The sequence below is a fragment of the Mauremys mutica genome, chromosome 16 (genome assembly GCF_020497125.1).
Source record: "Mauremys mutica isolate MM-2020 ecotype Southern chromosome 16, ASM2049712v1, whole genome shotgun sequence".
In the NCBI taxonomy this organism is placed as follows: Eukaryota; Metazoa; Chordata; order Testudines; family Geoemydidae; genus Mauremys; species Mauremys mutica.
This window is the reverse complement of record NC_059087.1, coordinates 2,405,911-2,534,828: the sequence shown is the minus strand read 5'-3', so window position 1 is coordinate 2,534,828 and position 128,918 is coordinate 2,405,911. Positions and strand designations below refer to the sequence as shown.

Below are 128,918 nucleotides of genomic sequence, written 5' to 3'. Positions count from 1 at the left end.
GGAATCCATCCTATAGCTTCTAATAAGTGTGGACAATAGGAGTGTTGTCGCTGCTTTTGTAAGTTGGTGCTTCGTGACTTCTTTATTGTTGGCTGGCTTCCAGGTTTGGTAAAAATACTCAGCCCTACACCCTGAAAAATAATGAGCCTTGTGGGAGATGGCCCTGCAACTTGGCAGGCAGAATAATTGAAAGGCTGATAAGGGACTTGAGTAACAAAGAATTAAAGGAGAGTAATATAGTTAATGGGCTTATGGAAAAGAGATCTTGTCAATCTAATTTGATATTTTTTGTAATGAGATGACAAAGTTTGGTTGATAAAGATAATAGTGTTGATGTAATAGACTTCTGTAAGGATTTGACTTGGTACCACATGGCATTTTGATTACTAAACTAGAACGATACAAAATCAACATGGCACATGTGAATTGGTTTAAAAACTGGCTAATTGATAGGCCTCAAAATGTAATTGTAAATGGGAAATCAGGGTCCCACAGGGATTGACTCTTGGCCCTCCACTGGTTAACGCTTTTATCCATGGTAATGTTTGCAGGTGACACAAAAGATCGGCGCAATGGCAAATAATGAAGAGAACAGCTCATGGATACAAAGCGATCTGCCTCAACTAGTAAGCTGGGCACAAGCAAACAAATGTGTTTTAATCTGGAACTAAGAACGTACACCATCCTTACAGGATGGGGGACGCTCTCCTGGGAAGCAGGCAGACTTGGGGGTCATGGTGGATAATCAGCTAAACATCAGCTCCCAGTGCGAGTTTGTGGCCAAAAGGGCTAATGCGATCCTTGGATGTATAAAGAGGGGAATCTTGAGCAGGAGTAGGACAATTATATTAACTCTCTATATGGCACCGGTGAGACTGCTGCTGGAATACTATGTCCAGTCCTAGCGTCGGCAGCTCAAGGAGGATGCAGATAAATTGGAACAGGGTTCAGAAAAGGGTCACAGGAATGATTAAAGGATTAGAAAACCTGCTTTACAGTAATAGACTCAAACAGCTCAATCGATTTAGTTTAACAAAGAGAAGGTTAAGGGGTCACTTGATCCATTCTATAAGTACCTACACAGGGAACCGAAATTTGAAAATAGAGGGCTCTTAATCCAGCAGATAAAGGTATAACGAGATCCAGTGACTGGAAGTTGAATGTAGACATTGAGATTAGAAATACGGTGCAGCGAGTGTAATTAACCATTGGCTACCAAGGTTCGTGGTAGAGTCTCCATCACTGGCAATTTCTCAAAGCCAGGTTGGCTGTTTTTCTAAAAGAGCTGCTCTAGTTCAAACAGGAATGAGCCCAGGGAAGTCCTACGGCCTGGGTTATGCAGGAGGTCGGATTTAGGTGATCACAATGATCCCTTCTGGCTTTATAATCTATCCCCCAGGCTGCCCATCACCACTAGCCTGGCCGAATTACCAGTGTGGGAGGGCAGGAGGCCCAGGGGATTTGGGACAGGGGAAAGGGAGGTTATTAGGGTTCGTTACACACAGATGTGCTTGACACGGTACAGGACCGAATACGGACAGCCCCTGCCCACAGTGCTTGGCATGGTTTGGAAGGAGTGGGGGGGATTTGACTGGTAATGTTGGTAGTTGGGTTCCAGAGTCCTCACACTCACCAGAGTAGGATTGGAGCAATCAGAGTGCCGGGGAGGAGAACTCTGCCCCTTGGCTCTCTGGACCCTAGCTAATTCCCAGGCCACGGACATCTGGGGCCTGGCCAAAGGCTGAGGATTTGGTGGAGGCTGCCAGGGAGCCAGGCCAGTGAGGGTTTCTGGCTGCTTTTTCTTGGGGTTCCCCCCTCAGCTCCTGGCCTGAACTCCCACAGGGCTCGTGGCCTGTCACAAGCTCCCAGCCAGCGCAGGGAGGTGGGTCCCTTGGGCCTCAGGGAAGGAGGAGAGCGGGGAAGCATGTCTGGTGTCAGGGAACCCCCAGCCCCAGAGAGTAAATATGTCCCAGCGCTCAGTGCGGGGCAGCGGGAGGAGGCTTGGCTTGTTATGAGGAGGCCGAAGGGTGGTTCCTGCTGGGGGAAGGGAGAGCGTTCATCCCCAGTGCAGAACGCCACAGCCAGGCAGCTATGATGGTCCCAAGGATCACGGCAACGGGTGCATCTCAACGGCAGCTTCAGCTGAGAGGCTGGACGGTGGAGCTGACTGGCTTAAAGCTGGCAGGGAGCCGCTGTGTCCTGTCAGTGAGACCATCAAGGGAAATCGATGGGGCACCAGCGTTTGGGTCCCAGGATCTCAGACAAACGAGAACAAATGGGCCTAGCCAGATGCACACGTCGCTCCCCAGCAGGAGGGGGCCTCCTTTTAGACCCCTCTGCCCCAGCAATGGCCCAGCCTGGGGTGGCTATGGCTCTGACAACTAGGAGGGTGGGGAGCTCTCACGCACACAGAACCCACATGAGGGATGAGGGAACCCGGCAAGTGCTGTCCTTACAGCCACCAAATGTCCTGAGCAGCTCAGCCTAGGAGGCCTGAGCCCTGGCCCGTCCTGCCTGCATGAGTGGGATCCCAGGGCTGTGTGGCTTGATTCCTCCCACTCTGGTGGCCCTAGGGCTAGGATTCCCCCTTCTCACAGGCTGGGTCTCTCCCGAATCTGGCACTGTCCGAAATTTCTGCCAGTCACTGCACTGCCGGCCAGATCCTGCCACCCTTCTCCAGGCTGAGTGGTACCGGGCTCCGCAGTGGCTGGTTGACCCCCGGGGGGGAAGGCGCTATTGAACCTGGCCATGGAACGAGGGGCAGGGCCTGGTCAGGCAGAGAAGCTCTTTGGAGGGGGAGGGAAATCCCATCGCACTGGAGAAGGGGTGTGGGTGTCTCAACTGCAGGGCTTTTCCTCTTCCCCACCAGTAAAGCAGCCTGGCTTGGAGGCCTCAAGGCAGCCAGACAATGGCAGCGAGCTCTCCATTACACCACAGCGTCACCTCGTCTTGCCAGAGCCCCAGCCTGGCCCCTACCGCTCCTCAGCAGGCTTCAGCTGGGAGCTTTCGCCCGAGAATGAGCTGTTGGGGCAACAGCTGCACAGGGCGGAAATCCAGGTATTGCTCTGACTCCCAAATCCGGCTCTTGAGGTCAGTGTCCGGCCGGAGGCACTGAGGTGCACAAGGGCCTGGCTACGAAGCCACTGCTCTCTGGTGCACAGCTCGGACAGCGCCTGCTGCCCATGGCGTCTCTCACCCACGTGCTGCAGAAGTGCCTTTCCCTCTATTTTGGAGTGGCACTAAAATTCCTCCTGGTAAAGTCACTGCTTGTGATTCCCATCCTGCCCCTATGCAGCCAAGCGAGCAGCTCTCCCACTGCTCCTGCTCAGTCTCCAGCTCCTTGGGTCAGTGCTGCAGCTAGGAAGGGAGGGGGTTGCTGTTATTTCTCCCTCTGCACAAAGTGCCCCAACGTATCAAACGTCGGGAGAGAGAGAAGCAGTCTCAGAAACACAAGCCACTGTTCCTAGTGCAGAGTGGGGCACCCGCCTGCCTACCTCTCTGCAGAGCCCTGAGACATGGCGCACCGTGGAGTTATGGGTATGCAATGTGTAGTGTCAGCCCCAGAGCAGCATTGCTGGCTTGCTGCCCACAGAGCTGGCTCCCCCTGCCCTGAGCTGCCCCAGACTCTGTGGAGTTGATTACATGGACCATGTGTGGGCAGATGTTCCTGCAGCAAGCTGCGTGCAGGCTGAGCAGGCGCTGGAGGTCTGACGACCAGCTGCCCATAGCTGGGGAGGGTGAGGTGAGCAGCAGTGTGCCTGGGTCGTGCAGGGAGTGGCTGCCCCACTTCCAGGCTGGAGAGCTGCCTGCCAGTGCTGCAGTGCAGAGCGTGCACAGCCAGTGCTCCCGGGCCATGTGATCGGATTGTCAGGCAGCTCACGTCGCCGGCTGGCTTGAGCTGCCACACTTTCTGCTGTGAGTGACTCTGACTCAGATGGAAATCTATTGACCTTATCACTGGTGCAAATGGGCCCAGCCAGGCGGAGGCTGCGTGGCCATAAGGGGGAGGGAGCCGACACACCAGCTCCGGCAGCCACCTCTGCACGGCTCCGCAGCCCCTTGGAGGAGTCGGAGGGGTTGAGATCACAGGTGTTCCGCTCACCCCGGGACCATACGCTGCTCCTGCCTGATGAGCTGTGGCTATTCAAATTGTTCCCTAGCCCCCATAGTCTGCTGGGTACTGCACAGGGGCCGACGAACTGAGAAGCTGGATCTAACCCGGGAGTGCTATGCCTCCCCGTGCCCCACACCACAGGGAGCTCACTGCTCACCCCCATTAGCCCTCAGCCAGCTCTCGGGTGCTCCCCCTTTTCACTAAGGGACTTAAAGCATTGCTGCCAATTTTTGCCCAGATTCCTGCCTTTACCTTCTAGCTAGCTGCTTTCATGCTTCTCTTCGTGCCGGCTCATGCCCTGGGCCCTGGCCGTACGAAGTGGCTGGATACTCCCCCAGCACCCGAGGGTGTCTGTGCCAAGCAAGCTCTCAGGCTTGGGCTCCTTGCACTGTGCATGCTGCAAGCCAGGAAGATGGGGGAGGGACCTGTGTGCAGGGCCCAGCAGTGAGTGTAGCTGAGTAGATGGATTCTTACATCAGTAGGGCCTAAGGAATCACAGCCTTGTCTGGGCCGCTCTTCCCAGCCAGTGAGAGGGGCTGACGCCAAGTCAGAGCTGCTTGGCAGGAGCTTTATTTATTTGGATTTACATACAGCATCAAAGCAGTACTGGCCAAATGAGTCCATTTATAATTACTCATAATCTTCTTCCAGCGTTTACAACCCTCCGAGTTGTTGGGTATTTAGTTCTAAGCTGCAAAGGGGCAGCATATTGCTCTGTCACTAGCCAACCTGGTACGAGGCACATTCTTCTGCTCACCCAGCCCCTCAGCTCTAATGTGCTGACCAATGAGCTGCAAGAGTCCATCTGTGTCAGTGCATCTCAGTCCTGACCCAGAGCCCCCACTGCCATGCCAGAGATGGGCTCCCACACACAGCTCTGATGATGCAGCTCATTTCCCAGGCAGGGACATCCCTGCTATTGCAGTCCTGGGGCTCCCCCACCCACAGCTCTGTTGATGCATCACCATCCTGATACACAGTCCCCACTATTCCAGTCAGGAGCCTCCCACACAGAGCTCTGCTGATGCATCTCAATCCCAACTCGCACGCTCTGCAAACCTCCCCCTATTCCAGCCCTGGGCTCCCACACACCATTCTGCCAATGCACCTCAATCCCAACCCACAGACCCCCCAGGTTTCCAGTCTTGGATGCCCACGGCTCTGCTGCTGCCCCTCAATCCTGACCCCCCAGCAATCTCCTGAGCTGGAAACAGATACTTACACATAACACAATCTGCACATTGAATCTGGAATTTACAAAATGATGGTATTCTAGGGGAGACCTATTTCCTCCTCTCTCTGCTCTGGTGATGGTGCTGGAAGGACGTAGCATCATTTGCTACCAATTCTGCAACCTGCCCTTTGCTCTTCTTCCATGCAGCAGTGCCAAGGTCCAGAGCAGAGTCCCATGGGCCCTATGGGGTGAATCGCCCCAAGGTCTATGACGGTGAGACCATCCAGGACATTCCCATGAGGTGTGAAGGCCACTTGGGAAGATGAGGCTGAGTGGGGCTTTGATGAGATGTATTTATTTATATGCTGTAGCTACAAAGCAGCATAAATTGGCTCAGACTCATCAGGTCGCGTCCATTGTTTGTCTCTGTCCCCACATGGCCTTATCACCGCTACCCAGCCCACCTCTCCTTTTGTTTTTTAAGACTACTTGTTGTGTCTTGGCTTAAATAAGATCGTAAGGTCTTCGGAATCAGTGTCTTCCCATGTATCTATACCAGTGGTTCTCAACCCACGGGCCACTTGCAGGCCAATCGGCACACAGCGGTGGCCCATGTGACATCCTCAGGGCCATAAAGGCCATATATCTATAGTGTGGGTGCGGCCCACATAACGAGCTGCATCTGCAGCCCACAATGATAAATAACTTGAGAACCTTGATCTATACGGGACCCAGCAGGGTCCTGATCCAGCTTGGAGCCCCATGAATGCTACTTCACCACAAATAATGAGCGGATCTAGATCTGACTAGCGGACTGGACAATGAATTCTACACTTCTGTATCCCGCCAGGCCCAGACTAGGCTGTACAAGACAGCCTGGGAGGGGGAAGAGGTGGGTAAAACACCAGATGCCACTGGAAGAGTCTGCATGCAGTTCAGAAGCTCTGGTATTTCTTTGCTATCACTAACTCAGAAATGCCCCTGGTGCTCAGTCAATTACCTTCTGAGATGGCACTTCAGAGAATGGCTGGGCCCTGACAATGTGTCCTAGGAAATTCAGGAGTTAGTGACTTTTAAACTGTAAACTGAAAACCACCCTCTGTGGCTGGGGCAAGGTGCCTGACACCTTAGAAGTTAGCAACCTGGATTGTGCATGCAGAGCTGCAAAGCCACCAGCAGCCCCCGCTCCAGAGCCCTGCGAGCAGCGTGGGGCCTTGCAGAACGCATTCCGGGATGGCAGGTGACACACAGGTGCTGGGAGGGGAGAGGGCCTGATGCTATTGCTGCTGACTCAGAAGGTGAGTCAGGGAGAGGAAAGGAGTTTTGTGGATGTTGGAAAATGAGAGTAAAACAGGCCTGTTTGCTAAACAGCAGCAGAGCTCCAGGTGGGATCTCGAGCTGCCTATGTCACAGGAGGAGGCAGCGTCACTTCACCTGCACACCCTGATGAAGTGCAGAACAGAACCAGGATCCCAGCTCAGTGACAGCACAACCCACAGTCACTCTGGGCCAAGCCCAGACAGGTCCCCAACCAAGTGCAAAGGATGGGATGTTCCAAGCAGAAAGCCTTGGGACACAATAATGCCTCCTCGGCAACACCCAGTGAGAAACTTAACCCAACAGGTGCCAGTGCCAGCAGGCTGCCTGAGGATTTCAGTGCACTTCCTAACCAGTCATTCAGGCTGGGAGAGCCAGAATATCTTTAGCATCCCTAGCATATAAAGAAGCAATCCCAGTCTGAAAGAGGTTAGGCAACCTGTCCGATGACATAGGGAGTCAGCGAATAGAACCCAGGCATCCTGGACCATGGGCCTGTGCTCTAACCACTAGACCCCACTTCCCCTCCCATAGGCATGAAGAGGGAAAAGTGTGGTGCATTTGTCACTCCACAAAGGCCAGGCTGAGACAGCCACGTGCCGGCTCACGCTGACTGGCACAGGAATGAGGTGGGCAAGGGCCTGCACAACTCTGCCACATGCCGCCGGTCACAGCTTTGCTGGTGACCCGGGTGACAAGATAAGCCTCTTTCTGAGGGAAAGCTTTGGGGCCTGATTTCCCCAAGTGCTGGTGGCAGGCGGGAGGTGAGCGCCTTGGGGGAGCTGGCCCAGCCTGGCCTCTTTCGCTGCCACAGAAGAGAAGGGGCTCGGTTATTGACCGAGGGACAGGCCCCAGGCCTGCGCACCGTCCCACCATCTTCGGTCCTTCTCCCAGCCCTTGCCCACCCAGGGCTGCCCAGGGACGAACTGGAAGAGGAGCTTGAAACACAGAGCACTCCGGGCTCTGGTCACAGCCAAGGGGCCAACACCAGAGGGGCACAAAACCGTGGCAGGTGCTGGCAGTTAAACTGCCAAGCGAGCCCGAGGCTGCCTATATCCCAGGGTGCCTCCCCCACCCGACTCTAACACAATAATCCTGCATGCTGGAGCTGTGCATTTAAAGCAGGCTGTAATGTGAAATAGGAGGATAGCCTCATTAACAGCTGTCAGACTAATGTGCTGGAGGGGGAACCGAAACTGATGCTCAAACATGGAACGCTCCCGGAGGAGGCAAATTAGGGTTATTTTTACTCACAGATTGGGGTGGAGGGGAATAAGGAAAAAAATATCAATGTTCTCACTTCTCCAGGGTGACGTGAAACAGGAACTAATCTCCTGCCTTGTGCCGTGGCTTAGCCTTTGTTCTGACACCAGCAAAAATGGGGATTGGCCTCTGGATTCTCCTTCTGTTTCACACTTCACCTGAAGTGGAGAATCTCAGAGCATTTATCTGCCAGCAATCTTGTAGGCAATGGAGCCCTGTGCTGGCTCCAGGAAAAGCAACTGCATGGCTACAGGAGTCCCCCACAGGTCTGGTGGTGATGGGAGATCGCCTGGGACCTCATCTCCCACAAAAGGGTTGTGTTGCATTGGTACAGAGGTCATGGTAAACTATGCAAGGTCTCAGCTGTATGTGCCCTGCACACCTATGGCAACTGATAACTAACTGCTTATAACTCCTGGAATTCAGTTGCACCAGGCTGGATCCAGCAGCTCTACCTAGAGCCCGTCCTCCTCCTCTGCCTGGGGTCTCCACAGAGAAAGCAGAACCTGACATAGAAACAGCAAGATGCTGGCCCACAGAGCCACCCCAAGAGCCACCAGGGGGGAAACCCTTTGTGGGGAGCTGAGGGAAAGAGAACGAGTAAAGAGACGCAACTGGCAGGTGGCTGGTTTTGTCAGCCATGTCAGCAAAAGCCATGGCTTAGGAGGACACCTTCCCTGCGGACTGCAGAGAGGCATTCAGCAGATGCTACTCCTGTACAATTCCTTTGCTTTAACCAGCTCCCCCTTAGCCGGGGCTAAGAACAGTTCATTGTCTCCTGCATGTTGGACACCTTGTGGTTTTACCCCTTATTAATCTTTGGCAGCTATTTGCCTCCTGCCTGAAAACCAGACCCTGCCATGCAAGAGGCTGGGTGTCTTGGATAGACTGCTTGGAGCCTGGGCAGCTCTCTGCAGAAGAGCAGTGGCTGTCGCTGTCTTTAGCAGGTGTACTTTGAAAACCCCACTTGCTGTAATGAGCATGAGCCAAGCATGGGCCTCCCACCACTGCACCAGGACATCAGTCAATGGAATAATCTTCCACTCACTCTTTCGCATGCTCACAAAGCTTTTCCTGATAGACTGCCTAAAGCCCCCCCCTTTCATAAATTCATCCAGTTATTCCTAATTACTCTCCCCCAATGCGCTGCCATAGTCAGCAATCCCACTACCCCCACAGTGGTGTAACTTGGGCTGTCAGATGCTTTGCCTAGGCATCATCCAGCTAAGTGACATGTCTTTAGCTTTTCTAGTCATTCCTTCATAACAGCCCCTGGAGCGTTTCTGTCACTCTTCTGCAAGCACCCTCTCGTCTGTCAGTACGGTGGTGCCCAGAACTGAACGCATGGCCTCATTGCAGCTCAGGGGCTGACACTGGAGCATTTCAGTCTTTCCCCTTCTGCCCAGCATCCCCAAACACAAATAAACGCACAAACATGTAGATCCAAAGTAATCCCCACATGCATCCCAGGCACAGGGGAGAAGCTGCAACCAGCCCTGTGACTGCCAGCCCCTATGAGTGGGCTCCCCCGCAAATCAGCTCATTGCTTAGCTTAGCTCCATTTCTAGCTAAAAGAAGGAAGTCTCGGGGAGCCCAGCCACCCTCCCACAGCTCCGTTCTGCCTGCAGGAATTGGATTTGCTTTCCCAGACCCCGCCCAACTGGAGCCTGAATGGCTGGCGCTGCTGCTCGGGCTAACCAAGTGCACCTGAGTGATCTAGCAGCCATGAGTTACTAACTGAACTCAGCTGCCAGCCACTTTCAGCAGGGCAGGGGCCAGTACTGCTCCCAGCCACTGAAGGAGGCCGGGATTCAGCCTGGCCTTATGCCTGTTTTTCCAGGGTGTTTCAGTGAGCACCTGTGGCTCCCACTGACTTTAGCAGGAGTTATGGCTGCTCAGCACCGCTGAAGAGCAGGTCCAAGGGGGTCTCAAGTTGGGTTCTCCAAAACAGAGGCCCCAGACCCTGGGGCTGCTTTTCAGACAGTGGCTGCAGATGTGTCTCATTGTCCACCCCCCCCCCCCATACTTCCCAGGCAGCTTAATGAGTAACAACCACCAGCACACAGGGACTAAAACAGGCAGTTGGGGGGGAGGTGCCCTAGGGCAGTGACTGAACAAGAGATGGCGCTGAGGAGAGTTTAACTCCTGGCCACGTCATGGTAAACTCCTTTGAAAGAAGTGGGGAGTGCTGCTGCTGTAACAAATCCATGCAACGCAAACAACAGTCTCCTAAGTACTAATAAATCACACTACAGAAAAGCTCCTTTACAGGTGCGAGAACAAGTTCCTTATCCTCTCTGGCCGGTCCACTAGAGGCCCCATCACCCAGCCTCAGAGTCCGCGCATTAGCGCGCTGCAAGATGGAATAAGATCTTCCCCAAACCCTGCCTCCTTGGGCAGCCTCAGCAGGTGTGAGTCAGTCTGCCACGGAGCAAGGCTGTGGATTGCGTTGCTAGTGGAAATGTCACAAGTGTTCTTCAGGGTGCTATGTAACTTTCATCCAAGTGACTCACTGAGAGAGTGCGCCCCAGAATTCGATCTGCTGTGAGTTATGCATATTGGCGGCTGTGCCAGCTATTGGGATGTTTACTGTATGAGCACAATGGTTTAGTTTAATGGGGGCTGTAAGGAAAAACAAACAGGAAGGACAAACAAAGGCCACTTCTCCACAAACACTTGAGGGTGTTAAGCAACAATGCCCAGACCATTAGTTGCGGATGATTTTACCTCCTCCCTAGCCAACCTGCAAAACTAATTTTTCCAGAAGGGCCAAAGCCTGGGAACAGTCAAGAGCAAAAGGACTATGGCAGTTTAAGAAGGAACGTGAGAGGAAGAAGATAGCTGTTCCAGGGGGGTTGTTTGGGAGAACCAGAGTAGGACACAGGCACCTGCTGGCACATCTGAAGAAGCTAGGTTACGTTGGGGAAAGGTAAACCATTACATACAAAACCTGCGTATAGGTTGTTTGCTGTTTTAAAATCCTTTTTTCTCTAGTGTTTTGGTCCTACTGCTAAACTATACAGTGCTTTTGGTGTAAGACAGCTGTTCAGTGGCCACAAACACCACTGGTCACAGCCACCCAAGAACTGCAGGTGCCAGAACTCCGTGGGAGGGCTGGGTAAGCATGGTGGATACACAGGCTGCTGTACCCCAGGGCCTGGTCTAAGGGTGGGAGAATGCCGGAATTCCAGCCCGAGAGAGGTGAAGGCACCAGGCTTGACACCTGGGGGGGTGCACTCAGAGACCAGAGGGGGCAGAGGTGCAGCCAGCCCTGTAACTATGGCAGATGGGACAGAGGGGGATTGGCATGTCTGGGGAAAACTCAACTAGAAAAGTACCAGGATTGTCCATTCATGCTTCAGGCAAGACCTTGTCTTTCACCTTTCTCCTACCTCATGTTACCCAATTGTCAGAGCGGGGTCAGCTCCTGTATGGACTGGCTTGGTTGGTCCCATGCTGAAGCACCAGATTCTGATAAGTACTTGGGATTGGAATCATATCCTTTAGGAGTCTATGGGAGCTAGAATTTCCTATAAGTGAAGGACTCAGAAGTCAGAATATGTCTAGATTGTCAGTGAATGCATAACATCCCCCACCCACCATGCATCACCCATAGGGTTTGAACTCAGGGTACGTCCAGACTACCCACCTTATCGGCGGGTAGCAATCGATTTCTCGGGGATCAATATATCACATCTCATCTAGACGCAATATATCGATCCCTGAACGTGCTCCCCGTCGACTCCGGAACTCCACCAGCGCGAACGGCGGTAGCAGAGTCGACAGGGGAGCCGCGGACATCGATCCCGCACCGTGAAGACCCAAGGTAAATCAATCTGAGATACTTCGACTTCAGCTACACTATTCACGTAGCTGAAGTTGTGTATCTTAGATCGATCTCCACCCTAGTGTAGACCAGCCCTCAGGCCCTTCAGCACAGACCTCTGTCACGTGAGAACTGAGATAAAGGAGGAAGCACATTAGCTACCAGGAACATAAAAATTGCCAGAATGGATCAGACCTATCGTCCATCTACTCCTGTATCTTGTCTCCAACAGTGACTGGCACGAAGTGCTTTAGAGGAAGGAGCAAGGAACCCCGCAGTAGATACTTGTGTGATTATTTACTCACTAGGGAAGTCCCCTTCTAGGGATTTATAATTTAGAACTAACTGTTACAATACTGTAAAAGCAGCAATGAGTCCTGTGGCACCTTATAGACTAACAGACGTATTGGAGCATGAGCTTTCGTGGGTGAATGCCCACTTTGTCGCATGCATGTGACATGTGACGCATCCGACGAGGTGGTTATTCACCCACGAAAGCTCATGCTCCAATACGTCTGTTAGTCTATAAGGTGCCACAGGATTCTTTGCCGCTTTTACAGATCCAGAGTAACATGGCTCCCCCTCTGATACTTGTTACAATACTGAGTATTCTTGATAGCCTCCAGTCCTTCTTTGAATCTAGCAACGTTCTTGACCTTGACTATGTCCTGTGGCAGAGAGTTCCACAGTGGAATCAAACACTGAGTGAAAGTATTTCCTTTCATCAGTTTTGAATTTGCCGCCTTTTCGTCCAGTTGAACATCCCCTGCCAGCTGAGCTCTTACATGCTAGGTGGGCAGGCACTAGAAAGACCTCCCCAGTGCATTACATACGCAGGGCAAGTGGAGTCCCAGGCTGGGCCCTACTACTCTCAGGAACATCAAAAGCTGCCCATGATGTGGGGAGACCAAGGGTCCAGTAACCACTCTGGCCATCTGGCTCCCAGTGCCCGTCGCTCAGGTCCCCTTACGCAGTCAACTGTGGAAGAATTCATTCCGACAAGCCACAGCTGGGACCTGTTCCTGTTCACTTCCAGCCTGGGGCTCAGGCCATGGTTGATATAGGACATGGCTGCTGCGCACTGTTCTGCCCAGACCTGCCAAGCCACATGCCCAAGGCCTGCTGGATCTTCATACCCACAGCTTTGTGTTGGGGATTCCCACAGCAACTCCCCCCTGGATGCTGTGGTGCTCCCCTCCCATGGCTCCCTTCAGCCCCAAAGGGGACAGCGCCTTGCAGCCAGGGGATGGGCTGGGAGCCAGGAGACTGGGGTTGTGTCCCGGAGGGAAAGGGACCCACTCACTGGAAAAGCTATTGTGGGGCCGGGCTCCTGCTCCCCTGTGGGACTTGCTGTCATGGGCAAGGAGCGTCACAGGGGGAGCCCAGCAGCTTGGCCTGCCCTACAGGGGCTGTTCCATGGGCGGGTCAGAGAACAGGAAAATGAGGCTGATCTCTACCCCGAAGGTGACTGCGGGGGATGTGAAATGAGCTCTGCACCCAGGGAGGGGATGGGGGGGGCGAGCTCTGCCCCCAGGGGGTGGGATGGAGGGAACGGGGATGGAGATTCTGAGCTCTGCTGGCGGGGCCAAGAGCAATGGGAGGGCCGAGCTCTGTCCTGGGGGGGGATAGGGGCAGTGGGGGGCCGAGCTCCGCCCGGGGAGGGGGATAGGGCCCGGGGCAGTGGAGGGCCGAGCTCTGACGGGGGGGCAATGGGGGGCCGAGCTCTGTCCTGGGGGGGGGATAGGGGCAGTGGGGGGCCGAGCTCTGACGGGGGGGGAGATAGGGGCAGTGGGGGGCCGAGCTCTGATGGGTGGGGAGATAGGGGCAATGGGGGTCCGAGCTCTGTCCTGGGGGGGGATAGGGCCCGGGGCAGTGGGGGGCCGAGCTCTGACGGGGGGGCAGTGGGAGGCCAAGCTCTGTCCTGGGGGGGGGATAGGGCCCGGGGCAGTGGGGGGCCGAGCTCCGCCCGGGGCCGGATCCCAGGGGCTCAGGGAGCTGCCCCGAGGTCTCTGCCCGGAGCCGGAGCCGGAGCCGGAGCCGGGGCGGGGCGGGCTGAGGCGGTGTCGCTGCCGGCCCCGCCCGCTCGGGCTGCCGGGAGTTGTGGTCCGCGCTGCCGGCGGAGCGGGCTGGAGCCGGGGCCGGAGCGAGCCGAGCCGAGCCGAGCGTAGCCCCCGCCCGGGAGCGGGCGCGGGCGGCAGGTTGGTGGCGGGCGGCGCGGGGAGCCCGGGGGGCTGCCGGGGAGCCGGGCCCGGCCCCGCTGCGGAGCGGAGCCCGCGGAGCCGCGCCTCCCTCCCGGGCCGGCCGCGCAGATGTGGGGCTCGGGCAGCGCCCCCCCGTCACCCCCGCCCGGAGCCTGGCCGGCTGGGGGGCGCTGCCCGGGGGGGCTGCCCCCCAACTCTGTGTCTAGGGCGGGGGGGCGCTGGAGGGGGGACCCTGCCCCCCAACTCTGTGTCTAGGGCGGGGGGTGCCGGCTGGGTGGGGCCTGCCCCCCAACTCTGTGTCTAGGGCGGGGGGTGCCGGCTGGGGGGCCCTTCCCCCAACTCTGTGTCTAGGGCGGGGGGTGCCGGCTGGGTGGGGCCTGTCCCCCAACTCTGTGTCTAGCGCGGGGGGCGCTGGCTGGGGGGGGGCCTGCCCCCCAACTCTGTGTCTAGAGCCCTGCCCCCCAACTCTGTGTCTAGGGCGGGGGGTGCCGGCTGGGGGGGCCCTTCCCCCAACTCTGTGTCTAGGGCGGGGGGTGCCGGCTGGGGGGGCCCTTTCCCCAACTCTGTGTCTAGGGCGGGGGGGGCCGGCTGGGGGGGCCCTTCCCCCAACTCTGTGTCTAGTGCAGGGGGCGCTGGCTGGGGGGCCCTTCCCCCAACTCTGTGTCTAGGGCGGGGGGTGCCGGCTGGGGGTGCTGTCCCCCAACTCTGTGTCTAGAGCCCTTCCCCCCAACTCTGTGTCTAGGGCGGGGGGTGCTGGCTGTGTGGACCCTGCCCCCAACTCTGTGTGGGCTCTGCCCCCCAACTCTGTGTCTAGGGCCCTTCCCCCCAACTCTGTGTCTAGGGCAAGGGGTGCTGGCTAGAGAAAGATGTCCATGCCTCAGGGTCCCCGGCCTAGGGCAGGGGCACTGGCTGGAGGGGGGCTCTGCCCCCAACTCTGTGTCTAGGGCAGAGGGTGCTGGCTGGAGGGGGGCTCTGCCCCCAACTCTGTGTCTAGGGCAGGGGGTGCTGGCTGGAAGGGAGGGGCTGCACCCCAGGTCCCCCCAGCACAGTGTCTAGGGAAGGGGGCACTGGCTGGAGGAAGATGTTCATGCCCCCAGGGTCTCTGACCTAGGGCAGGGGCACTGGCTGGAGGGGGGTGCTTGTGCCCCCAGGGTCTCTGGCATAGTGCCTAGGGCAGGGAGCCCCAGCAGTCAGGCAGCTCTGAAGCAGGGGTTCAGGGCTGCCAAGGGATAGCCGGCAATGCCAAGGGGTGGCTTGTCCTGTCCGGGTGTTAACCTGGCGGTGCCAGTGCCCTGCCTGAGGCGGGGGGGAAGTGGGAGCTGGGGCTGCCGATACCATAGGTGCTGCCCTGGTTGATTGCCTCCTGACCCCCTGTGCCTCAAGTGAGACACCGGCAAATGGGGCAGCGGGTTGGCCGACAGGTGCCCCAGAGCAAAGGAGAAGGCTGTGCCTCATACCCAGGCTATGGTTTCAGATTCCCACGCTGAACGAAGGCTGCAACGCCTGCTAACAGGGTATCAGGGTCGTGACCCGCCTTCTGGCAAGCAAGTGGCTGCTGTAACCCTGCATTGTACCAGAGCATCTTCATGCCTGGGGGTGATGCTAGTGAATCCGTGTCATGCATTCCTCCCTCAGAGCTGTGGGTGCCTGAGACTGGCAGCTCACAAGACAGGTGTCAATCTGCTTTTCTGCAGTGGATGCAGGATGTTAATGGGGCCTTAATATAGGCCCTGCAGGTGTAAATCAGAGGAAAACCCAGCAGAGAGTTCCTTTGAGCTGCTCCTCTCGAGGCTGGAGAGTTGTGAATGTGTCTGCCGTCAGCATATGTCGTGCTGAGGCCTATCATCCCATGCTTGGCTGGGCACTTCATGACACCAGCACAATAGAGACGTTTTGAAAAAACAACCCTGCTGTTTCCAGCCCTGTGGTAACAGACAGCCTTCCCTGCCTCACCCCAACCCTTGTTTATGGTGAGGAGGTTCCCTCCTCGCAGTGAGAACAGAAGATTCCTCGACTGCGGGGCCTGGGACAGCATAGCAAATGACAACAAAATGCTCTTTGCTCCATGGTGATCAGATCCAGAACCCACCAAGGTTGAGACCATGCTTGGTGCAAAGGCCAGTCTGTTTGAAAACTGCCTATCGCTCCCGTAAGAATCCTTTAGTTTAACTTTCTGCGGCCTCTAATCCTGCCTTGATTTGTTATGTAACATCTTTGCTGTCTATGACAGCAAAGCTACATTTTACAACGTGTGCAGCTTCCATGTAATTTTAAATTGATTGTCTCCATTTTGAACTGATTCTGCGGTTTATTATTAACTGATGCGGAAGCTGCTGGATCTCAGGCCACCAGGTGCCTTTAATTAATAGACTGAGACTCAGTATTAAGGTAAAGAACTTGCAGTTTCATTGGATGCATCCAGCCAAGCTGACTAAACCTTTGCAAATAGACCTGCCCCTTAGGCAGTGGTTTCTGTGTGGTCACCCCGTTTTCGTGGTCCCAAATCCTGTTCTGAAATGGAAAGGGGGTTCTCCTGGCCTACCAGTGGCACACATGCTTGGGAAATGGTTCTAAAGGCATTTCCTGCTGAGCAGGATGCTCTATTGGGGGTGTGGCTGAAGGGTTATCCTTGAGGGGCAGGGCTACGGGTGACTTTTCTCTGTGGTGAGAGCGATGCCCATGGGTTCCGGTTTGGGTGGTGTCTGTATGGGGTAGTGCATTGTGATACCTGGAGCAGGCACTTGGGAGAGGCGTGTTTTTAACTCTGTTGGTCAGACTGTGACAGTTAGTGGGCATGGGTGGGGATATGCTGCCAATGGGCCACTGGCATAAGTGTGCCAGGTGATCACCCTGTAGCAGTCAGATGGACACCTCCGCCCTTTGCCTCCTCTGGGATATTAACTTTATCATTTGTTAAAGAAAAGCTTTGCAGTTACCTTTAACCAGCAACTTCTGAAGATGTCACCTTGAAACATAACAAAAATGCTTTCAGTACAAATCCCTCCTATGCCAAGTGCACCTGCTCACCACACACCCCAGGCAGCCCCTGAACACAATTACTGATTTAAAGCCAAGACTTGTGTTCAAGGAGTCAGTATTTCAAAGGTATACAATGGGTGCCTGCTCCAGCCCATCACAATACACAGTTCCTTTGCAGACACTACAGAGGTGCCATATGCACACTGAGGAATTCCTATTAAAGCCCCGTGGCTGCACACAGTGTGAAAACTGGGAAACAGAATGGGAGGAAGTTAGTTTTGCAAATGTACTTGTTCTAAAAGTGCCTATTTCTAGTTTGGTTTAGAGCTGCCTCAGCCTTGTGCCCCCGCCTGCCAGGACCACAGCAACAGCATCACCAGGCAGCCAAAGCACGTAGCCTGCTAGGCCATTTCAGCAAGGGATAAGCAGCTTGTGCCTTGCATATAACTTGCTTTGGAAGATAACAGCACAAACACCCTCCTGCTCCTCTGTACTGTTTCACCACTGCTGGCACAAGAACCTTCTCCCCTGCAACTTTTGCCAGACTCTCTCTCTCCATCTACTTTAAAATATTTTCAGACAGCCCGTCTCTCACTATGTACATCTGCTGGTAGCTCTTACATTTGGTTGAAGCTTTGGGGGGGATATAGTTTGTACAGAAAATACTATTACAAGATAAATCATCTCAGTATAGTTGAGTAAAGTTATCAGCCACTTTATCCTCCAGCTGCTTTATGGCATCTAAATGGCTAATTGCAGTGGATACACGTCCAGTCTCTGCTCTGGTAGTGCACTTCCTTTCCCACTAATAGGAGTTACATTTTTGAAAACCCCAGTTGTGCTTGTGCCTTCCTCCCCCCCTGCCCTTCCTGCTCCAAGATTCCCAGGGAGAGAATTCAGAGCAAACCAATGTGATAGTCAGAGAAGTTCTCTCCTGTTAAAGGGAACACTTACACTCAGACCCACTTTGTAAAGTCTCCCTTCCATTTTTCTATCTGGTGCCTTCAAAAGATCCTTGACAAAAGTACAGGAACAGAGCAGCCATCTGGCCTGGAACTTTGTAGGTGTTGACCTTTAAAAACATTGGTTCTTTGTTGGTTTGCCAAAATAATTCTCAGCTGCCCCTCTCCCTCGGTCTGATAGTCTGAAGGGGCCTAGCCTTCCATGACTGCACCTAGGCACCTTTTCAGCTTCCATTTACTGCAGCCCCACAGGGTGTTCAAAGGGCAGGGAACTGTGATCGGCCTGCCTAAGCCAGTAACTGTGTGTTGTGGTGGAGAGAGTTCCAGAGTGGAATAGCACCTTCTGCTTGGTGGAATGGTTGGACTTTGGGGGCAGTCTGGCACAGTGGGCCCTAGATTTGCCCTAACCCCAAAGTGCAGAGAACCCCAGTCCAGGATTATGTATATTGTGGCAACTCCCAGAGGCCCCAGTCAAGATCAGCGCCCCGCAGTGTGGGGTGCTGTATAAAATATTGTGTATAATAAGACAGGTCCTGCCACAAAGAGCCTACAGTCTAATTAAAGACAATGCAACGAGTGAGTAACAGATAGAGGAAATGGGGAAGGAAGAATAGATGGCGGCAGAGACGTGCTATGGGCACACACCGCAGGATGGCGGCAGAGAAATTAAATGAAATTGAGATTTTTAAAATAAGATATAAACAAAATAGGTCTCAAGTCTGATTACCAAGCAGGTGGGAATGAGGTTCCTATGACCCAGTTCTGATAGAACAAGAGCTGGCGTGAACTCTTGCTGAGGGTGCACAGCAAACCCGACACCTCGTTGGGACTTGGATACGTTAATTAGATGAAAAGGAAAAAAACCAACCTCCACCCCTCACCCACACTCACCAATTTATTCTTCTGCCCTTTCTGGTGTCCCCTGGTCGCAGCAGTGCCCAGCTCTGTCAGAGTGACTGTTCCCATGGCATTTCTAGCCCGCCCAAAGCAGGCAGTATTGGGATCCTGTGAAAGAGCCTCGTGACTTCTGCAGATTACAGCTTTGGGTACTTCCTGAAGAGCACAGACGTCAGGGGTTTGTCTGAACAGACCCTCTGATCCTTGAGGAGCTCACCTGTTTGGTAACTTCAATCCCACTGCGCGGTATGCTCCAGGGCGTCCCTCTCCCTGCTGCCCTACAGGGGGCACTCATTTCCACTTCGTGTGTCTAAAACGAGAAAGGCTGGCATTCCACCAACATAGATTCTGTTTAGTAACCACCTGAGCGGTATCATCTGTTCTCAGTGGAAAGCGCTCTATTCCCTGAAAGGCGAGTCATTTCAGAGCATTTAGATCAAGGTATAATCTGTAATGTGGTACGAGATACATCTGTTAAAAGAACATTCCCAGCTTCTCCCCGGCTATGCATCAACCAGATTGTACAAGTGATGCTGTAGCAGGCAATAGGAAAGGATCAGGGAGCAGCACTGGTTACTGCATGGCGCTCGAGGAGAGAACGGAAGAATGTGCACCAGTAACGAGGAGAGAAGGGACAGAGGCTTGGCTGGGTAATCACTTGATGCTCCCCCAACCGGGTTCATGTCATGGAATAAAATGTGGGTGGGAGGGATGGAGGAAACACAGCACAAGACAATGTCCATCATCTGGTTAAGATACTTGGCAGGGTTGGGTAGGGGCCTCATTTCCTGTTCTATCTTTATTGGTCCAAATACTTTCACTTAAATGACCCCTCCCCCTTTGCTGAGTTCCTACAGCTTGTGGAATGGGATGCAGATCTCCTCAGAACAGCAAGCAGATGCTGAATCCGACACACAGTGAGTAATTCCAGACTGAAAAAGCCCTAATGCCCATCTGGGTTCTTATTTTTTTTCAGACCCTGCCTGTCTGCTGCGTTTGAGAACGAATAACCTCAGAACGTTGGCAGGGATGCTTCACTAACGATAACAGCACCATAGGGCTTCCTGATACTCTGAGGCACAGGCCTTGTCAAACATGTAGATGTGAACACTAACAACTTGCCACTCACTAATGCAGTGCTTACAAGTGGCCAGGGAACCGGTACAACTATGCTTCCCCATGGCAAGCCCTTCCCTCCGTGCCCCTACTAACCTGCATGGTGTGGGTGCCTGTAAGAACCACGAGGACTGATCACCTGGCCCTTTTATACACCTCTAAGAACAGCTTCACAAAAATGTCTTTGGAGTGGCTGATGGACTGGAGCTGGTCACTGGATGGACTCCGGGACTTTATAGCTACAGGGATCCAGTCCTTCCGGGACTGTGACACCACTGCACTCACTGCTGTCGCTTGCCTCTTGGTGCTGTTTGTTTGGTACTGTTACCACGTTGGCAGGGAGCAGCCCCGCACGTATGTCACTGTGAATTCCCTCATGCAGAGCTCCGATGCCAGTGGCTTACAGAACGGGTACGCTTACTGCCACTCCCCCGAGTGTGTGCGCTGCACACGTAACGACGGGCTTAACCAGAAACTCTATCACAATCTGCAGGAATATGCCAAGCGCTACTCCTGGTCCGGCATGGGCAGGATCCACAAGGGCATCCGAGAGCAAGGGCGCTACCTAAACAGCCGACCATCCATCCAGAAGCCAGAAGTCTTCTTCTTACCAGACTTACCAACAATGCCCTATTTCTCACGGGACGCTCAAAAACATGACGTGGAGTTACTGGAACGCAACTTCCAGACCATCCTGTGCGAATTCGAGACCCTCTACAAAGCCTTCTCAAACTGCAGCCTCCCGCAAGGATGGAAAATGAACAGCACGCCCAGTGGGGAGTGGTTCACCTTTTACCTGGTGAACCAGGGCACGTGCGTTCCCAAGAACTGCAGGAAATGCCCACGGACGTATCGCTTACTTGGGAACCTCCGCACCTGCATTGGCAACAATGTCTTTGGGAACGCATGCATCTCTGTGCTGACCCCTGGCACGGTCATTGCGGAGCACTATGGACCAACCAACATCCGCATACGATGCCATTTAGGTATGTATCCAGCAGAAGCAGAGAAGAACTACAGGTATTTTTCTTCCTTCTTTCTTGCTAAAACTGATAGTACCGGTAGTTCTTCCAAGGCTGTGGAACTTAGTGAAGAGCCTGCTGTATTTTCAAGGTACTGAGTTCAAATTCTAGCAGGTTTAGTCTGTTCTCATCAAAGTTTAAGGAGGATTTAGAGACCATCCTATGAAGGGTAAAAAAATTATACAAGGATTAGACTTGTATAATAGTAAGGATTATCCTAAACCAGGATAGTCACAGAGGGGTCATGATCGCAGTCTAAAGGGAAAGGAGGGAATAATTCAGTCTTGGAAGATGCCGCTCAAGGCACAGTGGCCCCGAGCTAAGGAAGGAAACATAAGCTCAGATTTTAGGAAACTGGAGTCAGAGAAACTGGGCAATAAAGAAGCAACTCTCTGGGTGAGGGAGCGTCACTGCAAACACTCCCGAACCAGTGAGATTAACTGTTAGGATGGATGGAAGGGTCCTGCATGAGGCTCAGCTTTTCTCTCGACTAGCTCTGAGCCTGCTCTCAGATTGCACATGACACCAAAGCCACCGAGGAGCCAGACATTGGTATCTGTATCTCCAGGAGCTGACCCTCTGGTGTTTTGCTAGCACCATAGGAACGTTGTGTAGGCCAGAGCTCCCACTGGGTGCCGCACCTTCCCTGCGAAATGCAGGAAGGGCTCCAGCCGCCCCATTCTGCTGGGAACTCTCCATGGCCTCTAGCTCAGCAGCCAGGGGGATTTCTCCTCCTCTCCCCCACCACATTTTTTTCAGACCTTTTAAAATGGTACAGATAGACAACGCTTAGCTTGACTGCAGGCCGGGGGTGGGGGTAGGGGAGACACGCTCACTGCCTGGGAGGCTCTGACGTGACGGGGCCTTTATGGGCTGCCCCAGACACTCCAGCTACTTCCACCTGAACCACGAGGGAACTCTGAACTGGCAGGGAAACTGGCAAACCATCGCTTTAGATACCATCCCTCCTGGGCCACATGCACGAGAACAGGATCTTAGTTGCTTCAGAGCCTGTGCCCCTCCTGCAGCTTCATCATCTGGAGTGGGGCTGCTGGTAGTGACTCAGGTTTTGCTGCTGTGAGATGACTGTCACGCAGAAGGGTCTGTCTCCATGCAGCAGCCTCAGCAGGGCAGCTCTAACTGAAGCTGCAGGAGCCTGTTTTTGTGCCCATCAGCCAGACTTTTGAAAAGCAAGGGGAGGAGAGGCCCAGACAACATCCGGCCTCTGCAGATTTGTCTCCGAGCAGAGCCCAGTAGCTACAGCTCAAGGAGCTGAAAGCCTGGATTGCTGACAGTTCTTGGGAGCCCTCTAGCCCTTGGGAGAGCCTGGCTGGGAAAGTGTGTCTGCTGCGCACAGCCAGGATTCTGGAAAACAGAAAGCAATGATGTTTGTGGTGGGGGAAGAATCTGCTTGTGGCCCTGCTGGCACACCCCACACGACTGGCCAGCCACCTCTGCCAGGCACACGCACACTGGCACTTGCTGGTTGTTTTTAAGCTAGAGGCAAGCTTCGAAGCAGCTCTCTAGCCCCAGAGCTTCACCAGCTCAGCTGGAGCCATGCTGCCCTTCCCTAGGCTAGCTGGGGAGGAGGAACAGGTAGAGCTCTCCATCAACTTCCCCATCTCCTCTCCTCTGGAAGGGACAGGCCGGGGCACCTAGGAGCAATGCAACTATTAGACACCACCTGCCTAGGCTCCCACCTGCTCAGCCTTGCTGGCTGTTTATCCCCTCCCAGAAAGTCAGGGTCACAGCGCGGGGCCCGGCTCTTGGCACTACCGAACCTACCTTTGCCAGGCCTCGGCCCTGGAGGCCAGGCCTCACTGTGCCCCCAGGGCGGGAGCCACACGCCCAGCACTGCCTCGGGCTGGCCTCCAGGCTTCTGAACTTTAGCTCCTCTGACTTGTGCACAAGCCAAGGGCCATTTGCCGTGTAAGCTGGTCTGCCCAGAGCCACTCAGGGCAGGGGAGTAGCCCAGCAGGGAACGGGCTAGCTCTGACACTGGGAAACAATGAGCAGAGCAGCACAGCCTGGGTTGTGGGCTCGCTAGTGGCTCCCCTCCAGGTGGAGTTGAACAGTGGGGAAGATTGCGCCGGTAGGGCTGGGCTGTTCTACCCCTTCCCTTTGGCATTTCCCAGACTCCCACGCCACGTGCTCTGAGGTCTCAGCACAGGCCACGGTGCCTAGGCCAGGGCACCCCAGAGTGCTCTTTCCCTGCCTCAGTGCTAAGGTCCCAGCTCCCCCAGTGCAGAGCAGAGCCTTGTGTGTGTTTAAAGCCCCCGGGACACCCTACCTTGCTCTTGTTCATTGGTCAGCTTGCTGCAGCGCCCCGCTGTGCCCTGCCTTGAGGAGCTGCCCCTGGGGGAGCTGAACCTCTGGTTAGAGAGTCAGCTTGTTACACCATCTCTAGGCACAGGTTCCCCGGCTCCCGTCCCTGGGTGCCCAATGCTAGGAGTGGTGCTTTCTCCTGGCTTCAAGCATTGCTTCAGCCTGTCCCCTCCAGCCCAGAGGGGGTCAGCTAGACATTGCTAACCCAGTGCCTGTGCAATGATCAGCTCTCTTCCTCATGCCCATCTTATAGGATGGAGCTTCTGCAGCTCAGGACAGTTTGTGTGGATGGAACCAGGTTTTGTTTTGCAGTCTGTGAAACATACATCAAAGAAACATAAACAAGCCTCGCTCTCCTGGGCGGCTGGGAGCCCCTGCTGTGCCCACGTGTTTTTGGCACCAAAGTCAGTCTCTTGCTGTGGGTGTTCTGAATGCCTGGGGCTCCGAGCGGCAGCGGAACACATGCCATATGTTACCAGTCGAGACTCACGAGTCTCCCCCCAGTTATACACAGTCTATTGGCCCCATTGTAGCAGCTTGAACCCCAGTCTGCAATGAGGGACGTTACTTTCACAAACCCAAAGGTATCCTCAAGGAGCCAGCTGCTTGCTGGGGGGCCTTGGTGTATTAATAGCTCAATAAAAGTACAGTTTTCTCAGTGGCATTGGTCAGTCCATAATAGCCAGTTTAGCTGGGGCTGCCTGGATTTCTACCCATCTAGGTATATGTAAGGCCACTGTCACCAGAGTATCTGAGCACCTGGCAATCATGACTGGATGTTGTCCTCATGGCACCCCTGGGAGGTGGGGCACTGCTATCCCCATGGTACAGAAGGGATCTGAGCCACCAGGCAGATTAAGTGACTTTCCCAAGGGCACACTGGGAGTCTATGGTTGAACCAGGAACTGAACCCAGGTCTCTCGAGAGCCCCAGTCCAGCACCCTCCCCATCAGACCAGTGCAGAACATCTCTGCTTCCCTCACACTTCAGATCCAAAGCCAGAGAAATGCCTCAGGATTCCTGTGCCTTTGCTTTGGGCACCTTGCGGCCTCAAGGCTCCCCCCCAAGGAAATGAGTCTGGATATCAGGCTAGTTCATGGCAGGCACTGAATACAACCAGCCTCCAGTGACCACCCAGGGTTGTATGGCTGTCAGGCACTGGACTGAGGGGAAGGCAGTGCAGGGAGAGAGGAGCGCCCTTGCTGAGCGGGGCGGGAGCCAGACCTGGGATCTGCCATGGAAGCCCACCCGGGCACTGAGCACCTGCAGGTGGAGTGCAGCATTTCTGTCAAGCCAAATTCTAGCTCAGCGCCAGCCCTGCTGAGAGCCATACACATTTGGGACACAGAAGGAAGCGGCTCCTGACTCTCCAGCCCCCACTGCAGCACAAGCCACATCACCATTCACCACCCACATGCAGCTCACTGCTTGGGTTTCATTCCTGGGGTTGAGAGTTAAACACCTCCCAGACTCTCCAAAACGTGGCTCACTAACATGGCCATTAACCGCCAGGGCAGGCTGCGCTGGGCAGCTGCTTGTGGCTACGCACTGCATCTCGCAGCTCTGGGTGAAGCTCAGCATGATGGGAAAGTGATGCAAACGCCAGGGCTTGGCCTCGTATTGACATCTCTCAGCCCATGGCTCAGACAAAGGGTTCCCCCGGTCCCTAAAGAAAAGGGAGGCTTTGGCCACCTAGAAACAGCTCCCCTGACCCACACCTGTCCTCTTTTCTCTCCTGTGTTTCCTACCTGAAGGTCTGAAGACTCCCAGCAACTGTGAGCTGGTGGTGGGTGGCGAGCCCCAGTGCTGGGCTGAAGGCCGATGCCTCCTGTTTGACGATTCCTTTCTGCACACTGCATTTCATGAAGGCAAGTACACCATGCCCAGCTCCTGCCAGGCTCACGGCTTCTAGACGCCCCTGCAGCCTCACCTCACCTCACTCAGCTATCCGCAGCCTTGAAAACCTGTTTACAGTCAGGCTCCTCCAAGCCCAGGAAGGGAGGGATAAGCTGGGGCAGGTGCAGCAGCCCCTCCTCCAAGGCCTGGAAAGGGTTGGCTCAATGGTTTGGCTTTCCCTTTGTCTCCCCGCACTCAAAACCCTGAGAAAAGGCAGGAGGCCAGTCCCAGCCAATAACCAGAAGGGATCTCAATGAGGCCTCTTCCCGATTCTGCACCCAGCCCCCTCCCGCAGAGAGGTGTTAGGTATTTATCCAACCCAAGCCTTTTGGGGCTTGCACATCACTAACCCCCAGCTGCTCCTGGAGAGGGGCGGGGCACACAGCTTCCGAAGAGCCCTGGGCCCACTCCGCCTTGCAGTCAGCTGTTTGGCCTGACTTGTGTTTGCGACTTTATTTCAGCCTTGCAGAATTGTCACAAGCATTTACCAGCCCAGGCCTGAGGCCTCCTTGTCTGTCTTTCCCATGGTGACAGGGAGCATGAAAACCAGCATGTTGCTCTGCAGGTGGACAGATGGTTTTGCAAAGCTGCTATAATATAAATGCAAAGGGTAGCTGTGTCCTGATTCCCCACTTCCCCAGAGCAAGGTTCCTTGCCTAGGAGCCACCCAGTGCCACACAAGCCGCTTTTATGGCAACTAACAGTAACAGACAGCATCACTGACAAGTCAGGATGTGGCAAATGGTGTGAAGTGTTTCATACGCTTTGTGCCAGGTAGTCTCTTTGCCTCAATACAGGGAGGGAAGCTCAGACTCTACCCACTACCTCCCACCCAGCCTCAGTGAATGCTCTTCCTCAACCAGCTATCTAGATCTTCTGCCATTTCCCAAGTACTCACGCTTGGTAGCAGGAAGCAGAGTTTCCTGATGAGACTGGTCTGACTCCTGCTTCAGGCACAGGTGCTCCTGTGGAATCCATCTCCTCCTCCCCTCTGACTCCGGGCTGGTGCAGCAGGAAGTAGGGCTGGGTCTGCTGCTGGAGCTCTCTTTCCCTTGCTCGGGCCTGGTTTGTGCGCTCATGCTGCTCACTGCCCCAGGGGAAGGGATTTATGTCCCTTTCCCCTCACTTGGGTAGAGCTGCTTCTCAGGACTGTTTCACTTATGGGAGCTCTGCTGAATGAACATGTCTGAGCGGGTGATGGCATAGGAGCAGCTGTCATGCTGTTTTACACAGGGAGTACTTTGGGGAGAGTGGGTGCTGCTCCCCACATAATCTCTCCTGCAGCAATAGGAAAACAGCCCATTCCCAGAGACCTGGGGGATTGCCAAGGGCAGATGAGCATGCTGAGGTTCCCAGGGCATTGCTCATTTTATGGGACTGGTCTTGGGACAAACGCAAGAGTCTTGGAATTTGCATGCTAAGCAGCACCAGGTGCACTCAGTGTTTGGCTGGGAAACCTCCAAGGACATTTGCTGTGGTGCTGGTGACTCAGTAGGGGGCACCTCTCCCAGCCAGTCAGCACTGAACCAGTTCCACCACCTGGGGCGGGAGGGCGGGCAGAGTGCTGCCGGCAGGGCTCTGTTTCAGAGGAGAGCCTAGCCACCGGTCAGTAAAGAACTCCTGTCCCTTTGGGTTGGACAGATGGCACAGCGGGCACAGCGCTAGAGCCTCAGGGGAATAGACACCCTCCCTCCCCCCAGCGTTCTGGCCATAATCTAGAGGGTCATTATATGCTGCCTCATTCAAATGCCCTATGCAGTCCCATGGACAGGCAGAGTTTCATGTCCTGTTCCCAGTGGTTCTGTGGCACTGCCGGGCATTGTACACGTGGCTGAGCGTACCCACCTCTGTGGAGTGGAGGAAGTGGGGGCCGTTGTACAACCATCCGCCTGAAGCTCTTGGGCTCCCTCTGGCTGAAAGACCCTCTCAAAGGTCTGGGGTGGCAGATGGGGCCAGGGGCCCTGTGGTACAGACTCGGGGGGCAGGGGCAGGGGCAGAGCCATCTCTGTTGCCCCATGAGCATGAGCAGGGAGATGTGTGCAGGGGGGTTCCTGAAGCCAGCACAGTGCAGCACCATGGCCTGAGCGCCAGGACCCCTGCTTGTGCCTTATGGCTGGGCTCTTGTGTTCTGTGTAGGTCCCCCCGAAGAGGGCCCTCGTGTGATCTTTATGGTGGATTTGTGGCACCCGAATGTTGCAGCTGCCGAGCGCCAAGCCCTTGATTTTATCTTTGCTCCAGGACGATGATCGTGCTGCTTTGCCCTAGTGGGTTCGAGGGCAGGGGGCGGGCCTGCCTGCCGGGGCTTTTGCCTCATGCAGCCCCCCTGCGGTTCCCTCTCCACCCGTGGAAGCCTGCCTCACTGGAAACCTTTCTCATAGCACATACGGTGTTGGGTTTTCCCCTCTCGGGGGTTATTGTAAATGGAAGCTTCCAGCCTCTTTCTTTCTATCATTGCTTCAGGGATTTCTTTCCGCCATGAGAGTGCATTATTTTCACTCTGTGATTTAGCTGCGGTACCACTGTAGTATGTGTTATGTTGCTACTGTGTTTGCAGTGTTCAGACTTAGAGTCACAAAATCAAGGGTGTTTGTTTGAATGTAATAATGTAACATTTCTTGTGGTCACCAAAAAACGTCAGCGAAGTGCTGTGCTCAGCCTGTCTTTGTCACTGTTTACAGTCACCGCGTGGACAACTCAGACAGCCAGATGGAAATGGCCGAGGAGCATGGTGGTCTCCCTGCTCCTTTGTGCAGAGAGCGTTCAGACCCATTGCAAACCCGAAGCTGCCAAGGGTGATGGTGCTTTGCAAACACAAGCTCTGTGCTAGCACGTGGCATTGGGGCCAGAGGCTTTTAAAAACATTTTCCTCCAGTGTGTGACTAGCATGGCAGGTGGCTGCCTCGGGCTGGGATGATGGCTCCAGTGCATTCGAGCAGAAGGTGTCTGTCCTGAGCCTGCTGCCACAAGCCCTTGCTTGGGCAGATTGGCTGGGAACACACACAACAGCAGTTCTGGTGCTTTCAGCTGAGCTGAAAGTGACCAAGGGGCTCAGCCCCAGACAGCTGAGTAACAGAGTCTGCCAGGGAGAGTTACACAGAAAACCTGAACCTTAGGTTTGACTAAAGGGGTTTGTTAATTGGCCTAAAGCCCTCCCAGAGCTGTTAACTTGCACTGGCAGAGCCCTGGGCTGGGATATACACACCAGCTGGTGGGGTGAAGGAATGAGCTGTACGGAAGTAGAGAGTAACCGCATGAGTTGGTCTGTGTCTGGTTCTCAGTCTTCTCTCCCAGTGCACGGAATGGTAGAGCGTCAGCCTGCCCTCCGCAGGCGGGGTTTAATAACTTCTCCTAGTTCTACAGCAGAAGGGAAATAGGCTTCTGCCTACCTGTAAGAGTTGTGTCCACCAGCTCAACTGTGTGTTTTTCTTGGAGAGTATCTAATTGTCTGTGTGTCTCAGTACAGAGCTAGTGTCAGGTGTATAATGTGTAACACAGCATGTCATGTATACAGCCAAATGTACTTACTGTTCTGACTGGAAAGCAAATGTGATAACGGGTAACTGCTGGAGGAGGAAAATGAGTCCACGAGGGTCCCTGGATTACTCACTACTGAATGATGTACAAGGGAAAGTATACACCTGAGTTCCAACGAGTTTTCTACACAGATTTTTCAGTGATTAAATTGCAAGATAAGGCAGAAGTTTCAAATACATGAAGTATTTTTACAAAAATATCTTCTTAAAAGAATATGTGACGTGCATGATTTCTACACACATTGAATACTTTGTGATAGAATTACAAAGGAAGCAGGCTGACTCGGTGCCATTCGTACCAGTACATAAGGAAGACTATCAATAAACAGTTGTGCTGAAAAATCAAACAAGGTGTGTGTGTGCACGGGGTGGCGGCGGCTGGGGGGGATTTCCTCCACTTGCCACTGAGATGGCTGGTTTGCAGTGAAAACCTGGGACTTTGGATCCTTGCTCTGGTGCTGGCAGGTGGGAGGTATTGTACTAAGGAGAGGAGCGAGACCAGATTTGGAGCAGAAGCTCTAGGAGGAAAGACTACAGGGAAGCAGGGGTGGCTAGGACAGAGCAAAGGCCGCCACGCAGGGCTACACCTGTACTGAGATGCTGTAAAGGGGACAGAGCAGCTGTCAGGCAGCGGACAGACGAAACAGACAGATTTAGTCCAATACCGAACACTGCTAAGAGGAGCATGGGCTCAGGAGCAAGCTCAGGGTAGGGCCAACACCGCAGCTCCCCTTGAGCTGTGCCAGGCAAGAGCAGACACCGTTCAGCCTGCTGAGGCGAAGCCTAGATACCACTGACTGGCACAGAACCGTCCAGGCTAGCGCCAACTGTTTCAGAGGAGTTGGTTTTTGGAGGAGCAGGAAAACCTCCAACCCCCGTCCCTGTCAGTGCTGAATAGGGCTGATGTTTGACTGCAACCCCTCCACATGCAGGATGGCAGCCACAGGCGGGGTTTGCTGTTCGGGGCACAGCCAGCACAGCTCCCCTCCTCCACGTGCTGTGGTGCTGCTGCTTAGCAGCTGGTGCAGGAACAGCACATCCGGCGTCAGGTCCCGCTGCCAGCACTGCAGCCGTGAATCCCAGTGCGCTGCTAGCTCAGTGCCAGGACAGGCACGTGAAGGCAAGTGAAGCAGGACAGCACCAACTCAGCCTGCCCCTGGAATTACCTCGGGGGGCTGTGGGAAATGGCAGCAGGGCCCAGGGCAGGAAGTAATTCAATCTAGGGCAGTAAATAAATCTTGTTTCACTGCTGCCCCAGCTCAGCTGAGCACCTTTGCACCTGGTTACCCTCCAGCAGGCCACCCCACGCACCAGCCCGGACACACTCAGAGCGTGTCGCCCTCTGGACTCCTGGGCCTGTGGCTGCCTCAGCTTGCTGCGAGCCACAGTGACTCTCGGGGGCAAATGCCAGGAGCCCCCCCGAGTCTTCTGCTGGGGAGCACCTGCTCCCCTCCCTATCACCCCCCAAATGCAGGCCGTTACCCCGCCCCCAGCCAGCTGCCCCAAGGCCCTCGGATTGCTGGGGAAGCTTGTAATCAGCTTGACATGCCTGGGCACTCCGCAGCACAGCTCGAACCCTGCCATTCGTGCCTGGCTGGGAGCACCCAGTATTCGCTTGCACTGGCTGGGCAGCCTGTGCCAGGACCTGGGACTCCGGACAGAGTTGCCAGTGTGGAGTGCGCCCCCGTACCTGGCTGCCACAGCTAAGAGGTTACACCACCCTGCCCCAAAGCAGCAGTGGCCATGGATTTAGGGCTGTGTGAACTCCCTGGGCAGCCGTGGTACAGTCCAGCACCCTCTGCTAAACCCCGCCCCCCAGCTCAGAGAGCTATTACCATGCCCAGCAGGAACGAGATGCATCCCTGGTGCTGCTGCCCCCGGCAGCCTCTGCAGAGGCATATGGCGTTACACAGGCAGGGCTGGAAATGGCCAGCGGTGCAGCTCCAAGGGAAGCTCAAACAGCTGAGTGGATGGAGAATTCCAAACTTTTCCACTTGCCGTTCAGGGAGGGTGAACAGCAGCTCTGCTTCAACAGTCACCCAACGCCTGTGTCCCAAAAGGTCCAAACAGATACGAGAATCACTGTAATCCAAAATGCAGCCAGCTCTAGGGTAGAACACGGCAGCAGCACTACTACACTAGACGTCAGATGAGACTATGCTGCTCTTCAGGATTCCCTGGGTATTTGCAGAGCATCCACTATACCGAGCTACAAGTACCAGTATCACCTGACACTGCAGGAACAGCAGAGGGAGGCAGAAGGCAGTTACTCGACTGGACTCCAGCAGGGCTGATGCACACTCATCTTAGAGGCATCACTGGCAAGTCTGCCTGTGCCTGTTAAAATTTAATGACACTCAGATGTGCACCAGCCCTGCCTGTCCTCTGTCAACTGCACAGACCAGACACCATGTTAGTCAGAAACCAACCTGAAGTCCACGGACCCTGAAGCCAATGCAAACTGCAGCCCAGGGACTGTGTTGTGAACTGGCAGAGCAAGAAGGTGGCTCAGAGAGGCACTGAGATCTAGTGGTTAGCGTTTGGGATTGAATGCCAAATCTGACTTCCACCCACCTGCTGTGTGACCTTGGAAAGTCAGCCCCTCCCTGCATCACTGACCACTTGGCCACTGAAACCACCCAGGACTTGCATTTCAGTTCACTAGGCAAGGGATGGGCCTAGCTCCCTAGATAGGTTCCACTGCTCCTTGTGTCTGGGGTCAGGAGGAAGGCTACAGACCGAGCCCTCTGCCCTGAGAGCAGCCCACTCCCCCACAAGGGGCAAGGACCCAAACCAAGCCCATCTCATTCTCCCGAGAGCACACACACCCTGGCCGCTGGGGCACTGCACATTACCATAGAGAGCCAAGAGCCCACGGCTTGCCTCACCCTGCACTGTGGCCCTGAGCAACATGCCCACTCGCAGCCTCTTCTGAAGACCAAGCCACTGGGATGTGTGGCTCGTCTGCTCCCAGTTGGGTAGGGCCCAAATGCACTCCACGAGGCAGAAAACTGCTGCTGGACCCACCTGCCACAGCCTGAGACTTACAGCAACACCGTGGCATGTGCCTGAAGTGGTGCAGAGCATCTCAGTGATAGCCACACAGAACGCAGTCAGCAGCAGATGCAGAGCTAGAGGGCAGGGGAACTTGCCAGCTACCCCAATTTGTGTTCTCCATGCTTAGAGGAAGAGCCACCAGCTTGCAGGGAAGGGGTTCCCAAAGCCATTTGGGGAGGCATGTCCAGCCCCCTGCTCCACTGCTTAAAGTCCATCAGTGGCTTTGGGTAGGGGAAGCCTTAGGAAGCAGCTCGCTACATTGCTGGCCAAGCGTCTGCTACCGAACAGTGAATGATCCAAAGTACATGGGCAACGAGGTGAAGGGTCCCACACATCACTCAGCTCCAGAGGCACCTGGCCCGTTAGCACTGCTCCCCAGGCCGGGAGGCACTCGGACCACACTCTGCCCTCGCAGCAGCCACTTTTTAGTGGGTTTTTTACCACCACTATTTTTTCATTTTCTCGAAGCACAGCAAACTCCGACTCGACAACCCAGCATTGTGCTGCTGCTGAGACAAGTGTCCTCTCCATAATCACATGCCTGGGATGGGCCTCACTGTCCAGACGCAAGGACTAACGGAAAACAAGGGCATCGCCGCTCTGAGCGTGGCTGACAGATGGCACAGCAGCTTGCAGCAGACGATTGCTGAAGACAGCAAATTCATGTATTTACTTTCTGCTTCGTTACTGTGCAAGAGCTCCCGTCTGTCTCTAGTCAGGCCTTTTACACAGCCCCTCACCGGGGCGTCGTTCCCTGGCGTTTCACAGATCTCAGTCACCCACTTACCAAAACTCCCAGGGTGGGAGGCTGCATAATCTCCCTCTAACATGTTGGGGGCACGAGGGAGTATTCTGACAATCCCTAGCAGCTCAGCTTGCTGTCACACAGCTGCTTAGGTCAGACTCAGAGACTTCCCTGCCTCATGCCTCAGAGAAAATCTGGCTAATTTGCTGGGGAGCAGCAAGGCTGTGGAAAGACACCAAGTGACCAATGTCTGTGCGGCGTCAAGACACCATCTGGCTGAGTACAGGCAGCAGCCCCTCAGCCCAGAATGTCAGAGGAATGCTGCTCATTGCGCTAGGGCTGAGACAGGGACAGGATTCTTTGCTCACCTGCAGGGTGGTCTGTGCTCTTTCTGGCTCCAGGACACAAACAACTTGCAGGCTGGTTGCAGTGCAGGGAGCAGTGCCTTGGCACTGTGCTGACCTCACATCAGTCATCACTGCACGCGGAAGATCAGCTTTTCAGCCCACGCCAGGAACCACAGCAGATGAGCTGCTGCTAACATTTCTACACAGGGCACTTTCCACTCCAACTCTCTCAGCTACTGGACCAGCATTAGTGGGGAGCAGAGAAGCCTGGCCATGGTTACCTGGCTGCCCTCCTGTCTGCTGACACAGTGGGAGCCAGACTCCACCACACCCAGCAAGCCAGGAGCTGACTCTTCCCAGAGCTCACTGAGCCACCCAGCTAAGGGCTGCACAAAGATGCCCTGTAAACAGGCAACAATGAAAATGGGGTGGGGACCCCACTGGAAACCATGATTGTTCTAGCAGAGCCCGAGCCTGGGCTGAGATTCACTAGGGCAGCATTTACCTACCTAGCTCAGAGGGGAAGACAGCAACCAGGACTGGCCAGAGCAAGGTTCCCAGCACAGCTCTGGTCCGGCACCTCAGTCCTGGCCTGCAGCCCACACCAGCAGGCCAGTAACACCTCACCCACTGCCACACAGTGCTGGGCTCCCACACTCTGCCACGCCTTCAAGAGGAAAGGCCACCAAAGGGTGATTTTGGGTGGTGTCTAAGCAGCAGAGACACCCCACTGAACTGCACCAAAGTAATTTGCACAGAATTTGCACAGAACGAGAGTGCAGCGCTGGAGACACGTGGTACTGTGGGAGCCCACTGGTCAGCCAGCCCCCAGTGTTAGAAGTCACAGGTGAGAGGATCGTGCAATAAATAGGAGTCTACCATTTCTGACTAGTAGTGAATGGATGAGTCCTGGGGGTCTCCTCTTTATTTTACTTTTTTATTTCAACTGCCACACAGATGTTCATGCACAGAGCAGCTGCAATCTTTGAAATACACAAAATGGTCTCAGAGAAATGACAGGTGTCAGTCACGTAGCTCAGGTCTACGCTGCCATAACTGCTAATCTGATGCAATCCAAAAAGTTGCCAAAAATGGAGTTCAGTTTGTTTCAGGAAAGATGGCAGCTGCAGAGGAGCTGTAAAGCTTTTTGGTGTGACCAGCTAATGGGCTCTCGCCTTTTCTGCAAATACAGTAGGGCTGAATTCAGGGAGGTAGCAAGAAAGCAAGGAGGTACGGTCAGCTTTGGCAGGAAAAGCGTCTCCATAGGAGGAGCGGCAGACAGACAGAAGTCCTGGGTGCAGGTACAGCGCAGGCCTGGGCTCTGCACCACAGGCGGTGAGTGCAGTGTGTTCAGGCCTGTGAACTGATATCGTAATAACACTCATGGAAGGCAGGGATGCTGCAGGGAGACTGCAGGTTACAGTGGTTTTCTGCTCTTGGTGGGCAGTCTGGAGGGACAGCGTTAAGCAGCTCACCAGAGGAAGGAATGCTGAAGACAGATGGAGGGACTAGGAGCCCTCCCAGACATTGCTGTTATAAAACCCTAAGTGCTTCGTGTTACTGCGAGAGAGCTGTTTGCTCTCCTTCTATTCCTGTTAGTCTGACAATATGCAGAGCACTGTTAATTCAAGGTGAGGCACTGCCTGGTGACAGGATCATTTCCGTAGCTCCAGAGGTGTAAATAATTCCAAGTCTGACTGACTAGGAGCTTAGGCACAGGAATCCCACAGCGAGAATCAGTCCCCGACAGACATCTCACAAAGCAGGTATTGCACAGCAACCCGTCACCACGTGCAGCTGAGAGCAAGCAAATCGTTGGCTTTCAGTCAAGGCACTCCAGGTGCATCACGCGAAAGGAGGCAGCGGTGAGTCATGAGCAGCACTGTGCCACTGCAATAATCTGCCTCCTTAATTCTTTGGTAACAGTCAACATTTCCCACCATCCCTCGACAATACGAAGTGGCCCCATAACAAGCGCACAGCATGCTGGGTTACCCTGGGAATACAGACCATCACCCAAGGGCTGAGCACTCAGCGGCTCCGGGTTACTCACTGTTTAACCAACCAAGGATATGACACGCAAATAACGCTTTGTACCCCAGGTTCTTTGAAGAGCAGCTGGCATGGAATAAAAGTCCTGGCGTTTTAGCTTATTAGAGACAGAGCATCTTCTGGCTTGGATTTGGGCAGGCCATTCCAGGGGGTCAAACCACGCTCACAGTAGATTCACCCCGTGCTTCAGCAGCTTTTGTTTGGCCTTGCCTGGTAAGCTGAACGCACTGTCATGAGGGTTGGGAACCCCTGAGTTGCGCAGTGGGGTGGCCAGCTGCTGGAAGTACGTTTCCTGGACCGGGTTCTGGCAGGCATAGACGGCAGTGGAGGCGTTCCTATCGGGGCAGGAAGGAGAGCAAAGGTCAAGGCTCTGGGAGGCAGAAGCAAGCACCCTGATGTTCTTTGCAAGTTCCATTAGAACACACGGGAGCATGACGCTAAACAGCCAGCTCCAAGGACTAGAACAAAGGGTGCGCTCAGAGGCATGGGCAGCCCTGACTGGCTCTCCTCCTGCTGGCCCACTTCATCAGAGCAGGGTGCACCCATGTCTGACAGCGTGAGCAACAAATGTCGGGTACTAAACCCTGGGAAAACAAAACAAAAGGCTGACAAGGTGCCCCACCATCAGACAGGTCCTGATCTCCTCCCAGAAAAAACCCACCTCCCCTCCCCACCCTGGCAGCTGGGATTAACCCTTCCAATGCCACAGCTACACCAGATATTCACCCCTCCGAAGCATTCGTTTGGCTAGCTGGCAGGCAAACCTAGCACACCAAGGGCTGATGGATAAACACTGCCCACATGTCTCAGCCTCCTACTCTGCAGAAGGCAGACTCCCTATTGCTGGCTGGGAGCAGCTGCCCCGCATAATACCCCTGAAGCAGGGAAGTGCCAGCATGAATATGTCAGCCAGTTGTTCCAGGGGACACTGTGCCCCAAGGCTGGTCTGACTCAGCCAGCCAGTTCGAGGTGGCAGCCCCTCTCCCCATGGGGTCTGTAGCCAGCTAATGATGTGGTCTCTCTACGCATGCTGTCCCCATAGTAACAGAGTCCTGGATTCCAAGGCCAGAAGGGAGCATTGGATCATCTAGTCTGACCTCCTGTATAGCACAGGCCAGAGACCTGCCCCAAAGTCATTCCTAGAGCAGAGGGTTTAGAAAGACACCCAGCCATGATTTAAACATGGCCAGTGATGGAGACTCCACTCTCACTTGGAGAATTGTTCAGGGGGTAACTACTCTCACTGCTAAACATTTACACCCTGTTTCCAGTCTGATTTTGTCTAGCTTCAGCTTCCAGCCACTGGGTCGCGTTACCTTTCCCTGCTAGACTGAAGAGCCCATTAGTAAATATCTGTTCCCCAGGTAGGTACTTACAGACTGATCAAGTCACCCCTTCGCCTTCCCTTTGTTAAGCTAAACAGACCGAGCCCCTTGAGTCTATCACTAGAAGGCAGGTTTTCTAACCCTTCCATCATTCCCGTGGCTCTTCTCTGACCCCTCGCCCGTTTATCAACTGAACGCGCTGACCACACTGGTGGCAGCCATGGCAGCTCAGCATGTCCCCGGCAGAGGCCTGGGCTGGCTCACAGTTTGCTGCCTGAAACCATCTAATACACAGGGGTTGGTTTGTTGCAGTGGGGACAGGCCACCCACCCATAGCTGTGTAACCCGACTGCCTGGGTCCTCCTCCTTCCCACAGTGCACTGCCGCTCTCACTGTGTGCATCCCCTCTGGGCACGGGCAGCCGGGGAGAGCTGCTTGGAGTCTCCCAGGGTGCCTGAGGCAGCAGAGTAGCCCTGGGAGTGCAGGCATGGCTGTGAAGGCCAAGCAGTTGGTGTGGATGCAAACGGAACCAGCTCCTTGGGATCAGTTAAAGGACAGGCTGGAGGCAGTGACCGTGACACTGTGAAAGGCTCTGACGGCGATAAGACCATCCTGCTTGCAGCATCAGAATTTAGTTTGCCACACACATTACAGCTTGTTTCCAACCCAACAAGCCGTGCACGAAAACAAATCTAGACTGCCAATTTCAGGCGCCTCTGGCTCTAAGCCAGGACCCACGTTTCCTAGGAACAGCTATATTTAAAGCTGTAGCTTAGAACCTTATGGTGCCAGGAGATGGCAACATTCTATCACTACGTCTTCATCCAAACCTTTGGCACTACTCACTCTGCTGGGAAGATCAGGCCTAGATACACAGCACCTGGCCCAACTTGTGGGCGGCAAATCAAACGGCCTGTGTTTAATTACTGAGCATCAGGAAATGGTCTTTGGTGGGAGGCAGCTCTAGGATTACGGAGCATGCAGAAGAACACAGCGAGCCTCAGAACAGAGTTTGTAAGGTCGCCTTGCCTGGCTCTCTTGGGACCTACAAGGAGCTCATGGGCCGGGATTTCCAACCAGCACTACTGTGCCTCTTGCAGACAAGTAGCTTCAAGCCCCTCATCTAAAATGCAGGTGTGTTCTGAAGTGCTCCCCGCTCTCCTCCGAGCGGCTCCCATGGCTGAGGAGAGGAGGGGGCGCCAGGCAGCCCTTACCTGATTATCATCTCAGAAGCAGTCGGGAGCTGGTTGAAGTCAGCGTGGATCAGACTAGCAGCTCTCAGGAAGTGCTGATCCTGAGCGCCCAGTACCTGGGGCAGGTTTGCTGCAGAGAAGGAGGAGGGATAGGTTAGGAAGCTGCCTGGGCAGGGTAATTTGCCCCAGCTGGGTCCGCAGGAGAGGACGCTGGATTTCTGCACCCTGCTGGGGCGGTCGGAGAACAGAGCCAAAGGGACACCCCATGTGACTCAACACTGGCATGACGGTGATGAAGGTATGTTACTGGCTCAGTGTGCTCAAGCACTGCACAAATATAAAGCCAAAGTAATTCCCCAAAGAGACTGTGATCCAAGAGGCATGGACAGAGCGGAGAGGTGACCAGGAAATCCTCAGGCAGAGATTGCCTAGAATCTCTCTCTTTCCTAGTCCCTCTCTTCTGGGCTGGAGAAGGCGTGTGGCGTCTGTGGGGCTGGCAGGAGAAGGGAGACACAAGGATGGACTGGAACGAGGATCTATACATTGGCCTAAGGGGACATCTACACAGCCCAAGGCTACAGTCTCTGAGCCTGGCTTGACAACTAACACTGTGTAGACAGTGCAGCTCGGGCTCTGAAGCCTAGAGAGTGGGGCCATATGCCTGTCTGAGCTGTGACATCTACACAGCTGTTTATAGGACGGTAGCCGAAGCCCTGCAAGCCAGAGTCTGTCAGCCCAGGCTCTGAGCCTTGCTGTCATGGGCTGCTGCTCGCTATGTAAGATGTCAGTCCCATATCACTGTTCCATCACCTGCTTCCTCTGTCCAGCATCGTCCCTTCTCACAGCCAGAGACTTGCTGACAAGTGCCCTGTGCTGCTATACTCAGGAGCTGGGAGGGAAGTTACACCACTGGGGGAAGAGATGCTTTCGAGATGTATTGGTGATCGAGGCCTCAGGAGACGGTCAGGCAGAATCTTTTCTGCCCTGGAAAGGACACTGCCCAGAAGCAGATCCCTGCCCACTCTCCCATTGGCACTTAGCTTGAGCCTGACGATCAGAACTTCTGACTGTGATCACGGTGTACAAGGCACAGGAAGAACACACTCCACACAAGCAGGACAGAGCCCTGTGCCAGCGGGATCTTAAACCTAGCAGGAGCCCAGGCTGTTTTTGAAGGAAGCATGAGCATGGCTGTGCTAACTGCAAACAGTGTTTCAGGCAAATGTCTGGAGATGTGAACACATGAAAGTTAAAGCACAGCCTGCTCTCACATCTAACTCCTCTTCTGGGTGTGCTGCAAACCCGCAAGCCCTCAAACCACGAAGACCAGCCCTCACCTGTGAGTACGTTCTGAATGCAGTCGTAGTGAGTAAAGCTGTAGGTGGCTTTGGCTGTAGAGGAATGGTCTTTCGGCAAAGTCTCCTTCAGGTGAACCTCCAGGCCATTGAGAGAAGCCAGACTGCTGTGATACTGCAAATAGTGCAACACACACGTGCATCAGCGCAGATTTCCCTGTTTCAGAAGAGCTGTAACCCGCCTGGACAACAAACATGGATGACATGCAAACAACCCCAGGGACTGCGAGAAGGACTAAATGCTGGGTCTGATCCAGCCCAGGTTGCCAACACCTGGAAGCATTATCACCTCAAGCCTGCGTGGTATTAACTGGTGGATCTCCGTCCATTCATTGGCCCACAACGCAGTGATGTGAGGGTTTGGCAAAGGACACGACAGCACCGATTGCAATTCACCAATGGGAGGGTGCAAGACTCCGTGAATTTACTACCTTCCCGTGCTGCTCTATGGGGCTCCCATTTTCACTGTCAATTACTTTCTGTAGCCGTAACCGAATAGCCTGTTGATTACTGGGCTGGCAGAAGCCACTTGCTACTGGAACTGAAAATTAGCATTAGGTGGGTTACAATGCAATACAGTTGAACTGTGTTTCATTGCAGAAGCCGGGTGGTAGATGTGCCCTGTCCCTGGGTGTCCCACTGCCCCCACTCTCCCTCCAGACAACGGAGCTTTTCACAGCTTCAAAGGGGGTTTCAACCCTCCCCCCACTGAGCTGGATGGGCTTCTGGAAACAGCCCTTCTGCCCCCGACTCCATTCAAACCACAGCACCCCAGACTGAGATCCCCTACAAATAACTCACGGGCTACCACTGATCCCAAGAACACGCTGCCTCAGACTGGCCATTAGCCGATGGGACTGCTGCCCAACAAGGCCCTGGGGGACCCCGCTGTCTCTTAGTGCAGTGGAGTGCACAGACAGGCTGAACTGCCTGGATGAGATCTCCCACTGCAGTCTGCTGGCTGTCAAGTGCTGGGAAGATTAGTCTTCTGATCCCCAAGGCTGTCCCTGTTCTTTCCTCAGCCGAGGGGAGGATTAAGCCTCCATTCAACATGCTGGGGATACCAACCCTACTCCTGATCCTGCTGGTCTCAGAACAGGTTCTCTTTTCTGTACAACAGAATGAAGGGATGCTTCCAAAGTTGCTTCCAATTGTCTGCACAGAGACAGACCTTGCATGACACTTTCTGCTCTGCCCCGAGGGTCTGTGTTGCAGAAACACCCTCCCACCTGCAATGGAATGGTCCCCACTTCCTGTGCCTATCACGCTACGTGATTAGAATGCTCTGGCCTTCTCTGGCGTCTGCATTCAGAGGCCTCACAGAGCGATCCACGCCTTCATTCATTCAGGCTCCATGCCCCTGGGAGCTGGGTGTTAGTCTATTTTACAGATGGAGAAACGGTACAGAAAGACTGAGTGGTTTGCCAACAGTCAGAGAGGGTGATGGAGCCAACACTAGGACCCAGGAGTGCTGACAGTCCCCCAATCCCACCTAAAACAGCAGCTGGGAGGGTGCATTTCTGCCAGCAGGGATCAACAAGTATCCTGCACCTAGAGGAAGGCTCCAGCCAAAGGGACCCCATCACGTCAGATCTGGCCCAAAATTTAGGCTGTGTAAAAACAAGCTCTTGCAGCTGCAAAAGCATAAGATCAAACCCAACGTTTAAATGATTCAACTCCAACAGGAAGAGCTTTGTTAAACAGCTCTCTACAACATCCACCACCCATCCAAAATAGCAGTGCAGTACTGCAGGAGAGCCAGAAAGGGAAACGGACTCGTCCGTAGTCACTGCCCCACAGAAATGCAACCCACCCAGCTTAAATAGCGCATAGGGGGATACTGATTGTTTGATGCCTCCCACTCAACCACAGGCTTTAATGCCATGGGTAAGGCACTTCGGAGCCCACATGGGCTCCATCTCTTGCCTTAGGAAGTTTTGCACAGACTCCAAGGGGAGAAGTGGGCCAGGTGTCTCTTCAGCTAGCAAGTGGCAATTTAAAAGCAAAGGCACAAAGGGGCAGGGTTAGCTGGGCCTGATTTCCCTTTCAGCTGCTCTCTCTCTCACTGAAGAGTGAGACAAACAGAGCAGGAGGCGGGGGAGCAGACAGAGGTCTCCAGCCAGCCGGGTTGTGGCCAAGCAGGAGAGGATCGGAATTGCAGAGCTGTGGAGCTGGTGAACACGCACTCCCCTCAGAGCCATCTGCAGAACTGCAGTACCAGCTTGCAGAGCCACAGCACCCCCAGCAAATGGGAATCAGAAGCGAGGCCCAGATGCCATGGGTGGGCTGGCATCGGCCTGAAAGCTAGCACTGCCCTTGCCAACCACTTGGCTGGTTTTGCAGCATGTCCCTTTCTTGGCGAGTCACTCCTCATTCACTGCACTGAGTGGTGCCCCTGTTTACAAGGTGACAGCCAGAAGGTCACAAGTCCTGCATCTTACTGAGCACAGCTCAGTGTCCTGCCCAGTTCAGAATGAAAACAGCAACTGGCAGTGGGAGCTGGCTTAACAGTCTGGGCTGGAGTCTGACCGCTAAAGAAATGAGCTTGTTACTAGTGGACAAGGTCTCTGTGGAAGGGAGCGGCACAGAGTCTGCAGAGCTAACACCCAGGCTAGTGCCTTAGGGAGATGGCATCAGCTGGTGTCCCCTTCCCCAGCAGCCCAGAGCATTTCACTGGATCACACCTGCACACTAACCAAAGCCAGCAGAGGGAGCAAGAGAGGTATATGGCTTTGGCACTGGGTCCTGGTACCCCACCTTCCCGACACTGAGTGCCCTCATGATGCCCTCTGTTCATGTGTCACAGCTCCCCTGTAGAATGACACCAACCTGCCAGCTCCCGTGGGTAAGGAAGCCAGCTGCATGGGGCTTTGAGCTGCCACCATTTCAAACACTGTTTCTTTTTAGATGGACTCACCGCCAGACACACAACTCACCGGTATCTCAGAGAATCTCAGGGTTGGAAGAGACCTCAGGAGGCATCTAGTCCAACCCCCTACTCAAAGCGGGACAAACCCCAACTAAATCATCCCAGCCAGGGCTTTGTCAAGCCGGGCCTGATCTCTAGAGTCACAAGCTGTAACGCGGAAGGTGGGAATTAAACTTCAGAAGCAGGGCTAGCTCTCTGCTGCTGCTCTACCTGCATGAACTCCGGGCATGTGGTTAAACCCTTCCAGCGGAACACAGACCAGGAATCCGGCACAAGCCATCTTGTGATCTCTGCTTGGGAACACTGGAGCAGGGCTGGCTATTTAGTCAGCGGCTACAATTACTCAGTCACAGCAACATTCATACTTTGCTCACCTATCAGCACTAATTAGGGAAGGTCTGGACCCTTGTGAGGTAAGCTAGAGGAAGCTGAAGCACATGGAGGTAAAGGAACTTGTCTCCAAGGTCACAGAGTAACCAATGGGAGAGCCGGGAACAGGATTAAGGAGTCCAATTCTCATTCTTCAGCTCTGGCCACCATCCCACACTGCCACAAGACAGGAAGTATATGAAACATTTTCTAATGTAAAAAGGCAACCTTTTTCTTACTTACCACATCTTCAATGGACCCCTGGTCATCCTTAAACTGCTCCTCCGCCAGCAGCAAGAGCACTAACCCTTTAATTCTGTGAACATACAAGATCATCTTAACCAGCTTGGCCTGCTTGCCTGACACTGTGCAATCTACTGCTGCTAGACAGTCCATCCTGGTAGTTACTTGTGTAGGCAAAACGTTCTCTCTGCCTTTGGGAGAGCCTGGGCCTTCTGCAGTGCCACTGGGTAGGCTCCCCTGGACTTCAGCAACAGGAAACTGGTCCCTACCACAATCTTCAGCAGGGAACTTCTGCCCCACCCATACAGCACTGGGCAGAGGCTCCTGCTCGGAAGCGTCATCCCTGGCTTCTCCATCTCCTCTTTTGAAGGTTCTCTTTTGGCTGCTGGTGTCTTGACTGTCTACACTTGACAGATTGTCACATTCGCTTGAGCTGCTTCTCCTCCTCGTCTCTTTGGATGGACAGCAGGTGGGGAGGCTGCCACTGGCTGTGTGACGCCTCTGAGGGCTGCGGCATTCGGACTTCATCCGTTCACTGCTTACAGGTTCTGTAGTGCTTCGACCCTCCTGCCCCAGGGCACAAGGCTTTGGAAAGTCAGAGGACCCCGAGGCCGCGCCTGTGTCTCGAGTGCACTCTGCAGCAGGCAGGCTGGAATTGCTGGGCAGGGCTCCCAGCTCTCTCTGCGACGGAGGGGATGGTTTCAGGGGGGTACAACTCAACACCGGGCTTTTGCTGCCTGGGCTGCTCAGTGCTCCAGCTGGGGGATTCAGAGCATCCTTTGCTCCGGCAGCGCCCGAGGCCTGTGGGGGGGGCTCTCTCACCACCAGGGCATGCTGGCCTCGGACTTCATCAACCCGGGCAGAATCCGAGAATGCCCGGGAGCGGAGGGTGTTCTTAGATCCTTTAGGGTTTGCTGGAGATGTGGGCAACCTAATAGGAGACAAGAGTAGACGCTCGGTTAACCAGTGAGTAGCAGTCACTTGGGGAATCGGGCCAGGAATGATCAGAAAAATCATAGAATCATAGAATTCAAGATCAGAAGGGACCATTATGATCATCTAGTCTGACCTCCTGCAAGATGCAGGCCACATAAGCCGATCTACCCATTCCTTTAGCAAGCGACCCCTGCCCCATGCTTCGGAGGAAGGCAAAAAACCTCCAGGGCCACTGCCAATCTGCCCTGGAGGAAAATTCCTTCCCGACCCCAAATATGGCGGTCAGCTGAACCCCGAGCATGCGGGCAAGACTCTCCAGCCATACCCTCTGGAAAAAGGTTAAGAATATCATATCATTGACCTATTGTACTATTTACCAGTGTGGCACTTAATTGACCTATTGACTAAGCCCGTTATCCTATTATACCATCTCCTCCATAAACTTATCTAGCTTAATCTTAAAGTCATGGAGGTCCTTCGCCCCTACTGTTTCCCTTGGTAGGCTGTTCCAGTATTGCACTCCCCTGATGGTTAGAAACCTTCGTCTAATTTCAAGCCTAAATTTCCTGACTGACAATTTATATCCGTTTGTCCTCGTGTCTACATTAGCACTGAGCTGAAATAATTCCTCTCCTTCCCTGGTATTTATCCCTCTGATATATTTAAAGAGTGCAATCATATCTCCCCTTATCCTTCTTTTGGTTAAGGAAAACAAACCGAGCTCCTCAAGTCTCCTTTCATACGACAGGGATAAACAACCATCTCCTGTTCAAAACCAGATCCACCCTCCATCAGAGACTAAATCCTGCCCCAGCAACAGAGGAGCTGGCTGATCTCATAGGCTGTGCCCACCTCCAACCTCTAGCATCCTCACTGTAAGGTTAGGTGCAGAGTAGCACAGTGCCATCACCTGCCCTGGGAATGCGGCTCCCTTACACTCAAGCACAAAGCACAGAGGCTTTACTCAGAGCACAGTGGGCTGAGCGATGATAGCACAGTCAGTCAGTCAGTCTGAGGCAGGGAGGTGGTTTTGCTTCACACAGAGCACAGCAGCAGAGAGCAGCGCAAGCCCCTTCCTCAGAGGGTGGAATATGGACAGTTAGAGCTATCCAGACGACGGTAGTTTTAACAACTTGACAGTACCCCCTCATCTGGGGCTCACGTTATTCTTCGGCGAAATGGCAGCAGAAGCTGGTGAGCCCTGGCTCTGCAGCGGGACGAGCTCAGCTGCTGAAAAGACATCAGAAACGCACGTCCTACCTAGTCATCCACTCTACTGGAAAGTCCCGGAGTGCGGTGGCTTCGCCTTCCGATAGGAAAACTGGAATGATGCAGACATCCTGAGGCAGTGGGGGATCTGCAAGAGCAAAACCGCACGCAGACCCAGCGAGATGAAATTAAAATGTTTGTACAGACACCAAAGACGCCCTGTGGGAGGAGAGGAAGGAGGCCTCTGGCCAAGGCCTGCAGCCTGGGTGCGCAGGCTCTGGCACAGGACTAAGCAGGCAGCCTTTTCCTGATCACCTTAGCAAACAGTGCCAGGCACAGTCGAATACCCCGTCACTTTTCTGACGGTCCCAGAGACACCGCAGGGGATGCGAGGAGAGGGCAGCGGAAGAGCTGCCTGACACGAGCTGAACACTCTCAGCTCTAACTCAGCAAAGGGACTAAGCACAGAGTCAAGAAGTCACGAGTCGCTGTTCAGAACTCGAACTCCTGCCTTACGCCCCAAGCTCTGCTTGCATGGTTTTGTCACTGACCGAGTCGACACCCCCCCCCCCCCCATGTGGGACTGACGTTACACACATCTGCTGTTAAGGAGTCCACAGAATTTGTGGGAGAACCTGCCCCTAGATGAGGAAATAGTACCTAGCTCCACCTCACGGTACCCACTTCACACGCTCCGGGTGGGAACTGTCCTACCCAAGTGGATGCACATGGAACTTTAGCTGGGGCTTCAACAGAAGCAGCATGAAGATCTGCCCTGCGATGTTTTAATTGCAGTAGAGGGTAAAATTGGCCTCTCTGAGGGAAACCAGGCCTGGAAAGGGCCGTATGCTCCTGGGACGCAGCTCCCCATTTACACTGTGCAATTAGTGTGGCTTACCATGTTCCTGCAGCACCTCCCCGCCTCCAGGTCCACTCTGAAAGTGAAGCACAGTTATCACTGGCCTACAGTAAGACTGTGTTCAATATTAGCCACCAGGCCATCACACAGGCCCAATCCCAGGGCCCTTGAAATCATTGGGGATCTTCCCACTGGCTGCAGTGGGCTCTGGATCAGGCCCTGAGGGCAATACTGTGCTAAGGCTACTCATGGTCTGCAGTGACTTACTCCTCCGGGAGCCATGCTGAGCTCCGTGGAGCTACCCAGGAAGCAAACATAGGACACAAGATGAGGGAGAGTATCACAGCCTCACCCGGACTGTCTCTGCATGAATATGGCAGGGCACAGTCCTTGTTCATTCCCAGAACCAATGTCAAAGCAGATGCAACAGATGCTTTCCTAATCCGGTGGCATAATGCAACTGCACACAGATCTGCAAGCATGACGCCTCTTGAAAACTGTATCAGTTTAGTAACAAACAGAACAAGTAAACAAAGGGATTACACATGAATAGCAAACGCTGAAGACAACTAACCAGTCAGTGTAACTTATCAATAATAGCAGGGTAAGGTTAAGAGTTATTTTGATGCAAGAGCTGGGATACTCACCTAAGAGGTTACTATACAGAACAAGGAATAGGTCTATTTATTTAATATTTCTTATCGATCAAATTGTGTTAGGCCATATGTTTACAATCCAGCAAGGGACATTTTCCACGCTCCCATTATTATTTTAAGAACAATGAGCACTGAATTAGCTATGAGCATTTCCCCCTTGTTTCTTGGGAAGAAGAACTGAAATCACATAATAAGCATTTAATTTTTCAGCCAATGTAAGTGGTGATCTCTATGTTCATTCATTCTGCATGCTACAAAACAGCAATCTTTGGCCAGGTTAATCGCAGGGTGACAGGAAAAAGGTCCCAAGAGCAGCAGCACTGACTTGACTCCTGAGCGTCAACAAGAATTTTGAATTTCGTTAGACAGGAGAACCATTGAACCATCAAGCAGCCCCGTAAGTGCTGGCTGGACCTATGGTGCGAGTAACACGCAGACTGGGTCCTGATGCTGCTGGGCTTGGGTTTACCACCATACCTTGTCTGCAGCTTCAGTTCCTTGAAGGAGAACCTTGGCAGTGAGAGGAGGTGGAAGCTGCGTGCTCACGATCCTAGCAGGGTAGAACAAACACAACCAGTTCTGAGCAGAGTCACTTGCTGAAGCTCAGACCCCCTTCCCTGTTAGTTTAATGGAGCAGGCAGGTGCAAGGTGCCACTCCAAGTGGGCAGCCACAGATGTTCAGAGCAGGGTTTCAGGTGCTGCTCAGATCTGTTTCATGCCTATGCAGTCCCAGTAGGATCCAAAGCCTACACTGTATCATCTCTCCAGGGCTGTGGTTCTTGCTCTCACAGCCCCAGTACACTCACTGGGGGGAGCTGTGCTCTGCTCTTGCCCCACCCTGACAGCAGGTTCCAAACCCCCTTCTGCTCGCACACGGACACCCCAGCTGAACCCAAGGGGTTTCATGGAACTGAGTCACACACTGACAAGTATGTTCTGAGGTCAAACTAGCACCTGCAGGCAGCAGTAATGGCCCATGGATCTGCGAGGCCCTGAGACACTCCTGCCAGTCCCAGGGTACCTCCTGGAGACGAGTAAGGGGAAGCCACATTCCCCTAGCAAAGCACACAGGAACTCATTGCACGCCCACAACAGTCTGTGCGCAGGGCCCAGATCCTAGTGCTGCTAGGATGTGCCTGTGAGCTGACAGAGCATTCTAGGTAATAACATACAGAGTCCTACCCAGCACCCTGTCCTGCAAACCTGTGTCTTTTTGTCCCCTGCACTGGGGGCCTCCTCACATCGCATGACACACAAATGTTCCAGAGAACTCCCTGTGGACTGACAGACCGTGGCAGAGTTTCCAGGACAAAACCAGACAAGACAATAGATGGGGGCTGCCGGTTCTTGGGGAACATTTTGTCTGGCTGGCAGGTGAGAGGATGGGGTATTTAATGTAAAGTACTATAGACAGGTGGGCAGGGCAGCCCTTTAAGGACAGTTTGCTGTGATTGAACACTGGGGCAGTTCCACGCTGGATCAGCAAAAGCAAACTTGCCTGCTGGGTATTTACCCTTCGTTGGGGGGCCTGGTTTTGGCGAGTGAAGAGTAAAAGTGACCCAAGGCAAATAAAACCCTGTGCAGGCAAAGCCCTCCCCACTCCCACTGCAGAGCTGGGCAATGGTAGAGGAAAGGAGCAGGAAAAGCTGCACTAATGCTGTGGTGACACTGGCCTCTCCGGCAGGCACACCAGCAAGCCCAGAGAAAGGACCACTCTGGTCCCTTCACTTATCCCCAGCAGAGATGCAGGTTCTGCAAGAGACTCAAACACAAGGCGCTCTCTCTTTGTGGCACTGGGGTGAGGCTTGCAGGTTCCCAGGGGTCTGTTTGGGGATTCCTAGAAGATGTTGCAAGGAACTTGGTGGCCAAGTGGCCCAGAGTCTTTCTGGTTAAAGGGGTTTTGCACAAGAGAAGAGTTTCTGCCCACAAGAAAAATCAATATGCTGGAGAAGTCGGAGGCACATATCAGTGATGGGACCACATGGGGAGTTCAAGGGCACCCAGGCTCTGCGCAACTCACACATGAACATAAGGCCCAGTTTCATGCCAGACCTCCACTCCCATAAGGGTTTTGCACTTGCAACAAGATGCCCGGATGCTAAGAACTACAGGGAAAACATCACCCATGTGATTTGCTGTGCGTGTGAAGCCACCCCTATAAAAAGGATGACCTGGCTCTGAGATCAATCACTCAGACTTGGTCAGATGCACTCACTGCAAAGCAAGTTTCCACCTCTTGCCAGATGTGTCATTGACACACACGACACAGAGGTCTTCTAGCAGCACCCAAAGGACTTACTGACTTCTGCCACAAGGAAATGCCTGAACTCCCTAATCCCCTGGCTCTGTAGGATGTTCTCTGTCCCCAGAGGCTCTCTTTGCCCTGGCACAATGCCACAGCTGTAGTCTTCAACTGTCCACAGATAATCTTTGGCTGAATAAAGCCAGCATTTCTCCTCCCTTTTCCTGCATCCATTCCGGTCAGTGTGGATAGTGTCACCTGGCCAGCAAGCCAGTCATTTTAAGAAAACAAAACCATTATTGGCAAGGCAGGGGAACAGCAGGCTAAGAAAGGGGAAAGGGCAGATCTGAGGTACAGCTGCTGCCCCTCCTCTGCTGGGAGTTTGGGAAAGCAGCACTGGACTGTACAGCCCGAGGAGGGGATTGCCTGCAGTCGACTCAGTTTGAGAACTGACGATCAGTGACTGCCTGGAAGTCCTTGGCTACTCACCGGCCTTTGTAGAGGATGCAACCTGCCAACACTTGGGGTGACCGCTGGCAGGTCTGCAAGATGAGAGCTGCTTTCAGTAACAGCAGAGGGTCCACCTGTGCAGGGAGAGGAAGACAATTAAACCATCAAACCCCAGGGAATAATCCAAGGAGCGAACAGAACTAGATCGGGCACGTCTCAGTATAACAAGCTAACCCTGCAGAGATCAGGAGAGCTACCTTGGTTTTGTCCAAGTTCCAAAGGGAATTGAAGATCTTGTGCAGGTCACTGGTGTTTTTCTGAATATGTTCGATGTACCTGTCCCACTGCGTGCTCAGCTCCTCCCGAGAAAACACCTGAAGAAGAAAGAATCCCCATGGTTAGACAACGCATGGCTGGAGTCGACACAGGATCCAGAGTGCCCAAGGTGGTTAGGTGTCATTAGTTCAGGGAAGCATGTCTCTAAGCAGCAACTCTTCAATGAAACTTCAACCAAAACACTAAACCAAGATCAGGAACTGAATCCAGTCTGCCCAACAGCAAAAGCCCAGCCTAGAGAGGATTTACTATTGCTGGACGAGAGAGGGCAGACAGCACAGGCCGGATACCATAGAAACCCTGCAGCTTAGCCCTCAATCTCAGCTGTCTGCACTGTGCTTTACATTACTGAAAAGAGAGACCAGGTGGGGAAAGACCCCTCCAACCTGGGATGGGATGCTGAGAGCCTCGCTAGACAGACAGACAGAGGGAAGAGAGAGCTCAGACATCATCCAGTTCACCCTCGCAGTCCAGTGACAAGGGGACAGCCCATAAGACCCCAGTGTCCAACATGGACGGCAGCAAGATGAGTGCATGTGACTTTCGGTTGCACCTTGGCATGCAGCAGCAGTTTGTCCTGGGGCAGGAAGTTGCCAGACTCTCTCTACATGCCTCTGGAATACTGCATTCAGGTCTGGGAACACCATTCCCAAATCTGAAGGCATCTAAGAGACAGAAAGATACGCAGAAGTGATGCGAGGCTAGAGAAACAAAGTTAGGTTTGCGTAGCTAGGCTGAGGGGAATGGAAACCACCTGCACGTTAATTGAGAAGCCTAAATTCTAAGGAGCAAGAGGAATGATGTACACTGGGGTAGGGACAGTAAGGGAACAGGATGGGGGAAACAAGAGGAGGAGACTTCAGGCTGAACATAGGAATCTTCCCTTGAGGTCATATGTGAGGTCATCTCCCAAGGGAAGTGGGGAGAGCCTCATCACTTGGGATGCCGATGACAACAACACAGAAAAGAGATTCTAGGCACTGATCTTGCCTTGTGGAGATGGGACCTAAGGACCTTCCCAGCTCGCGTTCCTGTGATCTCAGAGCTGCACTGGTGGCAGGAGGGGCAGAGGGAATATGCAAGCCTCCATATAACTGGGCAGGCTTCAGCCGTTCCCAGAGAGGTCCATGCCCTCATCATGATCAGGGAGAAACACTCAACACTGTTCATCAGCAATTACCATGTAAGCATGACACACAGATCCATTGTAAAATCTGAAGAGTCCAATCAGTAGATCCAGAAATTGTCCACAGCTGACATCAGGGAGTTCAATGGTACAGCCCAGCACCTTCAACACACAAGGTTACAGAAAAAACGTTCCTGAAGCAGCCAGGTGACAGGAGAAGCAAACAGCTGCTGCACTCCCCAAAACTCAGTTTGGGAAGCCTCCTAGGTAGCCATATGTCTGGGGAAAAGCAAGGGGCAATGCACGAGAGCCAGGGGGGTCCCTGGCAGCCGAGGTAGAAAGCCAGAGCTCAAGACACATACTCGCCATTCCCTCACAATCTCAGGGCCCTGACCTCTAGTTTAATGGCCGAGAGCATCGTCCCCAAATGGAATATTTCAAGGCTCAGTTCACTAGTTAATGAACTCGAGAAGAGGGTTTCCACTTCTTCCACCAGGGAGCAACGTGGTGCATCAAACTTCTGAGAATCCATGAAAGTATCTAGACTGTCGGGGGGGGGGGTTCTGCCTCTTCGGGAGAGCTTCCTGCAGCGTGGCTTTACCCCACCTGAGTGGGTCTGCCCACTGAACGAGTGGAGAACGAGCCAGTTCTCAGAGCATGTGACCACATCACATCAGAGAAACCAGATCTGTCCCTAAAATGAGAAGTCCACCATCACTGCCAATGAGCTTTGTAGCAGGGAATGAGCATCCCAAGCTCTTTGTTGTAAGCTACATTCTATGGAGCTCTGTTTTCACACTTTTCCACTGGCCCACAAACCCTCTCTAGCTGTCGAATCCTACAGCTGCAGGTCTCTGCTGAATGCTGCCAGGCCATTGCCACTAGCACCCTAAGAACATAAGAATGGCCAAACTGGGCCCGACCAAAGGTCCAACTAGCCCAGTATCCTGTCTGCTGACTGTGGCCAATGCCAGATGCCCCAGAGGGAATGAACAGAACAGGGAATCATCAAGTGACCCATTCCCTGTTGTCCATTGCCAGCTTCTGGCAAAGAGGCTAGAGACTCCATCCCTGCCCATCCTAGCTAATAGCCATTGCTGGACCTATCAAACAATACAAGTACTTAGTTTGATACAATAGCAGATACTTTCTCTTACTATTCGAGCTCCTCACATGCCTCCTGTTCGCTGTAACTCACCCAGAGATACTCTCCATCCACCCTTACTGCAAACTTGAGCTTTCTCAGCCGAATGAGACTCGGGGGAGCACTGGAGATCTCCGTTACACAGCGCACCACTCCTGCAATCTGTCCACACAGCAGCTCCTGCTGGTCAAGGAGAGTCTGTGAGAGGAAAGGGAGGAGGAAAGAGTGAATTTTGCAGCATTCCTGGCAAGCTGGAAAGGCACATTTACAAAGCAGCATGATGGAACTGGTGATGATAAAGTAACCGACGGTGTTTACTATACTATATGGAACAAAGGCTTGATAACACCAGGCAAAATGCACTGCCTTTTCATCCCAGTCCCTGAGGCTGAAGTCTTATTTAAGCACAAGTAACCCTACCAAGAGAACAAGAATTAGTGAGTCTTATCCCTAGGGGATATTTGTCCGTATCCCCACCATAGAATGGAGCATTATGGAGAGGCCCATAACCGAAATAGCGGAGTGCTAAAGAACAGTGTAAGGTGCGCTACACAGAGCCATATAGGGTACGTCTACACTGCAATAAAATCCAGTGGCTCGGAGTCTTAGATCCTGAGAAAGCTGGCTCGGACTGCAGGGCTAAAAACAGCCACGTAGACACTCGGGCTGAAGCCTGGGCTCGGAGACCCACCCCCCATCCCTGGGTTTCAGAGACCAGGCTCCAGGCTGAGCCCCACCCTCTACACTGCTATTTTCACTCCCACAGCCTGAGCCCCATGACCTAGACCAGCTGTGGCCGTGCCATGGTCTTTTACTGCACTGAAGGTGAACCCATAGGTGCCTAAGGCTGGGGAACAAGAAGTGCCGTGGATCAAGACTGAGGTATGTTGGCAGAGCTGCACTATACATGGCCTTAAAAATACAATAAAAATAAAAATAAAGAAACTTTTTATAAACACCAAAGTTACAAATTTAACCAAACCCAGATATTTACAAGCCCCACCATTCCAAGAACAGAAGGTTGGCTTTGCATGTACTTTATATATAAAATTGTTTGCAACTTGACAGACAGACAGACATTTGGGAAAAAATCAAAAAGCAGGCATTACCTGAGAGGGATAAAAGTAGCAAATGCCAGCTCTTGTGGGATCCCCTTCTTCCTTTACCTTTGAGCCATCATAAAGGAAAAAGTAGTTCCACCTGCAAAACCAAAGTATTGACACGATGGAAGATGTTTGCTGTCCCCAACCAAGTCAAATTGATATTTCTTCCCACCCTCCAGTTCTCTCAAGCAGAGCTCTGCTATTTATGATGCGATACACAAGTGTTTAAAAGAAACAGGAATGGCAGATGTGCATCATTCCTGCATGCAGCCTCACCCACTGATTTTGGAGATGGAATCGGGATGGAGAAGGAAGACTCCAAAGATCTGGGCTATTAAACTCTCCCAACTTTCTGGGTTTAAAATAGAGGACAGGAAACCTGTGGCTAAGCCTAGAGAAGAAGGATCACATATCCATGCCTATTTTCCAAGTCTGATAACACAGAGCATTTATCACTATGTATTTGGGAAAAATTCTCAACTACACGCAGCTTGGAATGGTTTCCAATAGCTTCATTGGCTCTTACTTCATGTTGAACCATCTCCACATGTGCAAAAAAGCACTAAAAAGGGAGGTTCCTCCTGACCGGTGACGGTCTTAGTTTTGGGTCCTTACTGATTTACTAGACATCTTTTAGCTACTGTTTTCATTGTAGGCTGCATGTTCCAGTCATAAACTTTGTGCACAACAGCCCACAAGCAAGAGTGTTACAAAGAGTGCTAACTAAATCTCATGAAGTCTGGAACGAGACAACTGTGCAATTCAAAAAGGTGAAGCTAAAGAACACAAGTTATTCTCCACCAAAAAGCAGAGACTAAACTTGGGCTCTCAGAGCATTCCTGGAATGCCCCACCAGTGAGACAGGAAGGTTGGTAAGGCATTGCTTTAGAAATCAGATCTCAATTCTATCCTGGGCTCTGTCACAGATTCCCTAGGACGCCTAAGGCCAGTCGTTTAATCTCTCTGCCTCAGTTTCCCACCTGTATAATGGTGACAATAACATCCCTGTGAGGATAAAATTCATCAATGTTTATGTGGCATTCACATATTACTGGGAGGAGCACCTTAGAGCCCATAATTGATAGGTTGTGATCCTGCAGCAACTAGCCAGAGACTGGGGGATTCTTGTACCAACACCTCAGGGAGTCTCTCTCCCATTCTGATGACATGGGGGCACTATACATAACTCAAACATGCTAGGATGATGTGCATGCACATCTGTTGGCATGTTGTTGACAGGCCCATTCTGGCCTCCATGTCAGTCATGAAACATTCCCTTGCAACTCTAGAGGAATGATGAGTGCTACTCACCAAGAAGCTGAGTTTGGTTCTGATAAAATGGGGCTGGCCATTTACATCAGATTATCTTAATCATGTCTTGTCGCCCTCACTTTCTCCTCCAAAGCAAATGATGCAAACAACTCATTTTTTTCAGCAGTAAATGTATTGTTCCACAAACGCAGACTGTGGAAACTTCAGTGGGTTTTGGCTTTAGGTGATGAATATGTTGGAGATTTTGTTAAAATACTGATGTCAACAGTGTTCCTTGTGGCTTATTTACATGAAGAGTAAATCCACCAAAGTGCCTTCATTTTGGAGGTTTATCCCACAACTACATGGAAACCTTGCAGAGCCTAGGCAACATTAAAGTCTCTTCAAAACTTGTGTTAATCAATTCTGAGACTGAATCAACAAAACTACTTTATGAGAATGTTCCAAACAGGAGGAAAACCACCTTAGTGCCTGCAATGAATGAGAAAGCTCAGAAAGCATGAATATGGTCATCAGAAACAAAGAGCTACAAGAGGCAGATCTCAAGACACTACACTGGTTCTTTCAAGTTTATTATTTTGTATTTAAGTGGCTATCTGTGCAAAAAGTCATCACTACACAGAGATTACTCTCAGAGGAGCTCCCATTTAGGGACCTTCTGCTGAAGATACAGATCCTTGAATATGTCTTTGCTTGTGTGATACAAAGCTGAATGGTTTCCTGTGGTCTCCAGTGTTGATGTTGCTCTTCTAATCCTAGAGTAAAGAATGAATGGATTAATGCTCAGATAGCTTTGCTCAACTGACATGTGATCCTACAGAGAGCAGCTGACATCCATTCAACAACAAAACTAACCTGTGCATGAGTGACACATGGGACAGAAACAAGGCTTCCATTTAAACAGCAAAATTACATTTAATACGCTTGGAATATCACCTGGTTACATCTGGGCTTAATCATGCATGTTGCTGACAATCAGATAGGAAAGATCCTAACAGGAATACAAGGAGCTAGGAAAATGATGGAACAGCTAGTATAAGGGCTGCACTGGTCACTTAATTGAACCAAATTTGATTTTTTATCTTAATAACGGGAACATAGGGATTGCTATAGCAGATCAGATCAGTTATTTAGTTTGCTATCCTGTGTACAACAGTAGCCTGTATCAGATTCTTCAGAACAGGCACAAAACCCCTGTAATAGAAAAACCTGCTCACAGGAGAAGTTTTTTCCTAACTCCCATTAGTAAGTGGTTTCCCTTCGTTGTTGCCTCTCATCTAAGGGCCTGAAAGGGCTCTATGAAAAGTTATGCCTCACATCACGATTGAGGCAAGTAAGAGAGGCACTGTATACCAAACCCTTCCCCCCTCAACCTCTGAAAGTCAGCAACCTCCAGGATAAAAGCATTACACCCCGACTAGGGCAGGAAGTGAACAATCACCCACCCAACACACCGCAGAGGGAAGTTAGGGAGCAGAATGGAGTTAACCAAATCGGAATGGTCAGAACAAGAGGGCTGACGCCCCAACTCTTGCGCAAAGCAGCTAAGGATCTTTAGCTACAGGTGCCGGTTACCTCAGCTTTTACTACTCAGCTGGGACGGGGCCGCTGCACTAGCAGAATCCCCCCATCGCCCCTGACTTGGGCATCGCTCAGAACTGACCCAGAGGAGAGACGCACCACGACTGAATCACTGACCCCGAGGTCTCCCCCCAGGCACGGCCCGGGCCCAAACCCCGCCACTTCGGCAGAATCGGAGCCTCTTGTCGGAAAAAAAAGCCTCGAGACCTGCTGGTTCCCAAGAAAAGGTTCCAAAGCCAGCGGGAAATTCACCCCCACCCCGCCCCCGCGGTGACTCCTCTGCTGCCCCGTTAGCTCCGCTGCTGCTGCCCCGTCTCCGCACCCCGGCAGCGGGGACAGGAACCCAACCGAGTTCGCCCGCGTCCCGCCCGCCGCGCCGAGTCCCGCAGCCCGGAGCGCCCCGCCCGGCCCCAGCACCTACCTGAGCGGAGCCACTTCCGGGGCTGGGCCGCCGATCACGTGATACCGACACGTGACCGCCTCCTACGGGTCCCGGGCGGGGACAGCGCGGCGCGCGCCCGCCGCCTCGAGCCGGCGGGGATGGAGCAGGCCGGGCCCTGGCGCTGCGCGGGCCGCTTGAGGCGAGGCCGGGCCCGCGGGCAGCGGACGAGGCCGGGGGGCGAGGCCGGGCACAGCGGGGCGGTGCAGCGGCGGCTCCAGGAGGCCCGGTGAGTGCGGGGCCGCGGCCAGCGCCCGCTCCCAGCCCGGGTCATCGGCGGCCCCGGAGCCCCCTGGGCCACGCAGTCCCCGCCCCGGGCCATACAGCCCTTCCTCGGCCCCGCCCCGGGCCATACAGCCCTTGGCCCCGCCCCCTGCCCCGGGCCATACAGCCCTTGGCCCCGCCCCCTGCCCCAGGCCATACAGCCCTTCCTCGGCCCCGCCCCCCGCCCCGGGCCATACAGCCCTTCCTCGGCCCCTCCCCCCGCCCCGGGCCATACAGCCCTTGGCCCCGCCCCCTGCCCCGGGCCATACAGCCCTTCCTCGGCCCCGCCCCCCCGGGCCATACAGCCCTTGGCCCCGCCCCCTGCCCCGGGCCATACAGCCCTTCCTCGGCCCCGCCCCCCACCCCGGGCCATACAGCCCTTCCTCGGCCCCGCCCCCCCGGACACCTCCCCCCACCCCGGGCCATACTGCCCTTCCTCGGCCCCGCCCCCCCAGACACCTCCCCCCCGCCCCGGGCCATACTGCCCGTCCTCAGCCCCGCCCCCTGCCCCGGGCCATACAGCCCTTGGCCCCGCCCCCTGCCATACAGCCCTTCCTCGGCCCCGCCCCCCCCCCGGGCCATACAGCCCTTCCTCGGCCCCGCCCCCCCGGACACCTCCCCCTGCCCCAGGCCATACAGCCCTTCCTCGGCCCCGCCCCCCCGGACACCTCCCCCCGCCCCGGGCCATACAGCCCTTCCTCGGCCCCGCCCCCTGCCCCGGGCCATACAGCCCTTGGCCCCGCCCCCTGCCCCGGGCCATACAGCCCTTCCTCGGCCCCGCCCCCCAGACACCTCCCCCCGCCCCGGGCCATACAGTCCTTCCTCGGCCCCTCCCCCCCGGACACCTCCCCCCGCCCTGGGCCATACAGCCCTTCCTCGGCCCCGCCCCCCGGACACCTCCCCCCGCCCCGGGCCATACAGCTCTTCCTCGGCCCCCCCCCCGGACACCTCCCCCTGCCCCGGGCCATACAGCCCTTCCTCAGCCCCGCCCCCCGGACACCTCCCCCTGCCCATACAGCTCTTCCTCTGCCTTGCCCCCCCCCCAACACCTTCATGCCGTGCGGTGCCCCGCCCCGCGCTCCCTGGCAGCCCTTCCTCTGCCCCCCCCCCAGCGCCCTGGGCCAATCCCCCCCACACCTCCCCCCTGCCATGCATCCCTTCCTCTGCCCCCCCCCCCCTTGCCACAGGGCCCCAGGACACCCCCCTGCCCCAGCCGGGATCCCTCTCCTCTGCACACTCCCCACAGAGCAGCCCCCCAGGCGGGTCCCCACCAGCTCAGCCTGACTCTCCCTTCAGCCCACCGGCCCAGGCCTGGCTCCTCCTGCCCTGCTAGGTTGCCCCAGACCCATTCCCGTCTGCATGGCCACCCTGCCCCCTCCAGCACCCTTCCCCCGCCGCCGGTGACAGCTGCACTTTCCCTCTCCCAGAGAAGAGTTGCTGAGCTCCCCGTTCTGGGCCTGCGGTCAGAGTAAGTAGAACCTGCTGGAGTCGGTCACTGCTGGCTGGTCCGGTTCTCTCGCTGCCTGGTGCTGGTTTGCTGGCTGTGGGGGAACAGCCTGCAGTGGGAACTGACGGCTGAACTGGGAACGGTGTCCCTAGCCTCTCTTTGTCAGAGGGTGGAGATGGATGGAAGGAGGGAGATCACTTATGTTCTTTAAACCAGGCCCGGGCTCCTTCCAGCCCAAAACTCCTGCAGCTGGCTGCTGTGGTGGAGTGGCCCCATGGAGAATGGGAGATGGCGAATGTGTGATGGTCCTGCTTCAGACTCATGTCACGAGCAGGACAAGTTGAAATGAGTGCACTTGAGGGCTAGATGTAAGACTGACTGAGCCCATACCTTTCCCCTGCAGTTCTTGTTTGACTGTCAGCTGTGGGGTCACTTCTGAAATTTAGACCACAAGCTCTTCGGGCCAGGTTCTGTAACTTGCTTCATTTCTGTGAAGCACCTACCATGTTTTTGGCTGCCCCATAATAAAAAAAAACATGGCCACAACTGAGAAGCCAAAGAGATATCGCCTTTATCACAAGCATAAGGTTCACCTTTGCTCATCTCCACCTCTGTAAAATCACGTCTAAGGGAATAAAAGCATGATAAATGCCCCCCAATGGGATTATACACCATTTGCAAAATATTCTGTTCTAAAGTTCTTGCATGTGGCTCTATTCTGCAGCCGCTCTTACAGAGATGTGCTAACTTAGTCACTGACTCAGACTGTTTTGGGTTGGGAAATTAAGAGGTTTTCCTCACTTGCTGCCCATCCATCTATTTTGTGCCCTACTCCCTGAGACAGTGAATCACATCAATATTCTTTCTACCAGGGAGAACTGGGCTGGTCCCAGCAGCGCAGTGAGTGGGGCTTCCTTCTGGAAAAAGTGTGCGCTGCCTCAGCAGCAAATGTGAGGTTTAAAGATATACATTAGAACAGGACGTATATAAGCATATCTCATACTTCTGCATTTCTGACACCTGCCTGACATTCACTTTCTCCAGGAGCCATCCAAGAATCCCTCAGCAAATGCTTAGAGCAAGGGGAAAAAACACCAGGGTCTATGTCAGAAGTCCTGTGTTCATTTGAAAACCTGCAACTTGAACCATCCCATCAGTCAGTTACAAAACCCAGTTCGCATTCAGGAGAGTCAGCTTGCAAAAGCAGTCACTTACAGTGTGTATGTTATGGCATTGGAAGCTTTTCCTCGTGTGTCATTTCTCGCTACCAACTAGCATTCTTGCTTCTGTTACTGGAGAAGTTACAGGTAAGAACTATACCCTATGTTTAAATAGCTGGATACTTGTCCCTGTAACGTTTAACACTTTTTCTTTCTTGCAGATTCCCAAAAGTCAGTGCTATATTTTTGATCCTTTATTTTCCGAATTGGAAATTAGTGTTCTGAATGACCTCGGTGTAACAGTTGTCCTGGAGAATGAGGTAAGGTGGATTAAGGCTGGGATCTCTAAAATGTAAGTAACATTTATTCAATGAACAGAAAAAAGGAGCACTCCAGAGAAATTAAAAACAATCCTTCCTACATGTGCATTTGATGCAGACATATTGCAGGGTTTTTGCCTTTCACTTAATTTTAGTCTGGTCAATGCAAAGTTTCTCCTGTAGCCCTTTTATGGTTCTGACAGAGGGTCTAAGTCACATTTTAGTTATGCAGCACTTCTATGAAAGTGGCATGTTTCCCATGGCATCAACTTTTCCCTGGGAGATGGGATGGAACTTTCAGCCAGCCAAGAAATCTGCTGGGCTTAAACAATGTTGAGCGCTTTTGAGTGCCACTGAGTGGGCCCTAGTGCTTACAGAACCAGGGAAGCTGATTGAGTAACCTTAAGGAATGCTGTTTATCTGCAGGAGGGAAAACACCACATTCATGAATTCACCATCTTTTATATGATCCACTGTGGAAAAGCGTTGTATAACAATCTGCTCTGGAGTAACTGGTCTGTAGATGCACTGCCCAAAATGATCATTATTGGAAACAGTTTTAAAGGGATTGAGGAAAGGTAGGTACCCAAAAACAATTAACGTCCTCCCATCTAAGGCAGAATTTCATTCACTAACTCTCACTACAACAGTAATCCTTTATGCTTACCTGCTTCTGTGATATCTTCACAAACACTGGAGGAGCTGTCTTTTCACACACAACTTAAAATCATCAGTGCAAATGTCTTCTGCAGTTTAAGGTTTTAAGGTTCAATCCATCAACAAAGCTTTGACTTGCTGCCAAGTCTGTGGCCTTTTAGATAAGATCTAGTCAATTAAACTTCCATGCACCCTGCTTTGGGGATTACAACACTGCTGAGGTGCGAGGCGCTCTTCTGTAGAGCACTGACGATTTGGGAGGCCTCTGGCTTCCTGTTCTTGAGACTGGGCAAGATTCGGTCACCGGAGCAGTGCAGGTCTCAGTGTTTATACATTTCACTGTTCTGCTTGTGGGCAGGCACAGCAGGGAAAGATTAATATGTATCTGTGATTGAAAACGGATCCTGAGGTGTTGTGTTATAAACCAGTTTTAGCCACAGAGCTAAACCTTGCTCCTCTGGCTCATGGGATGTGGCCATTGATTCAGCTGGAACAGAACTAGGCTTCAGTGGGCATGAGCAGGCCCCTCCCGTGAAGTCTGGGAGTGTCTACACTGTACCTCCAAACTGACTGTTTTGCAAGGTACAAGCAGCATCACAAGGGCAGCTAAAGAAATTGTTTATCCTACTACATTACCTCAGCCTTCCCCACTGGAGTTGCCAGATGTCTAGACCACTCCTGACATTGGAAAGGTTATGGGCTAAGATCACCACCTGCAGAGCAAGACCATGCACTTGTAAACTTGTGACATGTCACTTTCGAAACATGCAGCCTCTGCCTTATTGCTGACTTTGTCCTTTTTCTCCATACTCCTGTAACGTCTGAGCAGACCTCAGAATAACCTGAGTTCATTACAAACCAATATTTAAATGTGTTCAAAATTGCCCCTTGTACAGGCCCAGTTGCTTTTTCTAGTTTTCACATGCACACAGAAATAAGTAGTGAGGTAGACTCCATCGAGCTAAACTAAGCGTGATGCTAAGGGCTTCATCTGTGCTTTCCTTCGAATAGACACTTTATACATTCTGTACAACTTGCCTTGTGTGTTATCTAACTTCATGTTGTCTCTTAATACAACATGCTTCCAAAACACAAATCAACAGTAAAGTCAATTGGTTCCAGTACTAATGTTTGTCTTTGTTTCTAGGTTGTTGGCAAGAATATTAGAGCGAGATTATTTGTACATAGCAAAGGTACAATTTACTATTTTAAGAAACATGAATATATTGTATTGGATAGTCACCTCAGTCTCTAGATATTGATGATAAATTAATGAGAACAGTTACATAATTTTTGTGATAATCCCTTTTATTGGTTCTCGCATGCCAGAGCAGTGCTTTTCAACCTGTGGTAGTTCACAGATTGTTTAAGGTTTCCAAAGGGTTTAAGGTTTCACACCTCAAATAAAAAATGTTTAGGGGTCAGTAAATGAAAGAATGGCTAGAAAACCATTGTGCTACAGCTAAAGGGGTCTGGCAGGAGCCCAGCTCAGCTGTTTAAGGGCTGGATGATACATTGCATGCAAGATTTTAGCTTGGCTTCCCAGAGTTTCATGTGTTCTAGTTTCCACACATTTTACCAAGATTGATTTTGATTATGGAAACCATGTTCTATTGTATCTTGCATAATTATGCTGTTCAACCATGTCTAGGTTTTAAAAGGGACAGAGGAAGCTGCATTTCCAATTCATCCTCAGTATATGGATATATTTAATGACACCTCCATCCACTGGTTTCCTTTACAAAAACTCAAGGAGCTCCCAACAGAAACCTGGCGGTTTCAGGAAGAGCCAATGTACCAGGAATGCGATGACCTGGAGATTATCAGGAAATAGGACAAAAGGAGTTGTTTCATGCTAGGACCAGACTGAAATGGAACTTTTAATTACTCCCTGGAGTTTGTGCCTATTTTTACAGGGCTACATTCACTTATAGTAAGGGGATGTTAAGCTCACTTACCACAACTATCTATATAAAGTGGGGGCTGGTTGACACATTTAGCCAGAAATCTTGAAGGCAGCAGCAGTGTCTGCGACCAGAGCTTAATGTAACAGATTTTTCTCAGAGGTAGTGACCTTTTGTAAAAGGTGAAAACTGTATGTTAGCTTACACTCTATTTATTATTCACTAAATAAAGTCATACTAGTTTTTTCATTTTGCTTAACCTCTGTGTCTTGTGCTTTAAAAAGTGACAGGTTGTGTTGAACTGACCAGTTCCTAGAGGGCTGGGCTTGCTTTCTGTAACCTCCCCAGAAAAAGGCTGGCCTTCAGCGAGGTAGAAGTTTAGATCTATATTTTGTATCAGCCCCCCTACAGAACAGAGAGAATGAGATGCTAAGGGGTTCTCAACCACAGTTAAAAATACTGCATCAAGAAGTTATGGACTACAGGGGGGCTTTCCCTGTTCACTGCCTTGGAAAGTCAGCTATTGCCTGCATTCCTGCATGATGATCCAGATCTTGAGTACCTCTAGCCAGGAAGAGTCAGGCCTTAAACAACTCATCACTAATATGTATAGATACTGAGCAAGTTCTTCCAGGCAGATGTCCTCTAAGCCCTGGTCTACGCACAGCCCCGGGGTCGAACTAGGGTACGCGAATTCAGCTACGTGAATAACGTAGCAGAATTCGAACTACCCTAGTTCGAATGACTTACCCGTCCAGACGCCGCAGAAGCGAACTCCGCGGCTCCAAGGTCGACTCCGCCAACTCCTCCTGCCGCGGTGGAGTACCGGAGTCGACCGCGGCGCTTCCGGAGTTCGAACTATCGCGTCTAGATCAGACGCGATAGTTCGAACTCCGAGAAGTCGAACTCGCCGTGTCGACCCGCGCGGTAAGTATAAACGTACCCTAAGTTTGCTGAAGCATCATCACCCACCCACTCTGAGACCTGTGTATGACATTACCTATCATAAGGCTTTGCCTGTAGGATTCCAGTGCAAGGATGAAGCTAAAACCAGAAAGAAATGCTGAGTTACCCACACATTGAATTGGAATTCAGGAAGCATGATTTCATCAGCCAAGCAAGTTGCAGAAACATTTTTCTTCAGGATTTTATCGGTGCAGCTGTTGCCTCATGGGAAACTGAGTTAGGTGACAGGTGTCAGAGTAGCAGCGGTGTTAGTCTGTATCCACAAAAAGAACAGGAGTACTTGTGGCACCTTAGAGACTAACAAATTTAAATTTGTTAGTCTCTAAGGTGCCACAAGTACTCCTGTTCTTTTTGAGTTAGGTGAGAAATTCTTAATACATTTTTTGCATAGCTAATATGCTTGCTAATCTCGTTTAAAGCGTGACAACTGTTTGTATCTCTCACTCAACAGCACCTTTTAAATGCTAACTTTACCAACGTGTGCTGTCTGAACAGCACTGTTAAAAAAAAAATCTTACAGAGGAACTGAAAAATCCATCAGATCTACAAAGTCAAGTCACCTCTTTATTGTTAGACAGTCACACTAAACAGCTGTTAGCATGTGAATCTTGACAATACTTACTATGTACAATGCTCCTGGCACAGAGCAGGATCCTTATTTAGCCATATCAATGAGACTCTGAAGAGAGGTTGGCACCCACGTCTTCTCTCCTTGTACAAACACAACGCCCCTGTCAATGTAAATCACAATTCGTCCAAATGTGTACAATTGTTTTCCTTCATGCCGCTTCCCAATCACAGGCATGAAGACGATATTGTGTTCTTCTGCTTTTGTTTGAATGAGGTCCTTAAAATTCATTGGCACAGAGCTAGCAGCCATGCCTATGCCCCGTTGGGCCATGTTCTCAGCCTCTCGCCGCTCCTGCATAGCTTCGTACTGGAAGTCTTTCCTCCGCTCTGTGTGAGTGAGATAGGCAATGTTTTCCCGAGCACCTGGTTGCATGTAGCCACCTGTTTGGGGAAAAAGTGAAATAGGTGAAGGCAAGGTTCCAATCCATTTTTGAACAGGATACAGCGATGAACCTAAATGCTGAATGTCAGGGGTGCAGCATACACCTAATCCAGTGGGACAGAGTCAAAGGGGCAGTCGTAAATGCTATTGTGCATCTTTTACCGTATTTGATGCTAAAGAGATAGCAGGATATTCAGGTGAAACATTCTCTAAATCAATTCTATTGAACTATGACAAATGGCAAGATTTAAAACAAGCCTTTGTCACTGAATCTCGCCAGAGTGTCTAGAACAGTTTGGACAGAGACGCTTGTAGGAAGTTGCTCCACTGCAATGCCATTAGACACAGAGGGAAATCTGGGCAAACATGCCATGCTCCATCCAAACCCAAGCCCCTGCAATCAGACCAGCTGTCTAGTAGCAGGTTAGACAGAGTGACTGCTGAGAAGCCAGGCAGTTCAGTAGCCTTAAAGAGCTCAACATCAATCAGCAACTCCACACACAGAGAGAGGCTTTAATGTCACTTGGTGGCTGTTCTGAGTACCATGCTAGGAGTGTCTCAGAGGCGGTGAATTCCCAGTATGGTACAATGTATGCCTATAGCTGTGTATCTGGGTCATTATTTTACTATAGGAATATAACGCAGCCTTCAAGACTGACTCTGTGGACTACCTTCTGTACTGTGCCATGGGCCCACAGTCCTTCCACAGGACTATACAATAACACTTTAAAAGAAGCAGGGTAAGAAGCTGATTCACTGCTGGGGCAGAACACACACAGGGAAGTGGGTTTCGGAGACAGAACATAAGAACATAAGAAAGGCCGTACCGGGTCAGACCAAAGGTCCATCTAGCCCAGTATCTGTCTACAGTTTATTCGTCTCTTAAGTTTTAAACCTTTTATGTGTCTAGTTCTCCCTGTACAATCCTGTCAGCTGCTAACAAGCTGTACTAATTCCCAAGAGTACTTCCTACTGGACACTTCCATAGTGCTGGGAAGAAGCACCAATTTTCCCCACAAAGCTAAGATCACAGACTGTAGCTTTAGAAACCAAGTATTTGAACAATGGCCCCTCAGGGATGGTGGCCCTGGCCCGTTTGCCAGAAGCTGGGAATGGGATGGATCACTTGATGATTCCCTGTTCTGTTCATTCCCTCTGGGGCACCTGGCACTGGCATATAAACACACAGATACAAGACACCTAACATCTCTATACCTCTGCCCTTTAAATATGAAAACAGCAACTGTACCAAAAAAACCTATATTTCAGTCAACTGCAGCTATCAGAAGAGCAGTCTAGTGCCACACATTTCTGGAACAGAAGCAAAAGCATTTTTGCATGAGTGGTGGCAGGATCTATGGAAATTGTAGTTAGCAGGGGTTCTGACTGAATAGAAGAATCAAGTACTGCTATATTGGGAAGCACTAGGTAGGATAGAAATGGTGAAGCCTTCACAACAAGTTACTTACCGACATTGGAAGAGACAGCCCGGTTCATGATATCAAGAGCTTCATTAAATTTGTCCTTGATCGATGGATGTGCTAACACCTGGTCTGACAACATAGACTTCCAACCAAGGTACCACTTGGTGATCTCTTCATAATTAGGACTATTACTTAGCCAAGAGCACAGCACCTGCAAAGAAATTGAAAAACACACATCAATGGGGTGGCACAAACATGGATCAACGCCTCCCCCCAGTATCAATTAGTTTGATTCTAAATGTGCTTATACTAAGAAGAAAGGACTGTAAATCTGTGTCTGCTAAAGAAGCACAGTCTCCATCTGATATACACGGAGCCATCACTAAGAAATGTCTGCATTTAACATTCAAGCCATTTCTGCCATGCAACATACATACACTGGGCAGGAATTGGAATTCTGAGTTTAACCAATAAAATATTTCACCTGGCAACAGCCAGAGAGCCAGGTCCCTCCCAGCCATTCACCACCACCTTATCATTGGCTTGTTCTTTAAAGCAAACAGTTCATTGGTTAGTCTCTTAACTACACACCTGCAGCCATTTGGGGAAGAAGTGTTTCTCCAGAAGTCCAACAAGGCTGGACACAGAGACCATCCCCTCCCAGTCGATCACCCAGTAAAATGCATCCATATGCTGCTGGTGAGGGTTGATGACGAGCTCATTGAGACACATCCCTGGGGAGAGAAGAGAGAAGTCAGAATAGGAATAGGAACTGCTCTGCTGGCACACTGGCTGCTTTTAACTGCAGGAAGTACTTCAACCTATTCAGCTAGCAGTTTAAGTGGTCAAAGAGGACTTAAAGATGCTGCCTAACAGGGTTCAAACTCTTTAAACTGTTTGGATAATCTGAATAGCTACAGAAGCCATCCTTGGCTCCAAAAAGGCAAGTATGCTAAATCTCTACTAGGTGCTACTCTCTGCTAGACGCATACATCTTAAAACAGTACACTGAGTTTTACTTTAGGCTCGAGAGACTTTAAACCAGTTTGGATGGCATCAGGGGGGTTGTGGGTGACTGTTCTTTGGCTTGCCTCACCGAGTTTAGGCACAATGTTTTTGACCATGAAAGCCTCCCAAGATCCTGGTGTAAACACTTCTTTCCAGGGCTGAAGGATCAGTTTGGCTGAGGAGTCACTGGGGTGCCATTTCTGCAGTGCATTTGCCAACTTGTTTCGGATTGGAGAATATAATGGCTCTAATCGAGATTGCATCAGTGGAAGCCAGGGGTGAATCCAAGAGTGGATTGGGACAGTGTCTGTCAGAGGGTTCCAGTTTTCAACCTTGAAACAAACAAAAAGTTACTGCAATAGAAATAAATCTACCCAGTGACTCCTAAGCAGCTGAGCCCCTCTCCACCAAATGCACACAAAATTATAACGAAAGCATCCCACCGTTAATAATGCTGCCCTGAGGCTCCAAAATGAAAAGGTTATCCAATATTCGTAACCCACGGTGGTTTGAACATTGGTTCAGAGTGTGGCTTCAGTGTAAATGGACCTCTCATCTTACCTCTTTCTGTAGTTTGGGGAAGATAAGCTGATCCAGAATATTATCCAATATCCAAACAGGAATAACATGCACCCAGCTGTCCAAGAAATCTACCATTGGTCCACAGTTTCTCGGCTGCCACTGTGTTATTATGTTTCTTACATACGGCATCCACATTTCCCACATGAGCCTAGAAAAATCAAAGTCAAGATTAAGCTACAGCCTAGGTCTGGTAGAAGTGAATGTTAAACATTTGGTTTGTCTTTTATAGAGGACTTCAAGGAATTAAAAAGGCTACTTTGTTTACATTTGACAGCTGGATTTTAACAGACACTTCAGTTCATTAAAGGGCATCATCTGGAAAGTGCATTTCCACCCACTTTTCTCCATCCCAAGAGACCATCATTTGAGAGTGTTGCATACAAGTACCATTGGTTACCTGTGAAAAGCATCCGTTGCTAGGTCCTGCCCACTGTGCGATAACAACTGATCATTTTCTAAAAGCCTTTTCCACTTGGCTATAATTTCTGTGCCATACATACAGTCCTGAAAAGAAAAAATGAGCCAGGGCAACGTTTACTTCTTTCATGGTTGCCCATTAGCATGTAAAGCAGAGGGGTGGTAATGTGCTGAGGGAGAGAGACCTTTTCCCTGCCTCTGCTCTGCCAACAAACAGCAAGGTGACAGGATTTGGCAGTCAGTCTCCCACCAGGGTATAACCCTGGAGTGGATTTAATATAAACCAAAGACACCAGGGCAAGGAGAAATAAGATTTGTAAAAGCTAAAGCTACATACTACAGATATGATACTGTATGTTTTATCTATCCATGTGCTAAATGGCATGACTTGCTGGACAGCACACCCTTTCATTGCCAAGTTAGGCAGACTTCCCATGCAATAAAAAGAAAGGGACCTGTCTCGCCATTTACTGTTTCTTCTGAGCACCACTGAAAATCAGGCCCCTTGATAACGGGTCTCCAGGCAGGCACCCAAACATTGAGACTCCCACAATCTCCAGTCACTTTAGAAAATCTTGGCCTTCAGCTTTAGCGAGTAATGTCAGCAGCCCTCCTTTTATTAGCAGGTTAAGAGTGCTCCCACATTTTGCATGCATACATTTACCGCAGTAGACCATGAACAACTGCATGATTTCCTATGGTTGTTTAGTCAACTTTTCAATCAAAGCAAACTAGAAAAATCTTTTCAATCCTAACTGATAAAATACTGAAGCCAAACCCAGTACTCACCTTAAGGGGATCCCAGTTCTTGAAGTAATCTTTCATGAGAGGAAAGACGATAGCTACTGCCAGGTCCACTCTATCGGACATCCTGTATTCCTCATAATACTTATCTTGGAGGGTCTCAAAAATCTTTGCACATTCATCCAAGGTAAGTGGATTGTCACAGTTAGGCTGCATTCGCCTCTCGCATTCCTCCACCAATTCCAGGACCTTGCTGAGGTTGCTAATTGCTGTCTCCTCATGCGAGAGGACTTCAGACATCTTCTGTATCTCATGGGTCAGGTTGACAACCATGTCTCTCTCGTACTGCAGCTGCCGGTCATTCTGGATGATCTCCTGCTCTGTGATATCGATGAGAAGTTGCAAGTTGTGCTCCAGTTCTGGCAAGGCAAATGCTTGGGGCTTGGAGTCTTTGCCCAGTGGCTGCTGAGGATTGTCATCTGGGATATTGTGCTTATGGCTGATTTGACTGTAACTGTAATAAACCCTTTGTTCCCGGCCAGTCATGTCTATAACCTTCCAATAAACAAAAACAAATGTGTCTAAACAGCCAGAGTTCAATACAACTATTCAAAGGAAACCCATTACCCAGGATTGAGACTGGAAGCTATCGTGGTAATTCAGCAGCTTCCGGTTGTTATTAACATAACCAAGTTATTTGAGCAAGAAGACTGAAACTGAGGATGCAGCAGTTTGGGTCTCTCTCAAAAGCAACTGCACTCCATGCAGTTATAGCCTCGCTAAGGATTTGGAGTCACAGGAAATTAGGAGCTGGAGGCAGAAATAAGAGCAGAGAAAAGGTCTTTTCTATCTGCCTGTATCTGGAGAGAAAGGACTATGTTTTCCCCTCCACCATTGCACAAGACTGTAAATACAAGTCACCTTATAACATAAGGAACTGCATGCTGCGTCTGGAGGAAAGACTAAAGCAATTCTGTTACCTCAAGAACTGTGATTTCAGACAAGCAGACCAAGGCCAAGTCCAGTCACTATCCCTCAGGGGGTTGAGAATTTGGTTCTCATTAGCCTGTCAATAACCAAAGCTTATGACTCACCTCCATTATGTTGGTCAATGATTCTTAAGTACTCGCAGAACCAGCACTTTTGCTGAGAGAGGCAACAAGATCCTGCCACACGTTCTGCAGATTTTCTGCTAAGTGTCTTCGTTCTGTCTTGTACGGATGATAATGAGGATGATGCACCTTAGGCAGATGCGAATCTCCTAGAGATTTAAACATATCATTGCTTTGGATATTGGTCTTACCTTAACTTGGGATAGTTCCTTTTGAGGAGTTGTGAGCTGCTTGCCAATTCTGCCTTTGGCCTTCAATTCTTCTACTGTCTTGTAGGCGTATTTGGGTTTTTTCTTGCCTCCATTAGGATCCTTCCTCCACTGACTAAGCTCTTTCTGAAATTCCTAAATAAAAAGCCAAAGTCAGACCAGAGATGCAGGTTGCTGGCTAGCCATGCAAGTCTGTCATAGGCTTCTTTACACAAGAATATTTCAGCTCAGGTCCCTTAAAGAATGCAGTATAGAAAAACAATGGGCAAAGATTAAAGCTTTACTGGCTGAAATTCTGTGGCTGAGTCAAACATATTACAGATAGTCCTAACCAGTACATTTCTGGATCTTATTCCCAGGACAGAGGGAAAAAAACCCTTCAAATGTTCCCATTAGCCCAGCCAAACAAACAGGCTTTACAGTCCCGGAGCATTAGCAAGTCAGATTCCAGCAGCAAGGGCAAAGCCATTAGCATAAGTCTCTCTTTCAAGGGATAGGGAGAAAAAACAAAAAAAACCACAAGGAGAGGAATGGAATCTGTAACTTCAGCTTCCTGCATGCCGCTGAGCTGAATGGCTTCCCCGACATAGGAGAATGCCCTAGTACTGCACATTGCGATGGGAGTCTTCAACACGGCGGGAGCCCTTAACCCTGTGACACAGACAGACCAAGAGTCATACCTCTTCAGCCTCTTCCTCAGAGTCAACAACAGGGAAGTCCTGCAAGGACTGACTGGTTCGTTCAGAGCCATATGCTCCCAAGGCCCCTTTGCCTTTTCTTTGCTTGGCCTCAATCGGATTGATGATACCTGAGGGGGTTCAGAACAGACAGTGAATGTCAGTTAGGAAGTGGGGTCTAACCATTTGAACAGGAAAAGCTGTAAATAGGTCACCATATAAAAAAGAGTTAACAAACTAGCACAGATCATCCAGTCTGGCATTCTGTCTTCAGCAGTGTCAGTATTTTGCAGTTACACATTGTTATTGGTGGCCCTAAAATTTTCAGGCACTTTTAAAAACCTGCTGTAGCATGTTCCTTGGACCACCGATGCTAATGAATTCTATACACTGCACAAAATAGCATTTCCTTTGATTGTTCCAAGTTGAATGCCTTTTAATTTAATCTCCCTCCAATTGTCTCCTCCTCATGCTACATAATCAGAGATTGTGCACTCTCCCACCATATGTCAATTTCATCTAATTACTGCTGTAATTATTTAAAACTAATACAACTGGATTTGATCTTGAAGATCCAACTTGTCTGAAGAAGAGGTGGGCAAACAAGAACCAAGTTTGCAGTTTCCTTAAAGAATCCCCATCTCAGGCCCACGCTCCTGGGGAAAACACACAGTACCTTGAGCATTCTTTCCAAGCCCTCTGCCAGGGACATAACCCATTTTCTGAAGAAGCTTCTGCCCTATTCCCTTGGTGTGTCTCTCCCAGCTGCCGAAGTCCATGAAAGATTTGGTCCCTCCTATAAATCCTTTCTGGCTGGGTTTGAAATTGCCACCCTGTTAAAAAGAAAAAGAAAAGAAACCAATACCAGATAAGTGATATAATCACCAAGCACCTGGCCATCTGTCTCAAGATGAGACTACCCCGAGGAGCCTCACCAGCCTGCACTCTGTGCTGCTCTTCGAACTCTCTGTCAGAGAGCCCCCCAGGCCCACTGCTGGAGTTAGGGGTTTGTAGCCCCGTTCCCATTATGGGCTGATCTGTAAAGCTCTATTGTGGGCGGAAATAAATTGGTTCCTGATATTTTGCATCTAAACAGTCGAAAAATGGATTTGGATTTTTAATCCATTTAATTGGTAATTTGCTTATGCTAGTCACATTTAGTTCTGTGAAAAAAAATAATTTGAAAAAATATTTATCATTGATGGGTGGAAGCAAAACTTGGATATTCATTTACTTCAACCTCATTCAACTCAAAATGAGTATTAATGAAGGGAAGGGGCTTAAGAGGCCTGGAGAGGAGTGAAGCTCCCAAGAACATATGCAATCCATCCAAATACACTAAAAAAAGCCAAGGAAAACTCCTCCCTCCACTGCAAACCAGTATCACAAGTGGCTCCGTGATCTTACTCAGCCACTGTTCTCCCTTCTCAGCAGCTGTATTACTGAGCCAGTACCTAGACTGTACCATGGCTGGTACTCCGTAAATAACTTAAATAGGTCTGGTAGGTACTTTTATGAATAACTCACTGTTTTTAATTTCTTTGGTACAAACTCTTTAGGGAATTCTTCCTGCTTAATGGGTTTCTCATCCTCATCTGAATCTTCTTCAATCACTTCCTCAGCTGCAGCTTTCCTTAGTCCCGCACTGATGAAATTAACGGGGGCTGAGTAGTCCCGAGAGCTGCACAAAAAAGGGATTTCACAGTCATGCTGTTATAACACTGTTCCATTGAATCAGAACTTGAAATGTACACACACAGAAAAACCTTGGTGCAGATTTTCCTGATTTCAAAATAAACTCAGTGTTAAGAAATAGCATTACAAGCTGTTAAATTCAAACTTCTGATATTTCAGTTATGGAAAATGCTGGTTTTGAGTGTGCGCGCAAGGCTCTCTCTAATGAGTTGTGACCTAGCATCTCCCTCACAAACCACTTACTAACTGGGCAATAAGGAAACAAAACTTGGAACCAAACTACACCTCTACCTCAATTTAACGCTGACCTCAGGAGCCAAAAATTTTTTACCGCATTATAGGTGAAATCACGTTATATCAAATTTAATTTGATCCGCCGGAGTGCGCAGCCCCCCCCGGAGCCCTGCTTTACTGCATTATATCTGAATTCGTGTTATATCAGGTCACATTTTATTGAGGTAGAGGTGTATATATGAAGAATTCAGTCCATTTGATAACACGCTGAACTAAATATTAACCCCTCCCCTCTCCAAACAGATACCCTCCAAAGCCATTACAATCTCAAACTGGCCACAGTAGCACAGTTTCCTAGAGAGCTTCGCCTTCTGAATCAGGCTGTATACATCAAGTGACTGAGTTACATTCATAGGAAAACTTACAAAATCAAATATCCTATAGAACTTGTAAAGGAGTCGCCCTAATAGTTCTTTGCAGACTGACGGAGAAAAGACTCAAATTAAAAGTGAGAAATCTGTTGGTACTGCACTAAGGAATCGGTATCTCATTTCGATTGTTATTTTAGCTTATCAGCTACGCTAACAACAAAGAGACGATTCTGTCTGTTCACAGTGCTGCCAGAGCTTGCAGGGCACTGGTACCTGCCCGTACCGTTTGCCTCCAAAGCTGGGCCTCTCTTCGTCCGAGTCGTGCTCGGCCCACACGCCATAGGTGGCCTCCTCCTTGGTCTGCCAGTGGCGCTGGCGGTTGGGGTTGAACTCGTTCTGCAGGTCCCAGTCTGTGATTTCAAATTTCTCCATCTCCACATCCCCATCGTCATCTTTGCCGTAGAGATGGGACATCGACATGACGGCCTGGGAGAGAGCGACACCCCGGGAGAGTCAGCGAGCTGGCAGCAGCGTGGGCACGATGACCGGGGGGGGGGCAGGGCGCAGCCCGCGCGAGGCGGTGACACGGGGGGGGGGGCGGGGCACAGCCCGCGCGAGGCGGTGACACGGGGGGCGGGCGGGGCACAGCCCGCGCGAGGCGGTGACACGGGGGGGGGGCGGGGCACAGCCCGCGCGAGGCGGTGACACCGGGAGGGGGGGGGCAGCGCGCTAGTGACGCCCCGTTACAAGCAGTGGGGACAAGGGGCCCTCGCAGGGGGCAGCGCGAGGACAGACCACTAGCGGGGGGGGGGGAGGGGGGACCGCGTCTACCCCGAGGGCCGGCCGCTCACCGCGCGGGGAGAGCGGACTCCGCCCGCGGTCACACGGGCCTCGGAAGACTCCGGCTCTGGGCTGCCGGCACTCGGCCCCGCTGCTCGAAAGCGACCTGCGCTGCTGACCCGGAAACAGGAAGCTGTGGCCTTTACTTCCGGGGCAGTGCCGCGACTCCGCCTGCCCAAGCCCCGCCCCTGACCATAGAGACATGGAGACAGAGCGGCCCGCCCAGCTGTCCGTCCTGGCCTCGCCTCTATGGTGCTGGCTGACTGCGGCGGGAGGCGGAGCAGCCAGGCCAGTGGGGCGGGGCCAGCCTGGCCCAGCCCCGCCCCCCACTCCTGAGCAGGGGGTGCCAGACCCCAGGGGCAGCCAGGGGGCACCCGGCCACTGCCCCAGGTGCCACTGCACATGGTCTCGCACCCACAGGCCTGGGGGCACCCGGCTGCTCCCCTGCACGCCCCTGTCCTGGCCCCCCGCCAGGCTCACAGGCCGGGGGCACCCGGCTGCTCCCATGGGTCCTGCACCCCCACGTACCCCTGCCCTGGCCCCCCTCCAGGCCCATCCCCTGGGCGCACCCCCCGCCAGGCTCACAGGCCGGGGGCACCTCAGGAGAGCGAGCAGCGGCAGGGGGTCTTGGCCCAGCGCGCCTAGGACACTTTCTTCTGCACTGGAGAACACTCGCATCACAGGAAATAAACCAGACTGAGCCACGCCTGAAACAGAACGGCCTCATATATTAACTCTGCAATAGATTCTGTACGTTACGAGTGAAGGAACGATAGAAGGCAGGTCTCTAATTGTCACTTGTACAACAAAGGCTCTATGCGGTTATTACACCTATTTCTGGTTTCAAATTAGAGAACAAAATTACAAGACAATTTTAATGCAACTTTAAAAAGTTCTCAAGTAACTGAATATAAAATCTCTTTCCAATGCACTTCGAAGGTTCAGTCCGAAAATTCATTTCCACAGATTTCTCTCTTTACCACAGCGTGTTCGGAAAAGGTAGACAACTGGTACTTGAAGTGTGAAATGTTTGACCTTTGCAAATAAATGCAAATACATTCCTGGTACAGCAGTCACATTTTGGCAATATTAGTAGCAAGCAATATGCTTGGATAACAGATTTCCACTTTTGCATTTGCAAATTCCTTCTCTGCTGGGTAATGGAAGGCCACTTGCAACATCCTGCAGGGGGAAAAAGCATTTCAGACAGAGGAATGAGCTATATACCTAATACAGCAAATATGATCATTTGTACCCAGGGCTCTTACAAATGACTTTGTGAGAGACCTACAAACTCCCAACCAGGAACCAAGACTGGTGCTACATCTACACGGCAGAGCCTATTCCTCAGTGTAGATGCACCGTATACAGACAGGAGGAGAGCAGCCATTATAGGAACTCCTCAAACTGCTGCTTCTATTGTCAGCATACCTCATTTCTGAGGCGGGAGGGATTCAAACCCCTGACTGACAGCACTATGCCAGTGTAAGCTGGAAGTGTAGACCAGGCCTAATATACTCTCTGTTCCTGTTCAGTGCTTTTGTTTCCTTTATCACAATCATTATGATGTTCATTTGTGTCTCAAACTCAGAACCAGACAACATTTCCAATTCAATGGACATTTGAAATGTCAGGCCATGTCTACACTAGCACTTATGTCAACACTTCTGTCGCTCAGGGGTGTGAAAACCCCACTGAGTAACAAATTTTGATGGCATAAGTGCTCATGTGCACAGTGCTATGTAGGCGGAAGACGCTCTCGCTCCCCCCAACATAAAACCAACTCAACAAGCGGCGGTAGTTATTATGCCAACGGGACAGCTCTCTCCCATCAGCGCTACACGAGCGCTCGTACAGCTGTCCCACTGTCAACTTGTAAGTGTAGACGTGGCCTTAGATTTTACAAGTGCTCACAATTGTTTTTACAGCACAGTGTAGGGATTATTGTGTAAAAACATGAACCTTAAGCTTTGTCTCAGAAGAAGAGGGGAAAGCAAGAACTACAGAGGTGTTCTGCTTGTTTTGTTTCATTAATTAAAAAATAGTCTGACTTTTTTTTATTATTAATCCATGGAGGCCAATGGCACATCCTAGAGCAGGGGTAGGCAACCTATGGCACGTGCCCCGAAGGCGGCACACGAGCGGATTTTCAGTGGCACTCACACTGCCTGGGTCCTGGCCACCGATCCAGGGGGCTCTGCATTTTAATTTAATTTTAAATGAAGCTTCTTAAACATTTTAAAAACCTTATTTACTTTACATACAACAATAGTTTAGTTATATATTATAGACTTATAGAAAGAGACCTTCTAAAAACGTTAAAATGTATTACTGGCAAGCGAAACCTTAAATTAGAGTGAATGAATGAAGACTCGGCACCCCACTTCTGAAAGGTTGCTGACCCCTGTCCTAGAGGGTTATCAGAGCTTCTCCTCCTGCAACACAGAACTACTGCTCAGTTCATCTGGACATTTCCATGTTCTCAGCAATCCTACAGACTGGTGATGTTACCGAGTAGTTCATTTACATTTTGGGCAAGTAAACCTGTTTTCACAGGAAAGGCAAGAAATCAATTTTGAAACCCATCTGGCAAAGTAACAGTATTATTCTGGCAAATTGGAGCAATTAACTGAACACAGAGTTGATATGTCTCAGGGGCACACGCAGAGCCACTGAACTCTAAGCAACAGGCACTAGAAATTATGCAGGCAAAACCCCACCCCAGAGCAATGCAGATGGACCTGCAGGATTTCCAAGTAAAGCACAAGTACCTACCTGGAAATCATTAACTTTCAGTGAGAAGCAGACGTATTCTGAGTCACCTAAAACAATCCAAGAAAAACGATGATTAGTATTAAGTCACATACAAAACACAAACTCTCCCACCGCACTTCTCAGGGTACGTCTGTACTACCCACCGGATTGGCAGGTAGCGTTCGATGTATCGGGGATTGATTTATCGCGTCTCGTCTGGACACGATAAATCGATCCGCTAACCGACGCCCGTACTCCACCTCGGCAGGAGGAGTAAGCGGAGTCGACGGGGGAGCCGCGGCAGTTGACTCGCCGCCATGAGGATGGCCAGGTAAGTCGAACTAAGATACTTCGACTTCAGCTACGCGAATAGCGTAGCTGACGTTGCGTATCTTAGTTCGAACCCCCCCGCTAGTGTAGCCCAGGCCTCAGAGTGAGCTGAGAGGGCGATCTCCTGGCAAAAGCACAATCTCTCCTATGATATGCAGGCTTCCCCAGTGACCCAGATCTTCATCACTGCAATGCATTCTACATGGGACTACACCTGACAGCAATTCAGGATCTGCAGCTGGTGCCTCCTGCAGGGAGCACAATTACACCCGTGCCCGGTGGGCTGCATGAGTTTCTGAGTCTGGCAATTCAAAGCAATGGTTTTCACTTGTGAATCTCGACATGCTTTTAATCCTGGCTACCTGAGAGGTGCCTCTCTCCCCACATGCTACTGTGATAGCCAAAATCACGGCTTCCTTTAACATGTCCCATATTAAATAGGCAGAGTCTTGGTTGCCCAAGCCCCCTGCTTGGACACAGCCCTAGTGTGTTGACCATTAGGCTATTGTGTGTCATAAGAACGTGAGAATGCCTGTGCTGGGTCAGACCAATGGTCTTTCTAGCCCAGCATCCTGTCTTCTGACAGTGGCCAATGCCAGGTGCTTCAGAAGGAATGAACAGAACAGGGTAATTCATCTCACGATCCATCCCATCGTCCAGGCCCAGCTTCTGGCAGTAACAGGTTTAGGGACACACAGAGCATGAGTTGTGTCCATGACCATCTCTGCTAACAGCCATCCACCTATCCGCCAGGAACTTATCTAATTTTTTTTTAAACCCCTGTTTTACTTTTGGCCTTCACAACATGCCCTGGCAACAAGTTCCACAGGTTGTGCATTGTGTGAAAAGGTCCTTCCTTATATTCGTTGTGTCTTATTTAGGCAGTATTTTCTAGGGGGATAAGGGTTTCAAGTTCTTTGATCTTCATCTCTAGTGCCATTGTGATTGCACCAAATTGTAAAGTGCTTCCTGATTGTACACCTGTGCAAAGGGAGCGGTTTTAGTGACACATGAAACAGTTATGCACTGAAAGACGTATCAGAACCAGGAGCCATGTTCTGGAACATTTACACTCTCTAGATTAGACAGACACCCCCCCTCTTCCCACTCCACGTGTAGCAAGACCCAGCACAGCAGTCCAAGGGGCCCCAGGGAGGAGAACATGTCTGGAGGGATTCGAGGCAGCGGAAGGGTTTGTCGGACGAATGCACAGACACCCCAGTGCAAGCAAGAAGCCAAAAGTGAGAGAAAATAACGTTAGCAGGAAGGAGGGGAGGTGGGGCGGGCATGAGTGTATGCAGGGCTTGGATAGCGAAGACCAGCAGCTAAAATTTCATGCAACCAGACAAGACACCAGTGAAAGGATCCAGGGTTCCCGTGACATGATCAGCAGGACAAGAGAGGAACAACTGTGCAGTGGAGATTTGGTGGACTGAAGCAGGAGATGCACGTGAGTCAGGTATCCCAAGGACAGAGCTGCTGCCCAACTCTGTGCACTCATGTGAGGGACCAGACATGCCACGGATCCATCCAAAATGAAGGTCTAACCCGGAGGAGTCAATGGGCTCTCTCACCTGAAGACGCCCTTTCAGATTGGCTGGTGTTTTAAAATCCCCCTTCATAACCTATGGAAGGAATGAAACCAGAGTGACTCCACTTTGTACAGATTAGCTGATGCTTAGGCAGCCCTTCTGCCTCATTAGCTTCCCTGGCATGTCACAGCGTGTCTGAACCAGAAGCAAACCTCAAAGGCCTGAGCAATAGCCTGGCGTGATTTCGTTCTGCCCTGCTGGGCTGATCGCTAGCGTCCTGGGCCAACGTACGATTTCCGCACAGACGTGGCATTTGGCGTCAGACGGTGGCTGCAGCGCTGTCCTCAGGACTTCTGCTAAAAGTGGTTTCTCTGGGCTGCGCCGCGCCACGCTCCCTCCCTTCTCACCCAAGGGGGGTTTTTTTTAAAACTGCACTAAGAAGGGATCTTTTGTACAATGACCATTTTCCATGTTCACGTTGGCAAAAACGGAAGGGCCCCACTTTGCTGAACTCAGGAATCCTGCAGGGTCTGGATCCTGGGAGAGCCGCTCATCCCACTTTCCACAGCTGTTAACATAGCTCGCAGGGACTGGAACAGTCCTCAAAGCCAGTGCCACAATCAGAGCAGCCAAGCAAGCCAGGTCCAGGGGCAGGGGCTGGGATTTCAATGCGTCATGCACAGAGATGGCACCACACCTCCTAGAACGTGAAAACAGTCTGTGTGTGCCATAACTCTGCCCTCTGGGCATCACTGCAATAAACCCCCAGCACCACCTCATCGCAGTCCCTGGGCTACAGGAGTTGCCTGGTCCTCCTGGAGTCCTTCCCTTGAGGGAGGAGAGTCTGACCTGGGCCCAAGCAGAAACAAGGACATGAGAAAAGTCCCTCCCTTCAGTACAGTGGTGGGCAAACTACAGCCCGCGGGGGACCATCCTGCCCGGCCCCTGAGCTCCTGGCCCAGGAGCCTCGCCCCGGCCCCTCCCCCCACAGCCTCAGCTCGCTCGCTCCGCTGCCGGCGCAATGCTCTGGGCGGTGGGGCTGCGAGCTCCTGGGGCAGCACCGCTGCAGAGCCCAGCCTGACCCAGTCTCTGTGCTGCGCAGTGGCGGTGTGGCCTGGCTCCAGCCGGGCAGCGTGGCTGTAGCGCCGCCAGCCACCGGTGCTCCAGACAGTGCAGTAAGGGGGCACGGAGCAGGAGGGGTTAGATAGAGGGCAGGGGAGTTCGGGGTGGTGATCAGGGGGCAGGGATGTGGATGAGGGTCAGGGGGAACAGAGGGTTGAATGAGGGCAGAGGTCCCGGGGAACAGTCAGGAAGGAGGGGGGGTGGATGGGGCAGCAGGGGGCAGTCAGGGGACAGGGAGAAGGGGTGGCTGGATGGGGCGGGAGTCCCCGGGGGGCAGTCAGGAAGGAGGGGGGGTGGATGGGGCAGGGGCAGCAGGGGGCAGTCAGGGGACAGGGAGAAGGGGTGGCTGGATGGGGCAGGGTCCCCGGGGGGCAGTCAGGAAGGAGGGGGGGTGGATGGGGCAGCAGGGGCAGTAGGGGGCAGTCAGGGGACAGGGAGAAGGGGTGGCTGGATGGGGCGGGAGTCCCCGGGGGGCAGTCAGGAAGGAGGGGGGGTGGATGGGGCAGCAGGGGGCAGGGGCAGCAGGGGGCAGTCAGGGGACAGGGAGAAGGGGTGGCTGGATGGGGCAGGGTCCCCGGGGGGCAGTCAGGAAGGAGGGGGGGTGGATGGGGCAGCAGGGGCAGCAGGGGGCAGTCAGGAAGGAGGGGGGGGGTGGATGGGGCAGGGGTCCCCGGGGGGGCAGTCAGGAAGGAGGGGGGGTGGATGGGGCAGCAGGGGGCAGTCAGGGGACACGGAGAAGGGGTGGCTGGATGGGGCAGGGGTCCCCGGGGGGCAGTCAGGAAGGAGGGGGGGGTGGATGGGGCAGGGGTCCCCGGGGGGGCAGTCAGGAAGGAGGGGGGGTGGATGGGGCAGCAGGGGGCAGTCAGGGGACAGGGAGAAGGGGTGGCTGGATGGGGCAGGGGTCCCCGGGGGGCAGTCAGGAAGGAGGGGGGGGTGGATGGGGCAGCAGGGGGCAGGGGCAGCAGGGGGCAGTCAGGGGACAGGGAGAAGGGGTGGCTGGATGGGGCAGGGGTCCCCGGGGGGCAGTCAGGAAGGAGGGGGGGTGGATGGGGCGGCAGGGGTCTGGGGGTGCTCAGGAGACAGGGGTGTGTGGATGGGGCAGTCCCGGGGGGGGGAGGGGGCAGATAGGAGGTGGGGGCCGGGCCACGAGCCCTTCCCCTAACCGGCCCCACACACAATTTCCGAGACCCGATGCAGCCCTCAGGCCAAAACGTTTGCCCGCCCCTGCTTTAGTAACTGGCTCGTGGCTCTGCATCGCCCCCTAGTGGGGGCTGTAATTTCCAGAGCAGCACATGTAAATCTTCTGGGGAACGTCTCCTAGACCTTAGCACAGCCTGAGTAGCAGCACTGTCCCAGGACATGACCTTGCATCTCTTCTGCACCCAGCCTCCCCTTGACTTGAGTGAGTTTGGGGTGAGCTAAGGAATGAAGCATCAGTTTCTAGGTCTGCCACTGGGGAGAGACCGGAGTTTTCTAGCTTTGCATTTACATGACTTTTAACTTGGTCTTAATTAAAAAAAAAACCCAATACACTCCTGAGGCTTCCAGAATTAGCTGGCAGGACCGAGTAGTGCAATATCTGCCCTGCGGCGGCACAAGACCAAAAGGAATTTCATCTCTCACACATCACAGAATCTGTCATCTGAACCAACGTTTTGAAAATAAGGAAAATGTAACTGGCACGTCCCCTTCTGTAGTTTTATCATCTTTTAAAGAGGGGCAGTGGTTTTTAAAGGGTTCTCTTTGGTATGATTTAGTGACCTCTCCAACCCTGGAGAGAGATGTAAGTCAGTATTACATATAGTAAATCCACATTTTTGTGGCTATTTTGTATTTGTAACATGCGTCACTCCCACCATCATCCAGTGACCCTCAGCATTCTAAGCAGACAGTAGCAATACTCACCCTCTGGGTGTTGTTGATTACCAAGGGGTCTGGATTGCCATAGTTGGGTGGATTTGCATATGGGTCATAGCCAAGCCTAGCGAGCATTGGTGCTATCTGGGCCATGTCTTGCAATACGTCCCCTGGAATGTGCCCGATCCATTTGGACAAAGCTTCCAAGTTTACAGGCTTAATAACCTGGTCTGTTGATCTTTCTATCCTGAAAAGAGAGTAGAAATCAGTCGCTTGGGTTTTGGATGTATGTTGCGTTCATAGGTAGGAGCCTGCAGCTAGGTTACTGCCATTTGAATTCTCATTCTCAATGCCTGAGAGACGCATGTAGTGCAGATATTTTCAGCATCTTCAGGATACAAAGCTCATAAAACAGAGGCTTTAAAGCTCATAAAACAGAGGCTTTAAATCTATCGGTAAAGCACCAGTGCCTTCACTAGGATGGTAGAGTTGCAGGACCGAAGACCCAACACTAACACACCTAAGGGGTTGGCTCCACGTTTCAATAGCCAAGCGCCACGCATCCTTCCCCACTCTGCCTGGCCTAGGGACGCTCCCGTCCGTCCTGCCCACCTTGCTGCGCCTTCTGTGTTAGATCATCTGCAGTTTCTGTTTTCACTAGAGAGAGAAAGTGTGTCCCACTGCAATCCAAGCATCGCTGCAGGCAGTGACAGTCTGCACCCTGCAGTCAAAGCAGAGCAGCAGCCTGTCACTGCACAAACTGTCCCTTTATATTTTGAGACAGCAAAGTTAACGTCCTGTAATTAGGCAGATTTACATAATTAGCATGAAAATTAGAGCCCTCCCTAGAGACAGTTCTGTTTATTCAGGACACGTAAATCTCTGGCTCACGCACGAGGCGCAGAGGCTGCAGTAGGAGTGCGGCAGGAGCCGCCAGACCATGAAGGATCCAGGGTGCCTGAGGCTCTAGAGATTAAGCCTCCCATCCGCGACCTGTCTCACCTCAGGCCTTGGCGAGCAGTCCCTGATTTCCACCCTCCTCTGAAGGGACAGGCATTCCTACGGCCAAACCTCTCACCCCAGTTACTGCAGGAAAAAAATCCAAGGAATTTGTGGCTACCTGCCACATGGCCCTCGGGAACTGGGCAGCATTAATAGATTAATGGGCTATTCGTTAGTCAGTTAATGGGCTATTTGCTCTCAGTAGATTTTTAAATATACAAAGCCCAGCAGAGGCCATCAGTTTGCCTAAGAAACATGCCTCCATCTACCACAGTAGCTGCTCTCCCCTTCCCTCACTACCACAAACCACAATTCCCTTGGCTGGGAGGGGTTGGAGCTAACGAAAGACAAGGCCATAAAGGAGAAAAGCTCTAGCCCAAGTCACGAGTGAACTGCATGCTCTGCATCCCCCCTGCTCAGCTGCGCCCAGTTCCTGCACAGCACGTCTGCACCGTTCACGCCTTACACACCACGGGGAGCCAGACTCGAAGAGGCTCTCCAGACTCACGACCGCCACTGGTCAAACACCCCCACTCACGCGCATCAGCAATGTAGTGACTTGCCTTGGAACGGACCACCGGGGCCAGAGCCCCTAATTCTGGAAAAGGAAGTGCTCTTCTGTTTGTACAGCACCCAGGACAATGAGGCCCTACTGCCCCTTTGCAGTCCTTAAATAATATGGGACGCTAATCACTCTTCCCGCCTCTCCCTCCCTCCCTCCACTAAGTAGCCAGGCCTCAGTTCCACAGCGTGGCATAGTGGGGCATCGGTTCAACTGTGACTCAAAGAGAACCACACCCAGTAAAATGCTGACTAGCGTGAGCCAGCATTTTGCACGGGTACTGAATCACAAACCACGTGCCGCGAGCTTCCCCTGCTCCTCTCTCTTTGGGTAAGTCTACACTGCAACGAGGCACCTGCCAGCCGACTCAGGCTGTTTAACTGCAGCATAGACCTCTGGGGCTCGGGCTGGAGGCCAGGCTCTAGGATCCTGCGGGTGGGAGGGTCCCAAAGCTCGGGACATCCCGAACATCTACATCACAATTAAACAGCCCCGCAGCCAGCCGGAGCCTCCCGAGCCCGAGTCGGCTGGCACAGGCCTGCCACGGGTGTCCCGCTGCAGTGCAGACACACCCTTCGTGTTGATGAAAGTATGGCCTGACAATGTCCTCCCCTTCCCTTGCTCAGAGAAAAACCATACCGTGGGTTCCTTCTTCTCCACCTCCCCGTTCCGGATGTACAGAACTAACAGAAAAAGATTGTTAGAAGACAGACTTGTCTGGCTACTTCCCATATATCCGTGTTTACAGTCAGCAGTTGGGTTAGGTTAATCTAAAGTTACCAAGTAGCCAAAACGATCACTACAAACAACGGCAGCAAGAAGCTCAAAATAAGAAATAGCTCTCGAAGACGCATGCTGTGTGTACACACTCCTCTGTGCCAGGATCGTGTGGGAACCTCAGCTGCATGCTACCTCAAATCATTCAGTGCTAGCTGGAACGTAATCCAATGTTTAAAGAAATATTTGGGAATGGGTAGAAAAAGAGAAAGGGGACATAGATTACCCCGAAACTGGAGTTCCTTAAATAGGACTCTGCCAAAGCAGAGCCTGAAATCATCCGCTTATTTACAAGTCAGATGACTGAGACATCAGCATTCTTAAAAATCCTCACCTAAGCAGCTAACCGCCATTGTGACACTCACGCGGTTCTTTACTTAGAGACACACCAATACTCTAAAGCAGAGTTGGGTATATCGATCCCTCTGCTCCTGAAAACCAGGCATGAAAATAAGCAAGATGGCCATGCCCCAAGGAGGTTTGGCAAGGACCCGCTCCGTCTAGTCAGGAGTCTCTTTGGAAAGCAGCGGCAGCCATACTGACACTCACTTGGAAAGGGAGACTCCACCTGGTTTCCCTATTAACTCTTCATGGTGCAGCACTGCGTCGCTCCAGGAAATGTCTAGGAACTGCATGATGACACGCATGGACTGCTCGGGGTGCAGCACCAGCTGCTCATAGTAGACGGGCAGGCACCTGGACTGTCCAATCTCTGCGCACTGGGAATACATCACCTCGATCGCTTTGTTCCACTTGGTAAGGCAGTCTCGGTAGCTGTTCAAGTCAAAGCCTGCAATCGTTACCTTCCTTGTGATCATGGAATGGACAGAAGCCCGGCCGTCTCGAACCATCAGCAGAAATTTGGAATTGGGAAAGAGTCTGGAAAGGTAGACAGAGGATTTTAACGTGAAGGGGTCCTTGTTACATAGATATCTGGCTGGCTCCCCGTGCTTGGCAATGACTTCCAGGATAAACGCCTGCATGGCAGCGTCCAGGACTTGGTCCGTCACTCCCGCTTCATCCAAGCGCATCTTTTCGCGCCCAGATTTGGACCAGGCCTGGCGCATGGCCAGCACCCGGGGAATAATGCGAGTCTCTTCTCCGCAGCGGACCTCTGGATGCGCATCCAGCATGGCTCTCATGAGAGTCGTGCCACTCCGCGGAACCCCACCGATAAAGATCAGCGGCATCTCCTTGCTGTACCGGTACTCGATGCGACTGGAGTCCACCATAACCAGTTCTTCGTTTTCTGGTCTCATCAGCCCATGCGTCCGCTTGCCATAGCCCCTGTCCAGCAGCTCCTGGCACTCCAACATCTGCTGGCCAAGGTGCACAGTCACCATCAGGGCAACAGCAAAGCCAAGCACCAGCAACACCCGCCTCATGGTGACCCGCATTCTGTTCCTCTGCACAGAGGCTGGGAGACCTTCAGCTTCCAGTTAGTAAGCAGCCACGCCAGTGCGCATCTGCAAAGAAAACAGCACATGTTCAAAGAAGTCAGTGGCATACATCTGGTTACCCGGCCCATCTCCTACTGAGCCACCTGACACCAGGAGAGTCTCAGCCTCCAATAAATCACACAAAGACCTATTGATCACCTCAACTGGCCCTGGAGAGAACACGCCAAGCCATCTGTCTTGTCTGCTTGGAACTAACTCAGCTTCCACCACAACTCCTGAGAGACCATTCCAGGGTCTAATCAACCTCACGATTTATCACCATCTTACATCCCCAAAAGAAGTGCAAAGTGATTTTCAGATTGTACGTAAAGAGATCGTTTCTTACTGCTGGGGATGAAGGCACCTGTTTACCAGCAATGCTGCGCAGCAGTTTAGGAGAGTATCAGAGGGGTAGCCATGTTAGTCTGGATCTGTAAAAGCAGCAGAGAGTCCTGTGGCACCTTATAGACTAACAGACATATTGGAGTATGAGCTTTCGTGGGTGAATGCCCACTTTGTCGGATGCATGTACGACGAAGTGGATATTCACCCACAAAGGTTCATACTCCAATACGTCTGTTAGTCTATAAGGTGCCACAGGACTCTCTGCTGCTTTTACAGTTTAGGAGAGAAAATTAAGAATGACGTATCAAGGAAATCCTTAGGGAATTACTTCCAAAATATCCAGACCAAATTTTCCTTGGCTTATCTTCATCCTATTACTTCCCTCTATTAAATGTGTTGCTTTGAAGCAAGGACTTCCATCAAAACAGAGAAGAACTGAAGTAAAAACAGAATAGAAGTCTCCAAGCTCTGGGTATTCCATGCGAGCAATTCTAGAAGAGTAGGAGTGCAGCAAAAGCGCCAGCTTTGCTTTACTAGGGGTAAATGGCAGAGCTTTTGTATGTACGGCCAGGGGCACTTTGGCTTAGCCAGGCTTTTCCCTCCTCATGAAGGCCAAGAAAACATCAACCTCCAAGGTGACAGACTGATTTACTGCCCTCCATCCCAGTTGCGTCCCCAATCCTTTCTTGCAGTTTTCCTTTGTTGTATTACACATATTCACTGAACTACACAACACAACCCTTCTATCAGTTCCATAAACAAGAAGTTTCCTCTATGCATTTGTTTACATTGATTAGAAATTAGCTAGGACATGAGAAAACTCTTCTGGTTTGATTTCCAGGAGGTTGGTGGGTTTGCTTCAGCAGAAGCGATGACCAATGAGCATCAAATTGGGTTAATTATTAAACAAATTATGTATTTGAAGGTTTAGTGTAAATACTAGCAACAAGCATTGCCAATCTGAATACTCCCCTGCCAGAAACTGATGTTAAATAAAGTTTCCTCTTGAAACACTAAAGCTTTCATTTGGCTCTCCGTGAAGACGCAACTTCTCTGTAGGAGATTCCAGCAGGATTGTTGCTCCTGCAAGTCTGTCTCTTGCTCTGCTGATTCCACAAAGCTCCTATTAAAACTGGCCAACCCTCCCTCCCCCTTTCCTGGCCGAACCCACTAGTGCAGGGTTTGCAATCCTGCCCTTAGGTCACAGCAGGCTTTTGGGGTAAATTCCTTGCAATGCATGGAGCTGGGCAGAAGTTGAACGTGGGAGAGGGGAAGGGGACCGCTGTGCATTTTATTTCACTGCCATTCCAAAACGCTGCCAAAGAAAAATATTTTCTCCTCACAAATTTCTTAATGGAAGCAAGCATTTACCAGTGGCCCGTGTGCCCATGCAGAGCAGTCCATTCTCACACCCAGCAGGGCACTGGCTGTGCCCCGGGAGCTGAGTCAGGCATGCTGCTCTTCTTGACATCATTACGTGTTCAGCACTGACTGTGCGTGGTACTGTACGAAGAGCAGCAGTTCTGGGCTCAGAGACTTTACAATCTAGTTATAGGTCTCTGAAGTGAGGAATTGGTCATCTGACTTTTTAATGTATATTCCTCTCCAAAAGCAATTTAAAATGCCCACTAGCCTCTGGCCTCCACAGCATTTACAGCTGGAATGGACAGAAATTCAGACTAACTGGACTGTAATGGGATGTAGTTCAAAAGGAAGGCTAGAAATTTGCACTAAATGGGGTAGGAGAATATGGTTTATGGTTAACTTTTCCTCCCGGGATTCCCTGGCAGTCCCATGCGCTTGTCAAGGTCACTTAGAGGTGAGGATATGGCTCATCTGGGCATTTGAAATGAATCCGACAACACAAATACGGGATTCCAGGATAAAGGACCAGACGGAACGTGCCACACGTCAGATTCCTGAAGTGAAACCTGCCACATACGTTCTGGGCCCTCCACTGCCCAGGCAGCAGGGGGTGCCGGACAAAGTTGCTTTAAGGGACTGTGATCTCAAATGTTATTCAGCTCTGCTCCTGCCCATCCATGTGCTTGTTCAACTACTGCCAAGGCAGATGGCAAATATGCAGCATTTACAGAGACTGGTTGGCCTCTAATTTTGCCTGCTACCCATTTCAAAAGAAAAAAGAGCTGTTAAAATACTGGGTCTATCAGCTTCAGGGTGACAGACATGCGGACAGCCTGCTGTCTGGGCAGACTAGGGAACAAGAACCCTGATCTGACGCTGACTCCAGCTGTGTCTGGAACATGTCACTTCTCTCCCTGCTTCCCCAATAGTAACAAGGGGAATACTTGCTGGGGGACAGCCAGAGGGGTGGTTGCCAAGACCAGACTGCTACCCAAAGTGCTACCTACTATTAGATGGGGTCACTAACACCTCCCAAAACTCAGAGTTCCTAAACAAGCACAAGTGAGCCTACTCACTAAAGCAAGGTCAAAGGTGCAGCTAAACTCAAGCTGCTTTCTGCAGTCTTCTGCTGCAGAATTCACCAGCAGGTTCTAGGGCTTGGTGTTCATGTCCATCATCGGGAAGATCAATTCCCTCCACTGCAGACATTGCTGGATGAAATTCTATGGCCTGTGTCTTGCAGGTGGTCACACTACGTGGTTATAACACAATCCCTGTCCGCCCTAACATCCGTGAAAAAGTCCTGTTACTGTCTTCTCCCTGGCTTCGTCCCTCCCACACAGGATCCAGGGACTTAAAATCATTGTATCCTTCAGGACATAAGTTCATCAACAGAAACCAAAAAGCTAAAGGCTTCACCAGCAGCTCAATAAAACCTCAACACACTTACGGCCGGTGCTCGGACCCATGGGACACACTGACGACGATGGAGTGCGATCCAGAGAGCCAGAAACTCCATCTTCAATCAGACTGAGAATTTAGTGCTGGCTTTAAAGAAAGCAAAATGCAACATGCAGAGTAACAGCTGAACTGTGGCCGATGTGGTAATAAGGATCAATACAAACCCAAAATCACAAAAAATCCCTGCAATTAAAAATCTTCCCTATTTTGCATTCTGATCAGGTATTAATATCAGCAAGATTTGTAATTGTTTCTAGCAGCTTTTGAGAGCGGTAAAATATTAATAGAGCAGAAGCGGCTTTGCAGACACAAACATTAAATATTCATTAACTCACTCTCAATATGTCATGCAGGGTCCCATGACAGATCCTCTTTTGATACACTTACCTTTCCCTGGTAAATTCATTTTGCCGTTGGCCGATCTTTGCTCAGAAACACAGAAATACAGATGGTCGATGAATACCTAATGGGGGAAAAAACCCACAATGCTGATTTGTTTAGAGATAACTGATATTCATCGGAATAGTTAGAAATAAAATGCTCATTCTCAGGATTCAATTTTCAATATTGCAGTTTTAATAGTCTATCAACACACAGATCATTAATCTTTTAATGTTTACCTGAAAGCCAAACGACATGCAGACACAAGATACAACTGTTATGTTCATCATGCATTGTCTCCACCAAACCTAGCAACTGGTTGGCAGAAATCAGCTTGAATATCTTAACACACTGGCAGTGTCACTTGGCTATCTCAGTTACAGACAAGGCATTAAAAACAGACTATACACCTGGCATCATAACCCTGAGCCCATGAAGCAACATTGGCATCATATTCCTCTCATCCCAGGGAAAGGAAACCTTGCAAAGTCCATTGGGTAAATTACAACAAAACTCAGGGAGAGTCTTGGGGCACAGGCCGAGAGAGAAACAGAAAGCAACTGAAAACATCTCTCAGATGAGGTAGGAGGCTGGCTTCCCAAGACCCAAGAGCCAGGCAGAAGCAGGCAGGATGCGAGAGGCCAGAGGGAATGGCAGACTGAATATATTACAGAGTCCCAGCGGGGCTTTTCTATTTCCCACAGGTAAACAGAACCATGCAGCCCGCTCCAGAGGACACTGCACAGCACCTGCTTTCCCGTTTCATTACGGACTCTCAAATCAGGAAAGAGCAAAAGTGCTGCAGAGGTTCACAAGCCTTTCAGACAAACCTGAGCCCAGTGTACGGCTTTGACTGAGGTCATCTGCAATTCTGAACAAGCTCTGCTTTGAAAAAAGGCTCCTTTGAGCATAACACTCAAAGCAGAGTCAAGGGGTTGTGAACGCCAGAGCAAAAGAAAACGTCAGCATGAGCCCCTGCAAAGCAAGCTGCAAGATTCCCCTGGCTGGGACAAACTCTTCCACCTTTTGCTCAAGGTTGATTGCTTCACCCTGTTGTCTGTGAAACTGACTTTTAGCCCATGGAACTCCCTGGGGCCCAGCAGTGTTTGCAATCTACCTGCAGCATGCAGCATGCAGACCCACAAGAAGTGATCTTAACACTGAAACAGAACGGGCACCCACGTGTGGTACACACGCGCCCCTCCCACTATGGCTCGCCCCCCACCTGTCTCTGGATTTCCAAGGAGCCCTGTCTTCTGCATCTGCGATTGTAAGTTCCCTCTTTTCGTATCATACAACAACCTAGTAGATGGAACTGCCTTCTGAGAACACAGAATCCTGTTCATGCTGTTTCCAGGAGATGCCTCTGAAGCAGGGATAAAAACGTTACCAGTGTAACTGCTGCCAGAAGTTAGGTGCCTCTGCAGGGCAGCAGCAAGGCAGGCTCCAGTCGCCTGGAGGGTCTGTGGAGAAGGGGCAGAGGAGGGGGCAAAAGGCACAGGGCAGCACATGCCGCTTGGCTGCACACAGCGACCAGGCCTATCAGGCTGGAAGGGGATTTCCACCTGGCTCCAGCATTAGAGGCCACGGGATTCTCTCCACGGTATTTCTGGAGCACCCCCAGCTGCAGATCTAGGCACAGAAGCCAGGAGAGCTCTCCACGTACACTACAGGCCTGGGTCTCTGCGGCTGGTGGCGCTGACGCACTCACCCACAGTCTGGTGAGCATCACAGCTCTCCACAGGCAGCTCTCGTGGTCGGAGCACAGCACCTCACCTCCCCAACTGGACACTGACAGGTTCCCTCGAGGCCTGGGGCTTGACTGTCAGAAGTGCTGAGCACCCACAGCTCCATTAACTTCAACTGGAGTTCTGGGCACTAGCACCACTGAAAGGCAGGCCCTTGTTTGCCTCAGTTTCCCCCGTACACCAGGGATTTCACCCCCTGCTTCACAGAGCGGTGTCAGGACTGACGGTGTCTGCAGCGTTGGGCCAGTACAGAAACGCTGGAGAACTGCTAATGATTGGTCCTGATGTGTGAGTGGAACAAGGCAATCAGCTCTGCCTCTACTCTAGAGCTAATTAACAGCCTGGAGGGGAACACCACCCAGATCAAGTTTCCAGAGAATCCCAGTCTGCCCAGAGGGGCAGGGCTGATTATAACACATTCGTTCCCAACCAAAACTGCCCTGCATCGAGCCAGGTCCAGCAACTGGGGGATTTCAAGTCTGCACTAGGCTGCAGGCTCCCCAGGGCAGGGACCACATTTCCTCAGAGATTTCTGAAGTACCATCGGTGCTCAAATAGCAGCTGTTCACAGCCCACCGCCCACACTCTTCCCTTAGGAACATAGCCTAAATCCTGCACTTGTGCTGCATGTACGCACGCACACACACTTCCTTCCTGACACCGCTCATGCAAACCACCACCAGGGAGCTGCTTTGCCAAGCTCCCTTCGCACACGTAACCAGTAACTTCTCAGAGAGGCAGCGACTTAGCCGAGGGCCTCCCTCTGCAAGAGCCTGAGAGTTTTGCCACGTGAGGCGAACAACGAGCCATGAAGAGTGGAGCCGCTATCCACATATGACCATCAACTTTTTACCCAGCCCTCCAGAAGAGAAGCTGGTGCACTGATCCGCTGAGAACAAAATTAAAATAAAAGGAATAAGCGCTATTGTGGGTCCTGTACAGCTTGCCAGAACACAAGAAGTGGCTAGCCCCAGCTATTAGAGATTACATATTTTTTATTTACATCAATGTGACTAGATGTAGTTTTAGACACAGGCCAGAGAAGTTCAGCAAATAATCCCGAGGTCTGGGGGAAGCTGATTGTCATAGTTACTTACCAGCTAGTTTGGTGACAGCTGAGTGGCCTGTGACTAAATGCACACAATAGCTCATAAGTGACAGACGGGACATAGTTCACGAAACATGCCTGCACCCTGCCCGTGAGGCACCGTGTTACACAACACAAATGGAACTAGAAATACAGCACTGAGGCACACACACAAACAGCAGCAGCTCTCAACCTTTCCAGACTGCTGTACCCTTTCAGGAGTCTGATTTGTCTTGTGTACCCCAAGTTTCACCTCATTTAAAAACTACGTGCTTACAAAAATCAGACATAAGAATACAAAAATATCAGAGTACACTATTACTGAAAAATTGCTTACGTTCTTTCTTTTTACCATGTATTTATAAAATAAATCGATTGGAATATAAATATTGTACTTCAGTGTATAGTCTATAGAGCAGTATAAACAAGTCATTGTCTGTATAACATTTTAGTTTGTATTAACTTCTCTAGCGCTTTTTATGTGGCCTGTTGTAAAATCAGCCAAATATCGAGATGAGTTGATGTACCCCCTGGAAGACCTCTGCGTGCCCCCAGGGGTACCTGTACCCCTGGTTGTGAACCACTGGTCCACATGGACCCTGCTGACATGCACTAACAGTTCATTAATGCACTTTGATCTAATCTGTTTCAAAGAGGACTAGATCAAAGCGCATTAACGCACTGTTACTGTGCATCAGCAGGGTCCACAACAGTTAGTGCACAGCAGGCTAGCGGGGGGCAGATTCACACCCCAGTTTGCCATGAACTAATTGGTTGTGTAGTAGACAAGCCCCAGGACTGAAGCTAAGGTGGGTATATAGACAATACTGTTCAGACATCTACTGTTCTTGGAAACCTTGTTATTACAGAGTCTGTGCAAATAAAGAGAAAATCCCTCCAGAGAGGATATTCCAGCTAGAGAAATCACACATAAGGGGCTAACGTTTGGGTTTCCATAACCTGACCTAAGACGTTGCTCTGATTAAACCGGTGTGAATGTAGGGTGCATTCTGCTGACAAAGAAACAGAATAAGAGGGCCTGAGGCTGAGCAGGGCCGAGATGCGGAGAGAATTATCTGCATGTCCAGTCCCAAGTCACCTGACAAGGATTCAGGCCCCTGTCCCCTGAGAAGGGTCAGTGTTCAGACTCCGGTGGCTCAGGGTGCACTGGCCCTGAGGGAGTCACAGAGGGAGCCCAGCACTAAACTAGCAGCAGCGGCTCCAGGACCAGCTATGTATCTAGCAGAGTGGTGTGCAGAGGCCTGCCCCACAGCTGCCCAGGCTAAACCAGTCATTCATTTGCATGAGCACCAAACAGTAGCAGCAGAGATCTGGGACTCAGGAGTGGAACCTACAGCTTCCATGGGCTGTAATTCAGCTCTCACCTCCACTGTTAGTGACATGGCGGATCTGGGGCGGGAGCCGCAGCCTGTCTCTGAAAGGCCCACGGAGCTGCAAGGAGCAGCTTTCTGCTGGGGAAGGTGAACAGGTGCACTGCAGACATTCTTCCAGGAACTCCCAGAGCCACCACTCAGCAAAGGCCTTCAGGTTAAAGAGAGCTGCAAGAGGAGGAGAAGGAACCGGAAAAAAAAACGAAGGGGACAAACATCCATTTACAAAGTTGAAAACTGTTAGAATCCATGAGGCTGAATCTACAAAGGTCATAACCGTGATTCAACAGCAATGCAGCTCCTCTGGGACCCTAGAGGTGGAGCATGTAGTGAAGACAGGACCTCCAGCAGAAACAGCTATCACCACATCAAGATCTCACATGTCCTGTCACCCACTGTTGCTATGACCAGTGAGAATTACAGTTCTCAAAGTCACTAGCATGTGCCGTGCAGAGGGAATCTTCAGGGAATGTTGCTGTCAAACAAATCCGTACCGAGCATGTGCAAATCATGGTTACTCAGAGGCTCAGAACTTGGCCGACCTTTGGGCAAATTTTTATGGAGATGGCACCATGGTAACTCCCCCTGCCAAATTTCAAGTCCCTCCTCTGTAGCATGGAAGTGCTAGATCTTCTCAAAATAAAATTTAAAACAACATCTTACAGCTATTCTGTTATTTTTTAATATGGACAAGACAATGTATTTTTCTCTATCTTTGTGCTCTGGAAAGGCTGAACCATTTCAATTGAAACATCCCAAATAATTCAGACTGTGAAGTCACCCAGCATGGAAAATTTCAGTCTGAATGGTTATAGTTTGACAAAGTTACAAGCAACTGAAAACAGGGTCTTAGAATGGAAAGCATCAGATAACCTTAAGTATAAGCACTGCTACCTGCACTGCCTATAAAAATATAAGAACTATCATCCTGGGTCAGACCAATGGTCCAACTAACCCAGTATCCGGTCTCTGACAGTGGTCCATACCAGAGCTTCAGGCACAGCATACAGAACAGGGCAACTGGAGATAGCCCCCAGGCTTCTCCTCCCAGCTTCTGGCACTCAGAGGCTTAGGGTCACACTGACCTTGAGGTTGCATCCCTGACCATCTTGGCTAACAGCCATTGATGGACCTACCCTTCATGAACTCATCTAGTTCTTTCTGAACTCAGTTATACTTAGGCCATTATAACATCCCATGGCAATGAGTTCCACAGGTTAACCGTGTGTTGTTTAAAAAATTACTTCCCCTTGTTTGTATTCAACCTGGTGCCTATTAATTTCATCTGTTTTTTGTATGTTTGGAAAAGTGGTTTGAGCATTGGCCTGCTAAACCCAGGGTTGTGAATTCAATCCTTGAGGGGGCCATTTAAGGATTTGAGGATTGATCCTGCTTTGAGCAGGGGGTTGGACTAGATGATCTCCTGAGGTCCCTTCCAACCCTAATAATCTATGATTCTATAATGTATCATTTTAGTGTTTGTAAACCACTTTGAAAATGACAAGCACTAGATAAGTTATTAGAGAGAAAAGGTGGGTGAGGTAATATCTTTTACTGGACCAACTTCTGTTGGTGAGAGAGACAAGCTTGCGAGTTCATAGTTTCTCAGACATGAAGAAGAGCTCGAAAGCTGCTCTGGGAACCGATATGGGTACAACACCATTGTGTACACAGAGAAGTTATTGTTAAACATAGGGTTTGTTTCTGAAGGGCAGTACTACCGCTGAAACATATTTAACTCAAATCTTTGAAACAAGCATGGTTTAGCACTGTTCAAGGGTGTGTCTGATGCTGGGAAATTCACTAAGGGCTATCTGCATGCAGCAGAGAGGAAACTAATCTATGCCCCATGGAGCTCTCAATCTATTGTTTCAATCCCAGGGAGCCCACACACAAGTGAAAGGTCTAATCTTGTACTGCTGCAGATAGGTTTGTTCCCCCCACCGCCCCCTCGTTTGGTGGATTAACCGGATAAAGCTTGTTTCAAGAGACCTGAATGAAGAAAGAGACGTTGTTTTTGTAACAAGGAAGAGCAAAAGAGAGCAAAGGTGAGCGAGCAAAGGGACAAAAGGATGTTCCGAGGGAGGGAGCAGAATGGATTAACGGTGGGGAGGTGGAGTGGGAGACACAGAGGCAGTGAGTAGAACCGCATGTTTTGTTTTCCAATCTCTGTGCTGATTTCGATGGGCCACCTGAGTCCTGGCCACACACTTCCACAGGGGATTTGAAAAGCAGCAAGACTCCACAAAGGGCCCCTGCCTATGCTGCATACAAAATGCAGCGAGCCGGGCACAGGAGTGCAGCACAAGCAATGCCCTCACCTCACCACTCTGGGCACAGGAGCGCTTGCCGTGCTGCTGCTGGCGCACTGACTCTTACCCTGTCTATTCCTGAAAGCAGGGGCTGAGAAAATGCTGACACAGCCCTAGGTCTGCAACTGACCGTGGGGCATCCACTGACAGCAGTGACATTGTACGTAGACGCGCACCCTTGTCTAGTCAATGGCAGGACTGGGACCTTGGTTTTGAGACTGGATAATCCCTTCTCCATACCCATGGAGAGAGGTTAGCTCTGAATCCTCCACTGCCCAACAGCTAACGACCAGGAGCAGGTTTGCTGCCTACCCCCAACAAATACTGCAACTAGCTGCGTTTTCACTTTCCTACAGACTTCCAGAGAGATGCACAAAGATTTTCATTCTGATTTAACTAAGCCCAGAGACTGTAAGGATGCCAGTCACAAGGCTGCTTTCATACACACAGAATCAAGCTACAAAGAGGAAAGCCCACAAAGTTCAAATATTCCAGAAAGAAAATTACTTTCAGGTCATCACCGTGAACAAAAAGTCACAGACACCGGACTGTTTGGTGCCACTCGTACTACATGTAACACTTGACTCTCCTCAGGGAGTTAGATGCCCAAACTGGACAGAATTTTCATGGGATTTGGCCACCTATCTATATTATTCGCCTTCAAAAGCCCCCTCGTAAATTGACAAACTGTTTCTATTTTCCCAGATTGTCACTTTGCACCTTCAACAGTATTTGTGGCTAGTCAGTCTCACTGGTTTGTGCATGGACAGTTCCTCTCGGTGTACATCTTTCGCATCTCAGATTGGAGGCAAAACAGGATTGTAAAGCCATAAAAATCATCAGAGGGCTCAAGGGCCTGTTTAGCCCCTGCAACATCCTAATTTTAAAATTAACCAGTTTTCAGCTGACAATATTTATTTACAGCTCTGATTTCATCTATCTTTTTTCCTTTAAAGCATCACACAAAGATGTCCTAGCCAAATTCCAATTCAAGTAATTACATTCCAGCTACCTAAACCACCTCCTTTAACTTCCATTAAATGAGGTATTCCTCTTCAGTTCTTGTCCTAAACTGCATAGCAACACTATACAGCAGTCAAACCAATGCAGTGTGACAACCCAGAGGTGGCTGCAATTCAGGGATGTTGGAGCCACACATTCATAAGAACATAACATAAGAAAGGCCATACCGGGTCAGACCAAAGGTCCATCTAGCCCAGTATCTGTCTACCGACAGTGGCCAATGCCAGGTGCCCCAGAGAGAGTGAACCTAACAGGCAATGATCAAGTGATCTCTCTCCTGCCATCCATCTCCATCCTCTGACGAACAGAGGCTAGGGACACCATTCCTTACCCATCCTGGCTAATAGCCATTTATGGACTTAGCCACCATGAATTTATCCAGTCCCCTTTTAAACATTGTTATAGTCCTAGCCTTCACAACCTCCTCAGGTAAGGAGTTCCACAAGTTGACTGTGCGCTGCGTGAAGAAGAACTTCCTTTTATTTGTTTTAAACCTGCTGCCTATTAATTTCATTTGGTGACCCCTAGTTCTTATATTATGTGAATAAGTAAATAACTTTTCCTTATCCACTTTCTCAACATCACTCATGATTTTATATACCTCTATCATGTCCCCCCTTAGTCTTCTCTTTTCCAAACTGAAGAGTCCTAGCCTCTTTAATCTTTCCTCATATGGGACCTTCTCTAAACCCCTAATCATTTTAGTTGCTCTTTTCTGAACCTTTTCTAGTGCTAGAATATCTTTTTTGAGGTGAGGAGACCACATCTGTACACAGTATTCGAGATGTGGGCGTACCATGGATTTATATAAGGGCAATAATATATTCTCAGTCTTATTCTCTATCCCCTTTTTAATGATTCCTAACATCCTGTTTGCTTTTTTGACCGCCTCTGCACACTGCGTGGACATCTTCAGAGAACTATCCACGATAACTCCAAGATCTTTTTCCTGACTCGTTGTAGCTAAATTAGCCCCCATCATGTTGTATGTATAGTTGGGGTTATTTTTTCCAATGTGCATTACTTTACATTTATCCACATTAAATTTCATTTGCCATTTTGTTGCCCAATCACTTAGTTTTGTGAGATCTTTTTGAAGTTCTTCACAATCTGCTTTGGTCTTAACTATCTTGAGCAGTTTAGTATCATCTGCAAACTTTGCCACCTCACTGTTTACCCCTTTCTCCAGATCATTTATGAATAAATTGAATAGGATTGGTCCTAGGACTGACCCTTGGGGAACACCACTAGTTACCCCTCTCCATTCTGAGAATTTACCATTAATTCCTACCCTTTGTTCCCTGTCCTTTAACCAGTTCTCAATCCATGAAAGGACCTTTCCTTTTATCCCATGACAGCTTAATTTACGTAAGAGCCTTTGGTGAGGGACCTTGTCAAAGGCTTTCTGGAAATCTAAGTACACTATGTCCACCGGATCCCCCTTGTCCACATGTTTGTTGACCCCTTCAAAGAACTCTAATAGATTAGTAAGACACGATTTCCCTTTACAGAAACCATGTTGACTATTGCTCAAGAGTTTATGTTTTTCTATGTGTCTGACAATTTTATTCTTTACTATTGTTTCAACTAATTTGCCCGGTACCGACGTTAGACTTACCGGTCTGTAATTGCCGGGATCACCCCTAGAGCCCTTTTTAAATATTGGCGTTACATTAGCTAACTTCCAGTCATTGGGTACCGAAGCCGATTTAAAGGACAGGTTACAAACCTTAGTTAATAGTTCCGCAACTTCACATTTGAGTTCTTTCAGAACTCTTGGGTGAATGCCATCTGGTCCCGGTGACTTGTTAATGTTGAGTTTATCAATTAATTCCAAAACCTCCTCTACTGATACTTCAATCTGTGACAGTTCCTCAGATTTGTCACCTACAAACGCCAGCTCAGGTTTGGGAATCTCCCTAACATCCTCAGCCGTGAAGACTGAGGCAAAGAATCCATTTAGTTTCTCCGCAATGACTTTATCATCTTTAAGCGCTCCTTTTGTATTTTCATCATCAAGGGGCCCCACTGGTTGTTTAGCAGGCTTCCTGCTTCTGATGTACTTAAAAAACATTTTGTTATTACCTTTGGAGTTTTTGGCTAGCCGTTCTTCAAACTCCTCTTTGGCTTTTCTTATTACACTCTTGCACTTAAGTTGGCAGCGTTTGTGCTCCTTTCTATTTGCCTCACTAGGATTTGACTTCCACTTTTTAAAGGAAGTCTTTTTATCTTTCACTGCTTCTTTTACATGGTGGTTAAGCCACGGTGGCTCTTTTTTAGTTCTTTTACAGTTTTTCTTAATTTGGGGTATACATTGAAGTTGGGCCTCTATTATGGTGTCTTTAAAAAGGGCCCACGCAACTTGCAGGGATTTCACTTTAGTCAATGTACCTTTTAACTTTTGTCTAACTAACCCCCTCATTTTTGTATAGTTCCCCCTTTTGAAATTAAAGGCCACAGTGGTAGGCAGTTGGGATGTTCTTCCCACCACAGGGATGTTGAATGCTATTGTATTATGGTCACTATTTCCAAGCGGTCCTGCTATAGTTACCTCTTGGACCAGCTCCTGCGCTCCACTCAGGATTAAATCTAGAGTCGCCTCGCCCCTTGTGGGTTCCCGTACCAGCTGCTCCATGAAGCAGTCATTTAAAGTATCGAGAAATTTTATTCCTATCCTTCAAATGCTCTGCACAAAGGCAGGTGGCTCCCTGTTCATAGCCAGTTGCAGGATTGGGTCCACAACCCATGAAGTGCTCTGGACCACTTCAGGACAGAAGGCGCTACACAATGCAATAAACTCAGTATATTTCCCTTTGGTCGTATTTATACTTCAGCTGCTTTTCAATATTAACTTTACACTCGAAAGAGTCTTGCATCTTGCTGCTCATGCAGGGCACTGATTCATAACTGCAGAGGCTCAAGAGATTTTAGGACTGTTTCTCTGTGGAACACTGATCTGAAACCTCAAGCACAATCTTTGACATTGGGACATATGGAGGGGCTTACCTCCATTTTTAAATACTTTGCAAGAACAGGTTTGATGGCTTTGAGCTACGGATTACAGAAGAGTGAGCACAGGCTTCAAGTACTTGAGTCTGTTGCTAAGAAATACTGAGAGGTAAAACCCTGAGCCAAGAAGAATGTTCACAGATGAGTATCCAAGCTCCCAGGAGTCTGGTCAGGGAGGCAGGAACAAAGCCAGGCTGCTGTAACAGGCTTTACATTAAATCAACAAAGATTTGACAGACATTTTATAGCACAAACGTACTGTTTGTTTATTGCCTCAGGGCTGCTGTGACTAGAAAACATTTTATTATCCTGCTCAATGCTAAAATGTTTTTGAAATAATAAAAAACCCACCAATTTGCAGCATCTTCCATTCTACTTTCTCCTGTTCCAAGTGAAGACAGTGACACTAGCTTATCATGTATTACGCGTGTTCAGAGTATGATTCCGGCATGTTGATTTCCACTTGCCCTCCACCATGCCAACTGTAAGCATGCTCTTTCAGAGACAGGCTGCGGCTCCCGCCCCAGATCCGCCATGTAAGCATGCTCTTCTTCCAAACCAGGTTATTAATTGTAAAGTTAAAGAAGTCCCTGGGAGGCCCGCTGTTGGAGCAGCAGACCCAAACCGCTGGAATCAGCTGCCATACCCCGCTCTGCTGAAATAAACCAAACCTTTAACTCCCCTGCCCTTTTCTTCTTTTAAAGGTGCTTCATCAGTTATCACTGCCGCGGCATCTCTCAGGCAACATCACCTGACTAGCACTGCTAGATGTGGCACCTAACCAGCAGTTTGATTTAATTGGTTTCTTGCATAGACACTGGTCACAACCACTGGGGTCTCTTCCTTTTTGAAATGTTCCCAGAAGAGCCAGCTCTGCCTCACGTTGGGCGCTGGATGCCTTCTCCATAGTGAGAAGCAGGACATACAGCTAAGTTTTGTTTTTATTTTATTTTAAACTTTCTCTGTACATCTCAGGATGGTCCCGGCAGCCAGCCAGACACATCAGCCAGTGCATTTGGAAACTAGCTATTCAATACTGCAGGACACTGGGCAGACAGCAGCACTGAGCAGTCACCATTGTGTCCCGTTACCCACTCAGAATGCATCTGCTGCAGCACTCAAGATGCTGACTCTGTAGCACCTTCACACCTGCCAGTACCCTGCGATTCACCAAAGGGGTTATGGCTGTTCACACCGCCTGCGGGGAATGCCAGGGAGTAGCACTGACATCACATATGCTCAGCTACCAGGGGAGGCATGCTACGGGAATGGTTAGGAATACTCCCAGCCTCAGAGCAGAACGGTGCCTTCTCCACTGAGGCAAAGGTGCATCGGTCCCTCGAACATTTCCTTTCTCAGCTTCTGGTGGATGGGGAGCACACGCGGACTCTTAAAAACGTCAATCCAACTGCTTCGGGGATTCCAGCATTTAGTCTATGGCCAGGATCCAAGGAGCAAACCTCCTGGAGCAGGAAATTCGGGAAGACTGTCTCAGCTTGGTGCATGCCAACGTGAGTGACCACCCTGCACAGTTACAGAAATCGTGTGCCCAAGACAAAGGCAAATTTCCCCACCCACCCTGAGCCCTGCCAGCCCCCTGGATGTATTCCAGAGCCTTGCACTCAAAGTGAGCGAGGCAGCAGCAATTTGGGTTAAGTTCTTTTTTTCGAGATATTCCTCATCCCTTACAGCACTGAGTAAGATTTCAACATGCCAAACACAAGTTTGTCATATTCCCTTTCAACGTAAATTCACTTACTGACCCAGTAACCCCCTAGAAAGGTCTAGCCACCAACCTGAGAAATGGACAGCTGTCAGGGGAGGGGGAGAGAGGTGACAATCTTATGTCCAGAACTCTAGAAATATCATCTCTTATGCAAAGAAAGGTTGCAGGAGGCACGGACACCTTATGAGAAGGAGCCCAAAGTCAGAAGAGAAAGAAAATAGGAAAAGAAAAGAACTCCTCCTTGCAGAAGGTACCTACTGGGAAAAAACCAGTAGCCAACACGGACAGAATCAGAATAACCTGCAAGGAAACTCTCTTTATAAAACCACCGGCACGTCAAAACAGCCCAGCCCAGCCCCCTGGCGTTAAAGGCTTTGTGGGTTAGTTACCCAGAGCGGCAAGCCACCCACCGCCCTGTCCACCCCCAGCGCACACAGCTCCAATGGTGGTGAAAACTCAGGCTTGGTGAACACTTAAATTTAGGTCGACACAGAAAAACGCCTCTGACTGATGTAGCTCGCGGACCCAGTTCCCAGCGCACACGCAGCTGGGTCTACGTAGCTAGTTTGCTTCGGGGAGGCGGTATTCCTACCCAGGAGGAAAATCCCTCCCGTCAGCACAGGCTGCGTCTAGTAGCCTGTGCCAGCATGCTTAGGTTGGCATAGTACCCTAGTACACGCCAGCAGAAGTAGTTTTTCTGCCTGGGCAGGATACCAGCTCCCCAGTGGATGGCAGCTATGCTGACAGAAGGACTCTTGTCAACATAGCTGAGCCTACACTGAGGCTTTAGAAGGCACAATGGTGTTTTTCTCACACCCCTGACCAATGTCACCAGGACAATACAAGTGTTAAGTGCAAACCAGGCCCCATACAATGTTTCAAGTGCTCCTGTGATTCCCACGGTTAGTCTGTGCATGGGATCTGAGGAAGCCCTGGCTGGGATGATTTAGCTGGGGTTGGTCCTGCTTGGAGCAGGGGGTTGGACTAGATGACCTCCGGAGGTCTCTTCCAACCCTAATCTAAGAATGAGCCTCCTGGAGCCGGAATTAAAAGTTGCAAGAAGAGTCACTGATCTGTGCAGCAGCCAGTGGACACACGACCGTGAATCATGCCTCTCCAGATGTGCTCCTGGTATCCTGCCTACCAGCTGTAGGCTTCCAGCTTAGTTAACTGCCAAGCAAAATTCTCTGAGGATAAAATCTTATCTGCCAAATGCAACAATATCCAATTTTGCACTTGCTGTAAAAGCTCCCGTTGTGGCATGTGGATTGCTACCGTACTCTAGCCGTTCTGTAAAGGCTATCCTTGGCTAACAAGGATTACAGTTCAGAAACAGGGCCTCTTACGAACAGAAATGCCCGAGTTACAGGAGCTACGTATTGATGTTGCACCATTTAATCCTCTGAGAGTATGGCTACTGCTCTGAATCCCTTGTGGAATGTGCAGCTTTTCAGTGTCACTGTATTTTAGCGACGCTGCAGTTCATATGTTTTACCATGTGATGAATACAGCGAGACTACAGCACAGAGTGCAGTCTGCAGACAAAAAAAATTAACTTCCCAGGACTCAGCTGTTGGCCACATCACCCCTATGCTATCGCATCACTGAGCTGCACATCTCTTAGCTGAGGACTACCTCCTCTGCTGCATTGTGGTTACACAGCCAAGCCCAGTTCTCCAAGTGGGCTGGGGGACTATCTCCAAAAATCAGAATTTCGCAAAAAGTGGAACTCTGATTTTAAAGAGAACTCCAGGAATTTCAGTCAACCCAGGTTTCAAATAACCAGGACTTACCAGTGCTCCCTTTTCTTCTATTGTAAATCATTTCGATTTTTTGAAATAACCATTACAAAATAGAACATTGATACATGAGACTAAACCTGACGTCACCTACCCCACCTCCTGGAACCACCCATTGAAGGGCAGGGGGAACATGCCCATTTGATCCTGCAGCAGCTGCACGCCACACATCCAAATACCACGTTCTCCCTCCACACTCCCATGTTCAGCTCACCACTGTCTTGGTGTGTTGCCGTGTCCTAGCACGGCACGCTGTCACAGCACCCCTGTGGGTTAGAGAGCAGAGCCTCTAGCCACTAACACAAACAGGCACAAATCTACTGCAGGTGGCCCTTGCTTCATTCTGCCCCTCAGGCAAGGACAATGCTGTGTGTACCCTTCCTTCCGATCGGAGAGTCTCGCACCTTCCTGTGTGCTATCTGGTGTGATGGCACAAGACAGGGCTGGGACTGGACAACAGGGGATGGATCACTCAATAAATTGCCCTGTTCTGTTCATTCCCTCTGACGCGGGCCCTGGCTACGGTCAGAAAACAGGGTACTGGGCTGGATGGACCACGGATCTGACCCAATGTGGCCGTTCTTATGTAACATGGTAATTCCTTCGTTGTGCAATTCCTCAGCCCTGTTACTCCCATTTTTGCCATCAGATTTTAAATTATATCTGCTCAGGCAACCTGAGCTCAAGGAAACTTTGGGGAAATGCAGGAGTTGTTCACGTGTGCACGCTAGACTCCGACAGCTGCAACGACCGCATATGAAAAAACCAAGGCCCGTTTACACTACTGGCGCTACAGAGGCATCGCCATGGAGCTTAGCTAGGCCACTATAACCCCATAGCACAGAGACTGTGATGCTGGTGCCAGCTCAGGCTAATGCCCTAGGCCTCGCCGAACACAGACACCAGTCTGGCAAACGTAGATATTAGCCGTTACATTGATAGGAATGTGTTTAGACTATCAAATGCTTGCAGGATGCTGCATGTATTGATCTCATTTATAACCTCTGCAGCCCATGGGTATCAAGTTATATTGAGTGTTTGCATTGTAAACCTCTGTAATTGTGTAACTCACCAAACATGATAAGCAGCATTAATTAAGATAAAGTGCTCAAGAGGGCCCGCTGCCGGGCAGATAAGGCATGTGTAGCATCAAAGGAGAGAGGCCCTGTTGATTGCATTCCTAACTTCCTCCAGGAAGGGGAGATCTATGAGCCGCTCAGTTTTGGACTTGGGCGGAGGGGGTAAAAATTGCTGACAATAAGAGACGGGGTCTCTTTCATGCTGTCTGGACTCTGAGGGGCAAAGATTCCTAAACATAAGCAAAGAGACCCCCACGCTGCTTGTCACGGGTTAGCCCTGGAAAGACATTCCGTGCTGACAGATTAGTGCATTTCTGCAGCCTTTCGGAAGTCATTTGTACGTCGATGTTACTCGCTTTAACGTGTAAATAACGCTGGTTCCTTTTTCCTAGTTAATAAGTCTTTCATTGGTTCATTACAGGACTGGCTACCAGCATTGTCTTTGGTGTCAGAGCTGAGGTACACATTGATCTGGGTAAGTGACTGCTCTCTTGGGACTGGGAACAACCGGAATATGTTGCGATTTTTGGTGCAAGTGACCATTTATCGCTAAGTCCAGCTTCCCTAGGTGGCAAGAGAGATGCAGTGCCCAAGGGGACTGTCTGTGACTCCATGGTGACATAGGTGTTCGACCCCCCCTCTGCCCCCAGCCCCGCCCCAACTCCACCTCTTCCCCGGCTCCTCCCCTGAGCGCGCCAGGTTCCCCTCCCTCCTGGAGCTTGCTACAGCTCTTTGGCAGCGGCAAGCGCTGGGAGGCAGGCGGAGGGGCGGGGATGCAGCACGCTCAGGGGAGGAGGAGGTGGAGGTGGGAAGTGAGGTGGGGAGCTTGGCTGCCGGTGGGTACAGAGCACCTATGCCTGGTTACAGTAATCCAGGAATTCACATTTGTAGTTTGGTGCAATTTAATTGTAGAAAAAAATCCGTTTGGGATGTTTCCCCTGAAGTAGGCACTGCCCCGGCCATGAACCACTCCAGGCAGCGTGGCACAGACTACATCGAGGGACGGGGTCTGGCTTTGCTATAGGAACTCCACTTCCTGGTGAATTCTTCCTTAGCTCAGCACAGTTACAGTGTTTGGGGTGTGGATTTTTCACCCCCTTGAGGACCAGAGCGATCTCCATCTTAATCTTAAGTGTAGACCAGGTCTAAGGTTTGGAGAAACTGTTTCCTTCTATTTTGATCTGAGCCATTTCCTTCCTCCCCTTCTGCAGTTTAAAGTGCTAACGAGCCTCCGCTCTGTGAGGGTGAAGCTGCTCAAACTCCTCTCCAAGCTGAGTTTTCAGGCTACACAGGGTTTAACAGATGTTTCCACATACCATTGCTTTTCCATCCCCTGCCTTTACCTCCTCTTGGATTACTCTATCTGCTCCTCAGAAAGACAGATTTTGTACTTCATCCAGTTCTCCTGCAGAGCTCACTCTGTCTTCAGCCTGGTCTGCATTTAAAAATTAGACTGACCTAGCGGCATTGCTCATGGCTGTGAAAAATGTCATGCCCTAAGCACTGTAGTTGGGTTACCTAATGCGCAGTATAGACAAGGCTAGATCGACGGAAGGATTCTTCCACTGACCTAGCCAAAGGTGGATTAGCTACAATGACCCCAAAAAACCCATCAGTCACTACAGGAAGTGTCTACACATAGCTGCAACACCACAGATGTGCTGCTGTCGCATACACACGTCTTTCGTCTGCACCCGTTATCCACTTTCCTAGCAGATGGATACCAGCCTGATCAGAAGTGGCATAAGAATAATTATTTCTGGGATCGGAATTACTTCTCGACTATTAAGTCCTACTGAACCTTTAACTATATTGAGACTTTACCCACACTGCCAAAACAATGCACTCAAGTGCAGTCAGCTGTATGAGAAATACAAACCAATATGGAAGCTTCAGATTAACAGTTCTAAGAGTTATGCTTCTAGGATTAGCAAGTGCTGAACACATAGCTACCGAGAAAGGTGAGGAGAGACAGCATGCTTGGAACACGTTCACCTCGTAACACTCAGCTAGAGCGTTCACTCCTTGCAGCTCTGTTCCTGCCCTGGAAGATGAGACAGAGGCAGGAGTCATTTAAGAAAAGAACTGAGCCCAATTTCATTCTATTTTAATTCTGTAAAATTACTGGCGATTTCACAGGTATATGATTAAGAATAGTCAATAATGAAGGAGAATACTGACTACAGCACCGAGAAATACAAGACACAAAAAGTCAACTTCAAGGTCTCAGATCGTATCTTCATGGTGCTCAATGGTCTGGGCCCAGGATACCTAAACGAGCTGGACACTCTAGGATAAGGACCCTGGTCGACAACTCTTGTTCCTCTGGCCCCAGAGTAAAGCTTCTTGGGGTAGGACACGGCGCTTTCTCAGGGGCCGTGCCAAGACTGGAATGAACTCCTCCAGAAATTAAGGACCATCACAAACCTAACAACTTCTGCTCCTAGTGCAAGATGCATTGCTTCAACCGGGCTTCACTAACACACGCCCCGCAGCATGGGCATTAAAAATAATTCCCCCCAAATCCTACCAAAACAGAACACTCCACTGCACATACAATCCTCTCCATCAGACCCAGCAAACCACACATGACAGATGTTCACCACAACACAATGTCTGACTGGAAGGTGCTCAGATGCTACATTAATAAGAACCAACAGACCAGAACAAAGGCATCTCTGAGACGGACAAGTACCTCTGGCAGGAAACCTTTTGACTCGTTTAAATTACACTCCCTAATGAAAAAAGCAGCAAAGAGTCCTGTGGCATCTGATAGACTAACAGACGTATTGGAGCATGAGCTCTGGTGGGTGAATACCCACTTTGTTGGATACAGCTGCACCCACGAAAGCTTATGCTACAATATGTCTGTTAGTGTACAAGGTGCCACAGGACTCTGTGTCGCTTTTTACAGATCCAGACTAACACAGCTACCCCCTGATACTTGACTCCCTAATGAGAACACACCAAGCCAGGGCAGGCTGAAATTGACAGTGTGTGTATGAAGCTGGGGCAGACGCCAGGGCACCAAAGAAATGTGGGATTAATCAATAGTAAAATGACCTTGGTCAGACCATGCTGAGAACAGCCTGACTGTATCTGGGTCTGGATTTGGACTCTCTGCTTAGGGAACCGACGAACGGGTACACACAGCAATACAGATTACAACTTTTTCCTGCTTGATAGTTTCCTCCCCCCTCCAATAACACATCAGCCTTTCTAAGCTTCTTGATTCTCTGAATGGAAAGTGTCCAACAACTAATGAAGAACGATGCTGGCCGAAATAAAGTCTCAGACTCTTCTGTTTCTATGGTTCCCATATTAAGCACATAATCACAAGTCCAGTGCATGGAAAGTAATGGATACCCAGTAACGAGGGGGTGAGGGGAAAAAGATATAAACACTCGAGTGTAAAGCAGGGTAAACCAATCTCCCCCACTAAAATTCTTCTTTCCCGCCCCCCTCCCTAAAAACTCAGCAGAGAGATGAAGGAGTGACCCACGTACGAGTAAGTACTAGACACAAGCTGCACAGTCCATTTGTGCACAACGCTGTCTGGAAACGTCCGCCAGGTTGAACAGCAAGAGTTGTTCATTTGTAGAGCCTAATACATCAAAAATCCTCTGTGGTGCAAACGGAACCTAGGATGAAGTCGCAACCACTTTTCTTACGCTGAGCCTGAGCCAATAACGTATGAGTCACTAAAAAAGCCTGGCACTACAGGAACCACCCATCACACACAGCTCTGGCTGCTGGAACAAGCCTCACCTGAGTCATCTTTACATGCAGCATTAACGGTCTTCACAGCAGGTTTCAGGGGGTTCGCCTAATGAAACCAGAGAGCAGGGCCGGCGCTGGACTCGCTACGGCCGAAGGCAGAAAGCCGAAGCCCGAGCCTCACCACGCAGGGCTAAAGCCCCAGCCTGAGCAACAAATCTTCATGAGGCCCCGGGCAGTTGCCCTGCTTGCTAACCCCCAACACCGGCCCTGGCTTTGAAGTTACTGGATATGCAGAAGAACAGTTGCTGTGGCACAGGCAGGCCGAGGAATTTTTATAGCATGTTGGGGGCCCAAGGAAGAAAAAGGCTGAGAACCCAGGGTTAGGTTTCACCCAAGAGCCATCAGCCTGATGTGCAGAACTGCTTCCTCTCCAGGCAGAGAGAAGGGGAGGAGTTCAGTTATGGATTCCACAGGGGTCCAGCTTTATAATCCTACCCCTGCCATTTTTGCATTTACCAGAAAAACCAATTAAGACAGGCCACATCCTAATCCAGTCAAACCCTTTCATCCCATGCTCCTGGCACAGCTACATTCTCGCCAGCACGATCCATCTCCAGAGCCACAGAGGAACAGGAGCCCCAGAAAAAGCCCAGCTCCTTCTGTCTCTGTGATTACAGTGTTGTTGTTATTGGTCTGTAATTCTCCTGGACCCAAATGTGAACCAAATTGCTGGCAATTATCTCCCCACTGAGAAATGTCTCAGTGCTACAACAGCTTGTGGGTTCTCAGGTTTTGCTTTGAACTCACTTGGCCATGAGCACAACCTGGAAACCAGCTGCTTGTTCTTAGCACCCCAGGGCTAGGCACAAATGCTTAATGCAGCAGAGTCTTTGTTTGTTATCAGTCATTCATGCTGTAAGAGCCTGGGACAAGGAACAAGCTGATCAAAGGATACACAGAGAAGGGATACGCTTCTACATAATCCAGGGCTAGGGAGACGTAGCCTCACTTCTGTGCTATTATCCCATGTTATCATACAACAAAACTCTAGTTGCTATAAAGCACTCCACATTATGCAAGCACAAGTTAGGGCTGGCACAGAAGTGCTAGAATTGGCAATCAAGATGAACTACGCTTCTTTGGCTTCTGAGGAGGAAAGTCTCCAAACTGGTAGACATTAAACAAAGGCAGGTGTTTAAAAGAAGTGCAGGGTACAATTTTGCAAGCTTTCCTGGAGCCAAAACATGCAGAGCAGGCTCCCTGGAAAGGTCCTGCATTGCAGGTAATTACCTGCATCTCGAGGCTTATCAAACCTAAAGTCAAAAATAAATAGGGACCGTGCACAAATAGACATTCTGTTAAGCCCTGAATGCGGACAATAAGCTTCCTAAAGGAATAATGGGCCCATCTGAAGATTCATCTGTGCAGTGCCAAATACTGCCTGCGGAGTGCTTATGTTCTCTCTCAAAAAAATTCTGGATATTTATTGGATTTTCTAATGTTTCACCTAATCCTGCATCTACCTCCTAATGACTCAGCATGTCCATAAGAAGAAGCTAGTCTAGTCTCACCTATTCCTTAAAATACAACACCCAGTTCAATGCTTTAAACCAGTGTTTCCCAAACTTGGGATGCCGCTTGTTTAGGGAAAGCCCCTGGTGGGCCGGGCCGGTTTGTTTACCTGCCGCGTCCGCAGGTGCGGCCGATTGCGGCTCCCACTGGCTGTGGTTCGCCACTGCAGGCCAGTGGGAGCTGCTGGAAGTGGCGGACAGCACATCCCTCGGCCCACGTCGCTTCCCACAGCTCCCATTGGCCTGGAGCAGCGAACCGCGGCCAGGAGCCGCGATCAGCCAAACCTGCGGACGCAGCGGGTAAACAAACCGGCCCAGCCCGCCAGGGGCTTTCCCTGAACAAGCGGCATCCCAAGTTTGGGAACCACTGCTTTAAACTGACAGTCAGGTGCAGCCTGGGCAGCAGCAAGGCAAGCTACACAACACCTTCCTCACCAAAGCATCTCAAGCCCTGTGCTGTGGGGACCATTGCCAGGAGTTCAATCTGGGCATCTCCCCTGAAATTGCCAGCAAAGGTGGCGACGGGGACAGCCGCTAGCATGACGTGAACACCTGCCCACTCAGTAAGGCAGCCGCTGGGTCTGCAGTCTCATACCAAATTTACTCCGCAAATGGTTTATAGCATAAAACAATAACGGCAGAGGAAGAGACTCAGATGCAAGCAAGAGCTATGTTCCGGGACCTGAAAGGAAACAGTGTGGCAGGAAGACGGCCCCCTCAGATAGCAATCAGTGTCTTTTGATGAACCTGGAGGTGGAGGAGCTCCACATCCTGTCCCCCAACCCATCCCTGCCCCCTTCATTACAATTATTGTCACTAAAGCTGCCTCATGTGTTCCGTCTCCGCGCGCTGTTTGGGGGTTTTGTTTTCACGCCAGCACAGCTACCTACGGGTTCTTCAAGATGTTACAATCCCACTTTGCTGGAGGGAGGAAGGGGCAAAGGTACTGAAGCTGAGAGGCACAAAACAAACATAGGTAACACTTAAAAGGAGGCGCGACCTCAAGCAAAGAGGAGCTCCGGTGCCCTGAGGTTCAAACTTCAGATTAGGAGCGCTCAGTGAAAACCCGGCCTTAGCACCGCGTCTGCAGAACAAGGGCACGTGCTCTATTTTTTACCCTTTCACAACTTCTCACGTGGACCCTGCTGAATTTTAGTCTCCGGCCTGGCCCGCCTGGGCATGGCTCCTGCCAATGGGATTTTTAAGAACTAAAAAGCAATCAAGAGTTTCTGGATACGGAAAGACCCACAGCCCGAGTCTTGGTGAGGATGGTGCCGATGTAGCTCTGTGGACTCAGTCACAGCTGCAGAATCAGACAGCTACGCTGCCTTTCAGTGCCCTCCTCAAACTAAGCTGGCGAGCGGGCTCTTAAGGAGAATCCACTAGCTTAGACACTGGGCCTGAGGAGATGGGTCCCAAGTAAGCTGGGCCCTCGAGGAATCCAAACAGAAGAAGAGCAGAACTCAGCTCCCCCCGTGCAAAAACCACGCTCCCCTCAACTCCACTTCCCTGGGGAAATGCAACAGTCGCACCTGGGGGGTGGAGAACACAGAAGGGACCAAAGGAGCTGTCACAAGCTTGGGAGTTACCCCAGGCACTTCCAGAGAGTCCAGGATGTAAGTTGTTTGTAGAGCAAAGAGCACGTGCCCAGCTCTGTACAAAAAGCTGAAACACACTGTCCCCACAGCACAAGTTCATCTTCAGCAAGGCTGCGACCACAGCAACGCCTGGCCGGACACGGGGCCACCACCTCGTAAAGAACGCATGAGGCAGGAATAGCTTCCTCCATTCGTTAGAAAGAAGCAGGTGACCTTCCGAATGGGAGGAGAGCAATAACAATCACGGCTTTACAGAGCTGTGTTAGGGGGCTTATTCCTTCACCCTCTCACTTCCCTGGTCCTTCTCACATGAACAGAGAGCAACAATACCCGAAGTCCAAAGGTGCAAACAATTCGATGATTCCAGTTTCCTTCCTCAGTATCCCCCTTCCCAGCTCTGACACCAGAGCCTTGCCTGTGTCCCTGTTTCTGTTCCCATCCCCTGTTCCCATTTCCCCCTTTAGCAAAACATGATCCCAATTCCTCCATCCCCATCCCCTGTTCCCATCCCCTCCCCCCTTACTTCCTGATTGACTGCAGACTATATAGTAAAACTTGAGTTCCGCTTAGCTATACCTTAACCAATCATTTTACTGAAATTTAATTAACTAATCCTAACATATTGTAACATGGTTATTTAACCAATTATATCCCACCACCTTCACTGGTTTACACCCAACAAAATTAATTATACAGCGACAGAAATAATCACAGAACCAGACAGAGATTATACAGACAAACAATAGGGAAGTGGAGACTACAGTGATAGAACAACACAGAAATGAGGATTTCACATCCCAGCTATTGATAAGTGAGTTCTTGCCAGACAGGATGCTACCAAACTAAGTTTCCTTTTACATCTTCTAGGCTCTTCCCTTTCTCTGGAGGTGATGGAATATCAGGACAGGATTGTATTCCTAACAGCCCAATAGCACCTTATTTCCATGTGACTAGTTTGAAATGTGAGGATGTGACCAGACACTTCCCAGCTTATGGCTGCCTCTGCTGCTTAGCTGAAGGCCTCAGACTGTCACAGTAAGAGAAGGCCATTACACAGACAGACAGTGATTTTGATTCTCTCTTTTATACCTCTAACTAGCTAAGTGATAAGAATACACCTAAAGTCTTAAAGTCTAGGCCTTTGCAGACAGGCCTGAATCTCTATATCCTAACAAGCTGATCGATTCTCTCTGCTCTTGGATTGATCCAAAGACAGAGAGATGCACCAATGGGGCAAGAGGCAGGAACTAAGTTTGCCCTGACTGCTTGCCTCACCCACACTGCAAAGGCTATCTGAGCTTTGCAATGCAGCAAAAGAAACGATTGAAGAAGCTGTCAGCCCAGAAATGGATAATAGCTTTTTCCACCCTTTACTATCAGTGTGGGAGAAATCATTCTAACACAGTCACCAATCATGCAGGAGGGCTACTTGCTCTCCATGCTTTGGCCTTGAACAGACATTAAGAAAAAAAAAAGCTTTGCAGACAATATAATGAAAGCTGCAGACCATTTCTAATTCCCCCAGATCACCCCCTTGCAGTACTAGTCCCCAGGACTATGTCACTAGTGCTAAAATCACCCCAAAAGATTCAGGTGCCAAAGAGAAGTTACTGGCCATTCATTTTATCAGATTCTTGCTCACAATAGCATATAAAACCCGCTTAATACAGGGGTAATGGCAGCAGCTTACTGGGCATCAGAAGTGTCAGAGTAAACATTCTAGTCCATAATATTTAAATATTTTCTCTAAACAGTTCAGTCATTGTCAGTATCCAGGCTGAGCGGATCATTCAGAACACCACATTTATGAGCTGAACTTCACCTCCATTTACAAAATGTTCATGAGCAGAGTGTGAAATTCTCATAAGTATTAGTTATCTGGGAAGTCGCTCCCAAATCTGTGTGGCACTTGTATTCCTATATGAATGGGTCACAAGCAGTTTGTGGCAAACATTCAGTACCTGAACTTCAGAACTTGGGCCACGTTGGTCACCTTCACAGGCGATATGGTACTATTTCTGTTCCCTCGTGGGATGACAGATGTAGCTAGCCACGGGAGTGCAAATTATATTCAAAAGATGCTAGTCAAATCTGGCTTTTCATGGACCATTTGGTCTGGGCAAGATTTCATGCGAGTTAAGCTGGACTGCTGCATTAGTCACAATGAAGTGACCCCAAATTTGTTTTTGAATTTGGATGTTATCAGAAGTCCTCCTCAACTTTCCTCTTGAATCTGGTCACCACTCTCGTGCGAAACCCCTTCCGACAAGTTTCAAAACTCTGTTGTGTGAAGGGGAGGGGTAAATCTAGGAAATGGCACAGAGAACGTGTGACCAGCTTAGAGTGGGGAAAAGAAGAGGGAACACAAATTGTGAAGCAGCTTTTAGAGACCAGACAGGAAAATGAATGTGAAGCAGGGACTGTTGTGACAAAGTGCAGGCCCAAATGTCTGAATATCCCGTGACCAACAGGCAGTCAGCAGAGAAAAGAGCTGGGAATGTGCCACAGGAGGCACAGAAGGGCTGTAATTCTGGCCACAGGCACCAGGAATTTGAAGTTGTGGAGGGAATAGATTGAAATTTGTCTCTCACCTCCTTCCTACACAGCATTGCGAGATGCTGGCCAAACAGAGAGCGAGCAGCAGATGCAGGCACAGTTTTTGTGAGAGGTTTAGGGAGGAAGTTGCTGGGGGTGGTGAAAGAGCTCCAAATAGGGGGGGAAGCAGCATGCTCAGTGTTAAAAAACCTCTCAGATGTTCACAGTTGAGTCATGCAAAGGCACAGCACACAAGCTGCCCTGTGTCAACGATCTGCGTGTGAAAGAGGGAAACAGAGACTACAGAGCATTCCTCCATTGCAAGAGGAAAAATTAAGCCCAGATATTTGAGAAGAGTCGTTCCACAGGAGCAACTCAGTATGGTCCATAGCACTGAGTGAGCCCAAACATAGAGAAAGCTTCTCAGCATCAAGCTTCTTAAATTCGCACTAGACGAGAGAGAGTTAGGTGATGTCCCACAGATCCGCCAGATCTAGTCTTTTAAACCCTGGCCATCTTTGGGCCACTCTGCTCAGTACGCAGAGTACCACTGGGTATGTGGTCTTTACCTGCAGATTTAGGAGGAAAAAGATGGGCCAGGCACTTCCGCCAAGGTCAAATTTCTGTTGTCAAACTTCATCTCCCTGTCCCTCTTCAGCAGAGAGTTAGAACAGTCACTGTCAGAAGTTGCAGTGATACTCTGAAAAAAGCAGCATGTGAAATAACCTGCCTCCAGCAAGGAAAAGGGTGTTACTCCTTCACCTTTCGGTAACTCAGAAACTAGAATCCTACCTTCACTGAACAGAAGTTTGAGGGTTACCGATAGGTCATCAATTGCAAAACTAAACATCTTTCTACATAAAATCCTGAGTTATGCAAGGCAGGTTTGGTTGGGCTACCACATCACACACGTTCTGGGAACCCTCCTACCCCACCTACAGTTACCTGTGTTCACTGCCAAGTTCCAGAGAGCATGATACCTGAATGCATCACCTGCTAGAGCCAGCCAAGCATCCCTCCCCATTTGCAACAGCGTCAGGCGATAGTCATTAACTGGCAAAGGGCGCCAGAGGCTGAGTGATTGGCAATGGTGCCCTTCAGACTCTGATTTGCCAGTCCGCAGCTATTAACATGCCTGCTTGTACAAAGCCACCAAGAAAGGAGGGAAGTGCCCACACAGACACGTGTGTGAGGGTGGAGGGGAGGGAACGGGAGAAGCAAACTGCAAGGCAGTGTTAATTAGAAAGCCAATGCCCATCACACGAGAGCAAATCACAGGGGGAATGCTTTACATCATTCTAACACAAGAACAAAGAGATTTTCCCCAGCCTGACGTGTCACAGGCAGCAGAGTGCAAGGAGAGTGATTTGGAGGGATAACACCTCATGTTCTTAGCTCTCTCGCTCTACCAGCATCTGCACACTAGAGTCCTACAGTAAGAATTTCCAGCCTCTCTACCGAGATTCTAACAGGCCCCACTTAGGTCACAGATTGTAAAATGTTCCAGAAATATACTGGATTTCCAGCCAGGCCCTGGCAATCAGGCTCGAAGACTCATGAGGGTGGGGTATCTGTCAATACCCCAGCCAAGGACATTGGGGAAGCAAAGTCACCTGGTGTAAAACCGAGATTTAAATGAGAGTCCAAGTAAAGCACTGGCTGAATCTACCTACTGTCTCCTGAGATGCTGGTCAGTTTCAGACAACTCCAGTCTCGCGTGCGGAGTCTTGTTCTAGGCAGAGGCGACCTGCTGTGCTTCAGAACAGGAAGCTTCAGGACAGAAAGAACACTGAAGGAAACCAAGCCAAAACACAGACTTAGAGGGAAAAGGAAAAGCTGAGGCTTTTTGGCACTGGTCTTACAGCGTCTCAGTTCCTGCCATATTAGAAGCATATCCCAAGAGGTGTGGGAGTTCCCCCTGCCTATGGAAGGGAGGCAGAGCTTTCTTTGCACTAGGGGCAGTCCTTCCTGAGATAAGTAAAGTTAAGAATGTTTGCAAGATTGGAGAGTACGGGCCTGGCTCTATATTACAACTTACACCAGTTTAATTTTTTTTTAAATATTTTAAATACACGAGAGCAAACCCTTGTGTGGACACACTGACGTTAATTTAAACTTGGCTTATATCGATTTAGCTTAAGTCAGTAAGGAATCTCAGTCTCTTTTGAGAAAGCAGAAGGCGGGGGAGGGAACGGCAGACTGTTGATTTCTGGTCGGAGACCTGGTGAACCAATATACATCATCCTGTTTTAAAAAAATAAGTTAGTCATTTTCTGCTCATTTGCACATGCATCAGTCTGCAGTCTGAGCCGCAGCGAATGCGTGAAGCTGGGGCTGCAAACTCAATTTGAGAAAGAGGCAACCACACCACCACCCTGCACTTTAAATACATTTACACCAAAGACTGAGTGGTCTCCCGCCTCCTGTTCAAATCAGCATTTTGCACTGGAACACTGTTAGAGCTTCAAAGAGAAGCACATACACTAAAAACCATGAGTATAATTAAACTGAAGGGAGTATTACATAAGAGTCAGGTCAGACAACGGATAAAACACACGTGCTTGTCTATACTGCTGTATTCACTGTTGCTACCACCAGTTCTGGGTTATGGCAACCACGTTTGCTACTATAGACGCAGTCTATATGCTACTAGGAAGGCAGTGGAGAAACACCGGGCAATAGCCCAAAACTGAATTATGGGAAGTGTGTTGTCACATTTTGAGATTACATTACTCTTTTTTGCCGCTCCTTCCTCTGCTCACTTTCGGCACCAGCTGTTAATAAAAGCAATGAAGACAACACCACAGCACACCGCAATTTGTCAGTCAGAAAAAATACCAACATTAAAATATGGATTTAAACCCTCAAAGCCAAAACCAAGTGAATTCACAATCAGGCTCTCGCCTTCATCCTCCCTCCCCGTGCCACGATATTAAAACACATGCATTATGTATGCTCTCCTGCTGTCTGAGAGCCCCGAGAATATGGAGGCATGTAGACCCTTCAGCCTGACCCACCAGTGCACCTCAGACAACCCCTGAACACAGCAGGCTTTGGGGAGGAGGGAGTGGGAAGGTGCCTCTGTTGCACCGGAGATTTAGGGGAACTGTGCAGCATTCCCTATTCCCAGCCCATACTCTGGGTGTTGCTGATCTGCATGCATATTAACTGGGCGTGTTAACGCTGGGCCGTAACGGTGCCAGGGCTGCCCAGGAGTGACTGGCAGCTGCGGGGAGCAGTTATCCCCACCCCCACATCTGCACACACGCCAGCCCCGGAGCTGAGCAGGGGCTCTGGGCCTGGCCGTACCCCCAGCCCAGCAGCCTGCCGGGGTCCCTGCCAGGGCAGGGCAGCAGAGGGGCAGCGCCAGCCAGTGGAGCGCTGACAGCCCGCGCCAGACATCGACCCTGCGGCCAGCGTAGCCAGAAGGGGTAGGCGGAGGGACAGCCGCCCCCGGCAAGATGAGAGGGGACTGAAACTGACCTAGGAGAGGAAGTGCAGAGGGGGTGCAGGGGAAGGGCCGCAGGTAGGTGCGTGGCTCCAGCCAGGGGCAGGTGCGCATGGGGGCTCCGCGCGGGGCAGGGAACGCAGGGACGCACAGGGCTCCGGGTGGGCGCAGGACTCCGAGGGGGCGCACGGGGGGAGCGCAGGGCTCCGCGCAGGGCTCCACACGGGGGCTCCGCGTAGGGGGGGGGCGCAGGGACGGGCGTGGCTGGGGGGGCAGGGCAGGGGGCGCACGGAGGGAGCGCAGGGCTCCAGGCTGGGGGGGCGCAGGGCGGGGGGGCACGGGGACTCCGCGCGGGGGGGGGGGCGCAGGGACTTGCGTGGCTGGGGGCGCACGGGGGGAGCGCAAGGCTCCAGGCGGGGGGGGGGCGGCGCAGGGACGTGCGTGGCTGAGGGGGCAGGGGGCGCAGGGGGGGGGGCGCGGGGCGCAGGGCTCCGGGCGGGGGGGGGGCGGCGCAGGGACGTGCGTGGCTGAGGGGGCAGGGGGCGCACGGGGGGGGCGCAGGGCTCCGGGCGGGGGGGGCTCCCCTCACTCACTCACCAGCCCGGCAGCCGCCGGAGCCTCCAGCCGCCGGCCCGGAGCAGCGCGAGACGCGGCGACGTCACACGCACGAGGGGCCGGGATCCCCGGGACAGCCGCCTCCGCCCGGCCGGGCCCGCAGGGGCGGGGGCTGCGCCCGGGGCCGTCGCCGTGTCTGCGTGCGCGCGCGCGCGTTCCGGGGGTGCGCGTCTGTGTGCAGGCACCCGAGAGTCTTGGATGTGCGCGCAGTGATAGTGCCTCGTGCGCGCGCAGTGCCTGTGGCGCACGGGCACCTGTGGAGGTGTGTGCACGTGTGTGTTTGTACGCAGTGCATGATGTGAGGTGTATGTATGTGTGTGCAGAGTGCACGTGTGTGCGCACATGCAATACGTGTGTGCGTGCACACGCATGTAGCTGTGTGCATGCACATTTGGTGTGGGTGTGTGTGTGTGTGAATGCATGCTAATGGACGGCACACGCATGCACTGCTCTCAGCAGATGTCTTGGCATGCACATGTTGGTTCTGTTCTCCCCCCCGTGCTGCGTTAGGGGACGAGGGACAGGTGAGCACCCTGCAGCTAACCACACGGCCTGTCCGGCTCTCCTATCTGCCACAATCAAGTAGACCAGCAGGACCTGCCTCTTATTATCGTCCAATGTTGTGGCCTTGCCTCCCCCGCCTGCTGCTGGCTGGCAGTGCCGCTGCGTTCCATCTGCCAGGCAGCGGACACGGTGCCAGGCCATTCTCACCTTTGCTTGCACTGGCCTCCCCTTCCCCAGGCTGGCCACGCTGCCTCCCCTGGGCCCCACAGACTCAACTGCAGAGCCCCAAGTGTGACTCTCAGCACCAGGAGCCCCACACATCAGAATGGCCATGGCCATAGGAGCTAAGGGTCGTCTTCACTTCCTGCCCAAAGCAGAGCAGCGAAGCCCTGGCCTGAAGCTGCCCTGACACCCTCTCTGGGGCTACCGTCCGCCGCTAAGTGCGGTGTGAAGAGCTACCTGAGGCAGCCATTTCCAGGGTACACGTTACTGGTTCCACAACAGCCAGGAACCGGGCTCCTATTCCTGAGAGCCCTAGACTGGCCCCTTATCTATGAACTAATTGTTATCTATGGCCAGATACAGAGCAGCCCCTAACAATGGGTGTGTCCAGGGCTGGATTCACCTTTGGTGGGCCTGGTGCAAAACATATTTGTGGGCCCCCATGGGGCAATGGAGCAAGGTGCAGGGGTGGCATGGCATGGCAGGGGCGGCCCCGCTCCACCCCGCCCAGTGCGAGGGCACTATTTGCAAACCAGCAGTTGCCAGACGCACAATGGCCGCCCGGTCCTGTGCTGCCAGCGTGCCCCTTCCCCTCGGGGGTGGGCCCGTGCCGTGCCGCACAGTGAACTCCAGCTGGAGAATACACTGCCCCAGCTAGGATGTTTAGTGATAGGGTGCTGCTGTGGTGGGTGAGCAGCAGGAAGGGGTCGCTACCCCAAGAATGTGCCTAGCATCTCAGACGGGATCATACTCTGGGCAGCTAGCCCCTGCCACCGCCCCCTCCCTGGCAGCTACGCCCATTATCTTTAACACATTGGCTGTAGCTAGCACAGGGCTGTCTCCTCGAGCTGCTCGAAGTGCAGGCGTTCCACAGACAGCGAGATCTCGGCATCCATGACGCTGCATTGCGTAGTGCCCCAGATGCCTGACCAGGGCATTGGAACAACCAAAGAAGAGACTCTGGCTAGAGCCACACTGCCACTGACGTTGCTACAACTTACATCGCTCCAGGGGGTGAATAAGCCCCCCCCCCCCGAGCAACATAAGTTACACTGACCTAGGCTCTGGTGTGAACAGTGCTATGTCTACAGTACCTAGCTACCGCTGCTCAGAGTGGGTGGATTAATTAAATCAACAGGAGACCTCTCTCCCGTTGGTTTAGAGCAGCTACACTAGCGAACTTACAGCGATGCAGCTGCAGCACTATAAGCTGTCTAGTGTAGCCATAGTCTGTCAGACAATCCATCGCGGGTTGTATTCTATACTACTTTTCTCCTGGGGATGGGCCTTGCGGAGCTGAATGGGTTGAGGTGTAATCAGTGAAGCTTATAGCCACGTGTCATTCATTCAGTGGAGTTTTAGGCCTGGTCTACACTAGACAATTAGGTCAGTTTAACGTAAAAACCACCTCAGTTCTTGCCTTTGGTTGGTATCAAACCACCTAGACAGCAACGGTTTAAATCTCGCCTTTGGAACATACAATCAGAAGAGGAATGACATCTGATAACTAAATCCCCTTGTCCAGGTGGTGGTTGCCAAAGGTACTGAGCGTACTATACCACCGGTACTGTCCCTGCGGATTGTCTCTCTCCACTGGATTTCATACACTGTAAGGGCAGCAATTTAACAAGTTTTCCTTTCCCCATCTGCAAGCCTGTCCCTTTTGTGTCACAGTGACAAATTCAATCTTTGCCAACTGCTTCCAAGTGTCTACTTTCTAAGTGCTCTGCTGGCAATAGCAGTGACAGCAATTACCTTTCAGAAAAGCAAACTTGTGCTGCTGGCATGCAGTGTGCGGGCTGATGAGGAGGAGTTGGACACAGGAGGGGAAAGTGCGGTATGGCTCAGATGAGATCAAAACCCCTTAAGAACTGAAAAAAAGCTAAAATGGTGACAGACCCAGCTTTGCCACTGACTCACTATGTAACTGTGAGGCCTTTGTTTCAGTTGTCCTCTATAAAATGGGGGTAATACTACTCACCTACCTCCTCTGGGATTAGTTCGCTAACTCACTGGGAGGATTCAGCTGTTAACGTGTGCACAGTGCTTTGAAGTATTATAAACAGCTATTAAAAAGCTCTGGGGAGAGAAGAGGAAGATGTCACTACACAAAGCACACCGAAAGGGGAGAGGAGGCGATGCTGGAAAAGTAGACTCAGTAGCCACAAACCCATGGTGCTGTGCAGCAAGGGAGAGGAAGGGCTACATCCTGCTCCAGCAGCCTGCACAGCCACCACTGGGCGGAAGCTAGGGCAGAAATTAGCCCCAGAAATGAGAAGCAGAAACACAAGGGACCCAAGCTGGAAAAAAAGCCAAAGAAATGCAAGGGGGCGGTGGGGTGGAGAGAGCTTAGAATCAAAGAAACAAGAGATTGGCTTAGCAGAAGAAACCCAAGTGAGAGAGACAGGCACAGGATGGGGAATGGGTAGGAGAACAGGTCCCAGCTAAACATGAGTTAAGGAAGAAGGTGAAGAAGAGAATAAACATCAGAAAAGAGGAACCGGAACTGTCTGCTGCTCCCTAGAAAAGGGGAAATGGGGCACAAGAAGGCAGGAGGGGAACATTTGGAGAAGAAATAAGAAGTGCTGGGGAAGAAAACTCCTTGGAGACCAGAAAGCTTTCTCACTGATTCTAATGATTAGTGGTACAGTTCATTATTTATAGTTTTCAGTTTAAATCAGTCCAGCCAGTTACTGCAGATCTGCAAATTATGGGCCAGAAGCTCAGCTGGTATCCAGTGGCATAGCTCCACTGCGGTCAATACAGCTATGCATTGTTAGCTGAGGATCTAGCTATGAACACCAATTGTGCTTTTGCTGTTGCAGTGGAAGGGAACAGCTATGGGTGATGCACAGAGGGAGAAACTCACTAACGCATCAGGTCGGGGTATCCAGAAAAGTTCACCCGACTGTACATTCCAGGCGGCATTTGGCCATGACCAGATAGCTGCAGAGTGAAAACAGCTCGTTGCCATCAGCAGCTAAGCACAGCACAGCGAGTTTGACACGACTTGGTGAGCATTGTCAGAGGATGCATATCACCAGGCAGCTCTCTTTAACGCTTGCCATTCTGGGAGGACTGTTTTGGACCAATTATTCTTTCGTGTTTGTTTTAGTAAGCACAGGAAATCCTGTTGCTATTAAAAACGACAATCGCTAGTGCCCAGGCAGCACTGTCATTTTCACTTATGATAACATCTACAGCGCTCGGGTTTTATGGGGGATTTTGCTCATTTCCTAGAATCATAGGACTGGAAGGGACCTTGAGACGTTATCTAGTCCAGTCCCCTGCATTCAAGGCAGGACTCAGTATTAGACCATCCCTGACACATGTTTTCTAACCTGCTCTTAAACATCTCCAACGATGGAGATTCCACAACCCCCCTTGTGTTCCAGAACCTAAACTGCCCTTGCTGCAATTTAAGCCCATTGCTTCTTGTCCTCTCCTCAGAGGTTAAAGAGGACAATTTTTCTCCCTCCTCCTTGTAACAACCTTTTATGTACTTGAAAACTGTTCTCATGTCCCCTCTCAGTCTTCTCTTCTCCAGACTAAACAAACCCATTTTTTTTCAATTTTCCCTCACAGCTCATGTTTTCTAAACCTTCCATAACTTTTGTTGCTTTACTCTGGACTTTTTCCAATTTGTCCACATCTTTCCTGAAATGCGGTGCCCAGCACTGGACACAATACTCCAGCTAATCAGTGCAAAGTAGAGCAGATTACTTCTTGTGTCTTGCTTACAACAGTCCTGCTAATACATCCCAGAATGATGTTTGCTCTTTTTGCAACAGTATTACTCTGTTGACTTATATTTAGCTTGTGATCCACTCTGACCCCCAGCTCCCTGTCCGCAGTGCTCCTTCCAAGGCCGTCAGTTCCCATTTTGTATCTGTGCAACTGATTGTTCCTTCCTAGTTTACAAGCAGACAGGGCTCCAGCTTTTTTGCCGCCCCAAGTGGCGAAGCGAAAAACAAAACAACAACAACAAAAGATAAAGCCGCGATTGGCGGCACTTTGGCAGCAGCTCAACCGCGCCTCTTCATTCTTCAGCAGCAATTCAGCGGTGGGTCCTTTGCTCCAAGAGGGACTGAGGGACCTGCCGCCGAATTGCCGCCGAAGACCTGGACGTGCCACCCCTTGCCATTGGCCGCCTTCTTTCGCTGGTGCGTGGAGGTGGAAATTTTCAAAAGCCAAGCTAGACATTAAAAGTGTTTGCAGCACTGAGCAGTGAGCACTTCTCAAGACATCTGGAAATATGGCAGCAGTCTTTGCTTTCAGAAAGCTGCACCAAAGCACTCCTGCTGCCACACTCAGAGGGTTCTGTAGCGATGTATATGGAGCACCTGAAGAAACAGTTTGACATTGGATCAAGAATAAATGTTTTACTTTATTATTAATTATTCTTCTTATTCTTATTATTTTTAATACTTTGACCAATAATTACCGGACAAGAAGGGAGAGCTGTCTTTGTCATCTGATGGTGCAGATGTGTGAGAGCCTGGCTCTCCTCTCGCTTACCTGTTTCATACTGGTGTAACACCATGGATTGGGAGGCGTTATGCCTGATCCACTGCAGTGTAGCAGAGCAGAGGCCTGCATTCTTCAAAAGAACTGAAGGATGGTGATCAGTATATATATTTTTGGGAGCTTATGAGGCCCCACAACAGCAGACCTGTTGCCAACATGCTGTGTGAGATTTCATCACACAGCGATGCGATATTGATCTGCATCTGACTGGTCAGTTTTACACTGATTCCATTGACCTGATAACCCATTGAATTCCATTCCTGCGACACATGCAGCCAGTACAGCCCACTTCATCCCTTTAACCCCTTCCTTGCCAGGACTCCTGCATCACTAGGGCTTTAAAGCGCTAAGTGTAGTCAAAGCACCAGCGCTGGGAGAAAGCTCTCCCAGCGCTGTCCGTACTCCACCTCCCTGTGGGGAATAACGGACAGCGCTGGGAGCCGCGCTCCCAGCGCTGGGGCTTTGACCACACTGGCGCTTTGCAGCGCCGCAATTTGCAGCGCTGGAGAGGGTGTGTTTTCACACCCTGCTGCAGCGCTGCAAATTTGTAAGTGTAGCCAAGCCCCTGAGTGAAACATCACCGTGTGGCCCGAGGCACTTTAGGAACCTGTCCTGTTTCCTAGCTCTGGTGAAACAGTTGGATTGAGGAGCAAGCGCAGCTAGAAGAGTCTGTCTGCATGTGTAGATAGATTTACAGAGCAGGGCCTCCAATGGCTTGGGAGTTCTCTGCATGAAGATAACAGGGACCAGTCACACCAGGGGATGAATAGGGCCCATAAAGTCAAATATTTGGTCCTGTTCTAAGCTTTGGGCCATACTTAGAAACCCTGGGCGTCCCCACAGCACAGAGCAAACCCCACCTCAAACCCCAACCGTTTGCAGAACCACCGCCCCCCCCCTCAAACCCCAACCGTTTGCAGAACCACCGCCCCCCCTCCCTCAAACCCCAACCATCTGCAGAACCACCGCCCCCATCCCCAAATGTCCAACACTGAAGCTCAGAGCATTGAGCAGTTTAAACAGGGTAAGAAAGTTAGAGGGGCTAGGAATTTCCCCGAGAACAATCCAGCGCAGAACAGACTCCGAGGCTGCTGTAGTTGTCTGATTTTTTGTATTGATTGTTGATTTTGCATCACAATGTACAGGACATCCAATAAATGTGCAATATACAAGGAAAGTGCCGAGAAAGGGGATGCGAGAGAGAGGCGAGATGGGGGCTGTTCACAGAAAGTAGCAGGGGTGTCGAGGTGCTACGTGGCCCAGGATTGCTAGCTAGCAGGGAGCACGCTCACTTCGAAGGAGCATCAGGAGCGGTGAAGCAACCTTTCCGATCCCACTGCATGTCCCTGATGCGACGGATAGACTGGACCTGGGGCTGGAAGGCCGACCATTCATTCCAGTGTCTGAAGTCTCCTCTCTCAAAGAGATACTGGTAGCCTCGGTAGCCAGGATACTGGTATCCAACCCAGCTTTAGGGAAAGCCAAAATAAAGCATCTCAGAGATGTAGGATATTACAGGCCACACGGTGCTGGGGCTCAGCTGGATCAGTGGGCCAGTATTTAAATAAGAAGACATCAGGTGTACGTCTATTGCCACAAAATATCAGAGCCGTAGCCCCCTGGCCCTTGCATGGTGGGTGGCACGGAGCGCCAGGCTGTGGAGCCAGTGTGAGCAAAGGCCACACGTGGTACATGTTTCACGTGAAGCATTCGAACATAGGGATTTTCACCCCCCCCCCCAGTGGGCTTTGCTCGCACTTGTGTGAGTCTAGTGACCTGCGCTGCCCATGTGAGGGCACTGCCCTCTGCTACAGGATCCCCTCACGCGCCTCACTCCTGTTGCTAGGCAGGAGAACCATGGCTGTCATGCTCTCGGTAATGCAGGGCAGGGGTGCCCGGTGCACCTTGCCCTGAGCAGGCTCCTCTGCTCTCCGGGCTCAGCTGTGACGGGACAGAAAGCCCCTCCTCCAGCATGGCCTGGCACGGAGGGTCCCCCACATGCTGTGCAGGACTGTGAATGCTTATTGACTCCGGAACCAGTCGCCCACCTGGCCTTCCCTGTGGCTGTGGCAGGGTATAGGCTGCTCTTGGCACCGCATCCAGACTGTACAGGGACTTTCCAGACTACAGCGGTTTCCCCAGAGCTAAGAGGAGAGGCCGGCCTGCCGGGGGCCCAGTGGGAATCCCTGGCTCTTCTTGGCAGCAGGGAAACCCGTCAAAAGGTTTCTCTGTTGGTTCTAACCCGCGATGAGCAAACAGAGGCTGGGAGATTGGATGTGGATCCGCCGTGCCACGCTCCTGGGGCCAGCGGGGGGCAATAGGGTGTGGGGCAGAGGGGGAGAGTGTCTGCTTACGTTCCACTGGACACTTTCACACTTCCCACCCGGTCACAGAAGCCGTGAGCCCAGAGGCTGGGCACGTCATCTTCCTGGATTTCCATCTTGTTGCCCTTGAAGTCAGCAGATTCAAAGAGGGAGATTTTATAGCCGTCAGCCGCCTGGGGAAGACAGCAGGGTAGAACCAGCTCAGCAGGCTGATCCACACTCACTTGCCAAAACACCAGTGGCCTCATGCCACGGGGGCTCAGAGCCCAGCGTGGGGCAGCTGGACTGGCACCCAGGCGGCAGCAGCAGAAATGACTTACCTGGCCCAAAGCCCAGCACGCAGGGGTTAGTCGCGGGAAGGGAGCCTCCCTGCTCCAGAGCAGAGGGGGACAGGTGGGCACTGCTCTGCACCCTGGGCAGGGGAGCTATGGGGGGGCGCTGATACCCAAGCTGGGAAGAGGGGGGAGCTCCCTTCACTTGTAGCAGAGAAGATGGACCTGTGCTCCCCACACTCCTTTGCTTTAGCCCCTGCCTGCACTCCTGGAAGCAGCCCAGCTGGACTCCAGTTCCAGAGTCTCTCTTACCATCTTGATGGGACGCATGGACCTGAAGCAGTCGCTCCTGTAGCTGCTGGACCAGGTATCCCAGCGAGGATACTCGCCCTGCTCCAAGATGAACATCTCTCCGCGCAGGTTGGACTGCTCGAAGGCCACCCAGCTGAGGAGAGGGGTGGGGGCAGAACATGAGGAAGGCAGCAGAGGGCAGGCCGCAGAGCTACACGCATGAGACAGGTTAGAAATAACTACGGCACTGTCTCATCTCCTGCAGTGGGGCCTGGGCTCAGACTCGATGGCCAGCCAGCAGCTGAGCTCACCTGGGAATTCCCAATCATTCCCGCTTCCCTGCCTCCATCTCGTCTCTCGCCCTGCGTGCCTAAAGGAAATGCTCACACAGGTATGAAAGCAATCGAGAACAAGCCATGCACCCAGTGGTGCCAGAGACACGCTGCGATAGAACTGGGAGGGACTCCCGCAGGGGTTGTGCCCACACTTGCACTTGTCTAGCCTTTATTCCAGACACGGACTTTACAGCCTCTCTTCCGTGATGTCAGCTGCCCATTGCTTCTGCTGGCCCAGGGGGTGGATCTCAGCCCATGTCGGTCAGCAGGAAGTATCAGCATATTGCAGGCTGATAAGTGACCCAAGTGTCTCTACCCACCCTCCCTCCTGCACTGTCCCACCCGGGAGGCCAAGTGTCTATGGGCTGTGTAATCCTGGCTGCCTCGCCCCAGTGGCCATCAGATCAGGCACGTGTCTGGATGCCAGGACACAGCAGCTCCTGGCCTGTTCTGCTGAAATAGCACATTTTGAATAACATGAAAAAGTGCCCAGGGCTGTTGCTGCCACTAGCTGTCTACATCTCATGATCCCAGGGCTCAAGACTCACAAGGCTTGTATGCGGGCACCTATCTATGGATTTGGGGCTGAACTGCAAACAGCGAGGTATAAACCTTTGGTCCTGAATAGTGCCGCGTTTACACCTTTCTGACAGCTCCCCCGCACTTCCCATCTTACCCTTCCCTGCTCTGCTTTATTTAGAGCTCTTCCTCCTGGGCTGATCCCCCCCTCCCAGGCTGGGAATGACCATTTAAGCTATCACTGTGCAGGCTGCTTCCTGCGGCCCGCACCCTTGGACAGCTCCATCCCCCTGGTGGATGGTATATGGTCAGGCCAGCCGCATGGCTTTCACCATTGCGTTTCACTTTCCAAGGAATGCATGGTGCAATTGAAAGTGCTCTTGGTACCTCCTCAGCTGACTCTCCTGGATCTAATTGGAGGCTGCAAAGCACTTTGTCTCTGTCGTTGGTCAGTGATACGCAGGGCCCAGTTGTGCGTTTTCCAGCTGAGGGCTCTGCGCAAACCAATTCCCCTCTTTTTAGCGTTTTCCCACATGATGCTTGTGTCATAAAGTCTCTTCATTTTACCCGAGGAGCTATCCACAGCTTCCCTAGCACAGCACATAGCTTCCCCCACCCCCGTTCCTCCTGCTCCCCCCAAGCATCCTACAGAAGCTCTGCTGAGCTGCTCAGCTCCTGCCCAGACATAACAGCTGCTGCCACACTTCAGTCTGTTCATTAACTCTCCTCAGAACAGCATCAAAAGACATGGGAGATGCTGGCCACAGTCCATAGGATGATGTAGCCATCTACATCCCGAGGCCATGTCAACTTGGCATTTCTCATCAAGTTTCTCCCAGCTGCACTAACAGCAGTGGCAGCAATGGTGTGCGCACCAGTGTAGGGCAGGGCCTGGGGTCTGGTGAAATCACTGGGTTGTGGTTGTGCTGGGGCAGTGGGAGTTTTGTAGCTCCAGAGAGCTAATAAAGAGCAGGTTTAATACAGCATCAGGCGCCATTACGGACCGTTGCTTTCATACTGTCTGAATCTCGAGTCATTCATGACAACCAAACAGATACTGGGCAGGCTTCCCTGGTACACTTATCTGCTTTGCATTGCTCTATATGGCTGCAGGCTCTAGTCTCTGTAGGTCAGGTCTGTAGTTCCTAAGACCATGTCTGAAGCAAATGCCAAGCACATCGGCAGTGACGCATTCCTTTGCTATTCTCTCGAAATACTGGTGTTCTGGGGTTCTCCTGGCTTTACAAAACAAGCACCACATACTCTGCACCTGCTTTTCCACCTCTGGGCTGCATCCTACCTAGTCATAATCCTCCTTTAGCTTAGAGTTTTGTAACCCCCAAAATGTCCATGGTTTTCAGGTTACAGCCTAATCTCAATGCTTCTTCCCCTGTTTGACCAGTACAACAATAATGACACCGAGCATTGACACAGCACTTTACACCTCCAAAGGAGAGATAAATTCATCAGGTGTGTTACCTCTGTCACTCAAAGGTCATGCCAGTGTCAGTCAAAAACCAACTCCTAATGCCTATTGGGGGCTCCTTTTCTTTTGTACAATATTGTACATTCCAGACTACCTCCCTGAGACCAAAACACCCTTCCAGTGGCATTGCTTGGGGTCATCACAGTCTGTGTCGGCTGAACTCCCTATGATCTTTTAATAGCAAGATCAACCATCTGTACAGTTAGTGACTGGCATTCACCTGGAGGTTACTGCAATTCCCACGGCTTCCATCTATTCATACTTCCTTCACTGCTGCTTTTACCAAAACGTGTGGGGCTGCCCTGAGGCCTTCCCCTCTCACACCCACACAAGCTTGGTGTTGCCTGTATTACAGGCTGGGTGAGCGGCTATTCCAAGAACTTGGGTAGTTTTGCCTTGGCTTGCCCTAAATTTACAGGATTCTTTCATTTTACGGCCAGTCTTCCCACGGTACCAGCGCCTGGTGGCAATGTGCCCCTTGCTTTCTTTTTGTTGCCGTGCGCTTTGTTTTACAGATGGAACCTAATAGCTTCTCAGACATCCAGTTGGACTCCCTTTTCTTAGTCATTAGGAATCATAGACAAAGGCCACTCCACATTCAAAACTCTCTTTAAGACGCATGCGCTCCTGGCCAGCTCTAACGTCTGCCAACGTGACAGCTATATTCGCCATCCCTGCACTGCCTGGCACCACCACTCTCTACTGGCTCAGTGCTTCTCGCCCAGAAATGTTATCCCACACTTCTGGCACCCTCTGAGGTTGCAGGAGGACCTGGTCCTCGTGGCCAGGGGGGCCAGTTCCCTGTTGGGAGAGAGGATGAGAGGGCCAGCACATGCCTTGCAGAGCTCCAGGACACAGCGATGGAGCAGTTCCATGCCTGGATCTCCCCTGCATTGCACCTGGTGTCATCGGTTCCCCCTGCCCGGCGGGTGTAACCTGCTACCAAATGAGAAAGGTGCTGGGTCACCGCGAGCTAGACTCCCGTCCAGGGAACTCAACCTTTCCTGTTCAGGCTGTCCGTCAAAGTCACCTGCAGGAATCGATCCAAACCACTCCCCGAGCGGGCACTGAGCGCTTTGCCTTGACCCAGCTTCCTAATACTCTTGGAGTTCCCAGGGATACTAAAGGGTAATGCAGTATTAATAACAAAAATGATGACACAGTAATGTCCCATCCTAGCTCCTCACATTTCAGGTGACAACGAGTGCTGCTCTGAAACTGCCATCAGGGGAGGCTGCGTGGCGCTGAATGCCTGAATTCCCCAGGTGAAGCACCACCTAATGCCGCTGGGCAGAGGCAGTCTGCAGTCTTCGTTAACCTCTGCCAGAGGGACGTGACTGTCCCTCTAAAATACAATGGATGGTAATGAAGCCATGGGTCTGTACTGCATGCCTGCCCCTTTCTCTGGAATAGCTTCTTTCAACCTCTGGTGAGTTGCACAGTTCTCTATGTAGAAGGGATCATTTCCCTTTTCTGCAGGGTACATTTTGTGTCCTTTTCTGACAGACACTCACTCTAGACAACTCCGAGTCCGTCAGGAACTCCATTCCCCAGGGATGATCCTGCACAACTTCATTTCTTTGCACAAGGGCTGTTTGGATTATAGACACACACAGACATGTGTGAAAGCCCCAAAGTCCAGGGTCTGCCTCCTATTTTATTTCCCGGTTCAAATGTAAGTTAAAAGAAAGATTCCTTGTGGGAGCACTTGTTTTCACTATATGAAAGCACAGAGTGAACAGCCAGGATACGCAACTGCAAAATATAGCACAACACACACACACACACACACACACACACACACACACACACACACACACACACACACACACACACACACACACACACACACACACACAGTTCCATTGCTAGACTACGGCAAATCTGACTTCCTAGAAAGCTGAACAGCCTTCATTTTGGGTGGCACCTTCAGGGGGACTGATTTTTCAGGAAGTGCGGAGCATCCACGCTCTGAAAGTCAGGCCCAGTAAGGTGTCTCAGGCTGAGCATCCTAAATCACCAGCCACTTCTGATGGTCTTGACCTACATGTCCTGCACTGCCTTGGCCTGTGCTAACTGATCTGGCTCCAGGAATTGCATGGTGGTGTATTTAAGAGGTTAATTATACTGGCAGGTTGTGGCAATGTTAAATGTAGTTTGATGCGCTGGATACAGTCTGACTCCAAAGCTCACAGGTGCTCAGTTCCCAGCAGT

General features: G+C 51.1%; 6 protein-coding genes across 12 annotated transcripts in view; 2 read left to right on the top strand and 4 right to left on the bottom strand.

Annotated features, from left to right (window-relative positions):
• Window positions 1-18,253: 18,253 nt before the first annotated feature.
• On the top strand, window positions 18,254-29,567 carry ASPHD2 (aspartate beta-hydroxylase domain containing 2). 2 transcript variants are annotated; one of them, XM_044990315.1, is made up of 4 exons: window positions 18,254-19,383; window positions 19,710-20,835; window positions 24,951-25,064; window positions 27,331-29,567. In XM_044990315.1, the coding sequence occupies exons 2-4, from the start codon at window positions 19,950-19,952 to the stop codon at window positions 27,336-27,338; spliced, it is 1,008 nt and encodes a 335-aa protein (XP_044846250.1). In that variant the 5' UTR covers window positions 18,254-19,383; window positions 19,710-19,949; the 3' UTR covers window positions 27,339-29,567. The 2 variants fall into 2 exon arrangements, with proteins under 2 accessions (XP_044846250.1, XP_044846249.1); XM_044990314.1 differs by having other exon boundaries at window positions 27,229-29,566.
• A 4,022-nt stretch (window positions 29,568-33,589) lies between these two features.
• Window positions 33,590-55,710, bottom strand: HPS4 (HPS4 biogenesis of lysosomal organelles complex 3 subunit 2). Of its 2 annotated transcripts, none has more exons than XM_044990312.1 (14): window positions 55,576-55,710; window positions 53,613-54,328; window positions 52,308-52,398; window positions 51,253-51,396; window positions 50,109-50,216; window positions 48,850-48,966; window positions 48,632-48,726; window positions 46,378-46,450; window positions 45,284-45,320; window positions 44,437-44,533; window positions 42,241-43,171; window positions 38,682-38,814; window positions 37,366-37,474; window positions 33,590-35,161 (listed from the first exon to the last, which is right to left on the bottom strand). In XM_044990312.1, the coding sequence occupies exons 2-14, from the start codon at window positions 53,651-53,653 to the stop codon at window positions 34,990-34,992; spliced, it is 2,148 nt and encodes a 715-aa protein (XP_044846247.1). In that variant the 5' UTR covers window positions 53,654-54,328; window positions 55,576-55,710; the 3' UTR covers window positions 33,590-34,989. The 2 variants fall into 2 exon arrangements, with proteins under 2 accessions (XP_044846247.1, XP_044846248.1); XM_044990313.1 differs by lacking the exon at window positions 55,576-55,710 and adding an exon at window positions 55,149-55,165.
• On the top strand, window positions 55,607-61,604 carry SRRD (SRR1 domain containing). Its single transcript, XM_044990316.1, has 7 exons — window positions 55,607-55,822; window positions 57,285-57,325; window positions 58,349-58,611; window positions 58,686-58,784; window positions 59,211-59,362; window positions 60,589-60,634; window positions 61,093-61,604. The coding sequence occupies exons 1-7, from the start codon at window positions 55,695-55,697 to the stop codon at window positions 61,273-61,275; spliced, it is 912 nt and encodes a 303-aa protein (XP_044846251.1). The 5' UTR covers window positions 55,607-55,694; the 3' UTR covers window positions 61,276-61,604.
• Window positions 61,605-62,855: 1,251 nt separating this feature from the next.
• On the bottom strand, window positions 62,856-72,781 carry TFIP11 (tuftelin interacting protein 11). 2 transcript variants are annotated; one of them, XM_044990478.1, is made up of 13 exons: window positions 72,648-72,781; window positions 72,080-72,282; window positions 71,024-71,177; window positions 70,173-70,329; window positions 69,500-69,627; window positions 68,802-68,954; window positions 67,544-68,053; window positions 66,735-66,841; window positions 66,317-66,485; window positions 65,844-66,087; window positions 65,339-65,481; window positions 64,793-64,958; window positions 62,856-63,322 (listed from the first exon to the last, which is right to left on the bottom strand). In XM_044990478.1, exons 2-13 carry the CDS (start codon window positions 72,274-72,276, stop codon window positions 62,967-62,969), a joined length of 2,484 nt encoding a protein of 827 aa, XP_044846413.1. In that variant the 5' UTR covers window positions 72,277-72,282; window positions 72,648-72,781; the 3' UTR covers window positions 62,856-62,966. The 2 variants fall into 2 exon arrangements, with proteins under 2 accessions (XP_044846413.1, XP_044846414.1); XM_044990479.1 differs by having other exon boundaries at window positions 72,628-72,756.
• A 568-nt stretch (window positions 72,782-73,349) lies between these two features.
• On the bottom strand, window positions 73,350-116,322 carry TPST2 (tyrosylprotein sulfotransferase 2). 2 transcript variants are annotated; one of them, XM_044990491.1, is made up of 7 exons: window positions 116,207-116,322; window positions 87,570-87,645; window positions 83,122-84,038; window positions 80,280-80,478; window positions 77,295-77,345; window positions 75,412-75,458; window positions 73,350-73,818 (listed from the first exon to the last, which is right to left on the bottom strand). In XM_044990491.1, exons 3-6 carry the CDS (start codon window positions 83,967-83,969, stop codon window positions 75,429-75,431), a joined length of 1,128 nt encoding a protein of 375 aa, XP_044846426.1. In that variant the 5' UTR covers window positions 83,970-84,038; window positions 87,570-87,645; window positions 116,207-116,322; the 3' UTR covers window positions 73,350-73,818; window positions 75,412-75,428. The 2 variants fall into 2 exon arrangements, with proteins under 2 accessions (XP_044846426.1, XP_044846427.1); XM_044990492.1 differs by lacking the exon at window positions 116,207-116,322 and adding an exon at window positions 91,784-91,937.
• Window positions 116,323-122,677: 6,355 nt separating this feature from the next.
• Window positions 122,678-128,918, bottom strand: part of CRYBB1 (crystallin beta B1) — a 9,158-nt gene continuing 2,917 nt past the window's right edge. For all 3 annotated transcript variants that reach the window (XM_044990263.1, XM_044990262.1, XM_044990261.1), the window contains 3 exons: window positions 124,386-124,518; window positions 123,832-123,974; window positions 122,678-122,946 (listed from right to left, as the gene is read on the bottom strand). In XM_044990263.1, the coding sequence (XP_044846198.1) occupies window positions 122,766-122,946; window positions 123,832-123,974; window positions 124,386-124,518 (457 nt within the window). In that variant the 3' untranslated portion in view covers window positions 122,678-122,765. The remainder of the gene's footprint in view (window positions 122,947-123,831; window positions 123,975-124,385; window positions 124,519-128,918) is intronic.

Coding starts and splice junctions, on each gene's coding strand:
- ASPHD2 (XM_044990314.1), top strand. CDS start 19,950: ATGGTGTGGGTGCCTGTAAGAACCACGAGGACTGATCACCTGGCCCTT. Junction 20,836..24,950: donor CCGCATACGATGCCATTTAG/GTATGTATCCAG, acceptor TCCTACCTGAAG/GTCTGAAGACTCCCAGCAAC. Junction 25,065..27,228: donor GCACACTGCATTTCATGAAG/GCAAGTACACCA, acceptor TGTTCTGTGTAG/GTCCCCCCGAAGAGGGCCCT.
- HPS4 (XM_044990312.1), bottom strand. CDS start 53,653: ATGGCCAGCCCCATTTTATCAGAACCAAACTCAGCTTCTTG. Junction 51,397..52,307: donor GCTACTTTTATCCCTCTCAG/GTAATGCCTGCT, acceptor TTCCTCTCACAG/ACTCTCCTTGACCAGCAGGA. Junction 45,321..46,377: donor GAACTGAAGCTGCAGACAAG/GTATGGTGGTAA, acceptor CTTCACTTTCAG/AGTGGACCTGGAGGCGGGGA.
- SRRD (XM_044990316.1), top strand. CDS start 55,695: ATGGAGCAGGCCGGGCCCTGGCGCTGCGCGGGCCGCTTGAGGCGAGGC. Junction 57,326..58,348: donor GTTCTGGGCCTGCGGTCAGA/GTAAGTAGAACC, acceptor CACTTTCTCCAG/GAGCCATCCAAGAATCCCTC. Junction 58,785..59,210: donor CAGTTGTCCTGGAGAATGAG/GTAAGGTGGATT, acceptor GTTTATCTGCAG/GAGGGAAAACACCACATTCA.
- TFIP11 (XM_044990478.1), bottom strand. CDS start 72,276: ATGTCGATGTCCCATCTCTACGGCAAAGATGACGATGGGGATGTGGAG. Junction 68,054..68,801: donor AGGAACTATCCCAAGTTAAG/GTAAGACCAATA, acceptor GTTTATTGGAAG/GTTATAGACATGACTGGCCG. Junction 66,486..66,734: donor GCAACGGATGCTTTTCACAG/GTAACCAATGGT, acceptor TGATTTTTCTAG/GCTCATGTGGGAAATGTGGA.
- TPST2 (XM_044990491.1), bottom strand. CDS start 83,969: ATGCGGGTCACCATGAGGCGGGTGTTGCTGGTGCTTGGCTTTGCTGTT. Junction 80,479..83,121: donor GGTGGAGTCTCCCTTTCCAA/GTGAGTGTCAGT, acceptor CTCTCTTTTCAG/GATAGAAAGATCAACAGACC. Junction 77,346..80,279: donor TAATCAACAACACCCAGAGG/GTGAGTATTGCT, acceptor TTCCTTCCATAG/GTTATGAAGGGGGATTTTAA.